Below are 142,038 nucleotides of genomic sequence, written 5' to 3'. Positions count from 1 at the left end.
CATGCTGTGAATGTCAGAAAATAAACTTACTGTTTTTCATGGGGCTGTCAGGAAACATCAGCTCTTGCAGAAAAAGTGATCTGTGACCATATGTTAGGTACACTTGAAGTTCAGAGAAGTCTCACGTCGTAGGTTTCAGATTTGTGTTTTGTTTTATGTCTGAGGGTCTTCTTCTAAACCTAGTATCGAGAGAGAGATTTTCTTGAAACTTTTATAATATTAATGAAAACAGATCATTTTAAAATTTGGATTGCCATGTTTGCAACAAAAACATTGTAACTTTGTGCTAGTACATCAGAAGAAAGTGAACCCGAAATTTTCATTGTCCAAGCAGAGGGAAATTTAGAACTTGAACAAAACAGAATCTGTCATGAGAAGGAAACTAGACTGGAAAAATTCTTCAACTTTTAGTAATTTCTTTAGTAATATAACACTGTGACACATTAGTAAAACGAGCAAAGAAACTTATTTTTCTGTACAGGTGTTTTAATCTGACAGTGTTCCTTTAAATCTAATATTTAAGATATACAGCAAAGAGAAATAATTAAAAATGTTAATATGTAGTCAGTGACCTAGATCCCAATTGGAAAGCAGTGATTCTTAATATTTATGAAATAACTAACATTATAAAGCAAACACTTCTGAACATTGTATATATCCTATAAATATGATTTATAACTTAGGTGACAACATCGTCTGATGCTTTCTATCCTGCACTCTGAATTATTGTCCATCTGTGCTCTTTGTCATTGAGATTTTTGGATGCTTTAATTTAAAATGTCATGATCTCTTTTTTTTTTTTTTTTCTTGTGAAGTTACTCATAGTTTTCAGAGGCAAATTGCTGTATCTCTGGAAAATCTCTAATTTCTCTTAGATCCATACACTTGGTCTCTTTCACTGGCTGATGCTCCAGCCCTGCGTTTCCTGGTTCATCGTTCCCCCACTTCTCTGCTCCACTCTGTGTCTTTAGAATATATTTCCTAAATATTTTGTGGGTATCTTCTCCTCAGTTGTTTCTTGCAGGTGCACAGATGAGCACATAAACCTCACCAGTCTCCCATGCTATTATTTCCTCCTCAGTCTCTCAGACCATCTGTTGCTCTGAACTGCCATGGAACCTTCAGGCCCCAGAGTGCCATCTGCTTCTTAAAGCCCTCTTTCTCCTCACATATTCATTTGCTCTTTCAACCAGACTGGCTCCAGAGAAGTCTTCTCCCCCCGCCCTTTTTGTTTGTTTAAGGACATCTGCATGAAAACAAGTTCATTTTTTCTTAACAGTTCATCTGTTCCTGCTGTTTGTTCCCCATGTCAAGTAGTAATGCACTGTGATATCAGTCATTTCCACAGCAACCAGTTGTGATATCACAGAGGATGATGATTTCAAATGGGGGAATAAACAGTAGGAACAGATGGACACTTAAGAAACAAATACTTTGTTTTCATGGAAATGTCTTGATAACAAAGAACAAGGGAAGAAAAGTGGAAAATCTTTGAAAACGTGCCATGAGGTCAGAACTAACTGTTGCACCTTCTCCTTCCTTCAGTTTCTTTAATGGTCCTGGCATTTGTGAGTTGGGCCTTGAAGAGCTGGTCAAAGGACAAAGGTTTAGTAAACCTAGATCGGGGTCGGCAACCTTTCAGAAGTGGTGTGCCGAGTCTTAATTTCTTCACTCTAATTTAAGGTTTCGTGCCCCAGTAATACATTTTAACGTTTTAGAAGGTCTCTTTCTGTAAGCCTATAATATATAACTAAACTGTTGTTGTGCGTAAAGTAAATAAGGTTTCTAAAATGTTTAAGAAGCTTCATTTAAAATTAAATTAAAATGGAGAGCGCCCTGGTCTGCTGGTCAGGACCCAAGCAGTGTGAGTGCCCACTGGATATTCCCACTGGTCCGCCTCCAGGCAGCTGTCCATTTAGTTGCCTACCCTGAACCTAGATGTTATTACATTATACCCATTCTTTCTCCCACTTTTTAATAAGACACTTTTTGTTGTTTAAATACACTGAAAGGGCACAGTGGTCCTGAGGTGCATATGGTGTCCTTTTATTGAGCACTGAATCGAATACAAAGAAGGGCTGGCTTATGTTTATTTATTTTCTTAAGTGTACTCTCGCTAGTACTCTGTTTTTTTAACAGGGCTGCAGGGGTTGGTAAATGAGGTGGTTCATCTTGATTATCTCTGATTATGAATTATTCTAGTTGAACATAAGGTACAGTTATTAATGGATTGAAGCAATGTAATGCTTCTTGCTCTCTGGTCTTCAATCCTTCTCATTTTATTTCAAATGTATATATAATAGACTGTTTGTACGAATACCATAGAGTTTTTTTTTTTCTTGCCATAGCTTACAGATAAATATAAGATTGTCCCTTCCTGCTCCAAAGAGTTTATTACAAACTAGGTTCAATAAGACACATTGTGCATCAGTGAGAGATTACAACAAAGTGGGTGAATGAGACAGTCTTCGACAGTACATGCTCATAAGGTTACTTGTTATTGTCTTATCTTATTAATTATGTTTGTAATCTTTTTATCTTTTTAATTGATGAATTCCTAAGGGGGCATTAGGTCTGAAAGAGGTACTGAAGAGAGACTTGGAGGAGGTGCAGTTACAGGGTCAGGAAGGTCTTTCTTTTCAGGAGTATAGGTCAGCACTGGAGAAAGTACAACGGCTTTTGTGGGAGAAAAGCTGAACTGGGTCACCTGACAGCTCAAGTGGGGTGAAGGAAGATATTGGCAGAAACAGAAGTAATTAAGCCTTTTTGTGTTTCTGGTTTCTCTCTTGCATTATGACCAAATCTGCTTTAAAAAGAACATTAAATTCAGGTCTGAAAATTCATGCTATGGATCCCAAAATCTATAGGGGTAAATCCTTCCCCTATCTCTCCTACTACTAAAATATTAAACCAATATTTAAAGCAGAATAGCACATGAGCGAATCCTGGTACTTTAAACATTAGCTTCTTGCTTCAGTTTTGGATTTTTTTTGTTATTGGGGTTCATTTAAACATTCATTATCTGAGCAAGATAAGCTAATGCTGCTAAAGATTCTGGCAGAAAGGATGCATGAGAACAGTGAAAATTGTTTTTTAATGTGTAGTTTGGGAATTGGTAGCATTTCCACCTGTCCTGTACTAAAGCATTTTTTTTTAAATAACAAGGGGAAACTGCCTTGCTGATGAGGGTAAATGAAGCCATGCTGTGAAATGCTAGGAGTCAGCAGTGCTGAGAGGCAGTGTGCGTTAAGGCACAGTAGTTGTGAATGCTGAGCTGTCCTTCTGGGACCCCAGGCAAAATGATGTAACTGAGTGAAAAAGCTCTGTAGAAATAAATCTCTTCTCCTTCCCCATTTGTTCTGTTGTGGTGTCATTGATGCAATACTTTAATTGGGCTCAGGCTTGACACTTCTTTAGTCCTGCAGCAGAATTGCATTGTATGACAAAAACACTGGGATAAAAGCTGGAGATACTGAAGTTTTGTTTTACAGCTCTGTATGTGTGCTTCAGCATTACTCAGGAAGCTGAGGTGACCTTTTTAGTACTTGTGGGGTAAGTTATGCAGTCAGTAGTTTATGAAAGGTTCTAGTTGCCCTTTCCAAATAATTAATTTCTGTGTACTTGTGAAAGTTTTAGACAGTCATCTGTTTCTTTGATTTATAGTATCTATGATTTATAGACTTTCAGCATCTTGGTATCTGAGCTCCTTATTTTTTTTTAATCGTTTTTTCTTGGTTAATTGTGACTGACTCAGCAGGTATAGATTTGTTCTTGATTTCTGGATTAAAAATCAGAGTAGACATTTGGTATTTGTATCAAATAATAAAAAGTATATCTATTCCCTGGGATCTACATGTCTTGTACCCATGCTGCCTCCATTCTGTAAAGTGCTTCGGGATTTGCATGTCATGGAAATCCCATACTAAGGTTTATGGTAGTTATGTTTTAGCAGAAAGAAATAAAAAGAGAGAGAATCTTGCTGAGTAGACATACCATATGTGCTGCACAGGTAATATGTGAACATGAGTCAAGAGCCTGTGAGCTGTACAAACAACTGGGATGTTCAGTCCTTAGTATACTGGGTGCTTCTGCAACATAATTGCTAGAAATGTTCACTGTTCACTTCCACCCATGGCCATGACAGCAGTGAGAGGGATAAGAAACAAGGTTTAAAAATAAATATATTGGAATTTTTCAATTTAAACTAAATATATATTTAAAAAAAAATACATGTAATTAGGTAACTTTGAAATTGACAATCTGTTAAGGCCTAAACTTATTGTTATATAATTAAATAATTTGAAATTAAATACAAAAAATATTAAGCAGTATATGTTTGCTGCTGAGTTTCAAAGAAAGTCAGACTCACTGAACTGTTGTAAGGATCTGGAACCCAAATTTGTTGAAGTTCTAAACCAGATTTTCAGAGCAGATACTCTCTTGCACCTGCAGAAGAGGCTAACTTTTTAAATTTTAGTTTATTCAGCTAGTTCAGTTCAATAGCTAGTTCAGTCGAAGTTAAGAGGAAAAAGCAGGAAAACTTGTCTTCCTCTCCCAATCTAGGAATAAAACTCAGGTATAAGAAGATGAGGTCTACTGATTCTAAAATCTTGAATGACATGGTGACCAGAAACACTAATTTCTGTTCACTAACTACAGATAATGCTTCCTTTGTTTAATACATCATCTAGTTTAAAATGCAAAACATTATTGATACTCTTTTTTTTCTTATGTATCCGGTACATTTAAGGTAGTTCTATTTAAAACCAAAATTTAAAATGCTGTTTTTGTTTGTGCAGTTTAAGTGAATTCCAAACAGCCTCCAAAAGGAGCTTGACACAAATCACAAGTTTAAAAAACAAAAAACTTATCTAGTAAATAAGAAAAAACGCATTTACCATTTTTCTAACATAATAAAAATGTAAAAATTAAGCATCTCCATAAATGTAAATTAAACTGTATAATTGCTTAAATAAATGTATATAGATATATTGTATCCCGTGGCTAGCATAAAAAAGTACCAAATTTAGTACAAAGGCTGGATTCAGTTGCAAGTCAACATTTTTTAATTTTTACCAACCAGCCAATGAGAATCAACCTGTCTTGAGAAAAATAACTAAAAAATACCAATGTGAAACACACATCTAAAATTGATGATTTAAATCAATCCACCCTGGTGTGAGGATCACTTCCATCCACCTTCTTTTCCTGGGCTCCTGGTAACCTGAACTAATGGATGTAAAAAAAAAATCCTAGGTGCATTGAATGACCTGTATGTTCAACCTGAGTGTTTGTGGGGGGGGGGGGGATAAAAAAGACCTCTTTAGTTTTCTTGTAAACCTCACTGAATTCTAGAAGAAAGGTGTGACGTGATCTCCTGACATGGTCCTTTGTTAAACTCCTTTTCAGCCTGTGCTCAGAAATTTGTGCCCTGTACTGAATTTTGGGAAGAGCACATATGACTAAATACACGTATCAACAATACACTTTGCAAAGAGTAACTGCTCTTTGGTAACATTTACAAGAAGATGGAGATGGGAAACCTGTCTTAATTTTCAGCCTTGGGGTTTAATGTGCTAGTCAGTCAGTGCACCCAGAATTTTAAAATGTAGGTGATATCAACAGCTAGGTCATATGACAGATATTCAAGATAGCTTGACTTCTAAAAAAAGACTCCTCTTGGCTGCCATAAAATTGAGATGTTGTAATGTGGGATCCAAATGGTCCTTGGGCAAGTAATCTGAATATTTTTTTCTTCTTTCAGTTTCAAATAGGACAATAATGTAACAGTAATGCAACTGGAATTTCTTTTTCTCTGTCTCATAGGATTCCAGTCGGAAGATTTTACTGATCTTGGATCTGATTAATTCCTGAGGATGGCAAGTAAAGGGCCCACAGCGTCTACATCCGCTGAAAACTCCAGCACTGGAGGGACCAGTGGCAGCAGCAGTAGTAATGGTGCTGGGGACAATACTAATCAGGACAGCACTTTTGAATGCAACATCTGTTTAGACACTGCCAAGGATGCGGTTATCAGCCTGTGTGGGCACCTCTTTTGGTCAGTATTCTGCTTTCCTTAGGTAGGCCAGAATATGGGTCTGGGACAAACACACTTTTATCATCCAGGAGCTGAGGATGTGACAAGGTTAAATGTCAGATGAAAAGTCCAGCCTTGCAATCTTAAAATGTGAATGGGATTATGGACTTGGAATTGAATGCTATAAGCAGAAATTTGGTAACTTACTGTTCTGCCCCCAGATCCATTTTTCTGTTAAATATGCAGTTACTCCAGGCTAGTGTTGGTCTCCTTAAGTTTAGCTTTCGGTAGCCCTCTGGATTGTTGGGCTGAAAACTAAATTGCACAGCCTTGATTAATATAATTTGGCAGAGCAATATTATTCTCATTCATGCCTTCTGGCTTGGCACACACCCACTGTTTGGGTCTAAATTCCTCTGTAACCCACCCATACCTGGATCTGCTTTGCACCTTGTCCTTGAAGCAGGCTCTGGAGTCCAAATTATGAATTTTTAGGCAAATCACACCCTCATCGCAGGCCTCCTTTCACTGCTAGTGCTGGCAGAAATGTTGTAGAGAGACCGTTTTTGTTGTGAGGTTATTTTTCTTTCCCTATACCATCTTGGGAGTGGCACTAGCTCTTCAGGTCCACCGTCTGTCCAATGTGAGCAGATGTCCCATAAACACAGTGAAAATGTTATGCCTCCCATGTGTCTTGTCTGGGTTTGAGCGTTGAAGTAGATTGCCCTGCTTTCCCACAATACTTCAGTGTGCTGCAACGGTATCTTTTGCCTCAAATGTTACTGTTTTGGTGTAGTTGAAAGACGGAATGATACAGGAAATAACCCTCTTTCCCTAATTTTTTTTTTTTAATGCAACAGTTAGCAAGGGTTGACATTGCTAATTGTGTAGGGTTTTAAGCACTATGGATTAAATTCAGGTCTCAGTTAAACCTGTGTGGTTGCGTGGGTGAAAGCAAGTAGAATTTGGTTTCTGGTGTCAACATTTCAGCTGTAGGTGCTTGTTATCTGGCTTTTTTTTTTTACAATGAAACCTTCTTGTGATCACAACTTTTTGATTAAACCACCTAACTGGGGTGACTTTACACCAGGATTGAAGGACCAGTCTTTAGGTGGACAATCTGCGTATTGTTTATACCACTTGGAGAGCAGTTGATTGCAGTGTCTTTTGATAAGTAGTCTTATTTTGTGGCCTGTTTCTGTTTGGTTTTGACTTTTTTAAAGTTGCCACAAGGACTTTAATTGAAGTAAAGTGTCTTAAAGGAGAAATTAGAATAACCCTACTCTGTTCCTCATACTGCATGCCCATTTTAGAATTAACAGTGTGATGCATAATGTACATTTCTCCATATCTTTCCCAATATTTTAGCCATGTGATTCTCAGGATCTTAACGTCATTCAGTTGGCATCTTTTTAATTTGCATCTTCGATTAGGACGTAAGCTCATGGGATCAGTGAGCAGAATCTGTGCGAAAAGGCCTAGAAGGATGAATTTAAGCCTTTGTGTATGCCTCTTGTGCTGATATCTAAGGCGGTGAAACTTCTAGATGGGGAGAGTACAGGGACCAATTGTTGTGGTGTGGTTTCTGTCCATTTGGCAACCTAGTGTCAGATTGAAAAACTGGAAGGGCCAGAAGAGGTTTGACTTTTGCTGTACTTTCAGAAGTTCAGTTTGTTCTTATGCAAAGTTATGGTACTGACATTGCCGATTCTTTAACCTTCTGCTGCCCCTTAGGTGTGCTGTCCCCAATATACTCTCTATATTTTCCAAATCTCAGTGTAAGTTACTAACTACATTTTTTTTACCTTTTTCTCTTTCTGTCCTGTTATCAAATCACCCTGGGAATACCAACAGTTGGCCTTGTTTACACCAGGTAAGATCGTTTTCTTTTTACTTTGTCTTTCATCAGCTCTTATTACACAATAACCCCCTCAGACCTCTCGGGTATTCTGTCAGAAGCTGCAATATCCCCTTCTCTTTCTAAGCACACTTGCTTCTCTCCAGGGCAACCAGAATGCACTAATGAAACTTAACATGCAATCATTTGCAATCCACTTTTCCAGAGGAAGAGAGGTATAAGCCCAAAGACCCTTTTTTTTCAGGGTCTTAACCACTCAAATATTTAGTGATTCAGGGAGGAGAGTTTACATATGGCAGACAAGAGGGCTTAGTATGTAGAAAAAAACTTGAAGCACTTTTCTTGCCACTCTTACTGTTACACCCCTACTCTGTGTATGTTAGAATCATAGAAACAAGAGATGAGACAAGACTAGTCCTTCCTTCCCCAGGCCAGTGTGGGGTTGTTTCTACAGTGTAGTTTTCCCAGTTTTCTCAGCCCAATTTACAAATGTACACTTCAGCAGATGTGATATAGCAGTTTATTATACTAAACTACAGCAAGTACTGCCCAAATCTGAGGCACTTTGGTATTTCCAAAGGGTAGGCAGTTTGCCTCCTTGGTTTTCAGAATAGCTGTAGAATTCCATTTGGCTGACTTTTGTGTGGCTGTGTGAGATATATTTGCATGTTGTTATTGTTCCATTGTTCTCATAGTGCCTTATTTATTTTGTTTTATTTTTCTCTTGTAGTGGTTGGAGACCAGGCCAAACAGGCAGGTGTGTCCAGTATGTAAAGCAGGAATCAGTCGAGATAAAGTTATTCCTCTGTATGGAAGGGGTAGTACTGGGCAGCAGGACCCCAGGTAAGGAATCTAAATGCAGCCTCTTCTTTGTGGAAACCACATACCTAATTATTATACAGTTGATGTGTCAGATAAGAGATGGCCAAAACTTAGGGGAGGTGATAATGTCTGCCAAATACATCCTGGCTCTCCCAGGACCTGGATTCCCACACCCTGTTTCTTGCTTGTCTGTGGAAATCTATTTTAACTGAATTGAACACTAATTACTAACTGAAGATGGCACATTGTGCAAAATATTACCTGACTAGGACAACTTGGACAGGATGTTCATTGGGTTGATCACAGTTTTCAAGCTCCCTTAATTGTGAAATGTAACAAGGATGTTGCTGCACAGAAATGTAGAATCTCAATTTGTGGATTTGGAACTGGAGGTTCAATTAACTGATGGGTCTGTTGGCCCCTGCTAGTAAGCTAACTACACACAAGTCTGCTGCAACAATTCAGTGGTCTCTGGACATCTGTGAAAGAGCAATTAATGTTGGTTCTATTTTACTGGCCAGGGCAGGAAACTAATAGCACACCATATATCGCTATGTTTATACTAAGTCTGCTGTCTTTTCCAGAGAAAAAACTCCACCGCGACCGCAGGGACAGAGACCTGAACCAGAGAACAGAGGGGTAAGTAAAACACAAGTTAAAGTGGAAAGATTGGATTAGGATTTGGGGAGGAGGGAGACCAACTGTGGAGATCCTTTTATATTGCCTATTGTACATCTCTTGGTACTTGATGTTGTGTTGTGGATGCCTCCATTCCTCAGCATTTTATAGCATGAGTTAACTTTACTCAAACTTTACAATTAAAGCATACAATATGGTGTTGCTGGGGATATTATCTTTCAGAATCAGAACGTGCTCCGTATGCATAAGTGGTGCAGTGCTTCTGAAAATGGTTCTGGACATATCTCTCCTTTTTGTTAAATGAGAGGTGTCTTGGAAATGTACACTGTGTGTGCTTCTGTCACTGTATGCCAAAGGTCGCCAAAGTGTGGGGCACACCCCCTGAAGGGGCCGTGGAGGAATGTCCTGGGGGTGCAACGAGGTCCAGGCCAGCCTCCATGGAGGGTGGAGAGGGAGTGCCATCCAGCCCCTCCACACCCCCAGCTCTGCTCCTGTGTCTGGCCCCAGCCCCAGCCTCAGTACAGCTCTGCTGATGGCCCCACGCCAGCTCCCAGCCTCGCCACTAGCCGTGGCTCCATTCTCAGCCTGGAGCCGAGGCTGGGGGTAAGGCTGGAAGTGGAGCCATATCTTGCAGCAGGCCCAGCTACCAGCCTACCCCACACCCTGACTGGGGCCCCAGCCTTGGCCCTTTACCCTATCTGTGTTCCTTCCTCACCCTCCCCGCCCCCAGGAGCTGCAGCCGTGCTTCCAGTTCCAGGGGTGTGTGGACAGGAGAAAGCGGGGGGCATGAGCCTCAAAGGTTGTGGGACCATTGCTATGTGCTGATATCCACTTCACTATAGAACATTACTTTACCATGTTTATATATACACATCCCAAATGGAGTGGGGTACGTTTATGCAAACAGCAGCCCAGGTATGTAAAGACAGTGAATATAAATATCAGGCTGTACATGGGGAACAGTTATCAGGATAGATAGTAGTTTCCTAGGACAGTAAGAAGTGAGCATGACCTGATGAAACACTTGCATATTTCCATGTAATTCAGCTTCATGTCCCCAGAGAGCACTCGTATATCTCATTGCTTTAAACAAACAGCCCTGCTGGGTATGACTGAGGAACATTTCTACATTGAATAAACGGGAGCTCAGTAGTTCTCTGTCCGTGGAGGATTGCCTTCTTATTAAATCAGCTGCTGCATCTTGGTAGAACCTTTTAGCAAGTGCTGCCATTAATTGGAGGAATCTGGCATAAAGACATTGCAGCAGTGGTGCTGCTTCTCTAGTTTCTGAAACTGCAGGAGCTGCCATGCAAAGAAGCATTGCTGCATCCAGGGCCGGCACTTCCATGTAGGCGACCTAGGCGGTCGCCTAGGGCACCAGGATTTGGGAGGGCGGCAATTCGACGGCTGGGGGTCCTTCCGCGCTCTGGGTTGGCGGCGGCAATTCTGCGGCGGGTCCTTCACTTGCTCCAGGACCCGCCGCCGAAGTGCCCCGAAGACTGGGAGTGCGGAAGGACCCCTCCCCCCCACCGCAAAATTGCCACCAACAACCGGGAGCCCGGAAGGACCTTCGCCTAGGGCACCAGAAACCCTAGTGCTGCTCCTGGCTGCATCTGGCCCCTTTTGTAGGGAGTTGATGACAAGACAATTGTCAATGTAAACAGAAGAGTCGGGGGGGTTAGTCCATAAACTCTAGGTCTAAGAATTATGTCACTGGGATCAGTTCTGTGTACACTCAAAGCTGGACAGCTAGAAACTAGGGTATTATCCAGAACTGATACCATTGGTGTAATGGTGTAATTCTGAGACAAGAAGGCAATCTTCTTTGGATTGGTGGAGTCAAGCACTAGGGTAACTGTTTGCTCTCCCACAGCCATTCCTTACAGTATCGTTGTTTTGTTTCATACTATACCTCCTTGGGAGCCAAAAAATCTTACCACGTTATAGGTGAAGCCATGTTACACTGAACTTGCTTTGATTCATAGGAGTGCACAGCCCTGCCCCCCCCCCCCCAAGCACTGCTTTACTGTGTTATATCCAAATTCGTGTTATATTGGGTGGCGTTATCAGGGGTGGCTCCAGGCCCCAGCACGCCTAGCTGGCAGAGCGCCCCCTGCGGCATGTCACCCTGCTTGGGGCGGTGAAATGTCTAGAGCCTCCCCTGGGCATTGTATCAAGGTAGCGGTATAGTTGTTTCCTAAACATTGCACCCATTTTAAGGATTTGGATGTTCCTTGATTCAGGAGTTTCGTCTTTCTGCTTGGCTAGAGTAACTCTGTAATTTTGCCTTGGACCCTCTACAGTCAGTCAGTGATGTTGGATCATAAAGCAACCTTCCTTCCCTCCTACATCACATTATGTTGTATATAACCTATTGTAGGCTCCTTGGGGCAAGAACTCTTCCCCCTCCTCCCCATAGAGCTTCCTATGGTGTTATAGGAACACAATTTTAAAGTGACTATGCACAGCACTTTACATATATCCTGAGGAGCAATGTTGGGTAATTTTTCATGTTACTTTTGTTTTAGATTGATGGATAACAAATATTGACTCATAATTAAAGCTTTTTAAAAAATCAGTGAGTGATATCAAATTATATAAATTATGATACATTTTCAGATATCTGGTGAGAGAATTACAAAAACATTTAGCATTTGGTAACTTGTAGCCCTCAAATATGAGCTGCAGTGAAATGTGGGACCATACAGGCACACACTGAAAACTGCCAGACATTTAGCCTAAAGGAGTCCATTGACATGGAATATTTGGCTTTACTCTATCTTGCAGTATAAATGACAGTATGTTTCACTTCGTTTTTTTCCTTCTTTGCAGGGATTCCAGGGCTTTGGGTTTGGAGATGGTGGCTTCCAAATGTCATTTGGAATTGGGGCATTTCCCTTCGGTATATTTGCCACAGCATTCAACATAAATGATGGGCGGCCTCCACCAGGTATTATGCATCTCACCTTCTGGGAAAATCCCACAGGAGAATAAATTTAATATAGATTAATTTGTATCTTTCAAGCAAAGAACCTACTAAATCACTAACTTGTCTGTATGCCAAAGTAAACCAGTGAAACAACATGTAGGGAAACACCCTTTTTAGCACACAGTGTTGGTGCACTGTAGAGCTAATCATTGAAGGGTGAACAACAAAGGGAAAACCTTTGCTGTGTATTATATTAAATAGATTTTAAAGATGTTTTTTCTGGTGGTTTTACATTAGAAAATACACTTATGACTTCTCTCTGCTTTGCTGAAGGGCTTTTTGGAGGATTGAAGAACTGGAGAACAATAGTGACATTGTAGGTTAAACAGGTTTTAACAAAAAATGTTTTAAAACAATCCGACTGAACGTTCCTTCCGCTCAGGTGAGAACTGGGAAATCCTCTTCAGTGATCTGAGTGCTTCCATTCCAGTCCTCCAAAAGATTCTCCAGGAAAGCCAGAGAAGTTGAGACCTGAATTTCTAGCATTTTTAAGAAGAAGGAAAACTCCCACATACAAAAAATATGATGATCTTTTTTCATCCCAAAAAAGTTATCAGTCTTTATGTACCATAAAGAAGAAGAAAAAGCAAGAACACTACTTTCTTTGCTTTGCAGTTCATCTTCAACATAATCACTTACGTGCTACAACAGATAACTTCCTGGTGAATTAATTTCAGTGCTTTCAATTGAGTAAAACCAGTTGGGTTACTTTAGTACAGTGGCCTCATTCTGAGGATTGCCAAACAGCCTGTAAAGCAGAAGAGTTTGGCAGTCCCTCTGCACAGTATTCAACTGCAAGAGTCTGCCTGTTTTGGGCAGAAAACCTACAGCCCAAGATTTCCAGGGCTGCTGTTGATAAATCTTTTAGCTAATAGTCTGCCATACTGTGTATAGGGTAAAGGAGCCCCAGTCCATGTATTTCATTTGGAATAATGAGAGAAAACTGAACTGGATTCTTAAGCTTTTGAAAGGGCTGCTAAGTTGTATACCCCTTGGCATCTTCATTTAGGCCGTTAGTTATACCTTGCTTTGTACTATCTGCATAAGCATGTGTTCGTTTGGAGCTAGAGACTGTGGATTTGTGCTGGTTCGGATTAAATAAGTACATAAGAATGGCTTTACTGGGTCAGACCAATGGTCCTTTTAGCCCAGTAGCCTATCTTCTAACGGTGGCCAATATCAGGTGCTTCAGAGAGAATGAACAGAACAGGAAATCGAGTGATCCATCCCTTGTTATCCACGCCTAGCTTCTGGAAATTAATGATTGTCAGTAATCCTTTTTTTAAACTTGTTGTTCATCTGCAGGCTCAGTGTTTTGTTTCAGACGGAGACACTTAGTTTTCAATTCCTTTAAGCTTCCCACTAGTTTTATTGGTATAAGACTCCCCTTAAGATTTTCTGTCTGTTTATAACTTGCTTATTCTGAGGTAGCTTCCTCTTGTGGAGGACAAAGGCTGATGCAAAACTTTGTAGTGTAGAACAGTGGTCCCCAATACGGTGCCTGCGGGCGCCATGGTGCCCGCTAGGGCCTCTATGTGCACCTGCATACTGCCTGGCAGACAAGCATCTGCCGAAATGCCGCTGAAAAGAGGCATCATCAAGAGGCGTTGCCGCCAAAATGCCGTCGAAAAGCAGCGTCACCAAGAGGCATCACCACCGAAATACTGTTGATTTTCAGCGGCATTTCAGCAGCCACGCCTCTTGACGTTGCCGCTTTTTGGCTGTATTACAGCAGATGCTTATCTGCCGGCCACGGTCCTTGGTGGCTCATTGTCCGGTGCCTGCCACCTGGAAAAGGTTGGGGACCACTGGTGTATAAACACCTGGCTGAGATAGACTTACTTCAGCATTGTCTTTTGTAAATATCTGGTGAGGACTACAAGCTTGAGTAGGGTCACGTCCCCAGGCCTAATCTTGCTTTGTGGATCTGATGTTTTGCATTCCTTCCTAATTCCCAGTGTGAGTGAGGCAGTCTGAATCATTCCTGTAACAAAGAAATTTTGCCAGTAGCAGTCTGTCAGCTGGTGGGTTCCTTGCTAATCTCTCTAGACTTGTGAATATGCTATGTGCAGTATATACTACATCTTGAAGAAGAGGAAAGAACTGAACTGTTTTACTTCCTGTTTTTCAGCTGTTCCAGGGACTCCCCAGTATGTGGATGAGCAGTTTCTATCCCGTCTCTTCCTGTTTGTGGCTCTGGTGATCATGTTCTGGCTGTTGATTGCATAACTGCTCTATACCCTGTATATTCCTGGTCATCAGGGTCTCTGAACTAGTTAAAAACTGCTCCCCCATCCCACTTTAAACCTTTTGGTGTCTGGTTCCATTGCTAATCACAGGTTCCAGGAATCAGTGGTGCCACAACATATTGAGGAATCTCGCATGTTGCACCAGAACCTTGGAATTAAATAACAGTTAAAAAGCATGTCTTACCTCAGCCATGTCTCATACCGCTGGTATCCAGATACAACCATGGACCTAGCTTTGAGCTTCACTCTCAAAGGGGGCGTTGCTTTGAAATCCTGTGCCAATCAGCTAGGCCAGGTTTATGTGGAAGACACTGGTACTGAAGGAGTGTGGGCGGGTGAGGAAAGGAACCTACTGCATTGTTCATCAGTATCACGTGTGTAACATCCCTGATGGGAAAGAAATGCATCAACTGAAGTTCCAGAACATTCTTTAATCTTTTTATATCAAAGTCCAGTTCTTGCCAGGAAATATCTTCCGGCACTAATAAGACTTCTTTGGGAGGGCATCTGCCTGAAAATGGAATCAGCTTTGGAGACCAGTGTTCTATACCTGCTGTTACTGACCAGAGTTGTGAAAAGTCCATGGCACTTGAATGGCTGTAACTGGAGGGGTTAAGAAACTTCAGCCTAAAATTGTAAAATAATCTGAATTTCCGGAGCTAGACTCTTGAAAATTCTCTCATCATGGGGTTGAGTAGGGTTGTTGGATGGTAGAGTACCTCTCTGGCCACGTGCAGTGCCGTTCCTCAGTGACAAAGCAGTGTTTGTTTTTCTTGGGTTTGTGCAGCTGTCTTTGGCTTTACTCATGGATAGTACCTTCATAACTATATTGCTGTAGCTGCACTCACTCCTTCTTCCAAAGTTGTGAGACTTCCAGGACTATTGTGTACTCTGAATAAAATCATTTTACAGATCTGAGATCATCTTGTTTGGGGGGACAGGCCACAATGGGGATATATTAAGTGAGTTGTGAGGTTAACTTTTCAAACACATTTATTTTGGCAAAAAATGAAATCTAAACTTGCCTAGCAGGTGCCACTGTAAGGAATAGTGTAAGACCATTGCCTGTATGGTAGTGCCCAGCTGCTTCCAGCATGTAAGGAGTAGCTGTAGTGCATGAGCTGCTGCAGGTTTACCAAAGATGATAATTTGAAGGACAGGAGATTACAAATATTTTTGTGCCTGGAGGAGGATGTTGCAGAAGTTATGGCCACAAGTCTGAAAGCTTTTATGGAATTCTGTTAGGTATAAAGCTTTAAAAAGTATTTCTGATTGATTCTCTGGATCCACAGTACCTGAAATATGAGGGATTTTTTATCTCTGTTTGACTTTCTTCTAATTCTAACTGGACACTTTCAAAAGGATTCTCTTCTGTTTTTATTTTGAGATGCTGTTTCTTTGACTCAGATCACTAATAGTCAGAGACTCACCTTCTGTAGAGAGGAATTTTGTGACTTCCTGGGCAATAAATCATGATATTTGACAAAACAAATCAATATACAGAAACTCATGGACTTGCTTCAGGAGCTAGACTTTTTCTCATGTACAAGGATGAAGTGCCTGGGCAGGACAACCATGAGCAGTAGCAATGAAACTTACTCGCCTAAACACAAAGTGTTCATCCACCTGTAGCATGATGGTTTGGGAAGAGCAGGTAGGAGTTTTGTTTGCCTGCCCCAAAAGTCTCCTCAGCAAGCACGATTTTGCAAAGCTGGCTTCTGCAATAGTTTACCTCATCCATCGTATACCAAGATGCAAGATCTGGTTGAGTATAGGTAATTCAAGTGCTGCTTGAACAGTACAGGCACTTTGGGAGCTTCATCCCTTCTAATTAGCTTCTGTAGTGCATATTTTGGAAATTAAGTGCCTTTTTATCATCAACTGGCCATATAAGAAGCTTTTTCACTGCCTTGATGTTTTATTGAGAGGCAGCTCCACCTGCTGGTGAAAAGGGAACATTCATCTGCTAATGTAAAAGGGATTTTATTTTCCTTCCCTCCTAGCATGATTCTGAGAAACTGCTATACTAGGAAAGAGAGTGTGTTCTTCCAGAAGTAATCTAGTATGAAGATTTTCTTCAAAGCTTTTGTCCTTTGAAGATGACAGTGAGAAATTCAGCTGTAACATGAACAAAAGAGGTATTAAACCAGACTTAACATTTTTTGTTTTAAAATATAAAATTTTAAGCTTATTTTGCCAGTTGCTCTTGAGACGCTGAAGGGGTGAAGACTTAAGTGGCTGCAATGACAGAATTTAGAGTCATTAGTTTCCTGGCTATCCAAGAATTAGATAGTTCAAGTGTTAATGCTTTTGATTTTCTTAGTGTGGATTTTGTATTGTATCATTTTCCTCTCCCTAGTATTCAGACTGCACATGGTCTGCAGTTAGAGAAAGATGGCACATACAGTGCAACCCTTTACTGTTCACTAATTTTCACTGTTGTGAAAGTGATTTAGAATAAAAAATGGTTTTACATTGACCTCAGCCTATATGGATTCCTTTTGTGTAAGGAAGTGCAGTGCTCTTCCTTGTGCTGCTTGGAATTTCACTGTTGGAGGCATTACTGTGAACACAGTAACAGAAAAAATATTTTATATCTATATTATTTTGGAAAATGTTAGCAGTATCAGCGCTGCTGTTGGTACACCTGCTCTGTAGGATGCATGTCCATGATGTATTCTTCACTCAAAGAAGGAACCAGTAGTTGCTGTCTTCTGACAAATGGCAGTGAAACTGTTTTTGAGGGTGCTGGAGACTAGACTTAAAAGGATATCCTCTATACCTACTGATCCTTTCACACAGAGTACATTCCTTGGAGCTGAAGGTGCTACCTGTATTAGCATATAGGCCAGCTATTTTTAGTCTAAACAGACCATCTGCGAGATTGAACTACACCTCTTTCAACAGAGAAAGTAAAAAAGCAGGCATCCCTTTGTCTCACTACTTATGTCTTAAAAAGAAAAAAGTGACAAACTTTTTTTTAAAGCAGGAAACTATCTTGTATATGAGGATGAATCTGCTCAAGAGTGGGGACTCATGAATGGCCTTGTCCTACTTCTGCCTGGACTCAATCTCTCCCATCCTTTAATGTCATTTACATAGTTGAAAAAGTTTCACCGCCACTAGCAATCTTGAGATTTCAGAGGAAGACCAAAAAAAAAAAACACGGCACAATAAAAGCCTGAATGGGGGAGGGATTGAGCGGAGTAGAAACTGCTATTGTACACTGTGAAGCAGTGGTTCTCCAACTTTTTTTTTTTTTTTTTTTTCCCCCCATGGTCCACTTGAAAATTGCTGAAGGTCTCAGTGGACCAAAATGTTGTTTGTACAATTAGCTTTCTCTTGTAAATCACTTTTGGATAAAAGCAGTATATACAAAATAACAGTAACTAACTTTTTTTGTTCTACAAATAAAAGCACACAACTCATATGTTAATATCAGTAGTCTTATCTTTCTAATGCAAGGGTTATTCCCTCTCCCCCTCCCCCCCGCAGTAGCTCCGAAGTTGGGGCTGGGAAGAAGAATCTGTCCCATGCCACAGAGCTGAGGCTGGGAAGGAGGGCTGTCTCTGCTCAACACCCGCAGCCCTGGACCTGGGGAAAGTCACCTCTTTCTCTGGCTGCCACAGCCTACCATGTACCAAACTTCCCCCCACACCCCACCATTCCTTCCCACCTGCCCCCTTGTCTCCTCTAGGCCACCACATCACCACACATGTGTATCTTATCAAGGGTCCAGGTACCTAATTAGGGGAATCTTGCCTGTGCAGCTCCTCTAATTAGGTGACTGGCTCTTCATTGTTTTATGTGCAACTTCCCAGGGATGCAGCTTAGATGGAACTATCCACAGATCCCTGAATGGAGCTCCTGAACCACAGTCTGAGAACCTCTGGTGTAAAGGAACATGCACCCCAGATTAAAACAAGGGGGGGAAAGGCAGGTAGCAGTGGGTGTGGGCACCAAGCCTTTCCCCTGCTGTTAGAGAACCGCAAGAGAGTTGTGGTGCCAGGAGGTAGAGTAAGTAGGAGGGCTGGCAGAGCTTGGGAGCCAGGTTTGGGGATGGGAGTAGGGCTGGCCTCTATGGGCTGCTTTAGTTTCGCCCCTTTACAGCTGCCCTGGCTCACGCAGCAAGAGCAGGGCTCTCAAATGCAGCCCCGTCCCGCCCCGAATCTCCCTGCTGGTTTTGCACGTGTGGCGTCAGGGAGGAGGTGGGAGGGGGCCGAGCCGAGCGGTGATTGGCCCATACTCGAAAAGGGGGCGGTCTGTGGTCCGAAGTGGTGGGGTTCTTATTAATGGAGTCGCTGATTGGCCTGTGACCATAAAGAGGCGGGGCTTCCAGCGATGGGCGGAGCTGTGATTGGCCAGCGGCAGGGAAGGGGCAGTGCAGTATTTGCCCCGGGGCGGGCGTTGTAGGCCTCCTGGGCCAGGTGCAATATGACCCACCCCGCACTTCGTAGAGGCTGACGTCACATGTGCGGGCGAGGTCCGGAGACCCGGTGGAGGCGCTTTGGCCACGCGCCGCACTGAGGCGAGCGAGTGAGCCGGCCGGGCGATGGAGGGGCCGCCAGGTGAGGGGCGGTGAGGGGGGCGAGCTCTGGTCTCTGCACTGCCTAGGCCCCGCGCTCCGCCCTCGGACTGGGGGTGTTCGGCTCTGCTGTCCACGGCCGCTGCAGGGCGCGGTTCCATCACCGGCTGGGCTGCCGCGGGGGGTGGCTAAGCGCTTTGCGTGCCAGGCCCGCCCAATGGGGACAGGTGCTGCCTGCGGCTGCTCGCAACAGGAGCTAGCGGGGAACTGGGGCTACTGCTCTGTCCCCGAGACTCTTTTTCACTCCCCCAGTGCCCCTTGTACAGCCCCCTCCCCATGGGCCTTGGCATAGCTCCTTTCTCCTGGGACTCTGGCACTATCCTCTCCCCTCACATCCTCCTATGGTCAGGGTATAGCCCTTCCCATTTTCCTTCCCTGGAGTCTTGGTGCAGCCTCTCCCCTCACATCCCCCTATGGTCAGGGTATAGCCCCTCCCATATCCCTTCCCTGGAGTCCTGGTATAGCCTCTCTGCTCATATTCTCCTTGTAGTCTCCGCACATCTCTAGGCCTTGGTGGACAGGGCCAGCCAAGCCATCTGTATGAGTGTAGGGCCATAAGTTTTTGCTTTTTCTCCATCACTGGCACACTGATCTGGGTGAGTGGGAGGGATTGTGGATTGCTAGCTGAGTGCAGAACAGCAGGGCACAGAAGTGGCTGCATGGTATCAAGAAGTCACTTATAAGCTTGTGCCTAATAATGACCCGGCTAAAGGCTGGGTGTGCAATCCTTTAACTGCTGTGCATATCATAGCTGACATGAGTTCAGAGTGACCCTGCCCTCTCCATTGGTGGAGACTGCAGATATTTTTATGTTCTCCAGTCTTTTGCATCGTTTTCTGGACAGTGGAACCTGGACATCAGCTTGAGGCTTAATTTGCACAATGTTGAAAGACTATGTAAATGTCTCAGTTGATAATGTAAAATTGCTGTTGAATCTTGATTATTTCTTTCATTGGCTATTACAGCTCCCTCTTGGTCTTAAATATTGATCTATAACAGTTTTTTGAAGCTTTAGTGAAAATTTCAGCAGACTTTTCCAACTTGTCCTGCAGGCATAGTGACCTTCTGGGCACACAGACAGATCTGTTGTAGATATGTTGGTCTGGCAGTCATACAGAAAGCCTGAAGGAAAGAGAGTTGTGACTCCCATTGTGAATTGCCTTCCTGTCCCAGTGCTCCACAAAAATGTCTGTTTTTTCTTTCTCTTTCTCTGTGTAGGCATCCAGACTAATCTGTTTTTGGCACTCAGTTGTGTTCTTTTATTATATCTGATTTCTCTTTATGCAGAGACTTTCATTCCCAGACATGCAAAATCCCAGTGGGGTTCTTTGTTGTTGAGGTTCCACCCATGCTTTATGCTGTCTTCGCTTTGAGAGATTCCATTGCAGCTACCATCTTTGTAGTTGAGGGTTAGCCTTATAGATTATCTGTAGAGGGTATACTGCTAAGCAATGAGGCACTTCCTTTGCTCCTTCACCCAGTGGCATTCTTGTTGGCCTGGAGGAATTTGAGTTGAATGACCTACTTTGTTGATTACTTACTTCTGTTATGTTTTTCATCCTCACTGTTTCTCCTGGATACCTAAGCCAACAAGGGATTGCTTCAGCTGAATACATAATTTTTCACTTGCTTTCCTAAACTGTTGTGTAGTCTTGACACTGCAATGCAACAGCTGTTTAACATTACTTTGCAAGTGGGGTGATTACTGAGAACTTAGGTGAATTTGTAAAGTCCTGGTTGAGCCTTTTAGGTGACTGTCAGTCACATTAACTAACAACAGTGTGGTAACTTGTGCTTTTAAATTCCTTGGAACAAAGGCTCTGTTTTGTACAGTACATGGTATGCTTATGGCACTAAATAGAGGGAGCTGGATGTAAAGAACATGTATCTTGTTCACAGAGACTATTTTATTCAACAGAAGGCAGGATGTCCAAATCTAGTTCACCTATTGCATTTTTTATTTACACTTTTGGGGACGCTGAACGGTTTTGCTCCTTTTCCTCATGTGTAACTTCTCAGGCACATAGGTTCAGAGACTTACCCTTTACTCTGGAACATGCATCAGGCTTATTGGAAACTGAAGAGCACATTCCTATACTAAGTGAATGAAGCAGAGGCTGTGGCCTTCTGCATCTTTCCCTTGGGTTTTAAATCAACATTGTGTCTGTGAATAAGGTCAACTGGAGTCCTATATTCTAAGTAGCAGAAAGGGGTAAAGCAGCTTATGGTATTGAGCCAAAGCTAACTGAAGGAAGAATTGATTATTTGATACATTTGTAGCTTAAATGAGTTTAACTCAATTTGTATGGACAGTGTCACTTAAACTAGCAAACCCTTTTTTGTTAGGGTGGGTCTTGTTTGTTGCTTGAGTTACTTAGATACGTGTACATATATTGATCTCTGCACTGGGGGTGAGAGACTCGTGACTTCCTATCCCTTGCAGCTTCCTGTCTCATTATGAATGCTGAGGAAGAGACCAGGAAACTGAGTTAAATATCTGTTAATATTTAGAAAAACCATAAGTGATTTAAAAAGAGAGATGTTCTCCAATGAAAGATTATCCTAAGGGTGTTTGAGGAGAGTACCTAGAGCAAATGTATATCTTTATTGAAGTCTAATTAATGGTTTCTCGAATCAGGTTTTTCTCCTAGTCTTGGGTCCTCTCCCATTGTGGTGCCCTGCCTTTTCTACTCTTCTAGGTTCTCTCTTTGCCATAGGTTGTCAGGATGAGTCTACTCATCTGCTACCACATGGTGCAGTAGAAATGGTTAGCTCTTGAGCTGTCTTGAATGCACAGATCATTTGTTCATGGTCATTGATAAGCAAGTTGTTGATCTTTTCATCTGAGGTGTGCAGAATGCACTATGCTGAGAGGTCCATGGCAGGTTAGATTGGCTTCTCATATCTGGTGAACCTTTTCTGGTGATTGAAAATTTGATCTAGCAACTTCATCTCCATCCCAAACCTTGATGTTGGAGAACCAGGCAAAGAATTGACAAGATGAGGCAATAAACCTGGCTCTCTGTGATATCTGGGGTTGCTTTGAAAAGAAACTTCAGTTGTGAATCCTGAAACGCACCAGTGTGCTTTCCTCTCAGCATTGGACAATGGAGTGTATCTACTGGAGTTGATCATACCTGAGGAGAAAAGTAATGTAGGAGCTCTGTTCTGCTTGGTCTGGTTACCTAAGCATGTGAAGGTTAGATTTCAGGCATTAAATTTCTTTCTTTTCAAGCTTTCTAGTGAAGAATAGAAACCCTGTGGTGTTTGTGTTCTTAAGGATCTGTGTCTCAAATGCAGTATCCTGAAGATTTGAAAAACAAAACCTGTAAATAGATGGATGTGCATCCTAGTTTCTAGCTTTCTGAGTCCGGCAGAGGTGATTAGTGCAGAATCTGGGCCTGAGGGTCTCTGAGTTGAATGTTTGTTTCTGCATCTTGAGCAAACAAGGAACCTGCAGTTTGTGAGAGCCTCAGAAAAATTAACACACTGAGCAGAAACTCTGGCTCCCTTGGCCACTCTTTACGAATACACAGAGAGTGGCAACTGGAAAGACATTTGGAAATGGCTTTTGCTGCTAGGGAGCCATTGCATATGTCAGTACTGTACCCTGCCCAGTTCTAATTTGCTGCAGACACTCAGTGCTAGCAGGTGACCCTGAACAGGAGCCAACTCTTGTTACATGTGGCTCAGGAAGGTGGTGGTGGTGGAGTTGACTGAGCTTCTGTCAGGCTTTCCCGTTCTCTGAAAACTGGCTGTTCATAAATTGGAAGTCTGGCCTCTTAGATGAATGCTTGATTGATGAGTGTTGAGTTCCTTCTTTTAGCATATCATTTGCATGAAACCTCAATTGAACAAAACTTTGAGTAGAAAAAAGGTGCATTTTGACAATTGCTCCACTATGTGACATGTCTTTCCACACTCTTGACACCACCTAAACTTTGCTCTCACTTCCCAATCATCTCTTTGTGTTTCATAGATCGGTAGACTTTCAGGCCAGAAGGGACTATCATGATCATGTAGTCTGATCTCCTGCACATTGCAGGCCCCAGAACCTCCCCCACGAACTCCTCCTTAGTTTCCTTTAGTCCTAGCTTCATGACTCTGCCATGCTGCCCTCTACACTTGAAGTAGTCTGCCCTTGTACACCAAGCACTCTTCCTCTCCCCCCCGCCTTACAATCCTTTTGTTGTCCAGGTTTGTAAACTACTCGGGAACATGTAATATCATCGTGTCTATTTTAGTAGAGGCCTTAAAATCCTTCTGCCAGTCTCTAGCTGCTCCTGAAGGGTCGGTAAGCCCAGGAAACAGTAGGCCTATAAGATTTGTTTCTTTTCCAAAACCCAGTTGCCGCTTTCAACTCGAATTGTCTTTAGGCCGCATAAATGCTTGTAATAATGATGTATCTCTGGTCCCAGGATATTAGAGACACTGGGCTGGTGAGGTAATATCTTTTATTGGACCAACTTCTGTTGGTGAAAGAGACCAACATCTCTTCCTGAAGAAGAGCTCTGTGTAGCTCAAAAATTTGCCTTTCACCAACAGAGGTTGGTCCAATAAAAGATATTACCTCAACCATTTTGTCTTTATGGTAAAGAGTGAGCTGACTGCAGTCAAGGCTATTCTTCTTTAAACAAACCTCTCTTTGTTCTCCCTTATCGCCTTTTCTCTTTCCTAGGAAATCCCGTTAATTAGATGAATTGCTGTAAATCTTCTGAGTCATTAGCATGGACAAATGCTAGCTTGGCTTCTGTACTAGCCTAGCATATAATGCTTCTGAGTAATAGCTGAAATACTGAACTAGTTTGTCCTTCTCATTTCTGGGCATGAGAGAAAGGCAGCCAAGTGTGACTGCTTGATTTATTTAACTGAGTCCTGCTTATACTGCAGAGCACAGTGACACTGATGGCCATTGTAGTGAAGCATACAGGTCTTTGGACACAAATGTGCACAAGTGTGTTAAGGTTCTGGCTGGAAATGCCCCTCGTTTTCTAGAGTTGAGTGTCAGATAGTGGCACTGGCTTTTACTTTTCTAGCCCTGGAGGAGTTGACGTTGAACACTTAACTCGAGGATTGTCCTAACAGAGGTTGTGGGAATTCTTGCCTGATAGCATGAAGAGAGCTTATGCTGTTTGGTGGCCATTCTAATAATGCTCTGCTTTTTGTGTGTAGGTGAAGAGGTCTGGAGATGTCTGGGCTGTGGGGACAGCATTCCAGCTGGTCAACGACTGTACAGGACTGTTAATGAAGCTTGGCACAGCTCTTGCTTCCGGTAGGTTAAATCCAGCCTGTTTTTAGATATTACTTTTTCCCTGTGTTCATCCACCATTGTGTTAGCCTGTATGCTGAGTATTAACACTTACAGGGTTTAAACTGACTGCAGTATTTTACTGCCACCTTTATGCCTACTCAGGAAAATCTTACAGAATGATCACATGCTTCTGCTCATTACTATATTCTAATGCTGGCATAGCACTTTGAAACTGGATTGCAATTCTAATAGCTGTTTGAAACAATCGGGAGAAGTGGTGCTTACACAACACACAAATAAAGATTAAAATAAAAATGAAAGCTCTGATTTTGTGGTGATAGCAGATAGGTGAGATGCTGCATATTTCTCTTCAGCTACATCCTAAGATAGTGCCCACTGAACTAGGCTGAGGCAGTTTGAGTAGCGGTGGTGTTCTCTCTTTGCCATATATGTATGGTTTGAGGGAGCTATTGAGGATTGGCAGGGAAAGGTGCTGATGTGCAGGAAGGCTTTGCGTTCCCCAAACATACTTTCTCCCTGTCAAGCTATTTAGATCTACAACTTGCCATAATCTCTTCTGACCACATTGCTAGAAGCAGAGAGTGAAGATGCCTTTGAAATCCTCTGCTCTTAGCAGCAAGATTTCATGCTTGTAATCTGTTCCGTGAGCAGTTTACCCAATTCTTGCTACATTAGTTGCATTTTCTAAGGGATCCTGATTCTGAACACATGCAGCTTCTGCTGACTCCACTATGAGTAGCAGTTGTATAACAGCTGTTGATCAGTCTCCTAAGGTTCTAGCTTTCATCTGGCTTTATCCTTTCACCCTTGCTTATTTTGTCTGTGCCCAGGGAAAGGGGGGTTTGGGAGGTGGGTGATATGTGCCAGGAGAAGTGTCTACTGTCCTGTGTTTTTTAAAGTAAAGATCCAACATTTTGGTTACTGGTATCTAAAAAACATATTGGCTGGCAAAATGTTTCTAGCTGTGGCAGACCATAAGAGATGTTAATTTAAATAATCTCCCAGTTGGCAAATACTGGCAACTAATACTTTATACCACTGAACCCTGGCTCTCCAGTGTTAGGCTATTTGACAATGACCAGTCTAAGAGTACCAGACAATAAAGGTCACAGAACTCTAGTCTTCTCTTGTCCACACCCAAAAACAACCTGGGGGCTAAGCACTCAGGCTTCCTCTCCCCCAGCCCCTGCCAACTTGGTACCAGTAGTCAAACTCAGATGTGCATGACAGACCAGAGCACCAACTCAAAGTGAAGACTTCCCTAACTGATGCCTGTAGGGCTCTGTTGGAATAAACTAACTTTGAATACAAGTTTTAGTTTACACTAAGTGCTTTTTGCTATGTGACCTTTCAGGCTACTACACAAGGTGTGGGGCAGCTCTCAAGTGGTGTCATAGCAGATGGACTTGAGGATAGGATGTGAACCACATGGACTCTTCATAATGGGCTGATGGAGACAGTCAAATCCTGCCCTTAGTGACACCTGCGCAGCCTGCATGGCCTTCAGTGGGGCTGCACAAGCCTGAGTAAGGGCAGGATGTAGTGCTGTGCACTAGCTTGATTTCCTAGTCAAGAGTCTAATCAGACCATGCCAGCAAAAGATGCCAAACTCTCCTGTCCTGTGAAGTGCATCAAATTGCTGAGTCTAACTGATGTTGTGCTTCCCTTACTGCCTTGTGCCCTTTACTGGCTACAACACTTGATTACGCTACTGTGCTGAACTAGGCTATGCTGTGAGAAACTACAGTCAAGGAAACTGCCATTCCCTTTCTTCTTGTTCCAGGGTGGGGCTGTACACTGAAACAACAAATTCCAGGTTTAATTGAGTGACTCGCCCTTTCTCCTCTCGCTCTGTAGCTCAGCATGTCTCTAATCTTGTGCTTAATATCCCAGTGTCAAACTTTAAAAGGCCTTTACTGGTAGGAAGACTGGTAGCTGAGAGTTCCAGCAGCTCTTGTGGAGAGTTGTTTACAGGCTTCCTGTGGATTAGCTGACTTTGTCGCCTGGCACATAATTTCCATCATGCAGATTGGCACCTCTCCAGGCCTGTTAGCTTTGTTTATCCTCAGTCAGACTAGCCTTCTGATCACACTTCAAGCTGGTAGCTGCTGACCTTGTGCATCTCTCTGAGGATTTAAACTGTCACTTTCCTCCTTTCTTGAATAGCATGCACAGGCTGTGTCCATAGATTCTGTATCTTCTCTAGGTATGGCTGGAGAGGAAATTGATCAATTCCTATTTGATATGTATCTTGGACATCTTAAATTGTCTGGCTAGCTAGTGCTTTGGCTTGAACCTACTGAGTTATTTGCTGATATTCTTTAGGAGAGGCATCTGTCCTCTCTAAATATCCCTTTGCATAAGGCTGTTGCCGCCTGTTTTTGCTTCCAGATGTCCCCAGCCACCACTGAGATTCAGTCCCAGGGGCAATGGCCACATAGGGTCTTGCCCAGGTTTCCATTTGTCAGGCTTTCCTTTAGATTTCAGGAGTATCTGAATAGGCATGGTTGTGTTCCCTTCTTGCTGATGCTTATGTCTGAATTTTTATCAGTAGGATTACTGGAAGGAAAATCTGTTTAATTGTGTTTGGGCATAATTAAACTTCCTACCCTAGCAACATAGGGACACAAGTTCTGTTGCCTTCAGAGTGTGACTTTATTCCATGGTATAGCCTTAAGGTAGATGGCTTACCCTCTGATCAACAGTAGATAAAACATCAGGCTTCTGATGGCCTGTGCCGGTTACTTGATGCTAGTTTCCCTTCCTTGTTCCTGGCTCAATATATCATACTAAAGCTAAAAATGTCGCTGATATTGCTTTTCTATATAAACAACTGCGTTTGCCAGAGGGATATTGCATGTGTTTGGATGAGAGTGGTGGGTGAGCAGAAATGGGAGGCAGAGGTGAGGGAATGTGGTGAGCTGGCCATCTGAAATGAGTTCTGTGGTTTAAAAGATAAAAACACTTTTGTGATAAAGGATGCAGAGTGCTGTAGTCTCTCTGACTGTCCTCCTTCTGGAAAGTTCAGGGTGGAGGAGGTAGCTCCTAGTACAGTTTTGTCACAACCCTGTCCATGTTTTAATGCTGTCTACTAGTGGGGACAGCAACACATCTCTGTGACCATGCTGAGGGGATAGCGTTGTATGGTAACCTCACTTTTTGAGTAGTTGTCTGGTGCATGCGTCCCTTGTACTTCATAGTTATGCCATGGAGCAGTGTAAAGTTGCAACATTCTTGATAGGATTCTGAATGGCAAAAGTGAACTGATGGTCTTCTCACTCTGCACTGGGGAAAGTTCTGAGCAGCAGAATAGGTTCTGAAGTTGTCTTTATGGAGAAACAGGAAGACACCACTGCATCTTGGAAGTAGAAACTTTAAGTGGGTGCTTAAATTTAGCAGAAATTGACTTAGAACTCCACACTTTCCAAGAAAATCTGTTTACCTTCCACTGACAAGTGGTCAAATAGATTGTATTTATTTATTTTTTAAATTCTGTGTGGACAGGATTAGGATTTCAGATGGTTCCAAGGCTAATGTGCTACATTTTGTGCGATAGATTCAAACTAAAGACTATAGCAGTGCAGTTTAAAGCGTGAGACATATCTAATGCTTTCTCTGGCCTTCTTTTCGCTGTTTGCTTGTGAATACTGCCGGGTTTGTGTGTGCTGCAGATGCATTTGGGGCTGAGATTTATCATGTTCCTTGTAATGAAAGGCAGTTACAAAATCCATCATTTTTCATCTCTACCCACTTCTTATCCTTCTGCTTCTTTTCTCCTCTCCTTCCCCCACTCCATCCATATATTCTGGCAGTTAGAGTAAGCACCTGGTAGAGTTCCAGGGTTGAAAGGTCAATGCTTTATCCACTCATCCTCATGAGAGTCTCTCTCTTTAAAGATGTCTCTGCAGTGGATGGGGTGTTTAGCTGTTGAATCTCACTCTGGCTATCGGATTTAGAGAGAAACCATTCCTAAGTGCTCGTTTGCCCACAGGTCACCCTGAATTTTCATTGGGGTTAGAAAAACAATGAAGCACTTTGCAGGTAGTCTGTCTTCTGAATAGTTAGAATTCCTCAGGGAGGGTGTAGCTGCTGCAGGATCTTGATGGCCACTCTATATAAGGTAGAGTTGGATATTCCATTCTGAGCTTTTATTTTCAGGTTGTCTTCTAGGGCATTATCATCAAAGTCATTACTCGCTGTTCCCAAAGTGTGCATGGTGGTTTACAAACAAATGAGACAAAGGATTGCTTGAAAAATTTAATCTAAATAGACAAAAGCTATGGGTTGGGAAGCCCCTGAAGCATGAGGGCAGTGGTGTTAGTGCATGTTTTGTTATTAGAGATGTGCACTCTTTACAAGGAGATGTTGCTGTTCCCAGAAACATATCTAATAGACAGTTACAGAATTTATCTTGCTTGCTCCTTACCTTACAGATAAATACGTTCAGGAAGCTTTTTAGCCTTTTTGAATTGGGCAAGTGAGTGGTGGTGGTGACAAAGAAGCTCCATCTGTTGCTGCTTATTTCAGATGCTCATTCTTAGTGCATCGTGCTTATCTGTGTACCCCTATGAGGAGCTGTCACTGTCCCGGCTTGGGAATGTTATGTTCTAAAGTTAGAAACAATAGGCAATAACATAGTGAACGTGCAGTACTTCATTCTCCTTTTTTGTACAGTTTGAGAGGTATGGCTGCTTGCAGGAGTTTCACTCAGATGCTATTGAAATATTTCAATAGCTGATCACTGCGATCAGCTTCCATTATACCATGTGACCCTGCCAGCCACATCTTGTGTTGTAAATGCCTTGGAAGTACAAGGAGGCATTGGGTCTGCATCAGGATACTTGGAGTGCCTCCAGGACAAGGAAAAAAGGCACACTACTGCCTCCCCATTTGCTCAGTAGATGCCAAGCCTGCTCAGATCTCCTCCTCCCCCAGTTTCTACCAGTCCCATAAATGAACTGAAGTGCCCCTCTGTGCATAGACAGTGATCTGTGTATCTTATAGGCTAAGTGCTGAGGAGTCTCAGTCCGTGCCTTGTTCACTACCACCCCTGGCATCTAAATTGCCACTTTAAAAACCAGAGCATTTGAGAATGTGCAGCATGTAACGCTTGCCGTTCGGAGCCCCTGGGATTATCCGTATACACCTTGTTTTAAATACAGCAAGACAGTTATTTTGCAGTGTTAAAATGGCAAAAAAAAACCCCACCCTTGAAACTTAAAAATCTGCTTGAGTTCCTAAATCTAAAACGAACCAGTGGGGAGCCTGGAAAGTGAATTTTTTTAAGATGGAATTAATTTGTAAATGGAAGTTTTCCTTTTACCTGTCAAGGCCAGAGTTCAGGCTTCTTTGTTTCTCTTACACAGTTAATGTCAGATGTCTAAAAGCATTGTAAAGAAAGCAGCCCCTGTTGTGGCAAGTTTGCTAGTGCATTCTGTCTCCAAATCTTGCAGGAGAAACACAGAATTCATGACAACCTGTCAAAACCAGATAAAAAGATGCAATTTTCAATTTGCGAACAGATCCTCCAAGGCAAGGGTCCCCAACGTGGTGCCCACCGGGACATCCAAGTGGACCCACGTACTGGCTGTGGATGAGCATCCACTGAAATGCCACTGGCAAGCTACGTCATCCAGAGGTGTCACTGCCGAAATGCCGCCAATTTTCTGCGATATTCCAGCAGCAACGCCTCTGGATGACTCTGCTTGTCGGCGACATTTAGGCACCGACGCCTATTGACGTTGCCGCTTGTCAGCGGAATTTTGGCGGATGCTTGTCCGCTGCCACTATCCTCCGTGGCTCATCATCTGGTACCCACCAGACGAAAAAGGTTGTGGATCACTGCTCTAAGGCCACCAATGAGTATTATTTAGATCTTAAATAGTCTTGTCTTGTCTTGTCTTTTTTTTTAGACTGCAAAAATGCACATGCTGAAGTTGTTGGCCCCTTCCACAAAACCCCACAATGCATGGTGGCCAACGTAATTTAGCTGTGGGAAAGTTAACGCTGGAATTTCTTCACTCTTGTATGTGCTCACCTTTAGTGCAACTTGTTTGTCCAGCAGAGATTAGTGGTATCTGCAAAATTACCTGAGGAGGATTAGTGGTTCTCATCAGGAGTTCAGATCTAAAACCTGAGATGTGTAATAAACAGATTAGCACCTCTTTGAGAGAGAACCTTTTATCAGAGCTATAATGTTCATAATTGAGTGATAAAACAATTGAGAAGGGAAGTAACCCTGTTCACAGAATTCTGTGGGTGGAGAGTAACTGCTGCTGTCTGATGGCTAGGACTTGTTTTAAAAGTAGAATTATTTTCTTGATAAGATGTTTCCTATTTAAATAGAAAATGGAATATATGTCTGTTGGCTTTAAGGAAACCCCAGACAAAAATCTCTTCCCAGTTTCTTATCTGTCTGGGTGGCTTTTATTACTTTGAAGTTGGGTTTTATCTGCTGGCTTCTTTCACAGACTAGTAGGCTCCTTATCACATCTCTGGATCAATCTTCAAAGGTCTGAAGAGCTGAGATTTACAGGGTCACATGGACTCGACCATAGAGGGGGTTCAGCCTGTGACAGCAGCATTAAGGGGACAGCTTTTATCAGGAGGTGATATGCAGTGGGAGGAGGGACGCTCCAATTTTCCGTGGTGTGGTGTTTATAGTAAGAGGGCACTGGGATGTGAGCTCTGGCCCACTTTCAGCACACAATGTATGGAGAATGTGGGAGAAAGGAGTGCATTCCTAGACACAGACTCACAGCATTGCTGCTTGCAGTGAAACTGTCGGAAATGTCAGAAGGAATTAGATCTGCATCAGAATTGATGGCTGCATCACGCTTTACAGCCCTGGTTCTTTCTGCACTGTCTTAGTCTATGTTAAAAATCAAACTGAGTAGGAGAAGCTGACTGTTTCAGGTTCCTTTTCCCCATAAATGTAGCTGCATCTTCTCTTTACAAAAATTAGGTGCCTGGCTCTCTAGTGGAGTTGAAAAGCCAGCCACAGCTGTCAAACCTGCAGCAGTTCCTCTGTTGAGCAGAGTGCCAGCTGTGTGAGATGGAGGATCTTCAGTCGGAGCAAATTTGGGAACTTTCATCTCTGATGCATGGCTGGTTTTTGAGACTCTCTTGTGAGAATGGCAGGTTTTACTGACTGCACAAATGTGGGAGGGCTAATAGCAGCAGTGGCATGTGTAACAGGCTAGCCACTCAACAGAGCGTTGTACAAACACCAGTGCTTTGTGTTGGGTAGACGAGGACTCTGAGTAGAACTCTCTGTCCACTGTTCAGGCAGTGGCATGGACAAGGCAGAGCAGGCTGAAGCAGTTGGGCTGTGCAGCAGTTGCAGGTTTAAGTCAAGGATTGAGTGACTTGTTTGCTCTCAGAGTAACCAGTCTTTGACTCGTTTTTTAGTATTACATCCTGCACTGCCATTGAGGAGCCCTGGGCTGGGTTAAACTGCCGAGCCTGGTCTTCTTTCTGCTCTGAGCCAGCCAAGGCTGTATCTTTGGGGGCAGATTAGCCTTCCTCAGAATGAAGGGCACTGTGCAGCAGAGAATCAATAAGCAGGTTGGAGGGACTGTAAAGGGTGGGATGTGCACACACCACTGTGATCTAGGAAACTGCGATAAGCATTTATCTGACATAAGCAGAGGCTTAACTCTCTGTATTTGATTCTGCCCTTGCTTGACTTCAGTATCAGTACCATTGTGCTGAGAGGAGCTTTGTGTTCATATGCCTGGCTTTTATTGTAACAGAAGTTTCAAACCTTTCAGGGTGTGTGTCACGTGCCTTCTCTCTGGAGTCTGAATCACAGCTCCACCCTTGGTGAAAAGGGTCTATTTCCTTGGTGCTTCTAACCACCCATGTTCCTTTTGTAAAGGATGACTCCTCCTCCCCTCCCACCTTCGGGGGTGGAACCAAAGAAGGAAAAACTAACTTGACAGCAGTTTGTTCTTGCAAACTCTACCAGCTCCCACACAAGAATGTCCGAATTTTAGCAAGGTTAGTGGTGACGCTATCCCACCCAAGGGTGCAATTGCTGCTCAGTGGAGGAGGAGGAGGAGGAGGAGATAGTTACAGCCATGGGAGCCAGGAAAGATCTGAAAAGAAATGAGTGGCTGAGAGACCTGGCACTCCTTAGACAGTTTCAGAGAGGGGAGAGGAGCCTGAATCAGCACAAGGTGAAGTGAGACCTTCCAGCTGCCATGCTGGCCAAGTGGAGTTGTTCACAGGCAGTTGGACAAGTTTGCGACGGAGCCGGTTTATCCAGTGCTTGAAGATGGGAAGTTACTTGTCTGCCCCAGCTTATTTCACTCCCAAGGATCCCTTTCGGTAAGTTTTTTGCTCCCAGATTATTTCCCTCCAGGCCTTGACTTCACTTGGCATCCTGTAATGTCGTCCTGGGCGCTTTGTGTTTGAGGTTCTTGGAATGAACTTCAGCTGCTTGTCTGTGGGGAGCAGCAGGGCTGAAGCTAGGAGCTCTATGGCTTGTGAACTGTGGGGGGGGCTAGGCAGAGTTCTTGAAAGCTAATCTGTATCCATGTTCTTATTGATAAGAGGGTGTGGAATGTGTGCATGTCTGTTCAGTAATGCTGTGCCTATGTGCACAGCCCCAGTGTGTACTGGCAGGCTCCCTTTCAGATTGAAACCATAAACGTCAGCTTCTTCACTGCCTCCCAGGCAGCAGCCAGAAAGAATAGAGTTTTATGGAAAGCTCCTGAGATGTAGAAAGGGAGACTGTGTGTGTTTATGGGAATGACACAGAATGAGGTCATTGAGTGCCATATGCTCCTCACTGGGATGAGTTTGGGAAGGTAACCTAATCCATAGGCAGCAGGGTGTGACCGTATTTAATGAATGAAATCAAGTGATTTGCAGGCAATAAATAGTTACAGTAAACGCCTGTTATCTTGGAATGAGCTCTTATCTCAGATGTTTTGCTTATGTTAACCTCTTTTGTTTGTCTGAATGTTCAACTTCAACTCATTTAAATGACTTAGGGTTAAGGAAGGAGATGGCTGCAGAGCAAGGCCTTGATTGCACTAGTTTCTCCACGTTAGCCAGCCAAGTTTGAAATTGGTCCTGCAAACATAGTTGTATTGGCCAGTAAGGCTTGGTGGGGGAAAGCTGCTAAAACAGTCTTAAAATCCTCAAGACTGAAGTTCCTATCTCATGTGAAACAAGGGCAGGCCAGTTTAGACAGGACAGACCTAACTTCACAGGCAGGCTTCTAAAAACCCGTTTCCTACCATTGGGAGGAAGTGCAGGCAGAGCCATAGCCTTGTAATAGTATGTAGAGTCATATTAGTAAAAGACATGTATCGGAATTATTCACAAATACATGCTCCACTTGCTGCTGCCTAAAGGAAGTGCCGTGGGAGAGGTGCATGTGGAAGCAGAGCTTCCATGCCCTGCTTTCTGTCTGTAGCACCTTAGATATGCTTTCTGTTGTCTCTTTGCCCTGGAGGTTTCTGGGGCATTAGCCTGTGTGCGCACTTTAGCTAGGTCCTGGGTGAGGAGGAGGTTAGGTTGAGTTTTAGGGAAGTGTTATGTTCTGGAAGTGTCCTTTTCTCTGCATGCCAGTTCTTTCCCTTCCCCATCTCTGGAGATGTAGACCTGGTGTAAGGGTGACCGTATGTCCTGATTTTTTTTTTTTATAGGGACAGTCCTGATACTCAGGGGCTTTGTCTTATATAGGCACCTATTACACCTCACCCCACCCCACCTTGATTTTTCACATTTGCTATTTGGGCACCCTATCTGGTATAGGGTTAACCCACCTCACCTGGTGATCCACAAGGGGTATCCATTAGTGACCTTTACTGAGAGGGTGCAGCCATTTCAGTGCTAGTGTGAGATTTCTCTTTATTAAGATACTGGCTTCCTTTTAGATGTAAAGGAGACTTTGCCTTTGAGCTGAATTTTCCCCCTCACCGTTGGTCAAGTTGGTTTCTTGTTGTCTGATCCATTTAGCATCCTCCAAAGCCAAATTGACTGCAGTTGAGAGTTTCTGATATCTCTGGGCCTGCTCAGTTGCAGAACTCAGCAGCATGGACAGAGTAAAACCCAGATCCACACCAAGATGTGACCTATTTTCCAAGTACCATGGAAGCCTAAAGCATATCTCTGGAGTTGTGACTGTTCCACTTTGACCCATAAAACCCCCATCACAGTTGAAATTGCTGGGGCTGGGTGGGCTTGGCTCTTTGCTCTGGGCACTCTGACCTGGCCACTGCCTGTGGAGTCAGTGCTGCTCTGATCTGGCCTGGCCTGGCTCCCTGAGTGTGGGGATGAGCAGCTGGGCTTTGAATGGTGCTATAGGGTGAGGGTGGGGCAGGCTTGCTCTGCAGTTCATACTCCCTGGAGGCAGAACTCATCCTGCGTTGACTACTTTAAATGTTGGGAGGTATGTCTAAAGGGTAGGGACTGAATGGGATGTGGTGGGGTTTGGGCATGCAGGTCAGTTACATCTGTGAGTGTCGGCTTCATGTGTAAAACCTACCCTCCTTCTGGGGCCACTAATTCTCTTGCTGCCTCTTCCTCCTCACTCCCATGTGAGGTAAACAAAAAGGTGCATCCTCCCAGAGGCAACTGTTAAAGGACTATATATTTTGTAAAATAATTCAATAAATGGTCATTTTAATGTGGCTTTAACAAAGTTCTTTGGAGTCTTAGGAATGATGGATGGGGAAGGGAGGGAATTGAGCATGGAGTGGTACACACTTCTGTCTGGCTGTCACTGTAGATTAGTGTTCTTGATTATATGATTGCCATGGAAGCAGCTCAGATGCCTTTAAGTGCTGGACTGTGGCATCCTTAAATGAGTAGGTAGGAGCTACCAGTTTAAAGCCTCTCTTCACATGTCATGGTAAGTGATGGCAAAGGCAGCATCAAAGCCTCTTGAATTTTTTTAGAAAAATATAGGAGGTATGGGGATCCCTAAGAACCCAGGTCTTCCCCCTCCATAAGGCCCATGTTACGGCACCCTCCCTCTGAGTAGGGGTGGTTGCAGCTCCGTTGGATACCCACCAACATTGCTCCATCAGTCACTAGAACACTTGAAGTATCATCTGTTCCCCTGGGGTTGGAACGTGCTGCTCCCACAATGTTCCTAAGCTATGGGAGCTCAGTGTCCAAACTGACTTCACCTATTCCCTTGGCAGCCTGTTGTGTTGCCCCAAGCCAACCTTGTTCATCTAAACCCCAGTAGTGTTGGATTTTCACACTTAGTGGAGAAGTGGCTGTGCTCTTCAAGAACATATTTGGTCTTGTGGTGTGCGGATGGGGGAATTTCACATGTGCAGTGAAGACCTTCCCTTGTTAAGCCTAGAGGATTGTTGCAACCCTCATCTCCTACTTTGCCACTACAGGAGTAGATAAGTATCCTCACCATTAACCATATCCAAAAATCAAGAATCTTGTCAAGGATGCTGGAACAATTTTGTATAGAGGCGGTGCTGAAAGCCATTGAACCAAACTGTAAACCCTCTATATTGGGTGGCCAACCTGAGCCTGAGAAGGAGCCAGAATTTACCACTGTACATTGCCAAAGAGCCACAGTAATACATCAGCAGCCCCCATCAGCTCCCCCACTGCTCCCAGTGCCTCCTGCCCACCGACAGCCCTGCCTATCAGCGCCTCCCCCACCTCCCGATCAGCTGTTCCATGGCATGCAGGAGACTCAGAGGGGAAGTGGGAGGAGCGAGACCATAGCAGGCTCAGGGGAGGGGACAGGAAGGGGTGGAGTGTGGGCAGGGCCTGTGGCTGAGCAATGAGCAATCCGCCCCCCCCCCCCAGCACATTGGAAGGTTGGCACCTATAGCTCCAGCCCTGGAGTCAATGCCTTTCAAGGAGCTGCATGTTAACTTCTGAAAAGCCACAGATTGGCCACCTCTGCTCTATATGATGGAAATCACTTCAAGCAGCATCTCCAGCACCTCTAGTTCCAGCCCCTGTGCATCTTGGCAAACGTGATCCCATGTTTGGAAAGGTGCTCTGCAGCTCCAGAAAAATGAACTGATTAAGAACTGTTCATGGAGATTGACTTCCCTTACCTGAGGCTCAAATGTCGTACCTGATGGAGTGAGAAGAGAACTTGCCTGAACTTGGTGGGGTTATTAGCAGCAGCCAGCCAGCAAGGGGACATGATCAGGTGTAAGCTGTGGTGGTTTCCAGTCCCCGAGGAATCAGTCACGTTTTGGGTACTCTCTCAACACAGTGGAGAAAAGTAAATCTGGGATTAGACCTTCCCATTGTCCATATCCTGAGCAGAAGAGTGAAATCTGCCCTGCTTCTGGATGTGGTGGCCTAGAAAGATGAACCCATAAATGAACAGTGCTCAAGTTGATGCACATCAAGTGAGATGGAGGGGAGTTTGTCCCACTGTCTTGCATGAGTAAAGCTCCTCTCTTAATCTTTCCAGCTGGGGACTTGAGGGTCACATGGTACCTCGGTAGCCTGGCCAAGGGCATGGATTTTAGTCAAAGGGTTGGTTCTGGTGACCAGCTCTATGCTGTGTACAAATTTTCAGATTTAGAGAAATCTAAAGCATCTTCCTTGTTAGAACATATATAAAGTGTAATGGTGGCAGAAGGGGCTGTGTTGCGGTGTGGTGTTCAGTGAGGTGGTTCTTGCCAACAGTGACTCATGACGGAGGCAGCTGGTTAGCACCGTTGAACAAAGTCTTGTGTCTCTGGGACCTGACACGCTTACTGTTGCCTCATTGTTCTGGGTGGGGTGTTGAGCCTTTAGCTGCAAATTTATCTTGCCCAGATTTGTTTAATCACATAGCAAAGAGCTGACTGCTTACAGACTCCACCCCTTTTCACCTTCGGTTTACTATGGATGTGTTGCAAGCGTCCAGAGTTCCTATTTGCTGGTAGAAACTGCTAATCAAACTGGTGTTGTAGGGTTGAGATCAATTGCTAAAGTGGTATGGGGAAGGTAGGGGAGCAACTTGCAGGTCCCCTCCTTAAGATCATGCCCCTGTAGTGTTGACTACAGTGGCATAAAACTGTGGCACCATAGCCAGCATAACCCCGTCATGTAGATGAAACCTACAGTGATACAAGGGTTTTTTCCATCTGTGTGGAAATGCCACCTCCCCAAGCAATGGTAGCTAGGTTGAGGGATACATTCTTCCATCAAGTCTACATCGGGGCTTAGGTGAGGCTATGTAGGTCACTCATGGGTGTGGATTTTTCACACCCCTGAATAATATAGCTATATCCTCCTAAACTTTAACAGTGGGTCCAGTCTAAGGCCTTGGCTACACTGATGCTTTACAGCACTGTAACTTTCTCGCTCAGGGGTGTGAAAAAAACACACCCCTGAGCGCAGCAAGTTAAAGTGCTTCAAAGCGCCAGTGTAAACACTGCCCCGGCGCTGGGAGCCATGCTCCCAGCACTTTAAGCTAATCCTCACGGGGAGGTGGAGTACCTGCAGTGCTGGGAGAGCTCTCTCCCAGTGCTGCCGCTGCGACCACACTCGTTCTTCAAAGTGCTGCCACAGGAGCGCTCCTGCAGCAGCGCTGAATGGCTGTAAGTGTAGCCATACCCTAAGCAATACCAGGGGAGCAGCAAAACACTGCCTGGAGCTGCAGCCATGTTGCTCTTACTAAAACTGGGGAATTACATGAAGGAAAAGTGGTCTCAGAATTGTGACCTTGCTGGGTATTTTCAACACTTGGGTGTAACTTTTAAGTGGCTGTGTCAGTGTTTCCTGTCCCCTCCAATATTACTGTCTCCCTCTTAAGTGCAGGTCTGATCATGGAGCTTTGCTTGTTTTAAGCTGTAATTGAGCTCTCAGTTTACACGCTGGTACAGGCATACACATGGAGGTGGGATAACTCTGAAGGATCTTATTTGCTGGTGTTAAACTAGATATTCCTGCAGTGTGTTGCTGTTAGTCACTACTTGCTCTTCTCCTGCCCATCCCCTTGATCATTCAAGGAGGGATGCTTACAGCAAATGAAAGCCAAAGGCTAACGGTTGAAGGAAAGACGTTGTTCTCATGCCCTGCAGGTAGAGTGTATGCATAGTATTATGAGTGTGTAACTCTTGAAGTGCCCCAGGTCTGGAGGTTGTAATAACAAATGCACTGTGCATCTTAAAGCACAAAGACTCTCCTCCTACTAATGAAATTGGCAGGGCCTATTGCACATATCAGTGCTCTGTCCCCTCATGAGGGGGAAGGATTTGCAGCTTCCCAAGCTGGGAGAATCTCTACTTTGACAACGTTCATGAACTATTAACCTAGTTTGGGAGGAGGAGTTTATTCATGCATAGTGGGGGAAATGGCTCCAAATACCTCTTACAATGAAGTCACTTCCCTCAAACCACTGGCTATCTGTAAGCAATTTCACCTTGTTTGTTTTGCATCCATGTGAATTGGAATGAAAGTGGATTTCCATGTTGAGGCAAAATCTGGTTCTCCTCTCGGTGTATGCACATTCCAATCTTACCTCTACTACCTGGAATTCCCCAGTGGAAGCTTAGTACAAATTAACTTAAACTTCCAGGAAGTGTGTTACAGTAGTGCTTGTGTGAAGGATGACAGAATGACACTGATGGGTCTGAGTCTATCTGCAAGATGACTGTAGTAGCTTCCTTCCCAATGACCTGGGAAGATTATCTTTAGGAGGTGAGAGAGTATTTGTCTCCATAGTCTCAGGGCTGGCTTACACTGAAAAGTTAGGTCGACTGATCACACTGCCCAGGGGTATGTAAAAAGCCATACCTCTGAGTAATGTAGTTAACATGCCTTAACTCTTGGTGTAGGCAGCACTAGATTGACAGTTATTCTGTCAACCTAGCTGTTGCCTCTGCACGCGGTGGATTAATTATGGTGATGGGAGAACCCTTCCTGTTGCCATAATGAGTGTGTACACTGACATGCTACAGCAGTGCTGCTGCCGTTGTGCCCCTGTAGTGTTTTAAGTGTAGATTAGCCTTCTGTCTTTGGCCCCTCATGCCAAGGGAGTCAGTCAATGCCAATAGTGCTATAGACATACCTGCTGTGAATTGGACTAAAATTGCAAGTACATAAGAACAGCCATGCTGGGTCAGATCAAAGGTCCATTTAGCCCAGTATCCTGTCTACCAACAGTGGCCAATGCCAGGTGTTTCAGAGGGAAAGAACAATGTGGTAATGATCAAGTGTTCCATCCCCTGTTGCCCATTCCCAGCTTCTGGCAAACAGAGGCTAGGGACACCAAGTAGATGATAGTTTTGGTCACTACCAGCCTGGCTAAGATTTTATCCCATTACTAATTCTGAGGCCGCCCAATGCCTGCCTTATGGATCTTAAGGAAAATACCATGTTAGTAAAGCTGTTGCTACTCCTAAATGATTCAAGTTATTCTCTTAATCTGTCTAGTGCTGTGCATGATCGTGTGAGTGGCTAGTCTTGCTTCTCAGGTTGAAGGCTGAATGTGTACTGCCCTGGGCCCCAGGGAGTGTTCAGTATGCATTTTTCAGCAACATCACCACCTGTACAGGCTGCCTAGCTCAATGAAAAGTCACATGATGCAAACTGAGGAAAGGGGGAAGGAACATTTAAAAGAAAAATCTTTCTTTCTACTCCAGTGCCTCTGCTAAGAACATAACAGTAATGTGCTTAAGGGGCAGCACAAGGAGCCTGCAGATTTGGATTCAATTTAGTATTTTTGCTGCAGATTTTCCTTTTCAGCAAATTGTTCAGTCCTGTGCCTATTTCTTCATCTGTAAAATGAGGCTGATTTTATATTTGTCTGCTTGCTTGCTTGATGCGGATTTTTAAGGCTAAATTTATCTGAAGTGCATTGAAACCCTTGGCTGGAAGATGTTCTGGAAGTCAGTTGGGGGGAAGTTCTTGGGGTCAGTTATCAGCATGAGGAAGGAGAGAGAATACCTGCAGCATCCACCACTCTGTGAATAAACATTGAGCTTAAAAGGGTAAATGTCTTGCGAAGCTCATTCTTCGAAGGATAATGTATTACGCAAAAAAATCAGGAGCAGAATTCCTGCTCAGTACAGAGTTCCTTCTGCTTGGGGTGATTTTTAAAGACTGTGGCTGGAGGAAAACTAACCCTTACGGGGCAGTCCATGATGAACTGTTGCTCACCATGTCCCTTTGTCATCTTCTAGGTGCTCTGAATGTCAGGACCCCCTCACTAACTGGTACTATGAAAAGGATGGGAAGCTCTATTGTCACAAAGACTACTGGGGGAAGTTTGGGGAATCTTGCCATGGCTGCTCTTTGCTGATGACTGGACCTGTGATGGTAAGGACTCTGCTTTGTCTTTCTTCCCAGGCCTGTTAACTGCAGCAGACTGGGGGTTTTAGTCTTAGAATTCAACTGTTGATATGAAGTGTTGAAAGTATGCATGATCTATGCATCTGTTGGGATGTAGATGGCCTTAAATAGGCCAACTTGTGAAGGAAGGGTGACCAGGCACAGGGGCGGCTCCAGGCCCCAGCATGCCAAGCGCGTGCTTGGGGTGGCAAGCTGTGGGGGGGACTCTGCTGGTGCTGTGAGGGTGGCAGGCAGGCTGCCTCTGGCGGTTTGCCTGCGGAGGGTCCGCAGCGTGCCTGCGGAGGATTCGCTGGTCCTGCGGCTTCGGAGGACCTCCCACAGGCACACCTGCGGCAGATCCGCTGAAGCAGTGGACCCTCTGCAGGCAAACTGCCAGAGGCAGCCTGCCTGCCTTGCTTGGGGTGGCAAAATCTCTAGAGCTGCCCCTGACCAGGCACGTTTTGGGGAAGATGGCAAGCAGCTGAAATGCACAGAACTGAACAAGATGAGGCAAAACACTTCCCATCCTTCCCCAAGCCGTGCATCAGTGAAAGTTATGTTCAGGGAACTGAGACTCTGCTGTTGCCTGATACTCAAGTTCCTTTAGAGCAGTTAGCCTCGTATCCAGTGAGGGGCTGCACTTTTCTTTGCCTTACGAAAGGCTGCAATTGTCAGTTTGCAGTCCTATGCTGTGTCTACACTACAAATTACTTCAGTATAACTTACGTCGCTCAGGGATGTGAATAATCCACTCCCCGAGTGACGTAAGTTATAATGACCTAACACCAATGTGGACAACGCTATGGTCGGCAGGAGAGCTTCTCCTGTTGACATAGATACTGCTGCTCATGGAGGCAGGAGTTATTAAGCCAACGGAAGAAGTCTCTCCCATCAGCTGAGAGCAGCAGTCTCACCCAAGGGCCCGGGGCTCTCTGGGGCGCTGTGAGCAGACTTCAGGGGGTCCACCAAGCAGGTCAGTGTTAGACTCTCTGGGGCCCAGGGCAGAAAGCTGAAGCCCCATCATGCAGGGCTGAAGCCCGGGACCCTGAACCCTGCCACCCAAGGCTCAAGCCGAAGCCTGAGCGATTGAGCTTGGTGGGGCCGTGGGCAATTGCCCTGCTTGCTACTCACTAATGCTGGCCCTGTTTTTTATATGCAGAAAAACAGTTGTTGTGGCAGTGGTGGGCCGTGGAGTTTTTATGGCATGTTGCAGGGGGCTCGGCAAAATTTCCTCAGTAGGGAAGGGTCTCATATAAGAACTATTGCAAACATAGAATATGAACAAGCCAATTTTTTAAGTGTCCCATTAGACTCATCTCTGCTTTCTGGTAGCTGGTGGAAGTAGCTGAATCTTGTGCATTAATACTAGTCTTGCAAAATCATCTCTGATTTATCCGTTAAGGCTTAACATCTACTCTTACCTGTATCATAACTAGTGGGGAGTCTAGTATTGGCTCAAATACCTGCTTTGCTCCAGGCTAAAAAAATTTAGCAACACTACCAAATATATGGGGAGGAGGGTTACCTGGGCCACATTCAGTGTCTTATATTGAGCACTTGTTTCAGAGCAGTGTATTGTAACCAAGGCAGAGAAGGAAGGGGTTTAGGAAAGGCAGGGTGGATTTGCATTGCTCTATCCAGTATTTAACGCTGCTTAGTCGAGTCCATGTAAATTTACTGGTAATAGGTGCAGTTATTGCTTCCCCAAGCCCCTTTTTAACAGTGTTCCCTCCTTGATCAGAAATTCCTCTACCTGTCTGTGTAGGTGGCTGGAGAATACAAGTACCATCCTGAATGCTTTGCTTGTATGAGTTGCAAAGTAATCATTGAAGATGGAGACACGTATGCGCTAGTACAACACTCCACACTCTACTGGTAAGATCAGACACATGGCACTCCATTGCTGTCCTGCTAAAATGATCCTGTGGTACTGTGTGCTCCATTGTCTGCTGTACATGAAAATCACTTCCCCATTCTGTCTAGTGGGTCTGTGTGGCTTAAACATAAATGGATGTTGTAAAACTGGAGAAAGTTCAGAGAAGTCAGGAGAATGATTAAAGGATCATAATACATGCCTTATAGCAGGCCTGCACAACATGTGGCCCACATCGGCTCACTGTGTGGCCCTCAAGGGGGTGAGTAGGCAAGCTGCTGGCTGGCTGGCCGGCCGGCCGGGTGGTGAAGGGGCCAGTAGCAGGCTGGAGAGTGAGGGTGAGCCAGCAGCGGAAGGTAAGAGGCCATGGAAGTGAGCGGGCAGCGGGGGAGGAGGGATGAGGAGGTGAGCCGGGGGGCAGGTGAGCTGGTGGGGGAGAGGGGGGGCTGAGGAGGTGAGGATGGGCAGTGGTGGGGGGAGGAGGCGAAGAGGTGAGCAGGCAGGCAGTGGTGGTGGGGCATTTGGGAGAGGGAAATGGCAAAATGCCCCTGACGGTCCCAAATGTTCAAGTAACTGCCCCAGGGTGGTAAAGAAAACTGGGTCATTAAGGCTTGACAGTCTCTGGAGGGAATCACTGCTAATCCCAGGACCAGACAGGCTGCTGTGTTTGGATCAGAGGTTCTTCAACTTTTTCATAGTGTGGAAAACTGATTAATGCAGGGGCTGCCTCATGGGTTCATGTGCCTGTCATCACTGCAGCAACAGCTTCCATGCAAAAGCCACCTTAGGAGGATGTTTAAATGTATATTTAGCTTCTTTCTATCTCACAGTTAGAAGAAGCTGGCCCCATGTGCACACACCCAGCTCTGAGGACAGGATCAAATCAAATGTCCATCCCCGTGTTAGACAAGAGAACTGTGACATACTGCACATAAATCCGAACTACTTCATTAGCTGAAGAGTTAAGCTGTAAAGTTAAAAGCCCATCAACAAATTTCACTTAGAAATACTTGACAACTTCCCTAAAAACCCAATGGCAGGACTGTCTAGAAATGAACAGTTCAGGGATCTAACCCCACAGCCATATCATTCTTCCCTGTTTCTCACCACCCCGCCTGCCCTGCCCCCAAGAATCCTAGCCACATCCCACCCAATCCAGGCCCCTACCTCTTCTTCTGCAGAGCAGCCCTTGCCGCAGAGCCAGGACTCAGCGGAAGGCCAGTTTAAATAATTTACAGAGTCAGTGTTAGAAACATGACACAGGTCTTTGTGATTACCCCAGCTCTCCCCCAGTGACACCCAGAGGCCCTGTCTGACTCAGCCAGACACCTGGTGTTTGGGGCCAAGCCATTTTGGGGGTAGGAAGCTAGGAAAATGTTCAGAAAGGGAATGATGGATATTTGTGAAATACCTTAATTGCAAAACCCCTTTTTTGAAGGTTACCAAACCTCCCAGACAAATCCTACCTGGCCTAGGAGAGCTCAGGGGCTCTGCTAATTTTTTGGAGAAGTTACATATAAGTTAAAAATGGATCTTAGTTCAGACTGATCCTAACTTACAGCTGTGGAGTGGCTACCACTGGCCCATTACATCCATGGAGGCGTCTCTATAGCAGCATTGGACCTGATCTGGTCTGATTCCCATCCCGTCTTCAAGGGTTGCAGCTGTCTGGAGGTGCTGCCTTCCTCATTCATGCCTCAGTCATTCAACAGGGCAATTGATGACAAAGTGGGGGGAAGATCTTATTCTACTTCTAACAAAAAGGCATTTTTTTTGTGACCTTCTACTACCTTAGTGGCCCGCTATACCATTACCAAGGTTCAATATCGCTGTTTTGGCAGGGCAGCGCTGGGGAAGGAGGGTTTTTCTGTGGGGCAGGTGGTGCTGGGCGGGGGTGGTTGTATTTCAGGGGGCCCGATGGGTTTTGGACCTCAGCAGCTGTTTTCTTTGGAGTAATATGGCCCTTGCTGCTTTATGAGTTGTCCAGGCCTGCTTTATCGTGATGGACTGAAGGATCTAAATCTCTTTTTTTAATAGAGAAGAGGTTAAGGAGTAACTTTGATTATAAGTATCTGCATGAGGATCACATTGAATAATGGACTGTTCAGTCTGACAGCGAAAGGTACAATGTGATCCAATGGCTGAAAGCTGAAACTAGACAAATTCAGACTGGAAATAAGGTGTAAATAGTGAGAGTAATTAACCATTGGAACAATTTACCAACAAGAGTGGTGGATTCTTCATTCCTGACTATTTTTAAATGGAGATAAAGTTTAGAAAAACATCCTGTATGTTCTAGGAATTTATTTTGGGGAAGTTCTGTCATCTTGGTTTTACAGGGGATCAGACTAGATGAGCACAGTGGTCACTTCTGGCCATGGAATCTGAATCTGTAAACACCAGAATCGAATGATCAAGAACATTTCTAGGGGTCAGGGAGCACTGCTTGAAGCCTTGATAGTTGATGATAATAGCATTGTTCCAATCTTTTAGGGTAACAGGATCCGGCTACATAGGTTGGCAAGAAGGGATGGGAAATGGCCAGTGACTCTCCTTTGTTCTTTCTGTAGTGGAAAATGCCATAACCAGATTGTGCTGACGCCAATGATAGAAACTCTCTCCACTGAATCTCTGCGTGAACAGCTACCATACACGCTGACACTCATCTCTATGCCTGCAGCCACTGATGGCAAGAGAGGGATCTCTGTGGCTGTCGAAGGTGGCTGTTCCAGCTATGCCACGAGTGTCCAGGTGAAAGAGTGAGTATGAAGAGGCCATAACAGCTGCATTAGCTATTCACAATTCAGTAATTGTGCAGAGGTATCTGGGCAAAGGAAAGTGGGAGCTTCTGACTAACTTTCATTTCTGAGCATCTCTCCAGTTGCTGAAATGGAATTTCTCATTCAGTGACCACGTGTCGTAGGAATGAGATGCAAATGAAACCATGAGTGTTTCTTGTCTGGGCAGCTTTTTGTTCTCCTACATTGTTATGGCTAACTTAAACTGTGATTCAGGGCAGGGATTCTCCACTGCCCAGAAATCAATTATGGGGTTATAGCCGTAACAAATAAACTAGTTATCTTTCCCTATGGCTTGGCTACTTTTTGCTTCCTTTTCCTATGGGTATATGAGAAGATCCTTTATTTGCCAAGCTTGCGGAGGTCTGGGCACCTCAGAGAATGCTTGCCATCACAGCTTAGTGTTCTCACATTAGCAGACTGAGAACAATTCACTGATTTCTGGATCCTAAAAGGGAAGAACACTTGCTGGGAAGTAGAGATCCATTGAACTTCTGGCAATCTGTGTTTAGACGGATTCTCCAGCATGACTTTCCTTTCATTTAGAGTCAACAGAAGACACATTAGCCCAGATGTCCAAAATGCCATCCACTCTGGAGACCGGATCCTGGAAATCAATGGAGTCCCTATTCGCACATTACAAGTGGAGGAAGTAGGTATAGTTTTATCTTAAGTAATCCTGAAGTCTATACTCCAGAGTGATTTTCCCCTTCTCCCCGTCCCCCTTCTACCTTGGGACTTTATTACCATCTTCCCCCATAATGGTGCCTATTGCGTGGGGCTGTAATGCTGTCATTGATTTGTACTACAGTACAATCCACTGGCTGTGAATGCAAGAATAAGCTTTTGCTGCCTCTTACTTTGGAGTCAGCATCTAAGTTCCATTGGAGAGGGTAAATTAGGAAGCAGTTTAGAATAGGGGCGGTGTGCACCAACAATTGGTAGGTGGTTAGAGGCCAGGAGTTCAAGTTATCTCAAAGGGAAGGAGTTGGACCAAATGACTGAGTTGAAGGCAGAGTACATATATCATCTGGCAGACCTGTTTTGAGAGAGGACAGCTGCCAGGCATGGTATCTAGAAGCTGTGTATGGTGTAGCAAGTGACAGATTTGTCTACATTTGCTATATTAAATGCTTTATACAGCTAATCACATTCAAGGTAACTTGGTGCACAATGTTAGGCTACCCTTTCGGTCGCTAGACAAACACTTTTTGTCTGCTGTTGGTGTTAGCTAATACCTTGAGCCTTCTCTTCTAAAGCAGAATAATTAGATCTGGGTTTAGACACCTGGGTAGCTTTACATTTTGCTTATAAAAGTGTGTTGATCAGTGTTAGGCGTAATTTACATCAGGGTTCAGCAACCTTTCAGAAGTGGTGTGCCAAATCTTGATTTATTCACTCTAATTTAAAGTTTCGCGTGCCGGTAATACATGTTAATGTTTTTAGAAAGTCTCTTTCTATAAGTCTATAATATATAACTTAAACTACTGTTGTATGTAAAGTAAATAAGGCTTTTAAAATGTTTAAGAAGCTTCATTTAAAATTAAATTAAAATGCAGAGCCCCCTGGGGCCAGGACCCAGGCAGTCTTAAGTGCCACTGAAAATCAGCTTGTGTGCTGTCTTCGGCACCCATGCCATAGGTTGCCTACCCCGATCTACATACACTGAAGAAAGCAAGTCCAAGGAGAACATGGCCTCACTCCAGAATAATAGTCAGCTGGGTCTCTTGTTGCTGATCAGAGCAGAAGAGGCTCTAGCTAGAATGAAGATCTACATGTTGCTAGATTGTGAGTGGTGTGGTGGACAGTTATATCGTGTGTAACTAAACCACAGCCACAGTGACCTGATTGAGGGACTGTAGATTCTAGCCTGAAGGGACATTCAGGTGTCTTCATGTTTTTACCATGGTCCCCTTCAAAGGCTCTTAGTCTGCCCTTGGATTTGTGTTCAGGTGGAGGACCTGATTCGCAGGACAAGTCAGACGCTTCAGCTGCTCATAGAACATGACCCTGTCTCTCAGCGACTGGACAGACTGCGTCTGGACTCCAGGCTCCCCACCCATGTAAACACCACCACCACCTCGCGCTCCATTTCCCCTTTGGATATAAAGAGGAATCTGGAAGGAACGCTGAACAGGCGCTCCCTCAGGTACCAAACCATAGGAAAACTGCACTGCGGCTAGTGCTTCTAGAGCAGCAGCTGCAAATCGTCTGAGAAATGACTGTTTTTTTTCTAGACTATGAGAATACCACCACGGCCTGTCACCTCTCATCCAGCTGTGTGTGTTTTAGCATGCCCTAGAGCCTGGGCTGTACAATGCACAGTCTTGCAATTGCAGATGACTGAGTCATGGCCAAGCCAAGCTTGGAATGAAGCATTGCCCAGGAGACGACGTTGCAGATTCCTTCAGTCATTCTCTATGGCCTCCCCTTCGAGCTAGCTTGTTTAATAGTGTGTAGACTGATAAAAGCTGAATTGTGGTTGCTAAATCTGCTAACCACTTGAAATAAATTGAAAAGTCAGATTTCTGCCAGGCTTAGATGGCTGTGGTGAGAGCTTACCCCTTAGGGACTGGCCCCTGCTAAGTGAGGCTTGGGTCTTCCGTGTTAGAAAACCTGCCCTCCCCATACTGGGGTCCTCTGCCCCACCAACTTCCTTCATATTACAAAAATTGCAGATTATCCCGTATCACTTCCACGACACCTGAATCCCTTGCTCAGAATGATCAGGAGTTGTTCCTTGTTAGGTGGAAGTCAGAATTCAAGTGGATAGAGATGCGCAGCTGTGGAGGCTGGCCAGCATTGACATTGTTGTTGGTTCACCCAGGAATTGAACACTGAAAGTGACTCTGCAGCATTGGGTGCATGCTGCAGCATCTTCCACATCTGCAGAATTGTGGGAAGCTAGTGAGCTGGATGGTTACTAGCATGCACTCATTTAGGGTAATAGACCTTCCTTGCAGCTGACCTAATCTTCCAGTTGCTTTCACTCTCCAGGCGAAGTAACAGTATTTCCAAATCTCCTGGACCCAGCTCCCCAAAGGAACCTCTCATACTCAGCCGTGATATCAGTCGCTCTGAATCTTTGCGCTCTTCCTCCAGCTATTCCCAGCAGATCTTCCGGCCCTGTGATCTGACACATGGTGAAGTACTTGGGAAAGGATTCTTTGGACAGGCTATCAAGGTGAGCGGGCAAAACATTGACCCATGAACTTACTGCCAAATTCCCAAGTTACAGGACATACCTTCTACAGAAACTTTCAGACATCACAACAAAATATCAAGTGACTTATTTCCCTCCCAGTACCTTGCTGGGCCTGGGAGCTTGATTGGCTGTTTCACCATATTCACAGTTCTCTCTTAGCTTGAGTGTAGCTGGTATCCTGGAGAGATGGCTTACATTCTGTTGGAGAGTTTCTGTCCTGTTTAATTTGCAGCCTGTCTAACAAGCACCTAGTGTGCTGAGGTGTTTGTATATAGCGAGTGCTGCAGAGTGAATGGGTCACAACTCTGTCAAGACGACAGGAGGAGGACTCACTGTTACATGAACTGTCTTCGTGAAGGTGCCCACTCAATCTCACAATTCAGTATTGTGAAGTTCCCTCAGTGCAAGAGTCTGTGCTAGACAGACTGGGACTTGTAAGGGATCCAGTGACAGTTACTGTGGTAAACTGTTTAACAGTCAAACTCGACTCCCCTGAGTATTGACCACATCTGTGCAGCAGTATTGACCACATCAGTTCCCTTTGAGAACAAAAAGCTCCTGCAATAGTAACTCTGCTATTCCCTGTATTAACTGTCTGATCTTAGCCATGGAGCGTGGACCCTTCAGGTGCTCCCTCCGTGGGATTCTGCATCAACGGATTTCCTCCTGACCCCCATAGTTGGAGTTTCTGCAGTCTGCTCAGATGTCTGGTATTACTATAGCTGATCCTTGAGTCAGTTTCCTGAACACTACCTGATTTCCAAGGACCAGTATGAGCTCTTCAGTACCCTGAGCTCCATCCCACTATGCTGTGGGAATCAGTTTCTCCTTAACCACTGTTGTATCAATCATCCTCCTGTGCTTCCTTGGAAATATGACAGTGTGCTCTGGGATTCATAGTGCTAGGTGTTCAATCTTTGTGGTACTATACTAATTGGCGCATTTCTCTTCTCTGCTCATAGACAAATAGCATGTCCAGGTAAGCAGAACCTTTTCCTCTGCAGCATGTCTTGCTATCTGCATCCCGGTGGGGTTAACAGCAAAGAGGCATTTCCTCTTGTGTTGGTGCATGCACTGGGAGATAAAATCTCCTCAGTGAGTTCCATAACAGCACTGTTCTTAAGTTTGTTTGCTATACCAGCCTAAAGAGTCCATTTATTTGTCTTCATTACTTCCCTTCACTTCCTTTGCCTTTGTCACTGTGCTTTAGTCACTTACATCTCTTTGTGGAAGGTGATGGCATAGTGCTCCTCAGCACTCAACTAACGTTTGGACAGGAGCTAGAGAAGGGATGCTGTATTGCTGCCTGGCCCTATTATCCACACCAGAGTGTCCAGGTTTTCACACTCCACCTAGATCAGAGTAGCGCTGAATTCTACTGCTCACCTTGGGTGTGCGCTGGTGTCAAGGCTGAATCCAGTCTTTCCAGTAGAGCGGTTTCTCAGATTCTCCAAGCTTGTGGTCCCTTTCCAGACTAATGTTCTTTACAATTCTTGTCCCCCAAGATCTTGAACGCTTAACATGAGCAAGTGACATTTTGTAACCACAACATACCAGAAATTATTTAGTAAGCTTCACAAAACAGAGGTGCAAAAAGGACCCTGTAATTGTGAGTCTGAGTCTGTTTTACTGATGTGCTATGTGCTTTTCAGCTGGGGAGATTATTACTTTTGATCAGCAGTCAGTTGTTATGCTTTCTTTGTAATTGTAATTGAAGCAAAGCTGGACTCTGCATTTCATCCTCTATCTATGAGAACTTCCATGGCTTCTGCAACTACAGCAGAATTAGTCCTTCACAAACCCCCCAAATCTGAGCTCCTGGCCAATGTAAGTTTCAGGGTCTTCCAAAAGAGGCTTGTCTTTTAATAGCCAAGTCAGCACTACTGAGTCAGTTTCTTGCATGGTGAGAGTTGGTTGATCCACTGCTTTTCTCGTGGGTCACCAGCAGAATAGTCCTGCAGATGGAACTCATGTTCTCTAATGCTGAGTTGAGGGTCTGAGGGTTTCTGTTGGGTTCGTCAGTTCCCACAAAGTATGAAACAGGAAAGGTCTTCCAGTTTCCTCTCTGAGATTGAGCAGTTTCCAAACATTCTGTTGTAAGCTTCTACCCTGTTCTCTGTGAACTGAACATTTATCTTCTTCTCTTCTGAGAGAAGGAGATCAGCTTGTTTAGGTGCCCCGAAATTTAAGTGAGGTAGACTCTGCCACCCAAGCTGAATGACTGAAGGAGTGGGCAAGAGGAGGAGTTCTTCCAGAAAACCTGCAGTCATGCTCTAAATCCAGAGTCAGGCTGATTTCAATGTGATTTCACTGTGCTGGTTAAAAGGCACCCAGATCCTCACAGAGCAATGCAAAAAAAGCCAAGAATCATTGGATAAGACTTCAACAGCTTTCATGAAGGACCTTGCACAGTTTTCAGGCATTTAAGAGCATGGTGGTGTGTGTGACACAGTGAAACCATGAGGCTTTAGGTACTGTCTCACATGTTGTCGTCACCTTGGTGTCATCCTTGGAGATTGCAGTACACTTTTCACACCGAATGTGGAACCTTGACTGCTTGCTGTCGCAACTAAACAGTCTCCAGTTGTGCATCTCCACACAGCATTTCAAAAGAACGAGTTTTCAATAAGCCCATCAGAAACCTAGCACTTGCTGGAAGTTACATGAGAGCAGGGATATCTATTGACTTGGTGAGAATTGTTTAGTTGTTCTTCTTGACCCGTGAAAAGGGAACCATCCTCAGTAATTTCACTAATAGAGGCTAAAGTGGTTGGTTAAGGTCTGTGTGCATGGGGACCTGCTTTTCAAGTTTAATTGTGCTTGTATGGTTTAAGGTAATTCCAGGCACACACAGGTGCAAGGTTAATACTGTTAGCAGAGGCTCTAGCAGCCTGCAGCACACACTCAGTTTCTGCACTGGTTAAAATTGAACCACTAACGGGGGTTCTTGGGATACAATAATATTGTGGACTCAAAGGGCCACACCGCAATGGGCCTTTTGTGTGTCTATTTTATCACTTTCAACTTATAGAATCTTATGGGAAACTTTTTATTTTGTGGCAATTTCCTACAACTCCCTGGACCTGGTCTGTCTGAATTTCCTCTCCTCTCCCTGGTCGGGTGGAGGAAGGTGTGACGCACAGTTTGGGAAACCCTGCTCTAAAGCATCTATAGGTTTCATAGTGCTTTCCTTCCAGCTGTGACGGTGTCTGTGTCCAACAGGTAACGCACAAAGCAACAGGGAAGGTGATGGTGATGAAGGAGCTGATCCGCTGTGATGAGGAGACACAGAAGACTTTCTTGACAGAGGTAGGAGCGAGATCTCAAGTAAGGCCAGGGAGCCAGTTGTGTGAGGATTCGAGCTCCTCTCTGCCCCTGGTAGTAATGCATACCAGCGATCTTAGCAGGGAAGCAGCATGTTGGGGGAAGAAGGGACCTGGTTGGAAACATGTCACAATTAAACATGACTGACTTATTCAGAAAATGAAGATGACTTATTGAAAATTAATGAATAGAAAGTCTAAGAGGCACTCTGAGCCTAAGAGGCTATTTGGTTGAACTGTGCTTAGTGAATATAAGTGTAAAACGTAGGATGCATCCTGTACAGCAAGCTTTCCAGTATAAAACATTAATAGGAAACAGCTGACTCAGAGACTAAGAGCTGGAAGATGTTCCATTTAGTTACAGCAGAGAAGGGAATTTTTAAATCAACCTATTGAATGGCTGCCTTCCTCGTTCCCCAAAGCCAGGCTTCTCTGAAAAGTAGCTTCCTAAATACTTGAATGCTTCTCTTCTGGCCCTAAATGTATCATACAGCACACTAGCTGCAGTGTGGATGTCTTGTCAGCTAAACCATAACCAGCCTAGAGGCTCTCCAGCCTGATCACTGTCTTTCAAGAATCAAGTAATAATGGAAAGAAAAGAGGCAACCATGATCATTGAATTGTCTTAAATTTGGGTTTTGAATGGCTTTTCGTCTGATACCTCTGAGAGGTACAGTGGGGCTCTATGGACGGTTTATGCCCCTTCTCTCCCAGTGCGGGGACCAGTAAGTAAAGCTACTGAGAATCTCAGGAAGGCCTATACCAATCTTTCATGGAGGTGGTGGGAATGTTTCTGTCTCCACAGGTGAAAGTGATGCGCAGTTTGGATCACCCCAATGTGCTGAAGTTCATTGGTGTACTGTACAAGGACAAGAAGCTTAACCTTCTCACGGAGTACATTGAAGGGGGGACTCTAAAGGACTTCCTCCGTAATGCGGTGAGTAAATGCCCCCTGAAGCATGTATGGGCATCCTGATGGCTCTCTGGCCAGTGTGAAACAGGTGCCCTGGCTACACAACACTGTCTTTCTGCTGCTGAGTGTCCACAAGGAGCTCAATGAGCTGGAATGTCATCTCTCCTTTGAAGCTGATTCCTCCAGGTGAAGGGAAGCTTCCCCTACTTTTGCACATGCTGTAGCTGGCCTGTAGATAGACCATCTTGCTCTCCTGGACTATATCCTCTTTCTCCAGTTCTAGCAGGAGGTGGTCAGCTAGTGCGATGAGACCTGATCACTCAGGAGTTGTCATTGTTTTGCAGGACCCTTTTCCTTGGCAGCAGAAGGTCAGCTTTGCCAAAGGAGTTGCTTCAGGAATGGTGAGTTGAGTGTTCTGTTGAGACTGCTCCTGCAGGATTCTGGGTTGAAGCATGGAGGGTTGATGTAATAGTATGTTATATAATGGCCTGCAGAAGCTGCATGGTAGTTAGGGAAATACTGAATGTTTTTACCAATGTTTTGAGGGGGTTAACTCCAAAGGATGAATTCACGAGACTTGCTCTAATGCTGCTTTCTGTCCTTCTGTTTCAGGCCTATTTGCACTCCATGTGTATCATCCACAGAGACCTGAATTCACATAATTGTCTGATCAAACTGGTGAGCTGGTATATGGTCCTTCCTTTGTCTTTTCTCCTCCCTCTGCTTTTCTCATGTACTGTTAGCTTCCATGGACACACTAGACCTTCTGGTTACTGTCCTTGGCAGCGTGGAGGCGATCCCATGTTGTAAGCCTTCTAGCATGTATCTCAGTTTTCATTTCAATGTCCCCATAAATGAAAGTTCCACGCCTAATCTTTTACTTTCACTCCTTTAATCCTGGTCACACCCTTGAGTCCTCTCCTATTTCTAAACCCTTTATACTCTGTTGTAGCTTCTTCCCCACTAGCTGTTGCTGAGTTGAGCTGTATACTTGGCTCTCCTAACCTTTGTCCATAAATTGCACCTACCGTCCCTTTTGTTTCTTCTCTGATCATTCATTTTGTCTCACTAACTCCTCAAGAATCCTGGGGGCGCTCTCTCTCTTTTAATATGCTATGAGATCTCAGCTGTGGGCTTCATTCCCTCAGCCTTGACTCTCAATCTCCCCTTAGTCTGAATATCGGATCTACCACTGGGCCGCAACCCCAAGGTCAAATCTGAGCAGAGTGTTTGCTAGGAAAGACTTCTGGTAGAATCAGATAAGCTGGATAGAGAGCCAAATGCATTATAGCAACTGTAAGAAAGTTAATGGAGTTAACTCCTTCCCTGCATGAGCAGTAGAGTCCTGTGGCACCTTATAGACTAACAGATGTATTGGAGCATGAGCTTTCGTGGGTGAATATCCACTTCGTCAGATGCCTGCATGAGGACTCATGGGCTGTCTTCTCTCTTTACCCTATCTGACCTTGTTTCCCCCTACTCAAGACTGCTGGACTCCCATGTTCGCTGCATTCTACTAGCTAGCTGCAGGAGGTTCCTTATTACCTGCCTGCACAGCTGCTGCTATTGTTACATTTAATGTGCAGTTTATAAGTGACAAGAAATATAGCCGCTCTGTGCTAATGAGTCACCTCTGGGAGGAGCTGAGAGGGAATCAGTTGTTTGTGATTAAATCCCTTGGCTAGGATAACACTGTGGTGGTTGCTGATTTTGGACTGTCTCGGCTGATTGTGGAAGAAAGAAAGAAACCCACCCTGGAAAAGCCATCTGTCAAGAAGCGAACTCTACGCAAGAGCGACAGGAAGAAGCGCTATACTGTGGTCGGGAACCCATACTGGATGGCGCCGGAGATGTTAAATGGTAAGATGCTCATACTGTGGCAGGTGTGGAGCTACCTCAGGGCACTGGTGTAGGAATGACAGGATTATTGGAAACTCCAGCTGTTGGCAGCAATCAAATCTATTAGCTGCCTAGGACTCTAAACCTTCTAATACACAAGCTTCTTTCTTGTCAACAAATCTGGTGGATGTGCTTTCCCTTGCACGTCGGCCCTGCTAAATTTCCCTGCGGCCAGTAACATAAACAGCAAGAAATGGGGAGCCCATTCCTGAGATTTGTCAAGCTTCTTTGGGAGGGGTAATGGGCCTATACCTGCTATCATCCAGATGCTGGAGGCAACAAACAAGAGGCTTGAAACAATGCGATTGCTTTGAAATTAACTTCAGTCTTGTGTCTCTAACATCCTTAGGGATGCAGTGAATGGGCTGTGCTTCATAGAAATGTAAAATAGAACTGTGGGCAAACTTGTAATGTTTAGTCTGCCCAACATTAGAGGGGAATCCAGCTGTTGCTTGGTTCCCCCCCACACACACTCGGAGTCGGGAGGGCAGTGGCTATATATCTTGAGGGGCAGATCTTCTCTGGCACTGGGTTAAGGGCAAACGCATGTCCCCGATGGGATCTGCTGCCTGTGTGGGACCCGAGTGAGGGGAGAATGCAAACTCAGCTGTTTCTCGTGAATTGGGCTTCCATGTGACCAGGGCATGGCTGCAAGGCAAACATATGAACCAGTAGAACTGCCCCTAAATCCTCCAGAAAGAACAAACAGGGTCATGGTTGCACTATCAAGTATTGCCTGGCTGACTTCAACATCAGGCTGTTCTTAGGAATCTCTTGGGAAAAGGAAGACTCTGGTTTTATGGCCTCTACCCTCCCTATCCTGCTGCTCTCTGCTACCACTTTCGATGCTGCCCTCTTCTTCCTTTGAGCTCTGTGCTGTTGGGCCCTTCAGAGCCTGGCAAAGGGTTATCCTGCTTTCCAAGGCATTAGAGTAGTGATGCAGGAACACTAATGTATAGCATGCCTGGCACTTGCCAAGAAAACTGCCAGCTGTGCCCCCAAGATAGTCTGCTCTGGGATACTGGGGCTCTTCCCAGATCCAACACTCGCTTGGCCCTGCCACAATTCCATTCCTGGCTGTGGAGGGAGGCCTCTGTCTTTGCCTGGTGAGACCAACCCTGTGGATCCTGTCTCGCGCAGGGGCCTGCTTTCCCTGTCTCAGCCCTCTGCTTTCTGAGATCGTTAGCACTTAATTTATTACCTCTGCAGTCACTGCAGCAGAAATTGGGCATCCAGCTTCCTGGGCAGCCAGTGTTGGCTTAGCATACCATGGAAGTGCATTGGAAGGACTGTCAGTGTGAATGGCAAAGGCTGTCTGGATTTGACATCAGCAGTCACTTGACCCCCGGGGCCATTTAGGACTCTGCAATAGAACCCTTTCTCCTCCCTTGAAACTGAGCTGTATTATAGGCCTTATGGAAATGAATTGTTTGTGTGCGTAATGGCAGTGAAAGAGAGCTGATTTTGATAGACGTTTTTTGGCTACCCACAGACTGACTACAGCGGTTGCAGTTTCCACCCCTGCCTCTCCACAGTGCTTCTTGTTCTATCTGAACTAACCTTCTAAGCAGTCCTTCAGCTCCATGTCCCGTTCCCTTCTCTGCAATCTGTGGATCATGCCAGTTACAGTGGAGGCTCCTGTGATAACTGAAGCCACCAAACTGTTGTTGGATGGTGTTTACTCTAGGTCATTATCCAGCTAAGATACTGTCCCCATTTCCCAGGCTCTGGCAGGAATATGGTGCACAAACTTCCTTGTGGTGGTCTGTCAAGAAAAGTTGCCATGGAAACTTTACAGCTTTATTCTGCTGCCTGGAATCCTGTTTGTACCTCACTCTTGCAGTAACATACTTCCATTAGTGCAGTGGGGAATACACCTGACCTTTCCAGGCTGCATCCAGTAAGTTTGGAGCCACCAAGTGAATTTATTCACTGCTACTTTAAGCCAGCACCACAACAGTTGATCAGAAATGCTCAACAAAGGCTGATGGTGTGAAAACCAGAGTGTTCTCCCCTCACAGAGCAATCCCTTCAGAAATGTGGAATGCGGGAGGGCTGTTGGCTACTCCAGCCTGTACCTGCATGCTAAAGAACAGCTAAGGTGGGCATTGAACATAAGACATAATTGGTTTTTATTCGATTCATTTCCTTGCAAAATAGCGATGGGGGGGAGCAGCCACCAGGCTCTGAAACTAGATGCAGCTGCTCTAGATGTGCATGCTAATTGCTGCTTTGCCATGCTAGAAACCCTCTTGCTCCCCTACATGAGTGACTAACCCCAGCTCTGCCTGGGAAACAAATCTAGCATTGTAAAATGGTCATGAGTGCATCTCTGCAGGCAGGGACACCTCTTCCCCCACCCTTACCAGGATGCTGCTGAGAAAAGTCATGTTTTACTTGTCTGAGCACGGCTGTGCTTGACTCCACTTCAGAGCACTCGCTGGCCTGCTAGGCTGCCTGGCCCTGACTAGTGAATCCTTCTTGGTGCTAGCATATAGGCTGCTGCACAATGGGATGCTATTCGGCCTGACTGCACTAGGAACATCTCTAGCTCACAAAGTTGCCTGTCTTGTATTTCCTGCAGGGCAGAGTTATGATGAGACTGTGGACATCTTCTCGTTTGGGATTGTTCTCTGTGAGGTAAGTCCAGGCCACACTTGGGTGTCTAGTGGGTCTGAGCAAGAGTGCTTCCAAACATCACCGGGGTCCTGTCCTACCTCTTCCTCTCCATACACAACAAAAGGCAGCTCTGTGCAGCTGAGCCTGGGGTTCCTGACTCAAATGTACTGTGGCTAGGACAAGTCTGGGGAGTTGCACCTTGCATGCCCATCTCACTCCCCTTAGTGTGGGGGTGGGAGGGAAGAGGGCACTTATTGCTTTGTTGGTGCAGTTCCCTCCTTAAACTTAGAACTGGTGCTGGGAAGGAGAAAATCTGGCTCTAGTGCAAAAATCTTAGGATTTAGGTGGCATCTTCCAGGAACATGGAAGCTTAGAGCTGAGATTCCTTCTCTCTTCCTGAACCCTGGGTCTCCAGCCTGTAATTAACCATGGTAATTCAGGGCCTTTGTAAGGTGAGATTTGACACTAGAGAGGTGGTAAATTTGTCTGAAGATGAAAAGTGGGGTTCAGTTTGCAGATCCTCCTTCTGGAAGGAATACGCCTGGTCTGGCTGCACAGCGACTTCTCTGCCCCACTCCTGCTGTGTGTAGGAAATAGGCCATCTCTTTTCTCCATGGTATGAATGTCTGATACAGATCCAAGAACTAATATCCTGTGTGCCTAAAACTTCTCCCCACCGCCTTCCCTTGCAACACAGCCAGATGTGCATTATGTACAGATTGTTCCCAAAGGAAAGCACAACCTTTTAAAGTACTCACTGTGTATAGAAGTGAGAGCAGTCGGGTGGCAAGGAGCCCCAAATTGGAGTTTTCCTCTTAATGCTTGGGTGGAGAATATGGAAAAAATGTCATATGCATAAATGGTACCGCTCATCTAGAACACTGTACTGGTAACCAATGTTCCCTTTAATTTTTTCTATCCAAGTGCAGAATTAATTTTGTGCACCAATATCGAGGTGGTGTGCGCCACCAGTAGAAACAAAAAACCTAGATATGATATATATTTATTTGTTAAAAGTTGCCATTGGGATAATTACTCCAGCCAGGACAGGTTAGGTATTTTAGAACTCACTACTCAATTAAATTTAAGCCCGAGAGAGAAATAAAACTATGAAATGCATAGACCAGTCAAAATAACAGCACTTTGAAAGAATAAAATTACAGAGAACATATATGTGCATTGCAGGAAGTACCAAGAAATAACAAGTATGTGTTGAAGTGTGTGTCAGAGACAGAATGCATGTGTGCTGGCTGCTGGGGAAGTCTGAGACACTGTGCTCTGTCTCTTTAAGGCACTCACCAAAGGCTCAGACCAAAGCAGCTGAGCTCTCCTGTTCCTGAGACCTGTCCCCCCTCCCCTGCTCTGCAGAGATGGGATACATGGGGTGGAGGGAGGGGGACACCCTGACATCAGTGCTCCTCTGTGCCCCCCTCTCTCCCACCCGCTCTGCACAGCAAGCAGGAGGATCCCAGGAGCAGTTGGCCAGGGGCTCCAAGAGAGAGGGCAGGAGCAATGTGGCTGCAGAGCAGAGCGGGGAGGGGCACCTGAACACAAACTGCTGTGCCTGGCTCTCCTTATCAAGTGCTAATCAATCACTCCTGGGTGGCCCTGCCACTGTGCAGCTTAGAGGGAATGCAGCTGGTAACCATCTTGAAGGTTAGTGCAAAATGGCAGGTGGGGTGCAGAGAACAGTAGCAAGAATGAGTACGGGCCTAGATATTCTTAAAGTGGGACTGAAAAAATTTGGTTTGCTTACTTTAGAAAGGAGACACATAAGAGGAAACATGATAGAATATCTGTGATAGAGAGGTTCTCTTCCTCCCATCTCATAAGTAACACACACTTTCAATGAAGTTGAAAGTTAGAAAACTTAATGATAAAAATAATTTTCTACACAATGCACAGACTTTGGAACTACTTGCCACATGATGTGGTTGTGGTCAACAACTTTGCAATATTCAAAGCAGGACTGTATATGGGTAACAAGAACATCCAGTTAGCATAAAGTATTGTAACACAGTATTGGAAGAGAAATAAAACCTCATATTTCAGGTCTTAAATCAATGTAGGTGTTAGGGATTAGGCTGAGACTTTGGGGGGTGGGGGCAGATTATCACACATCTGCCTGTTCTGGGGTTTGTTGCACATTCCTCTGAACCGTTTGTTGTTGGCCACTGTCAGGGATGGGATTCTAGACCATATTGACCACAGGTCTGAGCCAGTCAGGCAATTACATTCCTAGGCTTTGACTGGCGTCCTTCTGTATCCAAGGTGACTGGTAGAGTTCAGTGGAAAATGTGTTCAGTGTTAGAAGCCCTTAGACAGAGGCAGAGAACCTAATAGTGTCCTGTGTATTCTACAGTCTTCTTCCTCATTTCTTTCCTCTGCTTGGGTTTTCCTTCTGAGATTTTTTGATTGGTCTCTGTAATAATGAGTTTGATGCACCATTTCTTTCCCTCCCTACTTTGTCACCCTCCTGTTGCTCCTGCAATGTACTTCAGAGCTCACTGCACATCCCCACTTGCCTTCCCCCAGCTCCCTGGCATGTGAGCTGTGTTGGGGGAGGAGGGGTTTGATAGCATAATGACATCACAGAGGGCTGTGTGCATGCTGTAAGATGTTAATACCCTGGGAGCAGAGGAATTGCTTCCTCCTTCAGTGCATGGATTGATAGTGGCTAAGACACTGCACAATCTGCACTAAAGCTAAGGTTGTATCGTACTCCTTCCAGCAATACCCTAGGGACGGGGAGATTGAATTTGGGCTTGGTATTCCTCTGCCATAGCAGGGAGAGACTTCTCGGGTCAGCCCCTGTACTGCCTGTGAGGTTTGCCTGTATTAAATGGTGTCGCCTTGATCCTCCTTCATGCAACAAGCCCTTCTGTAGCTGGGGACTGGTACAATTCTAGCTCTGCTCCCCTTGCCCTGTAATCAGACATGAATTGTAATGTTTCCAGGGAGCCAGCCTAGCTCTAGAGACAGCAGCCCCCACCGGCTAGCCCTTAGCTGCTGTCCCTGCTGCTACAGTCGCTGTACCTGAGCACTTCTTTCTCCTCTAGATCATTGGGCAGGTGTATGCTGACCCTGACTGCCTCCCTCGCACACTGGATTTTGGCCTCAATGTAAAGCTGTTCTGGGAGAAGTTTGTTCCTGCTGATTGCCCTCCAGCCTTCTTCCCTCTGGCTGCCATTTGCTGCAGGCTGGAACCAGAGAGCAGGTAAGGGGTGTGAAATGGGTGAGCCCTGGGTCTAATCTCTGGTTCTCTTCAGTTTGTATCTTTGCTTCTCTCCGGCTGGAAGATGCCCTCTCCTCCTGCCCCCACTGGGAAGGTGTTGCTCTGCAAAGTGGGTCAGAGTGGGATGGCAGGTGTGTGCTAATATCCAGGGCACTTTGGTTGCTGTGTCATCACTTCATGGAGGAGTTTTTTGCTGCTGTCTTCCTTTCCCCATCACTGTCCCAGGAGCTAGTCCGCTGCTGTCCTGTTGACCCGTCTCTCTTACCTGTCTTATCACTTCTTTCTAGGCCCCCGTTTTCAAAGCTGGAGGATTCCTTTGAAGCCCTTTCTCTCTACCTGGGAGAACTCGGCATCCCCCTCCCTTCCGAGCTGGAGGAGCTGGACCACAATGTGAGCATTCAGTATGGGCTGAGCCGTGACAAGCTACCTGAAAACACAACCTAGATGGCCCATCCCGTGATCCGTGCTACTTTTCATTGGATCCCATACGAGTGACATGGAGGGGAGATGTACTTCGGCCACCCTGCAGGGCATTCAGAGGGCACCAACTTCATACTTGGTGTATCACCTCTCCCTCCCCCATCAAACAGACATGGCGGTTTAGTTTCATCTCCTGGTTTCACTGTGGATTTATGGCACCTTCTGCAAGTGGAAAGGGTTATTTCCTGCCTGCTGCATCAAGGAGAGCTGCTCAACACAAAGGGGAAAACACAATTCTTTGGGGCCTGTCTGGCCTTGTATCACTGTGGTGCCTTAGAACTTGACATGTGACTGTAAGCTGTGAAATAGTCCTGGCCTATCTGCCAGGAAGGGAATCACTATAGGAAGTCTCCTTTGTTAGGAACTGCTTTTCTGGAATCACTTGTCCCAGACTTTAGTGACTGTGCTCTCTTTGGACAGCCTGGAATACACTGAACTGGGAAAACCAGGCCCCTGGCAAAGGGCTCAGTCAGGGACTCCATTGCTTTTCTGTATGCCAGGGTGGGAGTTCCTGAGCTGCCTAGTGGTTGGGAGAAGCTCTAGGAATTGAGGGGAGCTTGAACAGAATGGTTGTGGTATCATGTCTGTGGGTAGAATTTGTCTCGGTTAGTGTAGTTCACCCTCCAAGGCCCTGATCAGAAACACTACAACCAGTGAAAACTGGACTTTGCTCACCCTCCTGATGTGAATGAGGCTCTGATCCGAGTCCAGAGGGTAAGAAGGGGGAGACTGAGTGGTTCCCAGGTATGCTTTCAGCTCTTATCAACACCTTCAGCTACTGAAGCCACACAACCAGTCCCCCAGCCTGGGACCTCATATCAGGCAAAAGGACACAAGTCTGAATGCCCAGAACTGCAGCAGCACTCTGATCCTGATGTGCTGTATACATAGGAGACTTGTCCCCCCAAGACTTGTGCCTTTTTCTGGGCATTTGACCTGGTGCAGTGAGATACATGTCTCATAATGGTGGCAGAATATACCTGGTGGTGAGCTGAATAGCACTATGCTGAGGCATTTGGCTTGGACTAGGTGAGTGTTGTTTGAGATGGATAACCCTCATGAGCGGAAGGAATTTGAGGGCAAGGACAGATGTTAGTGAATTGGAGTCTCATGTCTTCTGTCCTCTGCGTGTACTAGCTGGAGGATTCATAATTCAGTAGCTATTACTGTCCTTCTCCAGAAAGACCTGCAGTGGAGGCGGGGGGGGGGGTGTCCCATAAGTGTCTCTGCCACTCAGTTATCTGTTCTGGAGCCCCTGACACAGAACTTAGTCTCATTCTCCAAACAGAATTCTTCTCCAGAGTCATGCCATGCATTGAGGGAACAGAGCCTGGAGAGGGAAGGAGGCAGCATATTCACTGGAGCTTTGAACTGGGGCATTAGAGGGAAATGGAAGAGGAAGGAAACAACTTCCCTAGTAATATGTGGCTGTTGCTACCCAGTCAAAGGCTGGCTGGCTGAGTCCACTTGAGTTCCATGCCCTCTTGGTAAAACTGGATTCAGTCTCTGCTCTTCTTTGCAACCCCATAATCTTCTAGTGAGGAATATGTTAATGTTTGTTCCTCGGATCTCTAAGGTGCTGGGAATATGTGAAAGCCTGGCCATAGAAATTACATGGGACCAGCCCTCATGTCTGTCTTAAGTTGGTTGTGTTTAATTTGTATGGTGGTGGTTTTAGAAACAGAAGTCCTGTACTGTGAGCGAATGGGGGAGTTGTCAGCTGAGTCCGGTGGATTCAGGCATTCTAATTGTTACAGGACTTTCTTCCTACTACTTAGTAGGATGGGGAAAGTCAAGGGAGGGTGATCTGGGTGATGTGTGGGTGGGCAGTCTTAACTCTGTGATTGCAGAGCACAGTGTTTGTTGACTAAATTAAAAGCAATAAATATACCCTAGGGACATAAAACTGTTTGTCTGCATTTGGAGCTTTGGGGGGAGGGATAGCTCAGTGGTTTGAGGATTGGCCTGCTAAACTCAGGGTTGAGAGTTCAATCCTTGAGGGGGCCGTTTAGGGAACTGGGGTTTAAAAAACAAAACTGGGAATTCATCTTGCTTTGAGCAGAGGGTTGGACTAGATGATCTCCTGAGGTCCCTTCCAACCCTGATATTCTATGAAAACATGAGGCTGCCACACAATGGGACCCCTCACTCAGAGTATCACCAGCAGCGATTTCCCTAGACACCCCTGAATTTCCCCAACACCCCCCTTAATTTTGTGAGCTAGTTACATACCAATTTAGTGACTGTTTAGAAATCTGAATTTAAACTGAAACATTAATACACACTGTAAAAGCTTATACAGTGTATGATAAAATATGTGTATCTGAAAAAGTATACTTGATTTGAAAAGTATGAACATAGACTAGCTTCCTTGCTTCCTTATACACCTGTTGTTTTTTTTGATGTCAGTGCATTCATGATGTTGGTCAACGTAATAATATCAAATGATGATTTGTAAGCAAAGTCTAAATGAGCTCTCCCTGACAGCTAGTGATGAGCTGAGGCTGCCGGGCCAGATTATATTTACATTCACACCTAATCCATCTAGGTATCCAGCAAACAGAGCTGTGTTGTCCAAGTGATAGATTTTGGCTGGGGTTGGGTTACAAACCACTTGAATGTGGGGGGGTGGGGCGGGGGATAAAAATGTTTGTTCTTATTGTTATGAGTAACGGGCAGTAGAACTGTACTTAGCCTGTGATGATTTTGAAGGCAGATCAAGAGAGTGAGTGGGGAATCTGTCCCTCTCCAACGTGTTTAAAGACAGAGCTGATTAGGCTCCATAGATAGTCTTTTTTGTTCTGTTAAGTAGACCACTGCAGCTGAAATCACTGACTTTATCAGGGCTAAGTGCTTAGTTCCTGTTGTGGGGGACAGCACTTTCTGTGGAAGAGACAGCCCAGACTGCACTAGCAGTGAGGATTCCCCCAATGAAAAGAGCTCAGCTGAAATGACTGAGAGCTGGTGGAACCTCAAGAGACCAACTCAGCAGAGGTCACAGGGCAGTGGCAAGCAGAAGGTGACTGCGCAGGTCAATTTGGCAACAGGAGCGGTGGAGTGAACGGCTGGCACAACGAACAGCCTGGTGGCCAGAGCAAACAGCGAAGAGCAGCTGGAGGAACAAGCAAGGTTGCCGCCCGCCTTGTCCCACCACCTGGAAGGTGTACTCACGTGAAAGCACCTCCTGAACTCTGAGAGTCTCACTCTCCACTGATCCAAGGACAACACTGGTGAGTCTGGGCTGCGGGGAGAGGGAAAAGTTACATAAACATTTGTTTATTGGACTATGTTTTAGTCACTTTGCGGTAGTCCTAGAATGCTAGATTTGTGACTAGGAATGGAAACTTATATAAATGTTTCCTAGTAGGCCAAGATTTTTAAAAATGCATTATTGCCAAGGTTGTTCATTCTCACATTGTTGCTTCTTGAGAGGTCATTATGTTGGGAGTTTCTGTACTTAACATTTTTATTATTATAATTAATTTTTACATAAGAATGGTCATACTGGGTTCAGACCAATGGTCCATATAGCCCAGTATTCTGTCTTACAACAGTGGTCAAGGCCAGGGCGCTTCAGAGGGAATGAACAGAACAAGTAATCATCAAGTGACCATCCCCTGTTGCCCATTCCCAGCTTCTGGCAAACAGGCTAGGGACACTCAGAAGCATGGTATTTGCATTCCTCCCCATCCTGGCTAATAGCCACAGATGGAACCTGTTCTCCAGGAATTTATCTAGTTCTTTTTTATAATCCTGTTATAGTTTTGGTCTTCACAGCATCCCTTGGCAAACGAGTTCAACTGGGGCTGACTTTATATTGTGTGAAGAAGTACTTCCTTTTTTTTTTTTTTTTTAAACCTGCTGCCTATTAATTTCATTGGTGACTGCTAGTTCTTAGTGTTATGTTGAAGGATTAAATAACATTCCTTACTTCACTTTCTTCACACCAGTCAAGATTTTGTAGACCTCTATCATATCCCCTTAGTCATCTCTTCTAAGCTGAAAATTCCCAGTCATTTTAATCTCTCCTCCTGTTTCAGATTTCCACCCTGATCATTTTACTTGCCCATCTCTGTACCTTTTCCAATTCCAATATATATTTTTTAGGATGGGTGACCAGATCTGCACACACATATTCAAGGTGTGGGTGTACCATGGATTTATATAGAGACAAACAATGTGATATTTTCTGTCTTATCTATCTAGCTTTCTTAATGATTCCCAACATTGTTTTGCTTTTGACTGCTGCTGCACATTGAGAGTGGATTTTTCAGAGAACTATCCACAATGACTCCAAGATCTCTTTCTTGAGTGTTAACAGCTAATTCAGATGCCATCATTTTGTATGTAATAGTTGAGATTGCTTTCCCATGGTGCATTACTTTGCATTTATCAACATTGAATTTCAATTGCCATTTTGTTGCCCAGTCCACCCAGTTTTGTGAGATCCCTTTGTAGCTCTTCGCAGTCTGCTGGGAACTTAACTATCTTGGAATAGTTTTGTATCATCTGCAAATTTTGCCACCTGCCTTTACCATTTTTCCAGATGAATATGTTGAACAGTCCTGGTCCCAGTACTGACCCCTCAGGGATTTACCACTATTTATCTCTCTCCATTCTGAAAACTGATAATTTATTCCTACCCTTTGTTTCCCATCTTTTAACCAGTTACTGATTCCATGAGAGGACTGCCCTCTTATCCCATATGGCTTACTTTTTTCAAAAGTCAATTTAAATTAAATACATTTTAAAAAAAATTTTTAAAATCTAGAATCTGTTGTGTGTTTTTGGTGTAACTTGCATTTCCTTATGCCTAAATTTGCATAATCCTAGACAAAACATTTACTTTATTCATATCTCCTTTATTGGACTTGACACCCCGCCCCCCACCCGTAAATTCGAACACGTCCGCCCTAATTTCCATTCCTGGGGAAACCACTGATCCCAGGGCCCTCAGACTGGTAAGCTGCAGATCTGACTTGACTTGAGGGCAAGGGCTTTGTAGAAGATTAGGATCTCACAATCTGAACCTATGTGTAAATCCCTACAGTAGTGCCCTTAACCTAAAGGTAGGTGGAACAGGTGGCAGTTTAAAATAAAAAGCATTTGTCACTGCCAGTTTTGAAATCACCTGAACTCTAGCTGCCGTCCTCTTAATCCATGCCAGCCACTGTAACCTTCTGACTGTGTTTTTGCCAGCCTTTCCAAAGGAAGAGGAAGGGAGCTGCCTCTGAGCAGGAAAGTAAAGCAGAATCCACTTCCATCAGAGCAGAAAACGGAATAATTAGATCATCTCTTCACAGGCCCAGGCCTGCTTAGTCACAGTAGCTTGTTCTGGGCTAGTGAACAGGACAGCTGCTTTGTTAGGAATGCTCTGCTCCACTCTAAATGCTAGACTTTGGGCTTGGCTACACTGGAGAGTTGCAGCGCTGGTGAAGGGGTTACAGCGCTGGCAACTCACTCTGTGTACACACTTGGAAAGCCCAGCAGCTGGCAACTCCCTGGCTGCAAGCGCTGGTCTGTACACCTGGTCTGCAATTGGGGTGTAGCGATTCCAGCGCTGGTGATGCAGCGCTGCTCATCAGGTGTGGACACCAAAAGGGCTGTTATTGGCCTCCAGGTATTAGGAGGTATTCCAGCATACCTTTTCGGCCACTCTGCTCATCGTTTCACACTCCACTGCCCTGGGCTCAGGTGACCCGCCCTTTAAATGCCCCTGGGAATTTTTAAAAATCTCCTTCCTGTTTGCTCAGCAGGTGTGGAGTGCAATCAATCAATCAATCACTGACCATGCCTCCACGCCCCAAACGAGCCCCAGCATGGAGCAATGGCGAGCTGCAGGACCTCATCAGTGTTTGGGTGAGGAAGCTGTGCAGTTACAGCTGCGCTCCAGCCGTAGAAATTATGATATCTATGGGCAGATATCAAAGTCCTTGCTGCAAAGGGGCCATGAACGGGATGGCGCTGCAGTGCAGGGTTAAAGTAAAGGAGCTGCGGAGTGCCTATTGCAAAGCCCGTGAGGGAAACCGGCAGCTCAGGTGCTGCCCCCACGACCTGCCGTTTTTACAACGAGCTGGATAGATACTTGGGGTGACCCACTGCAAATCCGAGGACCACGATGGACAGTTCAGAGCCGGGAGAGGAGGGGGAGGGTGTGGAGGAACCAGAGACTGAGGGTACTGGGGTGGTGGAAGATACCCCAGAGTCCCAGGAGGCATGCAGCCAGGAGCTCTTCTCAAGCCAGGAGGAAGCTAGCCAGTCGCAGCAGCTGGAACTTGTTGGTGAAGAAGAAGCAGAGGAGCGTGATTCCCGTAAGCAGCTTTTATTTTAAAGGAAAATGTTTGTAGAGAGGAGGGGGGAGTTTGGCTCCATGGGCGCATGCATGCATGCCTAGATGTGGAATAGCCCATTGATTTGGTCTATCACGTCGCGGTAATCGCTCTGTAATCTCTGCAAAAGTTTCTGCCAGAGCATGGGCAATGTGCTTGCGCAAGTTTATAGGGAGAGCTACCGTGGTCCTTGTCCCAGTCAGGCTAACGCGTCCGCGCCACTGTGCCGTGAGGGGTGGGGGACCATTGCTGCACACAGGCAAGCTGCATAGGGACCAGGGCGGAATCCACATTGGCTGGAGAAGACCCTCCCGCTCTTCCCAGGTGACGCGGAGCAGGGTATTATCTGGAGGATAAAATCCTGTGGAAATGTAGGGATACTGTTCAGTGGACTGTCCCCCCAGCTGCTCTCTGCTTTCCCCAATGCACAAAAATACCATTGAGCCTTATCTGGCAGTCCCCTTCCCAGGGGAGTCACAAAGAAACATTGATTCCAGGAGTAAGTGCTGTGGCAATTGGTGGGTGGTATGGGATCAGTGCACTTTCCCCCCAGCTGCTCTCTGCTTTCCCCAATGCACAGAAAAATCCCATTGAGCCTGACTCACTCAGGCAGCTCCCATTCCAGGGGACTCCCAGCAGAAACATTGATTCATTATGACCAAGCCCCAGTACTCACCATGTCTTCTCTGCTGTTGCCTCTCTGTGCTATGTTAGGTATGTGTAAATGATGCTACAGAAGAGTCTACAAACTCCTGCACCGTGATTATAAACAATGCAGCCTCTGTAATAAATGTTTCTGTTTGTTTTTTTTAAAAGTGTCCTTGAATCAATATGGCTAACAGTACAGAGAAGAGACTCCAGAACTTGAGAAGGCGCAAAGAGAACCAAAGAGATTTGGTGAAAGCAGTTATGAATCAGTATGCCAGAGACAGTAAGAGAGTGCAGGACTGGAGAGAGAAAATGCACCAGTGGAGGCAAACAGAAAGCAGGAAAAAAGAATTGGCTAACAGGAAAAAGAATTGGCAAAGAAGAAAACCACAAAGCAGCTTATAAGCCTCCTGGCGCGCCAAACAGACTGTATGCAGTCACTGGTAGCCATGCAGGCAGATCTATACCCGTGCTAACCCACCCCATCCCAAAGCTCTCTCCCCTTTTGCCCCAGTGTTTGCTCATAACCCCTTCTCCCAGTATCCTGCTTCTTACCACCACCAGCTGCCCCCCCCCACACCTGTACGTTCACCTACCAGCCCTGAGAACTACGACCCTTACCCTCTGCACTCAACCCCCATCACCATGCAGCATAGTAATCCTGAAGTGCAGCAGGCATTGCACAGAGCACTCCAGGCAGGACATATCAAACATCTGACTGTACAGTTCATCACCCTACCCCCCCAACCTTTTATGTACTGTATTTTTAATAAAGGATTTTTTGCTTTTAAAACAGTTTTTATTATTGCAGAAAGAGAAACATACTGTACCCAAGGGAAAAATCATTGTAACCACTGCACTTACCCAGTGCAAGGCACCAAAACATTACTGTTGGCTTTCAGCCTCAAATTGCTCCCTCAAGGCATCCCTAATCCTTGAAGCCCTGTGCTGGGCCTCTCTAGTAGCCCTGCTCTCTGGCTGTGCAAATTCAGCCTCCAGGCGTTGAACCTCGGAGGTCCATTCGTCACTGAATGTTTCACCCTTCCCTTCACAAAGATTATGGAGGGTACAGCACATGCGATATAACCGCAGGGCATGCTGCTTTCCCCCAAGTCTAGCTTTCCATAAAGACACCTCCAGCGTCCTTTAAACAGCCAAAAGCACACTCCACAGTCATTCTGCACCGGCTCAGCCTGTAGTTGAACCGGTCCTTGCTCCTGTCAAGCTTCCCTGTGTATACGGTTTCATGAGCCAAGGCATTAAGGGGTAAGCGGGGTCTCCAAGGATCACAATGGGCATTTCGACGTCCCCTACTGTGATCTTTCGGTCTGGGAAAAAAGTCCCAGCCTGCAGCTTCCTGAACAAGCCACTGTTCCGAAAGATGCGTGCATCATGCACCTTTCCAGGCCAGCCTGTGTAAATGTCAGTGAAACGCCCACGGTGATCCACAAGCGCCTGGAGAACCATAGAGAAATACCCCTTCCGATTAATGTACTCGGATGCCTGGTGGGGTGGGGCCAGAATAGGAATATGCGTCCCATCTATCACCCCCCCCCACAGTTAGGGAAACCCATTTGTGCAAAGCCATCCAGAATGTCCTGCACGTTCCCAGAGTCACGGTTCTTCTTAGCAGGATGCGATTAATGGCCCTGCAAACTTGCATCAACACTATTCCAACGGTCGACTTTCCCACTCCAAACTGGTTCGCTGACCGATCGGTAGCTGTCTGGAGTTGCCATCTTCCAGACTGCAATAGCCACCCGCTTCTCCACTGACAGGGCAGCTCTCAATCTCGTGTCCTTGCGCCGCAGGGTGGGGGCGAGCTCAGCACACAGTCCCATGAAAGTGGCTTTTCTCATCCGAAAATTCTGCAGCCACTGCTTCATCCAGACTTGCAGGACGATGTGATCCCACCACTCAGTGCTTGTTTCCCGAGCCCAAAGCGGGCGTTCCACGCTGCTGAGCATGTCCGTTACTGCCACAAGCAATTTAGTGTCACACGCGTCAGGTGAATCTATATCTGTATCATCGTCGTCGTCGGACTCCTCACTGTCACTTTGGAGCATAAGGAATAGCTCAACTGCCAAACGTGATGTGCTGGCGACATTCATCAGCAAAGTCCTCAGCAGCTCGGGCTCCATTTCTAACAGAAACCGCGCTGTAGACTCACAATGGCACGAAACTGCTGGAGTGATGCACCACAGGGCGTTGGGACAGGAAGCGGAATGACCCACACCCTTCTGTCCCCTACCCACAGCGCCAAAATGGGATGAGGTGCTCTGTGGGATAGCTGCCCACAATGCACCACTCCCAACAGCGCTGCAAATGTGGCCACACTGCACTGCTGTTCCTACACAGCTGTACGACCACAGCTGTAACTCCCAGCGCAGCACATTTCCAAGTGTAGCCAAGGCCTTTGCCAATATGTCTACAGAGTCAACATCCCATGGTGTTAGCTAGAGGTGAAGGCATGTTCTCTGAATTGCGGAGGTGATTGTAGCTGTGTGTATGTCTCTTATGCAGGATGGAGTTGTAGCTCTGAAGGGAGCAATAGATAGACTACAATGGCCTTAATTATTCTCTCAGGTAGGAGGCCCTGCCTGGGGTTGAATAATGCTGTTAGCTTGCTCATGCAGTTAAATATGCTGAAGGAGCTGAAACATGTTCAGAAAGGCATGCTGAGCTGGTCACATTTCCTAGGTGTGAGCTGCTACTTCAACTAAAGCCCACACAAGTTTCCACAGAACCTTTTTATTTTCCTTTTTAAGCTTTAATACAACGTCACACAATCTGCATCTTTATTTTATAATGAGGTATTTAAAATATTTACAAAGAAATGGTATTCAAAGACTTTAAAAAAAAAAGACACTTTCCTTTTTCTGAACCATATAAACATCAACACTTAATATCTGCTCAGTAACTTCCCTTAAAGTAGGTGGGTAGAAAATCTTATTTGGATGGCTTGAACCCTGCTGCAGGGATGGGGCTGTGCATTTCTCTGAATTAGTCCTACACAGATTATGAACAGACATAAGTCCTTCTTGCTGAGACACTTGCCCTAATATCTTTATTCAAAGGGGGCAGTTTGGATAAACAGCCCCTGCAGTGTGACCTCTCCTGCAGCCTGTGCAAGGGACACAGAACAGGATGCACGAGGCTTTGATGTGCCTGCACTAGCACAGCTGGCTTGTCCTTCTCTCAAGTGCTTTCCACTTGCATTCACCCTAGGACTGGCTTAAACTCTTGTTTGCTGGAAATACACATCCCTGGGGAAAGTCTGAAAGGAATTCAGAAATGGCTACTATCCCTTTAAGCAGCAAAGAGTACTTGGCCACTCTCCCTGAAGCTGATTGAGGGGTTGTCTACTTTCCCTCCACTTTTGAAATAATCTGCTCTTCTGCCCTAGCACACACCCCAGCTTGATGCTCTGGCACCAGGCTCCTCTGTACCAGCCAAGGAGAGTGGGAATGTGTCCTGGGCCCTGGAAGACTTTGCTTTATGAGCATCTTGAGAGAGACCTCTTAAGCAATGCATTGGGGCTAACTGTCTCCCTCCCCTTTAACCAAAATCTTCTCTCCCATCTCAACATGAGCTCTTCATGTGCCCATATTGATAGTTGTCAGTTGACTTCCCCATCTCTAGAAGACATTTGCGTAGGACAGCCTTTCTCCTATTAAAGTAAAATGTAAAACTACCTTCAAAGTCTCTGCACAACCCTGCTGTAAAGCTCCCACCAACTCCCTCTGATGCTGTGTCAGAGTACAAGCTGAAATGCATGTAACACTGGTCAAAAGGGAGGGGAATAGAAAAAGAGGATGCAGGGAGTACAAGAGGTGGGGCCAGCGTGGCACATTGCAACAGTCCTCAGGTGAAACAAGTCCTGCTAGCCACACAATGAACAGCCCCCATTTCAGTGCATCTCCAAGTCCTGTCACTTGCTGGAATTCATCAACAAAAAAATACAAATGACCCCCCACTCCTGAAACAAGAAACTGGGATCTTAGCCTCAATCGTTTCAACCTGTGCCTCTCCTGGCCCTAGCTCCTCAGGCACCGGGAGTACCTGCCTGGCCCATGAGAGGTGCATTGCCATCATGTGCCTCCTCTATGGGGGTCTGGTTGGTGTGTACCACAATCGTGTTCTCATCCACAAGCTCACAGGCCGGGTTCGTGAAGGCAGAAAGTGGAAGGGTGATGCGCTGCATTTCACGCTCATAAACCTTCTGCTCGTGCTGCTCCTTCAAGTCTTTGCCCCTAGAAAGAATCAGAAGAGGTGGTCTGAGTGCTGACTGCAGTAAGGTCAGTCCCTATAAGGGGGCTCTGTCCCAATGGAGCTGCAGCAGAAGGGACGATGCTACTGCTCCAACAAAAGACCAGGCCTTTAATATGAATGTGATGTGCTGGGTTTTTCCCCAAACTCCCAAATACAGAGCTGAAAGCAAACAGAGCTGTGTCGGCGGGAGGTTTCCAACACTCCTTGCTTTTGACTGGTTCATCCAGTTTTACAACATCATGGAGGTTTAAGCCAGTCTGTTCCCACCTGTCACTGGCCTCAAGGGTCAGACAGTAGATATGGAAACAACATGTGGCAGCTAACTGGATTTTGGTTTATGGGTCTGTCTTGAGTCCCTGTAACATGCAGGACTGCTGAGTCAAAGCAGGAGCTGCCAATGTTTAGAGAAGCCATTAACTCTGAGTGGTAAGAAAGGATGCAAGAGCTCCGGGTGGTGGTTGGCACTTGCACAGGTGAGGAGGGATAAACACATGCTTTAGGCAATGAGTATCTTCCAGAAAGCAAACTGAGTTAATGGCACTGCTCAGCGTAGGTATGTAATGACCTTATGTGCCTGCTGTGTTCCAAAGAGACTGACTTCTCCAAACTACCTGACCCCTCACACGACAGCAAGGAATGTGACATGTCTTCAGTGTCTGGTGCCAAGAAGAAGTGACTTTTTTTAAAAAAGAGTGACAGTTACTAAACTCTATAGCAAAGGTAATGCATGCTTTAGTTAATGAGACACCAACCAGGTTTTTTTAAGACAAGTGCTACATGCAAAATTTAACTTTAACTGGGAAGCCAATGCACCTGAACATGGTGAACTGAAAAGGGAAAAAACTGAAGCATCCAGCGCTGACCCTGCCTGAAGCTTGAACTTGGGCTATTTTGATTTAAGGGAGGGGCTACTAAGACTCAAGCCTCCCCAAAATCAAAATCTTTTCACAGCAAAAACAGTCCTGATGTGCCAGGCCCCAATTCAATGCAAGTCTGGTGGATCAGAAATTACATTTTAGACTGTCCTCTGCTTGAGCCCTGGAGAAGCCAGCTCCAAGAGGCTAGAACAGCTTCCAGGGCTTATTGCCAGACAGTTCTAGTGCAGTCTAACCTTCTTTCTTCCTTCCTCCCCCATCAGTCCTCTCTGTCTACCTTCACTGGCACCCTGAATCATGCTCTAACCTTATGTAACACTGTTGGAGTCTCTGCTGTCCAAGCTTGCTGATACATCTTATGTAAGGACTTGGCTCAGCCTGGGAGGGACTCATTCTGCTTCACTAGGAGAGGTTGGCAGCTAGCTACAAGAGTTAAGCCCTAAAGCAGGGATGTGATAATCCTTCTGTGGCTGTAGGATGCTATTGACAAACTGCAGGCCCGATCAGCCGGTCAGGTGCACATATAAGTCTGACTGAACTGAAGGGAAGTTGAGTATGTGCAGCTATCAGGCTAACTGGACCATGCAATTCAAAGGACAAATTTAGGAAAGGGAAACAATTATGATTCTACCCTGTTTTCACTCAAATAGATGAAGGTATAAACACGAAAGGGAGATATGGCTTAGACTGCCATGTGTAGGAAAGGGAAGAGTGGGCTCAGCCTGGGGAAGACACAGAACAAAGGGCAGGTTACTGTGGTTTGGGTGTTTGTTTTTAAACACAGCTGTTATTAATGTCTCACTGTGTTAGGGCCTAATCCTATGAGATACTTAACTCCCACTGCTTTAACAGAGTAGCCAGAACTTAGGACTCGCATATGTGCTGGCAGGTCCGTATTGGGGAATCACAGGCAGATTGGCCAGTGTGTCTACATAACTGCAGCCCTCCCAAGGGCCTCTGACTTCCAATAATGGAATGAAAGCTTAATAAATCGTTTCTGAAAAGTGTCACAGGGCAAAAGTGGTGAAAGCTCCAACAATCAAGACATATAGAACTACAGGGTGCAGCATCCTGGAGGCTATACTTCAAGGGGAGTGGGCTCCTCCACTGGCCCGGGGTGAGTGGGCGGTTATTACGGGACCTAATACCTCTGTGTTTAAATGAGTTCCATCGAGGCTATGACAAGACCAGATCTCACAGCAGCACCACCACCAATGTATAAGAGCCTACCCATCTCAGAGTCTTGCATGAACTGGGACTTAGGTGTTATCTACAGTAGCTCAGAATTTCCTGACTGTTATAGCCCTGTATCACAGCCACACTGCCAACTCTTGATCCAGAGACTACTTACCTTTTGTAGATGTAGCCCACAACAATGCCAGCTCCAATGGCAATGATTATCACCATCATGATGAAGCCCATCACATAACCTGTGGGGAAGGAGCAGAAGCGACAAAGTTAGGAACAAGGCAGCACCTCAGCCTCTATATACAACAGTGGCTTTAGGGGTCAGAAGAGAAACATCCTGTTGTAGTCCCACTGAGGAATCTAGAGAGTGTTCCTGGAGGTCATACCTAATGTCCCCAAGTCCTTCTTTTCCTTGGACTTCATCCGGACTCTCTGACTGATCCCAATGACGGGCTGCACAGCAGCTGCCTCGCTCCGGGCTGGTAAAGTATCAGCTGGCTCAAATACCTGGTCTATCCCCTGAGAAACCTCAGCCGCAACTGTAGGGACCAGAGTCTCTGTGGAGGAGGTAACAACTGTTGGGAGGAAAAAATACATTAAAATATTAAAATTTGTCACCAAAGTTTCATAGCAACAGCTATCTTGTGAATGGGGCACAAACCCATCTCAGACCCAGAACCCTGGTCCCTTCCTCATCTTAAACTGACAAACAGTCCCAGTCCCCCTTAGATGTTAGAATGCCTCCCCACAGATGGGAGAAAACACGCACACGCGCACCCACACACACTTTTCAGTTCAACTGCTGCTCAATATAAAGGTCAAGAGCAATCTAGGCAACTGGCAGAACAAAGCACCAAAACAGGAGTGAGAGAAGAGGTGACACCTGAACCCAGAGCATTAATCAAATCCATTTATAGCTCAATATACAGAGAAAAAAAAAAAATCACAGAGAACAGAAATGACCAAGCTGATCAATATCCCCATACTGAACTCTTGCAGGAGCCCCTGCTGCTGTTCTATTTCCCTCCTGCCTCAACATTCTTGAGCAAGAAAGGCCTCCGTGGGACTGGTCTAAGAAAGTATTTAAGTCCATCACCACTCTCTTATGTACAGCTTGCTACCAAACAGCCCATGTGAAAGTGTGAAGGGAAGAGGGGGAGCACTCACTCTGGGTCCACCATCGAGCTCACCTTTCATATTCCTAACAAAAGCTAAAGGGGGTGTCAGCTCAGGGCACTGGCAGTGTAAACCTTTCACATCCTCCATGTGGCTCACTGATCTTCATATTCCATTTCATATGACCACTGTGGAATAATGAAGACCATACCAGCAGGACACGCTTCCCTAGGGTAGCCCTAGACAAGAAAAACTACCTTTTTGGAGGAGAGCCCCAAACACTCAATATGCTGCCATGACTGAAAGCCACCCTCCACAGCATCTTTTCTATGGGTCTCAGAACCCCCATCCCACACATATGATGGCAACATTCCTTTAGGTATTTTTCCTTGGAGCATTTTGGTTCAATACCTTGAGTCTGTGATCAGCCAGACTGACTTCCCATATAACACAGACCATAGGACTTCCTTGAATTAATTTCTCTTTAAACTACAGCATATCTTTTAGAGAAAAAAATATTGTGTGATTCGGAGGGAGGGTGTATTGGGTTAGTAACAGGCAGGAGACCACCAGGAAATAAGGGTCCCTCTGCAGAGGGATGTTACTTCACATGGTGTCTTTCAGAAAAAAAAGAGCAAAGGATCTGGCAGGGTTATGCCTGGGGAAGAGAAAGCAATGGGACAGCCCCTTCCCCAGGCAGACATACCACAGCAGGGAAGGTAGTTTAATCTGACAAAATGGCTGAAACCCTGGCAACTGCACCAATTGCTCAGCATATTGGCTCCCAATCCCAGGCAGTTCCTCAATCCTAGGACTTTTAAATAAAGAGCCATAAACAGGGAACATCTGCTCTGTCCTTAATGAGCTGCAGTCCAAGGGTAGGAGGATTGAGAAGACTGAGGGAGGCAAGAATTCTGAATCCTGCCTGGGGTGGAAGACTACATGCAAGGAGGGACATGCTCTCCTGGAGAACAAAAGGACCCCACTCGTTATGCCCTTCCAGCTTGACTGTGAACCACAAATGACTACTCTCTGGGAACACTTTTTTAACCAAAACAAATTTTGAAAGATGAAGGTGTCTGGGGAAGGTTTTCGGGCCACAGACTCTCAGACATTAGAGAGGAGAGCAAACAAGCAAATAGTTCAGACAGGATCAGTGCAGATGTGTTCTGTATTGTGCATCTTCTAACATTTTCCCCGGAATAGTCCTAAACAGATTATTCCCCACTCTAACAGTAACACCTCTATCAGGGAGATTTTCCTGGTATGCCAGTTCTTCCCTTTTTTAATTTCTTCCTGTTGATTCTAATTATCCCCCCATCAGACAACTCCTCTCCATCCCTGTAGGGGGTTAGCCTGTCCCCCTATCAAGCCCACTGTGTCCAGTCTGGATTTGATAGCTTTCCTTGTTTAATCTTTGCTCCCAGCCCCCTTTGGTTTCACGGTGCCGCAGCTGTTTGTGACGCTCTCCACAAGCGGGTGCCTTGAGCCTCACAGTCCCTGACATTCTGCTGCTCTTTGCTCCCTCAAGTTTGTCAACACCTGAACTACCCACCCTGACATGGCCTTTCCCTGCAGTGACCCGCGTGGGACTAAGGGCTGGTGAGGAGGGGGCTGCGCAGCCGATCTCTCTGGGGCGCCAGACACACGTGGGAAGGGTTAGTATGACGTCACGGTGGGTGCCCTGGAAAGAGGGGGGCGGGCGGCTCACTCCACGTGCAGGGGGCGGGGACAGCCCCGCCCTGGGGGCGGGGTTAAATTGTTTACACGCCGAGCTATAGCCGCTGGGATGACATCACCCCAAAACGGGAGACCAATCAGTACCCCCTAGAAGCTTGGCAACAGGGCAGCCAATCCCGCTGCAGCAGGGGTGGGGACTAGCAACTGCACCCCGTCGTGGTTCACCCGACGTGCTCCCCCTGCGCACGTGCCCTGGCCTCGCTGACCCCACGCGGGGAGGGCAGCGGGCACGTGGCCCCGCAGCGGGTGGGGTCCCCCGACTAGGGTAGAAAGGCTCGCGCCAGCCCGGGGAACCCAGCGCCGGGCGGAATCCCGCTCACCTAGGCAGGGGGCGATGTCGCAGGGGCTCCGCTCCGGGATGTCGGCCTCGCCGCTCACGTAGCACCAGGGGGCCGCACCGCCGTCGGGGTTCCGGCAGCTGCTGTGATCCTCGGAGACTGGGGGGCCAGGAAGGACAGTTAATGCGCGGCAGGGGCTGGGCTTGCACCCCCACCCAGCCCAGGAAACACACCCAGGAGCGAGTGGGGGGGACGGACAATAACACAGCTGAAGAGCTGTTTGGAGCCCCCCGCCAATAAAAACCCAACCACCCCCGCGGTGGGGCAGCGAGCGCACCTACCTGCAAGGAGTGTGGAGCTGTAGTTTCTCTGCACCGCCAGCCAGTTCAAGCACGGGGCACCGCTCGAGGTGATCTGCTGGCTGCCCCGGTAGGAAACTCCATTGCCACGGACACATTCTGGAGAGAACGAGAGAATCCCGCCGGCCCTGAAACTGCGCACGCTTTGTAACCCACAGCGGCACCTCTTGTACCAGCCCCTCCGCTGCCTCCGTCTTCTCGCCTCTTCCTTCAAGGCACCTTGAAAACATCAAAGCACCGAACACCCTCCCCGAACGCCATGACATTTCCGATCCGAACGGGGGTGAACAAACTCAGTTCTAAAATGGGGGCAGAAAGTCTCTCAGCAGAGCCAAGCAACGCTGGCGGGCTTTAGACTCTTCAAACTGCCCAGAAGGGGAGGGCTGGGGGACCAGCTCCGCTGATCTTCAAATGTAGGGAAGCATCTTCCCCCCCACCCCCGCTTTCCCTGAGCCACCCCTTCGCAGGGGTGCCGGGCGCGGCAGCTCTGCCGGGCTGGAAGTAGTAACAACAACCCAATACATGGTTTCCGCTGTCCCTGCGTCTGGACATCAGTCACGTCCTCTTTACCCTTTATAGACTCACAGAACTGGCAGGGACCTCGAGAGGTCATGATGTCCCCCCACTCAAGGGGACCGGACTTATTTTATGTGCCACAATCTCATCCCCTGGCAGAGACAGAAGGGTTTTCTGAGATTTGCCTTTGTTCCTGGTAACAAAGATGGAGCTCGGGGTCCCTCTCCCCGAAACCATACGGAATAAGACACCCCTACCCCACCGCAGGGCAATGCAGGCTCCATCGCCTGCCCCCCAGCTCCGGGAGCTCGGTGCGTGTGGGGGTGGGGGTCGGCTCTCACCTTCGCTGGCAGACGCTGCTGTTAGCAGCGCGGCGCTGAGAAGCAAAGCTTGCACCCAGTCCAGCATGCTTGATCCAATCCGTGCACGAGCAAAGGCTGAAAAAGTAGCCGTGGAAGTCTCAGCAATCTGGGAAAGCTGCTCGCCCCTTTTTGGCCTCGGCCCCTGCTTTGGTCTTGTTATTTTCTCTTGTGGTAAACAGGCTGGGCTGAAGCTCACTGCAGCGAAGGCTCCTCCTCTCTATAGACTCACCCTGGGTCTTGAACATGCGAGAGAAAAAACAGCTGCAGCAGAGAGTGGCGGAGCAGACAGCCCAGGGTCTGTGTGCCCGACTCCTGGTCGGAGAGTTTCGAGGATTCAGTAATATAAACGGTGAAAACAGACGCTCTAGGGCAAACTCCGGCAACCTGGGCTTTCACGTCCCCTGACTTCCGAAGGTTCTGCACGATTCTGGGATCGGCGAGGGGCGCCCAGGAACCAGTTACAGCAGGAGTTAAATCGCATTTAACCCCTCCGTGGTTGTTGCCTACACACAGGCGTAGTGGAGCCGGTTCAGCTCCTTTGGCCTACTGCCTATGGGGAGGTGGTGAGCTTCTGTCTGCCGCTTCCCTAACAGCATTCTCACCCTCTGCTGCAATCTCTTCGGGGATAATAGTCTCCAGGCCTACACCCACAGACACACCAAGGAATACACACACCATTCAGAGACTGAGAGAGAGGCAGGGCCTGAAGAAAACTTGCCCCCCTTTAAGGTCGTCTCGTTTCAACCCCTCCATCCAAACTTTGTATATTATGCTAGATTCATGTTTCAAGAGGGTTCTTCCGAGTCCAGCAATGCTGCTCCTTGATCTGTCTGCAAGAGACACTAGCATAATGGCACAACTTTCCCAGTTCCCACCTTCAGCAATAAATCCCTCTGTGCTGCTAGTCACCCACTGAGGGAGTTAGGAAATCAAGTTGACCTGTGTGACAATGCATGTTATGAAACAATGCCATTAGATGTTTTTTGCTGGTCTAGTGGATTGATTGGTAACAGTGTGATGACATCTACAGAAGGGCCATGCTTGCTGTCCCACAGGAGTAGTGCCATGTAAGTGGGGGTTTAAAGAAAAATATGATTCTAGAGTGAAGAAGGGTGGATATTGTTCTATTCAGGTTCTTATGCTGCAGTGTTGTGGTATCTGAGAGAAGGGTATTTGCAAAGTAGAAATAAAAATATTTTTGCATAAGAGTTGGCAGGAACCCTGGTAGGGTTCATCTGTACTGTTGAAACTGGGGTACATGTGTTTGCCTGTCTCAGCTTCTTCCTACAGCCTTGAAATCCGGGACAGAACATGTCTGCATAACATGATAGAGAGAGACCCAAGTTGGCACCTTTTAGACAAGATCCTGAGCTTAATCATGTGCAAATAATTTGTATATTGGAAACAAACCTGAGCTGCTGGAGTTAATGAAGGTGTTTATAGCTATAATTGCTTGTTATTACCAAAAATATTTACCTTACTCCAACAGCTTAATAGAAGGAGAAAACAGTAATTTGTCTCACAAGTGCAGCTTCCCTGTTTTCAGCTACAGGATGGGTCACAGGCCCCATTTTACATATTCATGTGTGATTCCTTCCAACTTCTACCAATCTGGATCCTTGGCCTCCATATTCATGACATCTTTGGTTTCCCCAAGGATCCTAATCCTGCCATCTTTAGTCTGGATATGAGGAGGAATTTCTCTCTCTCAGAAATTTACACAGGGGGAGATGGCCAGTGAAGGGCTCCCTATTCACCTGTAACTACCCAGGTACTGCCTTATTTCCTAATTTGGGTTTCTCTGAGTTTGCCATAGTAAGCAGGAGATCCCAAACAGTGTAAGTAAGGCTGGTGGCACTCACTAACACACAGGCTATGCTTTCACCTCAAGGACATCAATTCCTGTAGCTTCTCTGCTTTTCATCTGTTTTTCTTTATTTAATCCCACATGGTTTAGAATCTGTGGCTCTGGTCCTAGTTTTCTGGAGAAATGTTCACAGCTGAGACTAAGAGATGAAAACTCCCTGAAAAATACCGTTAGTGTTGGTTCTACCATAGGCATTCTATCAAAATAATGCAACCTTTTAGTAGCAATTTCAGACAATAGGTTTAAAATAGTTATTTATATTTTTAAATATGTAGGAGGCACTCAGATATTGTGACAAGAGTAACCATATAAGTACCTAGATTGACAGACTGTTTTTCATTTGTCTAAAACAGGAAACAACAATCAGCTAAAACAGGGGTTGGCAACCTTTCAGAAGTGGCGTGCTGAGTCTTCATTTATTCACTCTAATTTAAGGTTTCGCGTGCCAGTCATACATTTTAACGTTTTTAGAAGGTCTCTTTGTAGAAGTCTATAATATATAACTAAACTATCATTGTACGTAAAGTAAATAAGGTTTTTAAAATGTTTAAGAAGCTTCATTTAAAATTAAATTAAAATGCAGAGCCCCCCCGGACCAGTTGCCAGGACCCAGGTAGCGTGAGTGCCACTGAAAATCAGCTCGCATGCCACCTTCGGCACACATGCCATAGGTTGCCTACCCGAGTTAAAATATTCAGCCCTTCTGGATGGGAGAATCTCTAAAAAGGTCTAGGGAGGAAGGATGGGCTTGTGCAGTGGTCCCCAATGCACCATGGTGTCCGCAGGGGCATCTTAATGCGCCCGCGTCCTGGCCCCTGGGAGAGCACCCGCCGAAATGCCGCCGAATTTCAGCAGCATTTCGGCAGGAATGCCTCTCGATGACGACGCTTGTCAACAAGTGACGTCATCGAGAGGCGTCGCTCCCAAATTTCGGCAGGGACGCCTCTCGATGACATCACTTGTCAGTGACAAGTGGCGTCATCGAGAGGCGTCACCGCTGAAATGCCGCCAAAATTTGGCAGCATTTTGGCGGGTGCTCCACTGCTGCAGTGGTCCTTTGGCTGGCACCTGCCAGCCAAAAAGGTTGGGGACCACTGGGATTGTGGTTAAGGCATAAGACTGTGAATACAAGGTTCTATTTCTGACTGTGCCACAGAGTGGAGTGCCCAAGGTGTCACACAAGCTCTCTCCTCTGTGCTTCATTTTCACTTTCTATAAAATAGGGGTAGTTAATCATGATTTCCTACCTTAGAGGGATGTTGAGAAGATCAGTGCTTATAAAATGCTTTGGAAGCATAACATGGAAGCCGCTACAAGAGTGAAAAGTATTTTTACACCCAAAGGCTACAAAGTCTAATGGCTAATGGATGACGGGGCATCCAGCAAGCGTATATTCTACTGGTTCTCCACATGATCCTGGTAAAGTTAAGCTTCCTGAGACTTGTTCCACCACCTGTAAAATGGGTATATTAGTACTCAGCCAGCTTTAAAGGACTTTGACATCATTGGTGAGGGAAGCTCCCTAAGTATTGGTTCGCACTAGCTGAAATGTCTGCTCTCTTTAAATGCTTTATGTTTTACTGTGGGGACAGACTATTGCTGGGCCAGGTTCCAAGGTCTTATTTCTGGTAACACTTTCACTGAAGCCTGTGGAAGTTTTGACTAAGGCTGTAGGATCTGACAAAGTGGGTATTCACCTACGAAAGCTCATGCTCCAATACATCTGTTAGTCTATAAGGTGCCACAGGACTCTTTGTTGCAGTCAAATCAGGGAGTCTAGGAGGGACTCAAAAGCTTTCACATTGCCAGGAAAGCACAATAGCCTTTTCCACCTGTCTGACTTGTACACATTTCTTTTTTCCTTTTATCTCCAGTTTTTCTGGGGTGCCAGCGCAGATTTAGGCCCTGCAGTTTGACAGAGCAAAGTCTAAGGAGATGCCATGGAACTCCAGAGACGGAGGGAACCAGGGAATTAAAGGCTGTCCCTGCTCATTAGAAATAGATTCAACCCATTTGCTCTGTTCTTACAGCTGAGAGCTTCTGTTATTTTCTAGAGACTTTATTTGAAAAGGAGATGTTCCACTGATTATTGGATGGATACCTCTGTGCTATATCCATGGCACTTCTCAGTCATGGATCTTAAAGCACTTCACAGAAGTACATCAATATGCTATTTTACAAATAGGGAAATGGAGACAGAGAGGTTATGTGATTTTCTCAAGTTTGCATTGTGAATCCCTTATCTAGGTTCTGGTCACATCTCTGTCTTGCACGCAGTTTGATGCTTTAACCACTACACAATACTGCCTTCCATTGATAAATCTGTATCCCCAAATGCAGACATTGTCTGTACAGGCTGATATTATGGCATTTACCTTATAGTAGCAGACCAAACTGTCATAGATATTTTCTTCTTCCAGACTGTCCCTTTGGTTTCCTTTGTTCTACTTCTTCACCTGTGGGAAAACTTAATAAAAAGTTTAAAGAAAGAAATATTCCAGGGTAGTTAAGCACTGGAATAAATGGCCTACGAAGGTTATGGAATCTGTCATTAGAGACTTTTAAGAGCAGATTAGACCAAGATACATCACAGATGGTCAGATAATACTTAGTCCTACCTTGAGTGCAGGTGACTGGACTAGAAGACCTCTTGAAGTCCCTTCCAGTCCTATAATTCTATGAAAATAACAATGGAGCTTACCTGCCACACAGGGTGCTGTGAGAATGAGGCAATGTTTGTAAAGGGCCCCGAAGACAGAAGGCAACAAGTATACTAAGTGTTCTTAAGTACTTACAGATAAAATGCAGATAATTCTGTAAACTATTCTTACTCCCAGCTCGATCATAAAACAGTGTCTGTCAGGGTTTCTCACCTAACAAAGCCATCCTTACAAGATGCTCCAGGGACAGAAACAGATTCCAACACGTTATTTCTGGCTTACAAAAATGATGTCAATCACAAGGACTGGGACAAGGGGGCTCCGACTACACATGGAGTTTATGAAGTTGTAGGCCAATGTGCAGCAACAGAATTACAAGCCGGAGAGCGAAACCATGCATTTCGGGTCAGAGGGGAGAGAGGGAATGAAAGTGCTGACTCCATTGCTTGATCTCCCTGCTGCATGGTAAAGAAAAGGCTCTCCCCTCCCCCCTCCAATCCAAGAGCAGGAGCTACTGCCAAGTAAGTGCCAGCCAGAGCCTCCAGGACTAACAAGGAAGTCAGCAGGAGCAAAACAACCTGCTCTGGTATTTGAACTGGTCTGGACAGGTTCAGAGAGTTTGCTCTACTTACTCAGAGTGCCTTCGCTGATGAGTTTTCTGCATGGTATATAATGAAAGGCTAGAGGCTCTAGCAGGGTAATCTGGGTCCTGTGGTTCAGAGGAGGGCAAAATAGCCCCTGTGGTTCACTGCAGGGCTCAAAGGGGGAGTTATATTTCTCCATCACAAAGGGGTTGGTGCTGAATGCCTTCAGCTCTTGCAGGCTACATTTTGAGTCAGGACACAACCCCCTAGCATGATCGAACCCTTCAGACAGCTATATCTTTCTATTGTGGCCTCTTTTGTGATAATCTGTACAGCACTTTCCCACGATGGTAATCAGTACCACTCATGACCAAAGCAAGCAAGCAACCCAGAGTTATTTGTATTCATGCTGGTCTATTTTGTAACGGACTCGATTTAGATTACTGTTGTCCTTGTCGGAACTCCCCCTTCCTAGTTTCTGGGCCAGGCACACAAATAACAGAACTGCTTGGATTACATAACCTGTTGTTTTTACTTGTTATGTGTCATGGCAGGATATCACCAAACCCTGGCTGTGTTATTAGGCATGAGGCACAGCTGACAGAGGAGGAGGTGATTTCCCAATGCCTCACACTTACCCTGTCTTGCTGCCGTTAAAGTGTGCTACTGCTGGAAAAACAGAGCCTGTCTCTTTAAGGGTGGAGGAGAAATGCCTTTGTGAGGAGGGCAGCATGGTTTTAGCTGGGAGGCACCATGATCTAAGGGGTGAAAGCACAGGCCTTGAAGTCAAGAGCTCAAGATTTATGAATGTTAATTTTTTAGATCCAGTTTTCCCTACCTCCCACATACACCCCGGTTAGGCTTGCCACTTAGACATCTCCCCAACAATGAAACTGAAGGTCAGAAATACTTTTCACTTTTTTTTAAAGGAATTGTTCTCATATTTCCTCCTCTTTGTATGCTGTTTAGTGTCTTCTTATATTGGAGATACTTGCCTCACATTTTAAAGGCTGGTGCTGTGTGTCTGGGCCCGGGGGAGTGCTTAGGCCTCCCCTGGTGCCATCTTTCTGATTAACCAACCCAAATGTAACACTAACAGTTTCACTTCTCTAATGACACCTGGTTCATTGTAAGCCTAGTAGCTAATTTTTTTTCCTTCAACTTCAGAGTTGGAACTCTTCTGCAGCCTGCCTTACATCCCAAGTGATTCTGCTAATTTTCAAGCAGGTACAGATGCAAAATTGTAATTGGAACAATAGTTTTGCAAGAAATCTTGTAGAATTGCTAAATGGTTTGATTACTTGATGCAGGTAAAATTCTGCCGCTTATAAAGTCGTCTTTGCTATGTTAACTTCAGACAATATACAATGCCACACCACTAAACTGCACAGAAATTTGAAAGGAAGCATTTGTTCAGCAATGGATCATGCTTCTGCATGAGATTTGGCTCCAGAGGTACCAACCAATGTTGCATTATCAGCTACGGATAGCTATGCATCATACACTTCTCCAGCTTAACACTTCATGGCTCTTACTGCTTCAATTCTGCTTTTCCATCTTTTCTCAGGCACTTGTTTCACTGTAATACCAGAGTGTCCAGCATGTTTCAAAACAATATCCCATTGACAAACGGATTGAAAATAAATTAAAATAGGCTGAATGACCCCCAAAAGGTTCATGCCTTTGATACAACAGCCAGCAGCACTGCTCAATACCAGGCTGATAGAATGGGTGCTACAGGACACACAAACTGTTCAAGAGAAACTCACGCATCTGTTTCTACACTCTGCTATTCTTCGCTTTCATGTTAGCTCTGTTGTCACAGCGTTGCCCTCTCACATTTGCAAGAGGCAGTCCCATTTTATTTAATTTCTGGAGAAGAACTTCTGTCATGCCTGCATCACTTGAATCATCCAGTTTCACAAATACTAAGAAGCACTCCTGTATTTTCACATTTACACTGCTTTCACATTTCCAGATCTTGTGGAAATAAATCTTACAATCATAGACATGTCTACCGCTTGGCTATTAGCCAGCGTGCAACCATGGACAACTAAGTAATATTTTGATTCCTTCACCATGGATAAGATTTTGCCTCTGATTTCTGATGCCAAAAGGTCAATTAGTTCATTCTAAATATTTTTTTCCCAATGTAATGAAGACAGGACTATTTGATGTTATTCTTTCCAGAAATTATTTCAGAATGTCATCAAACAGGACCATCAACTCCACAAATTTTAGGAAATGTCCATTACCTGGTTCCTACAGCCTGTCTGAATGGCCTGGAAGAGCCAAATTCTGAACAGCAAGTGTCCAAGTAAGAGCGACAAGTCTATGCAGAACATTATGCCAGTGTTCTGTTTACACACTAAGTATATACTGATTATTTTTGATCAACTATTACAGTTTAAAGACTCTCCTGCAGTCCATTACACATCTGAATGATTAAATGTGATCAAGAAATTTTTCATGACTGCTGAAAGTGGCAGATGTATGTTTCCAGTCTCAGATGCTATTGCTTGCCAATTTGGACTTGACATTCAAAGTAAAGATCTTGCAACAAAGGCAAAATACCTTATCACTGCCACCCTACCTCAGCCCTGCACCTGGATCCTTGGCCTAACCTGGCACCATCTTGCTATCCTTGCCCAGTCCCCCTGCACTCACCCCTCAAAACACACCACCCCCACCTGACCCCCCAGCAATCACTGCACCCGCCAGTCTGCCCTTCGGACCTTTCCAGAGGAGCTCCTCGCTTTTGGGCTCCTTGCCCACACACTGGTTGCACTTCCAGAGACATGGCGGAGTTAAAGCGGTGGCTGCAGTATGAGTCTGGGGCAGTGGCCAGGGACTGCCCAGGCAGCAGGGCCGACCTGAGGAGCAGTAGGCATGGACTGGGATCAACATGGAGCTGAACGGATTGCTGCACTTGTGGTGCAACCACCTGAGCTGCAGTCGCAATCTTCCCTGGTAACCCCTCCCCCAGGCATCCCTCCCAGCTTCATCCTCCACGGCTGTTGCCTATCTGCTGTCCTAGTCTTGTCCCTGCAGAAAGGCAAATGTCTCTGGTTTTCCTCAATTGTGCACGTCACAGACATGCGGAGACAACACATTTTATAACTCCTACAATACATACACCCTCTCTGCAGCCACTACAAACATGCAGAAGCCAGCCCTGCAAGCATGAGAGCACCTCCCCCTGCAATTCTGGTTTTGAGTTTCATTGAATCATAGAAATGTAGGACTGGAAGGGGCCTCACAAAGTCATGAAGTCCAGCCCCCTGTGCTGAGGTAGGACTGAGTAAACCTAGACCATCCCTGATAGGTATTTGTCTAATCTGTTCTTAAACACCTTCAGTGATGAGGATTCCACAACCTCCCATGGATGCCTGTTCCAACACTTAACAGCCCTTCTGGTTAGGAAGGTTTTTTTTATTTCTAACCTAAATTTCCCTTGCTGCAGATTAAGCTCATTTGTTTTTGTCCCAGCTCCAGTGGACATGGAGAACAGTTGCTCACCATCCCTTTTTTAAACAGCCCTTCCTATATTTATCATGGCCCTCCTCAAGACTAAACATGACCAGGTTTGTTTTTTTTTTAAACCTTTACTCATAGGTCAGGTTTTCTAGACCTTTTATCGTTGTTGTTCTCCTCCTCTGGACTGTTTCCAGTTTATCTACATCCTTCCTAAAGTGTGGCACACACAATTGAACACAGTACTCCAGCTGAGGCCTCACCAGCGCCGAGTAGAGCAGGACTATTACTTCCCATGTCTCACATACAACAGTCCTGTTAATACACCCCAGAATATTAGACTCTTTTGCAAATGCGCCACATTGTTGACTTGTACTGAGTTTGAGTTTCACTATAACCCCCGAATGCTTTTCAGCAGCACTATTACCCAGCCAGTTATTCCCCATTTTGCAGTTGTACATTTGATTTTTTCCTCCCAAGTGAAGTACTTTGCACATGTGTTTATTGAATTTCATCTTGTTGATTTGAAACGAGTTCTCCAATTTGTCACAGTAGTGTTGAATTCTTAATCTGGTCTTCCAAAGTGCTTGCAACCCCTCCCAGGTTTGTCTCATCTGCAAATTTTGTAAGTGCACTCTCCACTCCAGTATCCAAGATATTAATGAAAATACTGAATATTGGATCCAGGACTGATCCAAGGGATCCCATTAGATACGTCCTCCCAGTTTGATAGCTAACCATTGATAACTGCTCTCTGGGTAAGGTCTTTCAACCACTTGTGCACCCCCCTTATTGTAATGTAATTTTAGACCACATTTCCCTACATTGCTTATGAGAATATTGCATGGGACTGTATCAAAAGTCTTATTAAAAACCAAGACATATCACATCTACTGCTTCCCACCCATCCACTAGGCCAGTACCCCTGTCAAAGAGTTTGCCATCTTCAACAGCAACTCTGGTTGTGAAGTGAACATCCCTAGCTGCTGTAGGAGGAAGACCACAAGGATCCAGAAGGTCCTTTTCTCAGTGGGACAGGTAGTGTTACCTTGCCTCACCATACTATTTCTTGCAAAATAAAGACACTGGGGTAGGATGCAGTGCACTCGATTAGTTAGCTAACACTTGACATGGGAAGGCTGCAGGGCTATTTCTTAAATAAAAGCATATTTATTTTAAAAGTACCCTTTCATCTTCACTCTCCTCCTGGTATTCAGTGGGGATGGCCAATGGATTGCAGCTGCTCTTTCACACAGACACTCGTTGCTGGGTCACCTTCTCCTGAAGGAGTTAGAGAAATCTAATCAAGCAGGCACAGAGAAAGGATTGTGTGTGTTCAAAATAAGCCCATCCAAACATGTACACAATGCTGCTCAGGACAGCACAATCCTCATACAATCCTGTGGCAACAGCAAGAGAAGCCTTTGTCAGGCTGGCAGGAGCTGTCTCTGCAAAGAGGGAAATTCAGAACTATGAAACATACAGGCCGTCTCTCCCTGCACCCTGGGCTTCTATAGTCCGGCTCCAGAAAATAAACGCATGCACCCTGCAGGGTTAATTCTCTTTTGGTTTATTACCATTTAAAATCAGTGTGTACTCCCTTGTACAGAGGCCTCAACTTCCAACAGAACATACAAAAAATACACACACACAAAAAAATAGGTGAGTAAAACTAATTGCTTGATACAAATGGGTCCCTAAGACAGCTGAGGTGGCTAGTCAGGCTCGGTTTCAATAGAGGTAGACCTATAAATAGGCAAGAAATTTAATTCAAGCAGAGAGAGTCACCCATCCTTATCAAAGCCTCACCTCTTGCTTCCATTGAAGATAGTGGCGAAATTCAATGGCAGCAGGATTGGGGCTATCCAGAGCCAGTGGCAAACTTCTCTGCTCCCTCCCTTCCAAGGCACCATCTCTTCCATATGTCACTGCATCAGAAGAAACATACTGTACCAGCTTTCCTGATTTACCCTCCTCACCCCATACATCAGCCATTCACTGTTTAGGACTTTTGAGAAAAGTCTTTTCATCTTAATACACCCTGTATCAGCATTAATTGCAGCAACTTTCCCTCTCTGCCTTACCATTGTGGTCTGACTTAAGTATCTCCCAATCCATGTCCTTGGGTTCTAACAGTTAGAGTCAGCCTGACAATTCTGGAGAGAGCACATAAAAGCTGCCTGGAGAAGGTACCTGTCTGTTGATAAAGCAGCCAGAAAGCAATTAGCAAGAATGAGACACCAATTTATCATACAAAGCACATACCAGAGGTGTGTGTTTACTACATGACTGCAGGTAGCTTAGACCTTTATACATCAGCCAGTGTCTTCAGGAAAGGTACTCTCCAGCCCAAGGGAGTCACTGGAATGTCAATTAGGCACCAATTATTTCCTGCAGTGAACATCTCTCAGAGCACTTCTAGGTCTGCAAAACTGCAAAGGCCACCCAGGAAAAACTACATTCAGCTGGACCCAAAGACCACATCAGTAATGCCAGACAGCTTTTAAATACTGCACGTTTAGAAAAGAATGCATCCCAATGTTTGTCCAACTTTTTATCCATTACACCTGAAGTCCAGGGTGCTGAACAGATGAAAGAGAGCAGAATTTGGCCCATTAACTGATCAGTCTCCACAACACACCAATGAAGTATGGTTCCCATGCCCTGTTTTATAGAAGGGGAATGAAATCTAGGAAAAGGGTGAAGAGTTGATCCTCCCAAGTGCTAAGAGTGGTGTTAATGGGAGCTGAAGGGGCTCGGCATTCCACAGCTTCAGAGCCTGAATTACCACAGTGCAAATCAATGACAGAGCCAGGTTTACAATTCAGGATCTCAAGTCTCCCAGCCCCATGCTTTGAATACTGATCACTGTTCTTCTCAGAGGAACATGGACTAGCACAGCAGTTCTCAAACTGTGGGTCAGGACCCCATAGTGGGTCGCAACCCCCTTTGAAAGGGGTGGCCAGGGCTGGCTTAGACTTGCTGGGGCCTGGGGCTGAAGCCCGAGCATCACTGCCCAGGACCAAAGCCAAAGTCCAAGGGCTTCAGCCCTGGGTGGCAAGACTCAGGTTGCAGGCCCCAGGCCTGAGGCTGAAGCCCTTAAGCTTCAGCTTTGGCCCTCCTGCCCAAAGCAGTGGTGCTTGGGCTTTGGCCCCCCACCAGGGGCAGTCGGGCTTAGGTGGGCTCAGGCTTCAGTCCCCCTCCTGGAGTTGTGAAGCAATTTTTGTTGTCAAAAGGGGATTGCAATGCAATGAAGTTTGAGAACTCCATAACTAGCAGATTACTATGAAAACCAAGTCCTATGGATCACTCAGAGGGGCCTAGTGGGGCCTTGCTTTTGAAAGGAAGGTTTGCGCAAATGGAAAAAGGTAGGGCCCAGGAGAGGATGTCCAGACAACTCTAGTTTTCATCTAAGCTTTAGTATTACTCTCCCTCCCACGCCATCCCTTGCTGATTTGTTCCTCCTCCTCTCTGGGACAGGACTGGGTATACAGGGTCAGAAATTCAATATTACTTCACTCACAATCAAAATACAGCACAGTGCCTAGGCAAAAGGTAAATGGTACAGAGCCTGCTTAACTGATGTGAAGGGATTCATTATACTGGTAAGGCCAATACACTCCACAGTATAGTCTGGCACTTCAGAGTGACAAAATCTGAGAGAACAATTGAAAAGATGCAGTTTTATTTTTATGGGTTAATAAAAGGAAGCCTTTTCTGTTTCATGGGGGGGTGGGTAATCTGTAACTTCCCCTGTTTTGGCTTTACTTGTTTTATATGTAGTGAAACCCAGAACATTTTACTCATCCTTTCAAGGTCAGAAATTAGTTCTTTTGAAATGTACTTTGGCATCACAAGTACTTTCTCTTTTTATATTAAAGCTGCAGATTGCATCATCCTCCAGACTTAAGACAGGCACCGGCTTAAGTTCAGATATTAACATTTTAAAAACTGAGGTTTAAGAAAAACAAGACGTTAAAAAGTTATGACAGACACTACAAAATCTAGGTTAGCTCTCCTGCTTTTAATCCAAACAGCTGAAGAGTTAGGTCATTCAGTCCCATGATTTCTCTGTTTCAAGTAATTCATTATTGAGGACATTCAGTTCAGGGAGTGACAACTGTAGGAAACAATGGGGAACGAAAACATACTTCCTAAGCCATTGGCACTCAGAAAAGAGGTCCAATACTGTCACCAGGCATTTACAATTATACCAAAGACAGGTATGAACACCAAATCCTCACCACCTTAAAGTCCTGTTGCTATGCTTTAAGAAAATAAAGTCTGTTTAGCTCTACCTGTTTTATTCCATGTATTTTTTTCTTATTGTTAAGGCACTGGACTGGGACTTGGGAGACCCGGGTTTAATTTCTAGTTCTGCCACAGACTTCCTGTGTGACCTTGGGCAAATCATTTAGTCATAGATTCAGCAAGACGAATGTGCCTTGCTGAATTAGATCCTTAATCCATGCCTGTTACCTACCTAAAAAATGATGATAATGTGCCCTCTCTTCACCTTGTGTCTATCTTTGTACTATAGATCTTTGGGGCGTGGACCATTGCTACATTTGTATGCACTTCCAATCGATTAGGAGGCTGGAGGCACTACTGCAATACAAATATCTCACTTTGATTACCAAGATATGTATAACTGAACTTTTTCCTTTCGTTAGCCTCCTCCTAATGCCTGAATGCCATTATGATCCAATGTTTATGGCATGTCAGTCCCTGTCTCTCGGGAAGGAGTTGTGAAATCTCAAAAACAGGATTGCAGACTCACCAAATGCGGGGGGAAGGAAAGGGAAGCTCTTTTTAAAGGAGAGTTTCGGTTTACAAAAACATGGGTACTCAGTGACTGGAAGGAAAATAGAAAAAGTTGGGTAAGGCTGCCCAGAGTGCAGCTGTGTTCACTGCACGATCATGCAGAAACACTCATAGGTGATTTTTTTGTCCAGATCTTTTCAGTTCTATTAGAAGTACATACTTCCCAAGTACAAAATCACACAGAATTGTTTTAAACCAGCAATGTCACAGCAAAAAAACACACAGAAATTTGCCCCAGAAGACGCAAGGAACCATAAAATATTCTTGGCGAACTGCTTGGTTTCTACGTTAACAAGCCTACCCCAGCCACCACGTCAGTGCAAATCTCTCCCATGCACATCGCGACCAGTTAGAACAATCATTACAGGTTTGTTAACCTCCCACCTAATAGGTTTCATGTCCACTGGCCTGGGAAGCAAGTCGCTTTCATTTAATTTCAATCTAAGAGTCCCTTTGATAAGAAGAATACATGGTGATGTTTTTAGAATCCTCCCTTTTTAACAAAAGCTCTACACCTTTTATGAATCAAGTCCAGTTCTGCAGCACTCAAAATAAAGTTTTGATGCAACTGGCCAAAATTCATCCCAGCCGTAACTCCATGGAAATTTGAATGAATTTGGCCCACTGTCTGAACTTCTCCCTAGGCTTACGCCTATTGTGAACAGAGTGCCCTCTCGGAGTATTCCTGGAAACAAGAAATGGAGACGCACATGCTATGTTCACTTTTGTTAACTGCCCTTTCTCCTCCAGCTCAAGTCCATGAGCAAGCTGATTCCCAAATTGGCAACAAAGCTCTTGTCAAACACGCTACTCAGTTTACATCCTTTATCAACATTTTCCTGCCTACTTCCTCCCAAGTCCTCCAGTGTGGATAATCAATAAGAGTGAGGATGACTGGAGTTGCCAATCTCTGATCCTGGCTTACCCTTCTGCTGACTGGAAAGCCGGCTATATCTTGACATGCTCCTGGTGAAACCCTTGGCAGATCACAAGAGTTGTTTGGTCAAAGCCTGGATTAGTAAGATTTTAAGATATTTTATTACCTTGCCAAAATCTTGCTTCTCTACTGGTCAGCAAATGTAAAAATAAGGTAAACTCTAGAGATCGATACATCAATAACAGAAACAACTCTGTCTGAGCCACTTGGTTTTAAAACTTTTTTTTTTCCCGTTAAATGAAGACACTCTTTTGCTTTTGTTTGTTTGTGGGGGGGGTTTTGGGAGGGCAGATGGGAGGAGAGGAGAACACTCTGCCCCCCAAATTAGCAGCAATTTGTCAATTTCATATCAACAGTGTGTGACACCAGCCCACCTGATTGGGTGGGGCTTGCATTGTACAAAATGTGCCACAGACTATCTGTCTTTTGGTTTAGAATACTCAATACTGTTCACTTTACAAAAAATAAGAACATCTTCCTGCATGAGTGAAGTCATGATTTTGGGGTCTTTTTTGGTGGCTTGAGGAGGGTGCGCAAAATCATGAAGAAACCCCACCCCCACCCATGAGGCTTTATGGCAATGGCACAGGTGAAAAATAGCAAGAAAATATGTCTTATTTCAGCTACATTATAGCTACAGAGTTTAAATTAGGAGCAATCAAGCACAGCACAGACAATTTTATGCAGCAGCTCACCGTTGTGTTCATCTTTAACACAAAAGTGCGACCCACAGAGAGTGCACATCCCAGCATGCAAGGCTACGTCTTGATCCAGCACCGTGCTGCATTAAAGATGGAGGCACCTATCTTCTCCACCATATGCAAATTTGACATGGGTCTCCGGCTCCTTAGTTTGGCAGATCTAGTAATACTTAGCATGTACCTAAGCACCTGGCATTTCCAAAGCACTGTTTAAACCTTCATTAGGTTAATCCTTGCAACACTATTGTGATGTAAGGAACCTTTATTTTGCAGATGGGGAGTTAAGGCAGAGGTTCAGTGACTTGTACTATAAGATCTTGAGCATCAGTGGCAGAACCATGATTAGAACTCAGGAGAGTCCGGACTCCTAATGCAGCGTTGAGTTCACTAAATCGTCCGGACACCTGGTTTTTGGTACAAAAAAATTTCACCAAGGTTAAATGTGGGAAGGCTAGAAAGGGAAATTCAGCCTCTCTATATCAGCATGTGTTCATCTATAACACAACGTCCAATGCTCTAGAGCTCAACTCTGTAACATTTTATATCAGCTTTTTCTTCTGAGGCATGCTCTGATCTGGGTCCCTCCCTTTGATGGTGGAAACATTTCTTCTCTAGAAGAAGAAAAGAAAATAGGATGCCGGTGTGAAAACCTGATTAAAGGGGAATCAGGAGTGCTATATTGGAACCAAGAGGTCCAAGTCATTGAGAGTACCTCACAGAGAAGGACGAGTGTCCCATTTCCTGGATCTCAGCTGCACACCTTGCAGATAGGTGGCTAAATTGCTCAAAAACCAGACAAAACGAGGGGATGTAAAGTAACATACTAACTTCTTTAATACAGTCCAATCTGATTAATTCAAAATCACTCTGTGAACCCTGGGTTTATTCACACTAAACACAAGTCAGTGGTACAGATAGTTTACCCGGATGCTGACCATGTTCATCTTCTAGGTACCCACACATCAAATGAGCACCAACCAACCAGACCACACAGGTATTTTCTTCCTCTTTTTTTTTTTTTTGATAAAACTATTTCTTCGATATACTTAAAACAATTAACTAGCCAAGTTATTAATTATGATACATCTAAAAAAAAATTAATACTAACCCTAACGTGACTGCTGCTTTAAGAGCGCTTTGTATATCGCCTTAGTCTGGCTTTTCAGTAGCAATTCACTAAAACAGGTCCTAAAATAATAATAATAGAGAATTAAAAACCTGACAACAAGTTTAATGGTTAAAAGTAACAAAAACAACCTGTTTTGAATGGTGATTTTCCTAAGCAGGTTAGTTCCTGCTGCAGCACTCACAGCCTCACAAATGGCAAAAGGGGTCTAAATTCTTTTGCCTTCTTAAAGATCAATTTTTAAAAAGGACATCTGCACCGTTACCTGCTAGGTACCACAGGGTTTTGTTTACGTTATGAGCAGTCAGTAATGGGTGTGTGTAAAAAACTTACTGTGGTTTTTTGGGGGAGTGGGGAGGAAAAGAGGACAAAGGCATAAAACCTAATTCCCCACGTTTGGGTCACTAGGGCTGTTTACAATTCTGACCACCACTGGTGGTTTTTATTTATTCTAAATGACCATACTGGAGCTCTGGCACTCCATGTGGTGTTTTAGGTCACATCTCTCATTCAGGGTCATGCAGATTTTCTGCAGGTCGTCAGGCAAGAAGCCTTCTTTTCCCTAAAGAAGGTTTAAGGAGGGTAGACAGGGAGGGGAGCTAAAATGAATACAAATTTCTCAACTATAGAACCAAATTTCATTATTTCTTCTCTCATTCACAGCGTCTTATAGGTATAACCAGACGGCTGCTTTGTTTTGTTAAGGTTAAACTGGTCTCATTTCCCCTCTGGCCCCATTGGTTGCTGGTCGACCTCTGGATCCACCAGGGATGATGCAAATGCTGACTGGACGATCTGAAACCCAAATGACTCCAGAAGAGACATGTTCTGTTGGGGTGAAAAGGGGGACCCTAGAGCAGGACCCAGGTCCCCCAATGGGCCCCCAAGGGCTCTGACGTGAACTTTCTGTATATGTTTGTTCAGATAAGATTTGGATCTGAAAAAGCTGCCACATTCAGGGCAGGGATACTTCTTCTCTCCCTCCGGCTCCATTTTGTTTTTGGTGACTGCCATATCGCATGAGAAGGACCCATTGGCACTCTGTTTCTCAGGAGTCTTGAGGTCACTGGCATCAGAGAGGTCACCATAGGAATCAGAACTCTCAATCGGGTCCGAATGTGAGCATTTCTGGCCTTCTATGGAAAAATAACAAGACAAGTTTTCAGAACCTTATCTCCCAAAAGTGCTATTCTAAAATGCTTTTAAGTAAAATGTGCAGTCACCAGCTGATTCACTATTACCCAAAATGACAGAATGCTACAGACCTACTAGATATACTCCTCCATGTAATGAAGCATTGTGCCCCTGTGGGTCCCTCTTCTGCATAGCCTGGACATGCTCCATCCCCCAGCACCCCAAGTTTATATTATAGATTTGTAGTGATAGTGGCGGTATCCATAATATCCTCTTACATTTATATAGTGCCCTTATGGTGCCCCCTTTGAGATGTAAGACACTAGATAAATGTATAGTAGAACCTCAGAGTTATGAACACCAGAGTTATGAGCTGACCGGTCAACCACACACCTAATTTGGAGCTGGAAGCATGGAATCAGGCAGCAGCAGCAGACAAAAAAAAAAAAAAAAAAAGCAGCAAGTACAGTATTGTGTTAAATGTAAACTTCTAAAAAAAAATAAAGGGAAAGTTTACAAAAAGATTTGACAAGATAAGGAAACTGTCTCTGTGCTTGCTTCATTTAAATTAAGATGGCTAAAAGCAGCATTTCTCTTCTGCATAGTAAAGTTTCAAAGCTGTATTAAGTCAACGTTCAGTTGTAAACTTTTGAAAGAACTATAATGTTTTGTTCCCTTATGAACATTTCAGAGTTACGAACAACTTCCATTCCCAAGGTGTTTGTAACTCTGAGGTTCTACTGGAGATATTATCATGCATGTTTAGATGCTTGAGTCACTTCACTCAGCGTTGAAATGAAGCAGGTACTTCTGGGTAGAATCACAGTGCACAACGGTTTATGGAAACAGGTGAAGAAACGTGGAACTATTCCATCACTAATATCCCAGCCTGGGAGCAGGGGTTGCTCTGCTCCTGGAGATGCAGTTCTATATAGTCTCAAGAGGCTCCTTCTCAGAATAAGGGGCATTACTCTCAGTTACTTCAACACATACCCAAGCCATGTCACTGGTATGTTTGAGGTGTTCCCCATCCTATTTTGGCAGTGTACCAAGAATACTTTTCTATGATCCTCTCTCATGGCATATGTATGAGCATGGCAAACCCAGACATACTCCCCAAACAAATCTCAGAAAACAAACTTCATTCTACTCCTAATCCTGAAAGGCCATGTTGTTTCATAAAATAGATTTTCTGTGGAATCAGCATTGGCAATCAAAACAAGACATGCATGAAATCAATATCCCACTGGGGAGAAACACTTTTTAAATTGGCACATAACCCAGGACCAAGGACCTTCTGTAGCAACTCTGAGAAGACTTTCATAGAAAGAAAGCTACACAACTATGACATCCCATCAGCACAAGACAGAGCACAGGGTATGCTTAACTCAGCTCTGTTCTGATCTCCAGGGCAAAAGTAACCCCAATTTTTTGGGACAGCCATGGTTTCCGATATCAGAGAGAGGTTTTCTGCTGTTCCAGCTTCGACCAAGGATACAGATGGTCCAAAACTGAGAGGCAAAAAGGAAGTTACTGTACACATATTAATAACTAATTTTACAGGATACTTACAAATTAATTTAAACCACTCTGAAAAAGATAACTTACTTTAAGCAAAAGCAAAACTAAATATTAGTGACATCTAAAAAGAAGCAGTCAATATCTTTATCCTTCTTCTCAACCACAGCGTAAGAGAGGCAAAAAAAAAAAAAAAAAAAAAAAAAAAAATTAAATAAATATATCTATTTGACGACTAACCTAATTGAGATTGGGTAAATGGGCTGTCATGACTCCTATCAGACAAGCATCTTCCTGACTTTCCCTCCATGGGAATCAGAAATTGGGCTATACAGAGGTTGCAATCAGTCTTGGAGCATCTCAAGAGCAACTGGGAATCTTAGCAGGACCAGATTCTAGACTGAGCTATAAGCTTCTCCTTCCCAACTCACAACCCCTCAGTTAAGATTCAAGCACAATCTACTCACAGGAAGAGGGGCTGGATGACCTAACAGGTCTTTTCCTCTATAAAGTGAAGGAAGCTACCAAAATTTGAAGTACTTCTGCTACTTTCCCCAATAAGGTACCTAGAGAGATCCTTGCACAAACTATAGAAATGAGCTCTATGTAACCTCTCCACTTCTTGCTAAGCTTCTCCGTAGGACTATCCCGTCTTTCCCTCCTCCCCTTTCCCATGCCCAGCCCAGCCCCCCACAATACAAAGTCCTGTGCAAAGAAGCAAAGTGCAGAGCAGGGAGTCGCTTGCCTTTGATGCCATAGGTCCTGACGCAGTGGAACGCTGCTCCCCCATTCGGGATGGGCTCCTGGTGCCTGGAGACCTGGGGAAGGGGAACACCGTGGTGGGTTTTAACATGGACCTTTAAGTAGGAGGCAGAGGAGAAACCTAAACAAGATAAAAGGAGATGAGATCCTGCCACCAGCAAAGACACACATCTGCCTTCCCTGTTCCTTTTATCCTTCTCTCTCTCCCCTAGTCTCCCTTAAGAGACTCACACTAAGTTAGTTTCTGGCTACCCAAAACATACTGAAGTAGGACCCTTGTGTTAGATCTGACTAAAGATCAAATGTGAAATGGGTTTCCACTGGTTCTGTGGGGAAAACAAAACTTGTGCATGCATGTGTGTAGAAAAAGCTACTGCAAAGAAGACAACACCCTAGAATCCTTCAGCAAAGCAAAGCAAAGTCCTGAAACTTTCTGCTTATGCCAAGCATATTGTAAGAGAACATATTAAGAGAAATTACAAACACGACTGTTATTTAGAACCTGCCAGTAATTCCATGCTACGTTCCTACTGTTTTAAGAAGGGCTCATGTTTTGGGGTTCACCTGCTTCATCCTTCCCTGTAATGTGATAATTTGTCTCAAATATTTTTGTAAGCAAGCTTTCATTAGCTTTTAGAAGTTGTGGCAATTAGTCTGAGGATCATTAGGCCCATAACTGAATGATAAAGAGGACAGATATTTGAGGAATCTTTCAACCTTATCAGTAAAGATTTATTGTGGTACTTATCAATAAAGAGTCATTGTGGTACTTATCAATAACTGATATCATTGTGATACTTTCATATTATAAACCTTCCCCTGTAAGAATCACAATGAGGCACAAGATTCACTGGTACAGTCACATGAGCAGACTTTTTTTTTTAAGAGTAACAACAAAAAAACAAATGTACAGGAAAGAGAGAGAGAGAGAGACTTACATTTTGGCCACTAACATAGGCCTGGTCTACACTTGAAAACTGTACTGGTATAACTATGTTGGTTTGGTGAGGTGTTTTTTTGGTTTGTTTTTAAACCGACATAGTTATACCAGTACAAACCCTTGTGTGGGTGCAGTTATATCAGTATAAAGGTACCTTATACAGGTACAGCTTATTCTCCTTCCCATACAGGGATAGCTATCCTGGTATAAACCACCTTTATAGACTGATATGAATGCATCCAGAGTAGGAGGGTTGTCCCCCTTTAACTATAGTGGCGCAACTTTCTAGCATCAACAAGGCCTTAATAGGAAAAACAAAGTCAGTTACTCCAGGTAATGATTTTAAACTGAACTCTGTTTCACAGCAAAAATCCCCATACCTTTCTTACAGAATGGCCCTTACTATGCAGAGACTTTCAATAGAACCTGAAGTTCTGAATGAATAATGCATCATAAATCCTTTACGATCTCAGAGGATTTAGTTACAAGCCCAATTACAGAACTCTCACAGCAACCCGCTGGAGAAGAAAAAAGAAGCGGACAGGCTGCTTTTATCTCTGGGGTGGAACAAGGACTGCCTCTTGAGAGCAGCTGAGTTGCAGATAATCAGAATATGGAGACAGCATTGTGGATCCATCAAGAAAACCAGAACAGTGACTGAGCAAAAATATTCACTTTTAAAAAAAACAGAGCAGTTGTGTTTTGGCCAAATCAGTTGTCAAAAGCACTGAAGAGAAGGATATATTCGTCTGAAATAAGATTTCTCCAAGGCCTCAAAGTGTGATTCTGAGTACATCACATTGACAAGGAAAATATACATCCTTCCTCTACTAAAATTCACAGCAAATGAAGAAAGAATCAAAGTTGGGTTGTGAGTGAAATTGGCGTATCATACAGATGTGATGGTTACACTCCCAACTAGGCTGCAAACTACTTAGGGATAGAAACCTTCTTCCCTTATTTCACAATGTTTGTACCAGAAGTATGTGGATACTGCAATATAGCAAACTCAGAACCAAACTGTGAAATAGGATTACAAAGTAGGAACTTATTTTCAGCTTGCCAGAGATTTCTGTGTTAAGTACTGTTTTAAAGTCTGTGTTTTGCGTAATGGCAGACAGCTAAAAGGAGACAAGTGTTTATATACCAATGCTAGAAGTCTAAATAATAAAATAGGTGAACTAGAGTGCCCTGTATTAAATGAGGATATTGATCTAATAGGCATCACAGAAACTTGGTGGAATGAGGATAATCAATGGGATACAGTAATACCAGGGTACAAAATATATCGGAAGGACAGAACAGGTTGTGCCGGTGGGGGAGTGGCACTATATGTGAAAGAAAGCATAGAATCAAATGAAGTAAAAATCGTTAATCAAATCAAACTGTACCATAGAATCTCTATGGATGCAATTCCATGGTCTAAAAATAATAATATAGCAGTAGGGATATATTACCGACCACCTGACCAGGATGGTGATAGTGACTGCGAAATGCTCAGGAAGATTAGAGAGGCTATTAAAATAAAAAACTCAATAATAATAATAATGGAGGATTTCAATTATCCACATACTGACTGGGTACACATCACCTCAGGACAGCATGCAGAGATAAAGTTTCTTGACACCTTAGATGACTGCTTCTTGGAACAGCTGGTCCTGGAACCCACAAGGGGAGAAGCAATTCTTGATTTAGTCCTAAGTAGAGCTCAGGGTCTGGTCCAAGAGGTGAATATAGCTGGACTGCTTGGTAATAGTGGCCATAACATAATTAAATTTAATATCCCTGTGGCAGGAAAAACACCACAGCAGCCCAACACTGTAGCATTTAATTTCAGAAAGGGGAACTACACAAAAATGAGGTTAAACAGAAATTAAAGGGTACAGTGTCAAAAGTGAAATCTCCGCAAGCTGCATGGAAACTTTTTAAAGAGGCTCAATTTAAATGTATACCCCAAGTTAAAAAACATAGTAAGAGAACCAAAAAAGAGCCACTGTTGCTAAACAACAAAGTAAAAGAAGCAGAGAGGCAAAAAGGCATCCTTTAAAGAGTGGAAGTTAAATCCTAGTGAGGAAAATAGAAAGGAGCAAATGAAGTGTAAAAATACAATTAGGAAGCCCAAAAAAGAATTTGAAGAACAGTTAGACAAAGACTCAAAAAGTAATAGCAATTTTTTTTTGTTTTGTTTAAGTACATCAGAAGCAGGAAGCCTGCTAAACAACTAGTGGGGACATTGGACGATAGAGGTGCTAAAGGAGCACTCAAGGACAGTAAGGCCATTGCAGAGAAACTAAATTAATTCTTTGCATTGGTTTTCAAGGCTGAGGATGTGAGGGAGATTCCCAAACCTGAGCCATTCTTTTTACGTGACAAATCTGAGGAACTGTCCCAGACTGAGGTATTATTCGAGGAGGTTTTGTAACCAACTGATAAATTAACAGCAATAAGTCACCAGGACCAGATGGTATTCACCCAAGAGTTCTAAAGGAACTCAAATGTGAAATTGCAGAACTACTAACTGTAGTCTGTAACCTATCATTTAAATCAACATCCGTACCAGATAACTGGAGGATAGCTAATGTGACGTCAATTTTTAAAAAAGGCTCCAGAGGTGATCCCGGCGATTACAGGCTTGTAAACCCGACTTCAGTACCGGGCAAACTGGTTGAAACTATAATAAAGAACAATATTGTCAGACGTATAGATGAACATAATTTGTTGAGGAAGAGTCAGCATGGTTTTAGTAAAGGGAAATCATGCCTCACCAACCTACTAGAATTCTTTGAGGAGGTCAACAGGCATGTGGACCAAGGGGATCCAGTGGATATAGTGTACTTAGATTTATAGAAAGCCTTTGACAAGGTCTCTAACCAAAGGCTCTTATGTAAAGTAAGCTCCCACAGGAAAAGAGGGAAGGTGCTCTCATGAATAGGTAACTGGTTAAAAGATAGGAAACAAAGAGTAGGTATAAATGATCAGTTTTCAGAATGGAGAGAGGTAAATAGTGGTGTCCCCCAAGGATCTCTACTGGGCCCAGTCCTATTCAACATATTCATAAATCATCTGGAAAAAGGGGTAAACAGCGAGGTGGCAAAATTTGCAGATGATACAAAATTACTAAAGATAGTTAAGACCCAGGCATACTGCAAAGAGCTATAAAAGGATCTCTCAAAACTAGGCGACAGGGCAACAAAATGGCAGATGAAATTTCATATTGATAAATGCAAAGTAATGAACATTGGAAAGGATAATCCCAACTATATATATAAAATGATGGGGTCTAAATTAGCTGTTACCACTCAAGAAAAAGATCTTGGAGTCATTGTGGATCGTTCTCTGAAAACATCCACTCAATGTGCAGCGTCAGTCAAAAAAATGAACAGAATGCTGGGAATAATTAAGAAAGGGATAGATAACAGGACAGAAAATACCATGTTGCCTCTGTATAAATCCATGGTGCGACCACATCTTGAATACTGTGTGCAGATGTGGTTGCCCCATCTCAAAAAAGCTATATTGGAATTGGAAAAGGTTCAGAAAAGGATAACAAAAACAATTAGGGGTATGGGAAGGCATTTGTATGAGGAGAGATTAATAAGACTGGGACTTTTCAGCTTGGAAAAAGAGACAGCTAAAAGGAGGTATGATTGAGGTCTATAAAATCATGACTGGTGTAGAGAAAGTAGATAAGGAAGTGTTGTCTACTGCTTCTCATAACAATAAAACTAGGGGTCACCAAATGAAATTAATAGGCAGCAGGTTTAAAACAAATAAAAGGAAGTATTTCTTCACACAACGCACAGTTAACCTGTCCTTGCCAGAGGATGTTGTGAAGACCAAGACCATAACAGGGTTCAAAAAAGAACTAGATAAATTCATGGAGAATAGAACCATCAATGGCTATTAGCCAGGATGGGTAGGAATGGTGTCCTTAGCCTCGTTTGCCAGAAGTTGGGAATGAGTGACAGGGGATGGATCACTTGATGATTACCTGTTCTGTTCATTCCCTCTGTGGCACCTGGCACTGGCCACTGTCAGAAGACAGGATACTGGGTTAGATGGACCTTTGGTCTGACCCAGTAGGGCCATTCTTATGTTCTTATGTTTCACTGCAGTTCACAAAAAAGAAAGGATCTATACTGGGAACAATCATAACAGGGTAGTCTTTAGTGAGTTCTGTGATTTCACCTGCAGGAAACACTATTTTATACAATGAAAGTTTATATAGTGAAAATTTCCTGTAAAGTGCCTGGATTTCTTCTATGCACTTGGTAGATGAAGAGGTGAACCACCAACTTCTATCAAAGCAGTATGAATAAAAGTTACTTCATAGGCAGCTAAGATAAAGTGAGATTTTTAGCATAATCAGATCTTGAGAAAGATCCTAGTCCAAGATTTACATAAGGCCAGAATTATAAATAGGTACGTGTCTATCCTAGCAAGAGAGGTGGAGGATTCCCAAGGAATAATCCATCATTCTTAAACACTTCTTGAAAACAAACCAAGGTGAGATTTAAAGAGTCTTTAAAAAAAAAATAATAATAATAATCTCATCTACTGCCCTATCCACAGACATGTTTCACAGCCCCAAGGAGCAGATCCTGCTTCTTCTTACCATTTTAAGCCTTTCAAACATGCACAGGAACAGGAAGGAACTAGACTACCTCCTACCAAACAGAAGTCTTCTGTCTGTAATGAACTCCCCCAAGAACTACTGCAGGATGTGCCCTGTTCAGTCTAAACTGAATATAGCTAGATCAGCTGGCAAATACCTCCAGCCCCTTTACCAATCACTTCAAGCCCAGCAGGAAGAATGGCAAGAATTCATCCTTCTATCAAAATAATTACAGCGTATCCTCAGTCTGAACACACCTTACATAGAAGGTGAGTCCACCAGGAGCAGAACCTGTGGCATTAGTTGATTCATGGGATGCCTGTGGCATGGAAACTGGACATGTACTTAACAGGAAGTGTCTGTCTTATGTTGCACTTTCTAATCACTATATCTTATTAAAAAAAAAAAAACAATGCTAAGATTGTCAAAGGAGTCTAAGGGTGTTGGATGCTTATCTCCTCTAGCTTCCTTTGAGCCTAACCCAACCTAAACCAATACATAAAATTTCTAAGGATCTTAGAATAGAATAAGAGAAAATATGTAACAATTAGATAGGAAGCAGCAGCTGACAGTCTGATGAACTAAATACAATTAATTTGCCTTTAGAAAGAATATTTAAAAAAAAAAAAGTTTATGAAAATTAAGTTAAAGTTGATGTATTAACTGTTCAGTTAAACTAACCAATATTAAAAATGAACTTACAGAACTTTCCTTACAGCACCTTTTAAATCTGTGTCCAATACTTCCTTTTGGCAAAACCACCTGAACCCTACTCTGCATCATCAAATGGAGCCCCTGTTGACAAGTATCAGCAAAATGGCTGCCCCCTTATAGAGAGAGAGAGGAATCCCAGTCACTAAACAGAGATACTGACAAAGATGGATTTTTTAAAATTGTTTTCTAAGTACTTAGATTTCTAAAGTATTACAGTTCCTCTGCTGCAGAACTCCTTTACAGAAACCCATTCCCAGAAAGTGCAGCTTCCCAGAATAAACAAGATTAAATTATGGATGCTAATAATCATTCTAAGCATTAACATCCTAATTATACAAATCTGCTTGAACTGACTTGGCGGTGGTGATTTCTGAAGACTACATTTTTCCACTGTAAAAGAAAATAAAAATTTTAAACCAGGAAAGATAAAGATACCCTAGTGTCTGTGTGTAATAGATCTGTGACTGTTCCTTCCAAATTCCAGGAAGAGTCCTCTATATCTTTTGGGACAGCAAGATGCACATCACTAACTTTCCACAGAAAACCTCTCAGTCTGTCAGAATAAAGCAATAAATTAAGCCCATATTTGCCCTCCTCACTTTAACACTAAAATATATTTGTACACACAAGAACCTCTTCCTCATCCGCCCAAGAGTCCTTGCTTTCCTTCCTCCTTGGCTGCCCAAGCTTGGCCAGAATCTGGCCCCAGATTCATCTAATTTTTTTTTTTTTTAAATCTTTGTTTCTTGCTCTACAGTTATCATAGCCAGCATTACTTAAGTTACCATTCTAAGGAAGCAGTGCACCAAAATGCATTTAAAGGGGAAGATCAAAATAAACTACTCTTAGCACAATCATCACCTCCAGGGAAGAAGAAAAACTTCAACAGATTCTGTTGACATGAACCTCTATCATGGTTTCTTAGTATGAAATTTTCCAGTGCATTTCATTTCTCAGCAGTCTGCAGTTTACAGGACTTCTAAACAGAACAGTTCACATTGTCTACTGATTGTCATCAAACATCTTGAACTAGGGCTTTCAAATTTCTTATCCATGTCACTTTTAAGCAGTAAGTATCCCACTGAGTTTTTAGCATATGATGCCATACTTGCTCAACAAGATCAGTCTGTACTTAAGAGATTAATAAGCTTATTTCCTTGAATTTTAGCTCCAGATGGCCAGCCTTTAACAGATTAACTATTATTTGTAGGTGCTGGTAGAAATTTAAGTTCACAACAGCCTAATCTCTCTCTCTGACAAAGCATATGAAGACAGTGAAGTGTAGAAAAAAAAGCAGCACTTTTAAAAGCTGTCTGCTATCTTGGATGCTCATCAGACCCCTCCCACCTTTACACTTACACACACAAACACAAGCTTACATTTGATTTAGATTTCTGCTTAAAACCGTATCGTGTAAATAGCCCTTATTAATTTCATTGTTTGATGGTCAAACCAATGCCTTTGTTTTCCTGGTTGGATTTTTGAGGAGAAGCAGTGACATCCAGTGGCTGCTAGGGTGAATCCTAGGTTCTCAAATACAAGAAATATTCCATTTCCAGTTAACATTAATGAATTTTCAATGTGCTGTCCACCATGTTTGACTGAGGGCATAGCTGAAGAGAGCTTGGATCAGGGGCTTCTGAATCTCAGCGCAAGAGTTGTCAGGATAAGTTAAAGAAAAGTTTTTCAGAAGTCAAGCCCTCCTTCCTTGAAGAAGGCCTATATGCATTTTAATACCCAAATCCATGGAATTTAAGAACCCTGAGGATCTCGTAGCAAACTGGTGTTTCTATGCAAAAGCGTAACTCACTTTAAGGACCCAAAAGGTGTTTCCACAGTGGACAATGGCTCTTTCATAATTTAACAAGTTGCTTATTACTCACCTTTACCTACTCTAACCACCCAACTGTTCCTATCCTGCACACGGTCCCCAAACTTTCAGCTATGTCACAACTATATTCTCTCAATAGATATCAGCTCCCTTCAACTGGGAAACGGAACTAAAAATAAACCCCTTCAGCAAAACCAAAAGGCAGTCCCATAACTGGCAGTGGCCGCCTCCAACACACGAAAAGGTGTTCCCACACATAAAACCAATCCGTTCAACAACCTAACAGGGTTTTACTTTATCCAACACCAAGTTCACTCCATGCAGAAACATCCCTTACCTGTAATAATTGTTACCAGGTACTAGCAGGTACACTTCAAAAATTAGTGAAGTGTTGGTCAGGGTTCTGTGCAAGCAATAAACCAGTGTATATCTAGATATGTGAAGAGGGAGACAAATGTTTCTGGAGACCAGAAAATACAGTGCTTTTGATACAACACCTGGATCAGTCCTTTCCTTGCATGTTAGGAGTCCCTCTATAATCCTACCTCTTCATTCTGGGAATCCTTTTGCTCTCTTTCACTATCTCTGAACCCTTTCCTAATCACTAACTTTAATGCTTCCTACACAGATGGACCATCCAAGGAAATCCTTTAGTAGGTATCTTTTCACCCTCCCTGAAACCAGTTGTTATTTCACTGCTGCTAACAGAAGTGTGCAGATATGCACGAGTGTCTTTTTGTTCACCTGGCACCAGCTGCATGTCTCTCTTGCAATCTACAGCATTGTTCTGAAGTAGCGTCTTTAATTCAGTGTTTTAAGAGTCTCATGATATCAGTCAGTCTGGTCTTAGGACTCCATTACCCTTTAGCTTCTTTCTTCCAGAAACTTTGTCCTGTTTATCCATAGCCTACCGGCAGGTCTCACACTATCTAAATCTGCAGGCCTTGCTCCCCAATTTGTGGAAAGTACATACGTAATGGAGAAGCTTAGCTTTGTTTGCTTTATAAATGAAAGTCTGTTTCTGGCTCTTCTGCTTACGAAGCCAACCTTGTAAATGTAAACCAGCACAAAGCAATTGCTAGGGTTCAAACGAGAGAGCAGCTCAGCTCCACTTCTGGTGCAGGAGGCTAAGACGGTATCAGGATATCACATATACTTATGTAAAATGAAACTAAAAAGAACCTTCTACCAGACCCTCCCCAGGGTAATTACTCCAGCCCTGTGACAGTGAGCAGGGGCACAGTGAATAGTGTCACGGCAAGCAGGAACTGGTTACTTTGGACAGATGTGGCAGGGGAATTCGGCAAAAAATTGTAGATCCATCCAAAAATGCTAGGCTCTGCATTTAATTTAAACTTCATCAGAGAAGGAATATTAAACACCTAGTCATGTCCAAAGGCCAGCCCAATACTTCCATCTCTTCTAAGATTTTATTGTTCAATGAGGAAAACAACAAGGGAAGCTATGGTATGATCACTTCCTACTGCAGACAGCATTACAGAGCCTAGTGCTGTCTCTGCCTTGCACTATCCCCCTGAAATAAAGAGACAGCTCATCATTACCTCGGTTACAGATAGTGCAGAAATTGCTTGGTCCTTCGCTGTGTTTCTTCAAATGATCTGCCATGTATGCTGCCCGCAAGTACTTTCCACACACCTGGCATGGAACTTTGTCTTCATGGCATGCTAAGTGTGAGCGCAGTCGGTCACGGGTGGCAAAGGAAGCATTACAGGTCTGCAGGTAGAAGGAGAACAGTGTGAGTCACCAAATCCCCTGCAAGTGTTTATATATCCATATCTACACTAAGTGACCCCCACCGTAAGACTCTCAGACCCTGCACATGGACACAAGTGACAATCATGAGTTAATTTTCCCCAAAAAGGCAATCCAAGTTACCATCACACTGCAAAGTATGCAATGTTACTGCTCAAAAAGGAGCAGGTACCAGGATTAGGACTTGACATAAAGAAAGAAGGTTTAAAACAATACAGTCTGTAAAATGTGAGTTAAAAAAACAGAGATCTGAAATGCCTCAGCTCCTCACTGAAATCTATGTTTCTAAAATTTCACAAGTCATATTTGGTAACGTAAATAGATTTGCCATTGTCCTTCTTGAACAGTCCACTCCAAGCACATCAGAGTCTATCCTAGTTTATTTTATGGTGACACCATAGTCACATAAGCCAGGTTTACATCAATCCCTCTGTTTCCTTCCTGCATTCACTTTGTGATCTCATCAATTTGACTCTAGTCTCTATGATTTCCCCTTGGACTCCCAATGATGTATAAACAAAGCATCAGAGACCAGAAAGTAAGGTTGGATTGACAGGATCACAGAGGGCACTACAGAAGGAGAACCATGTTGGCATCCATAGTGCAGAGAGACCTCAGAATGGCATTGTGTAATCTGTTTACAGTGGATAACTTGATCCCTATTATGGTGTCATACTCCAGTTACTATTACGTAACAAGATGAACTTAGGGTAAAACAACAACATATCATTATAACTATACATGTCAACCTTGCAAAATTCAACTTGCCCATTCACACCAAGAGAATAATTTAATAGATGAGTGAGACATCCATCCCCACCATAATCACAGAGTGTAGGCAAGCAGATTTTATGCTTGGGCTAGTATGTTTTTGACAGTTTTGCAAGGCTCAGCATCTCATTAGCATATACATGAAACAAGTCAAATCTTTACCAACATGTTACATTAAAAAAATACAATCTGAACACATTGCTCACAAATGGAGGACAGAGAAAACCAGAAATATCAGAATGACCAGTCCAGTTGGATGAAAGTAACAAAATTCAAGGTTGCGCCATGACTGGCTGGTACCACAGCACCCTTTTAGGTGAAATATTGAGACATCTGGTTTATACCACAGCTCCCTAGGAAATTATATAAACTCAGTAAGTGATCTAGGGAATGATTTTTTTGTCTTTTCAGAAGTAGTGGTTTACTTTTTAGGCAGCTGTTTCACTGTAAAGTAGACTTTGTTAGGATAACAACTTAACTACTGCACTGCAATTACAACACAGTAGCTTAAAATAAATTAAACTGGCAATACAACAGAGGTACATCTGTAGAATTTTACACAGCTGTCACTCAGTGCCTGATCCTAAGCCCACTGAAGTTATTTGAAAGGCACCTACTGATTTCAGCAGGCTTTGGATCAGGCCCTAAAGGGTCCATCTTGTGAGGTGTTAAGTACTGTATATACTCATTCATTAGCCCGTTCGCTTATAAGCCGACCACCCAAGATGGATAAGTAAAAATAGCAAAAACTGTATGACGCTTTCATAAGCCGAACCTATATTTCAGGGGTTGGAAAACTTTGGTCCCAGCCCATCAGGGGTAGCTGCTGGCGAGTTGGGACATTTTGTTTACCTGGAGCGTTCACAGGCATGGAGCCCCTCAGCTCACAGTGCCATTCCCAGCTACTGGGAGCTTCAGGAAGTGGTATGCCACTTTCCGCAGCTCCCACTGGCTGGGAACAGTGAACCATGGCCACAGGGAGCTGAACGGCTCCATGCCTGTGAACATGCCAGGTAAACAACATGACAATGTATTAGATATTCAATTCAATGATTCCATATAAAGTTTAAAATCATCAAATTTTGGTGTAGACCAATTTATAAGCTGACCCCGCTCTTTGATGCGTCACTTTTTTACCAAAAATATTCAGCTTATGAATGTGTATATACGATACTTTATTTCAATGGAAGTTGAGGGTACTCTGCAACAAACAGGACACTCAGTATCTTCCAGGACCAATCCCTAATATAGTTTAAACAACAGTGATACAAACATGGATTGCTGTGATATATGGAATTTCACTGACCTCACTAGTGAAAAACTTATAAATCACAAATGATGAAGGGAAAAACGGTAATTTCTTTAACATGGAAGAGAAAGCGATTTCTCCTCATATGAACTCTCAGGACACAGCGCTGAGCAAAATAGGTGTAGCTTTCATTTAGCAAAATGCTACTGGAAACAAATAAGTCTTTAAGTAAGGATTCCAACAACAAATCAACCTGTTGGAGGTAAAGATAAAGTGTGTTCCTGAGCAGCGGAGCATGAAAGTCAAAAGCTCCATCACCAATAATTCAATATCAAGTGACAGCAAGCTTGTGTATAAATGCATTCGGAATATGTAGGCATCAGTTCTATGACATAGTTTTAATTCTAACATATGAGGATTTGTGTCTATCATCTATCCTACATTGAACATATCAAGTGGAAAGCTTTGGGTGGGGGTAATACAATCATATTTCTGTTTGGTAATCAGTCTTGCTGCCAATTTTTAGAGAGTCCATTCCTGGATAAGCTATGTATTGATCAGACATGCAAAAAAAAAAAGTCTAAAGAACAAAAATAAGGGTCCAGTTGAGTAACCACTAACCAGTTTAGCTGAATCATACAAGGGAGACAGGACCAGGTTTGGAGAAAACCTCTTACAGTTAATATTAGTTAATGTTTGTAAAAGGCTTTAAAGATGTAAAGTGCTAAATGAGTGCTAAGTATTTATTATTAATTGTTATTAATAATAAAGGAAAACTCCAGTGCTTTCCTATCAAACATTGCATAAGTAGATAAATAGACCGAAAAAGAATATATAAAAAAGTTTAAAATAACATTGTTTAAGAAATACCTCTTGAAGTTTCAACTTTTCTATGGCTGTGGATGTCTCTGAGCTTATTCCAGGATGGCTGCCATTTTCCTGCTAATAGGCAGGAAGTAAGAGAAATTAGGACAGGAAGAAACTCATTCTGCATTGAAATCAAGGGGAAAAGCACTGGATTTGGAATGCCAATTTTAGGTAAATTTCAATAAATAGATTTATTTGTATTTTTTCAAATAAATGTAGCTTGATTTTTAACAACTTGTATTTTCTCTTGTTTATTTAAATTGACAGATGTTACCTAAGGCTGTCAGCTTTTCCTTCTTCCCTGAGAAATAATGAACCTCTGATCTCTCTCCCCCATCTTTCCCTGCTATTTCAGTCCACATTACTTTCAAACCATCATTCCTCCCACCCTGCAGCCTGAGGTTCGTACCAATCCCTACAAAGTAATTAACCAAGCAGCTTAAATTCAATCCCATGTCAGGCCCCCAGGGCAGCAACCTGAACTATCCCATTATGGCCAGCAGACTGACTTACCCCTTCTCCCATGTTAAGCACTTAATTGACAGATTTAAAAAATTCCAATGTTACCAGGGAGAAAAGTATCCAGAGTTCCATTTGATGTCTGCCTTGGACACCAAAGCAACTTATTGGATCTGATTTCTCAGATTACCTGGGTCTGTAGAGGGCTTCCTTCCCCATTCAAAGTCTGTTTTAAGAGGAAGGGAAAAGGTGGAATCAGGTGCTTGTCTGCAGAGACAAGCTCTCTTTTTAAATGAGGTAGGTGCAATGTTGTGTGCTGACTAGTCCTAACAGTGACCTGTATAAGTAGCATTTAGCAGATGGCCATCTCCTCACCACAGATTCATTTCAGCTGCCCTGAGGTTATGTTTTTGTTGATGGCCCAGAATCCACAGTGCTGTGATATGACCTTGGAGCCTCGCTGGTTTGCAGAGATGCATGTAGGGACTCAGGTAAGTGACAGAATGTACAGCACAGTTCTAAAGAATATCTTTAAAATAGAGGAGCCTGAAAAACATTTTTCTCTTTGCCAAAACAATACTTCTCTTTTGTAATTAAGGTTCTTCAAGGATCCTTGTTATTTGTAACCAACAGAATGCGCAAAGGCGCTCTAATTGCCACTAGGGGGAGCTAAAACAGCTTTACTGATTTTCAAGTGAAATCAAGGAAAAATGGTGGTGAGGTATGGAGAAACAATATACCAATATTGAGCTATTTTGCGCTTCAGTGCCCCAACCTGGTGACTAGGAAAGATAATTCTATGGGAGGGAAAGTTATTTTTCAGGAGATAACTAGAATGAAAGGCACATTAGTATATAGTATATATTTTAGATTTGAAACAAATTTACAGCACTGTTTTCCAGAATTATATCCTTTCTGTGGTGTGTATCATACACACACACACACACACATCTATGTGTGTGTATGCAGAGAAACATTATACTTCTGACAAGGGTGCTGTCAAGTAGTTTTTGCAAAGATAGTAGGCATTCAACAAATCTTCTACACTACAGCCCACAGGTCGGATCCAGCCCGTCAGGGCTTTCAATCCGGCCCGTGGGATTGCCAACCCCGTGGCGCAGCAGGGCTAAGGCAGGCTCCCTGCCTGCCCTGGCCCCACGCCGCTCCCAGAAGCGGTCAGCACCACGTCCTTGTGGCCCTGGAGGGAAGGGGGGGAGAAGAGGGCTCCATGTGCTGCCCTCGCCTGCAGGCACTGCCCCCCATAGCTCCCATTGGCTGGGAATGGGGAACCCCAGCCAATGGGAGCTTTGAGGATGGTACCCACAGGCGAGGGCAGCTCGAGGCAGAGCCACCTGCCCCACCCCACCCCCAGGAGCCACTGTGGACATCCTGGCCTCTTCCAGACGCAGCGCAGGGCCGGGGCCGGGAGCCTGCCTTAGCTCCACTGCGCGCCGCTGCCACCCCGGAGCCGCTTGAGGTAAGTAGCTTTGGGCTGGAGCCCAAACCCCTCCTGCACTCCAACCCCCTGCCCTGAGCCTCCTAATGCCCTGCCTTGAGCTCCCTGCCGCACCCCAACCCCCTGAACTCCTCCCACACCCCATGCCCCTCCTGCATCCCAACCCCCTGCACACTGCACCCCCTTCCTGCACCCCAACCCCTTGCCCTGAGTTCCTTCCTGCACACCACACCCCCTCCCACATCCCAACCCCCTGCCCTACATTCATGGCCCTGCATATCAGTTTCCCCACCCAGATGTGTCCCTCAGGCCAAAAGGTTTGCCCACCCCTGCTTTAGGTGCTCTACATCTCTGAAAATCTGCTCACTGGATTACTTTAAACTGCAGAAACATCCCACAATCCCCCACAATTTGGAAGAAAAACAGGGGCATGTGTCAGGAGACAGAAAAATGCAGGTTAAGAGGCAACAGTCAGACAGGATGGGGTTAGAATTTTTTAGAATGGAAAAATTTCTCCCCCACCCTCACTGACCTCAAAGAAAACTGAAGGGATTTTGCTCCAACTTTCTGTAAAATCCACCTTCCTTCAGACACCAAGCATGGAAAATATTGGCCCAAGAAGCAAATATTTCAGAAATTTACCATAAAAGCGTTTGAAGACAGGGGGTCATAATGGGAAACTGTTTTTCCCAGATGCCTGTTAACTACTCTCCCACCCAGCCTGCAAATGGATTATAAAAGGTCAATCTTGATTTGGTTTTAAACCTTAATGGAAGACTTATTGTTTAACTGTCAAGAACTATGAAAGTTGATATTGCATTTCAAAGGATACTGTGCTGATGTCACTCATGTCCTTGCTGAAAAAAAGCTTGGAGTTTTGCTCAGTGCAATGTTCTGAAGGCTACGTGATACAAAGAGCTTCACAGCAAGTGAAGTTAAATTATCAGCTGTGTTGGAAATTATATTAAAAAATTAAAGCCAGAATTTGAGCCTCTTGTTAGTGGCCACTGAACTACAGAAGAAAAAATGGGCATCATTTGAGACAGCAAGGGACAAAGCAGCAGGGTAAGGTTTCCAGGGTGGGACTGGGTTAGAGCAGCAAGAAAGAACATCTGGTAGAGGGGGAGGGGAGACAGGAGGACCAGAGCAGCAGGAGATGACAACAGGGAGTGATGGGGGGAGGGTAGAGAGAGGAATGTAAAGCGGCTGTCAGTTTGTTGAACATGATTAGTTACAAACACGATTTATCTCAGTTCACACATTTCTATCAATGTTTCATCATTCTTTGCACGCATGTACATTCATTGTCTTTTTTTAAATAAAAAGATATAAACCCTCTTTTATCCCCCTGCTCCTACCTGACACTTATGAGGTCTCTCCGACGTGTGCACCTGTTTGATGTGCCCATTCAAGTGGTCTGGCCTTAAAAAAAAAAAAAAAAAAAGTATTTATATATGTATACACACACACATACATATACTTGAAAACAAACATTAAAAATAGAAGCCACTCTTGCATCCACTCCAAGAAAAGTTTTCTCTGGTGTGTCTGGGGTCCAGTTCATTCAAGCAATCCATTATATTTTACTTCTCAGAAACAGTCAGAGCTCTACTCTGATAAATATCCTGCCATCTCTCTGCAAGGAAGTACTGTTTTCTGATCAGAATAATCAGGAGATCTAGGTCAAAGTTTTCATACTAGGATGCCCACAGTTGGACTTCTAAATTCATATTTGGACACCTGAACCAAAGTGACCTCAGTGTCAAAAGTGCTGAGCGTTTTAAAGTCAGGCCACTTTGATTTAGGTGTCCAAATATGGATTTAGGGATCCAACTTTAGGCACCCCAGTATGAAAATTTTGGCATTGAGTTCTACTTTTGTGTCTCAATTTCCTCATATATAACATGGGAAAAGTATTGTCCTCCCTCACAACTATGCTGTGAGGCATAATTAATGTTTGTAAAGTACTATGAGGGCCTCAGCTAGAAGTGCTGTAGAAGAGAAAATTAATATTGAAAGAAGTTAGTCCATTCCCAGCGACTGGTCAAGCTTGTTTTGAAGGAGGAAAGCCTGAATAACTAATAATTTTCCTAGTGGGTGTTTCTCTGGGTGGGAAGAAAGCTTTTCATTGTAGGAGGCCAAAGCTGCTTGGAAACTAATTCTTCAACTCTCCTCCCCCAGCTTTCAAGTCTCAGCCAGTCAGAGAGAGCTGGGTGGAATTTATTTTCTGGAGACAGAAGACAAGTTAACTCCACAGTTAAGCTGTTAAACTGATGCCTGGGCAAGTGGGCTGAGGCTGTTTAACTGGAAAGACTAGTCAGAGGTTTGAACTCTTAGTACATACCTATGGACTTCAGGGATGGCCCTTGAATCAATCCTTGAACTAAAGGCACACTGTAAAGTTAAACATCACACTTCTGTTTGATTTATTTTGCCTACACACTTTTGTTTAACACTTAAGATTACCATAACTAGAAGATTAGAGAAAAACACATTTTCTAGGATTTTTCAATTTTTTTTATTTTATGAAGGCATGTCGACATTTTCACTGTTCCCCCTTAAACATTTAGGCCCTGGTTTTCTGAATTCAGTGAGAGCACTGAGTTTTCAGTACGTCCGAAAATCAGTCGGTTACTTTTTTTTTTTTTTTTTTAATGCATGATAGTCTTTCACCACAGCAACAACAGGGTCAAGATTTTTCTTTTATTAAAGTGTGATTGGAAAACAAAAACTGGCAGGGGATCTCCGGGGCAGGTACAGGACGTGAAAGTACTTTTATCTCCTTATGGTGATTAGATTTTAAGTTTCTGTAACAAGTTTATTGTCTTCAAACATTCCTGCATTTGCCAGTTATTGGAGAGCTCCTCTTTATCTTTGTTTGTATGTATAGCAAAAAGCCCCTGTACTTATTACCAGCATAGATTCAGCAGAGACATAGGTTTTTAAGTTTATATTCCTGAAGTACCTTTATCCAAAGCAGAATTCCACTGCTTACTGGTTAACATATCAGTTTCTTCTCACAAGCCAGGGCAAGTGAAAGAGCTCAGATCCATTAACTGGGGATGTTGTGTAAGTAGGAAGGCTGGTGTCCACTCTTTTCACTTATCTACCTCTCCTCAAACTGAACGCTAAACTTGTGAAGCACCCATATCTCAAATTCATTCCTGAACTCAAATCACAAGATACACACAAGTCATATTAAGGCAGCATCAAAGATCCACTTGTCTGTGGGAGTTCACTTAAGTGACAACAAATAGCCACATTAAATGCACAGATCTTATGCATGCTGCAGGGTAGAAACTGGATTCCCTTCAGGATGCTGTAAACACAAAGGACACAAGAGAACTGTTGCTGCAGACTTTGAAATATCAACTCTTCATTCATATGTGGATGATTACACACTAGGACTAATGGAGTGAAGTTAAGACAATGAAAATGTAGACTGTTCATCAGAAAAAAAGTCATTTTAAAATCTATTAATACTTTGCACTTCAATAGCAACTTGCAGTGGAGGACTGCAAATCACTTTACAACCCATAATTAAGCCTCTGAACACCCAATTATTTCAATACCCATTTGACATAAGAGGAACTTGCCTACCGTCACACACCAAGTCTACGACAAAACTGGGAATGTTACGCAGGACTTATCCTACTCCCCATTTTGTGATTTAATTATTAGTTAACTCTTCTACAGGACTGTAAAATAGTCTCCCCAAAAAAACCGATGAAAGCCCCATCCCTTGCGGGTATTTAAAACTAGCAATATAGGGATGATTCTACATGGGTCCTCAAAAGGTGAGCTAGATAACCCTCTGGGTCTTTTCCATTCCACATCAATGTCCTCTTACCTGGAGAAGCCTTTTCCACAGCTCTGGCAGATGTAGGGCTTTCCCACAGACCCATCGTGAGACCGAACGTGATAGGACATCCTGTCTTTCCGCTTGAACCGCAGCCCGCACACTGGACAAGAATATGGCTTCTCGCCAGAGTGCGACAGCTTGTGCCGGTTCAGGTGGTACACGTCCCGAAAAATCTTGCCACAGATCTCACAGGCCACCTGCTTCCTTGTCCTGCTTCTCTTTCGGGGGGCATCAGGATCATCCTGACCAGGCACCCCGTTTTCACCAAGCCTTGGTGGTGGGATGTCTATGTAACCCAACTGTAAGCTCGTCACCCCATGCTGAGCCTCATGCTGCCGCAGACGATTGGCGTCTGTAAACACTTTCCCACAGAGGCCACAAGGAAGGATGCCAGCCTCTCGCAGGCCCCCTGGGGTACCAAACATCATAGAGTCCAAGAGGTTTGCTTTGCGGGGACGCCCCCTGCCCCTCTTGGTGCCCAAAGTGGGGGCACTGGTCCCCACGTTCTGGAAGGGCGAGGCCAGTAGGGGTGGCGACAAGGGCCCCGCCACCATGGGCAGGCGATCGACGCCTTGCAGAACGGGCAAGGAGGACTGGGCAGCGGTGAGGGCGGCCCGCGTGGCCTCGTCTTCGGGCATGCCGGCGATGCCGTTGCCATTGGGCGCCAGGCCAGCCCCGTTGGTCATGTCAAGGGGGAAGCCCAGGTCGGCGGCGCTGGGGCGGAAGAGCATGATGTCCGGGCGCGCGGGGGGCACCAGGATCTGCACGTTGGACTGCTTGATGACTTCCTGGCAGATGTCAATGACCGAGCGCATGAGCAGGAACTTGGCGGCCGTCATGAGCTCGGGGAAGCTCTCCAGCCGCACCACGATGCGCGAGGTGTAGGCGAAGTCCAGGATGTCCCCGAAGACCTTGGAGCTGATGGTGTGCATCTCCAGCTCCCGCCCGCCCGCGGCGCCGCCGGCCCCGGCCTCCGCGGCGCCCCCTTCCGCGCCCCCGCCGGCCCCCTCGCCCAGCTGCGCGCTGAAGACCGACTCGAAGTACTCGCTGCAGGCGGCCAGCACGGCCCGGTGCGCGGGGAAGCTCTCGTCGCCCACCCGCAGCAGCACGTCGCAGAAGCGGCCGCCGTTCTTGCGCTGCTGGTTGAGGCTGTGCAGCATGTCGGCGCTGTGCCGGCTCACCTGGTAGGTGTAGCAGCCCGACGACGGGCCGCAGGCGGCGGTGCCTCGCTTCACCCGCTCCATGGGAACTTCGGTGCCCCGGCGGCCTTGCAGGCGGCGCCCGCTCTCAAGGCTTGCTGCCGGGACGCGCCCACTTCCTCCCCCCGCGCGGCTGTCCAGGACTCCGACGGCGCGGCGCGAGCTGCCTGCAAGGCGGAGGATGAAGCTGGGGGGAGCGAAACAAAAGGAGCTGAGGCGGCGGAGGGGGCGCGCGCGCAAGCATCAGAGCTGGAGCTGCAGAGCAGTGAACCCCGGCGACCGAGCTCCGCCGAGGCCCGGCCGCCAAGGAGCGCGGAGGCGCAGCGCGCAGGGCGCGCCAACTGCCAGCGGGCAGGATCGGGAAGGGCTCCGGGTGACCGGCTCCGTCGTTCCTGTGTGTTGAGCGAGAAAGATTTGCAGCGGCATGCACTTCCGTCTATGCACTTTCACCCGCGTGACGGGGAAGAGAAGGTAGGGGGGCGATACCGCCCCCCCGAAAAATCCACGCGGGCCCCCAGCTGCTGCTCGCACACTCATAGACATAGCCGGCCACGTAGTGCCGGGCCTTGCCCCCGGCCCGAGCTTGACTCGCGACCAAGACGCAACCAAGGAGCAGATCGGAACTTTCCTTCTCTTGGTTTCTAATCGCCCCCACCCTGTATTACCATAGAGAAACCGCGTCCTCAGCCACTCGCCACTCCCCCCTGGACAGCTCCCCCGCTTCTTGCCCCCTCCCTCCCTGCATCCGCCAATGCAAGAGCAGCCAGAGCCGGCAGGCCAGCCCCCACCCCCGCCCGCGGGGGCTGGGGGCTGCAGTCTCCCCCCTCCCCAGCACAGATCCTCCAATGCCGAGCCAGGACCAAGGCCCCCGCCCGAAGCATATGGGGGGAAAGGGGCTGCACTCACCCCCTCCCCCAAACAACCAGGCTGCAGCTCGACCCCCCCCAACCACCCCGCCCGCAAAAGAGAGGAGGAGGGGCGGGGGGGCAGCATGCGCAAACCGTCCCTCCTGGACTCGCTGCAGAGCGGCCCCCACCTATTCTCCCCACTCCTGAGGAAAGCTGATCCTAAAGGGACCAGGGGCTGCAGAGAAAACACCCCCCCCATACACCCCACGCACTTAGACCTTCACTGCACCCCCTTCTTCGTGTGGGCAAGAAAGCTGGGCACAAGGGGGGGAGAGAAAAGGAGCACGGGAGTTCGCTCCCAATCCAGGACAAAATCCCTCCTGAAAGGAATTGGGGAAGCGCTGCCCTGGGGGGTGGGGGAGCTGCACGAGTCAGCCGATTACACAACCCCGCGTCCCTCCATGTTGGGGAAACCTGGACTGCCCGGCTTAGCTTTGTGCTGAGCCTTGGGATCGTGGAGCTGAACAACCCCCAAGACCGGTCCATTCAAGGCTCCCTCCACAGTGAGGCTGGGTTCCTCAGGCCCTGAGCAAAGCATGCCAAGCTTCTCACTACTTTGATTTAATAAGGGGCTTTCTCTGGACTGGCTTCCTTGTGCCCTCAGGGTTTTTCCATCATAAACTCCTATTTTAATGGCCTCACAATAATTCAATTCTAGATGAAATTTGACGTGTTCGGTCGGTCTTGGTGTGGGAAGCCACAGCAGTTTGTTTTTGCACATGGTCCCCCTACTTCCACTGCGAAGTTCACATTTTGTTCTAAGAAAGTATTTAAAAAGTCACAGGCTTCAAGTGTACTCTTCTACACTTGTGAAATTAAATTAGATATGGTATTAAAAAAACTCCCAGATCAATTAATAAATATGGTTTCTTCACTTAAAATGTTATACTAGAGAAAATATGGAATTTTGTGTGCAGAAGAACATCCCAGACTTTCAGGTTTTTCCCCCAGAGCTCAGACCAGAGCACATGTATAAAATAGTGGTGGAGCTGAAAGAGCATTCTGGGTATTGATGTGCAAATTAGCACACCAAGCTTCCAGCTTCCAAAACAGAGTTATTATAATAACACTTAAGGCCATATAGTGCCCTCAATCCCTGTGCTGTATTTCTGTTGCTGTCAGTGGGAGTTGCTTGTCTACACTGAAGGCAGAGTATTGCCAGTGTAGCTTTTTACCACTGGATCAAGGTTTGTGTATATTACATATACACCCATCAGTTAGGTGATCTGTTTGGATTGCAACTATGATAAATCCACTTTAAATACTCAAGTTGCATAGATACTACATGCTAGTAGTATTGTTCTCCAGATCTGTTTGCCTGTCACAGAAACAAGAGTACTCAATATAGTGAGGAAAAAAAAAATCATATTTAAGCATACATGTCAGGCAACAATTCACAGGCTTCACATACATAGTGCAAAGAGATCATCAGGAATCTTTTCTCTTTTCTGGTGAGTTTTAGTCAGTTCTTGTCTTTTCCTCTGTTGGTTTATTTTGCTTTTTGCTTTATTCAGCTCCATATTCACTGACACTGTTCTTCTCACCCAGCTTCCTATTTACGGTTCCCCCCTGCCTTTTCTTTGTCTCTAATCTTTAAGGGGGAGGGGAACTGAATTCCTGCTGCAGACGCTCCACTTTCTTCAGAAGACCTTTCTCCAACTCCCATGGAACCTTCTAGTTCCAACATTCTATCTCTTCCGGCAAAGAGGCATTATCCAAAACATGCTTCCTGCTATTTGTACGGAAAGTTAAATATTCAACACCAAAGTGGTGGTGTTTGTGGAAAGTGAAGCCAGCCATTCTTTACATGAAATAGTGCACTGGATTAGCATTCTTCATACTCATATTCTAATTAATGTATTGTGCCTGTTAAAGATCATCACCTACAGACTACTGCAGTCCCAAGAGCAGCACAGCAATTTAACTGACATCTTCACCTCTTTTACATGACAGAGGTTACTCTTGCAGTGTTAAGGCTGGGATCTAATCTATTTTATTTTCATCCTATCACTCCTAATACCTTGGCCTTCATATATTTATGGTCTCTCCAGCTGTTAAAGCACCACTCATAAATACCCTAATGTAAAATGTAAAGCCGTTTATTCTTAATGCTAATATGGATTTAAAATACATACATGTTCTATCTCTATTTAACTGTGATCACTTAATTGCTACTCAAGTCAACTTTATCCCAAGCTTGTTCTGTCCTGAACATACACAGTCACAAGCCATCAACCCTCCCCTCCCTAGCTTATAGTCCCCTCCCTCCCATCCTCCATCTGATCAACTGCCATTTCCCAACTGTCTTGGAGCTTTCTGAATTCAATATTTTATTCCCTTTATTAAAGGCATATCACCCAGAAAGCTGCTTTCTTGCTGTTTAAACAAGAATAAGCCCAGAGACTGAAGATTCAGAGGGAGAAGGGGGGGAAGAGGAATATTGCTATGTATAGATGATTGCTACTTAAATCAGTTAACAAATGCTACATATATTCTTTTTGTTAGCTTTGCACTTAATATTTATTAGATAAATATGCTTTTACTCAAAAGGATTAGCCACTCACAGTAGAATAGATACTTGACCCATTTACATTTCTTTCTATATATTTGTAATATTTGTAAGAGTTCACGTGAGACTACAGTGTCCGGACATGACAGATTTATAGTATCAACAATGGAAGGTTAAATATATTTCAGGATACTTCATTGGAGATGTGATATGTACTATTAGATGCTAGGTATCAAATTAGCTGTTGAATAAGGCATGTTTGACATAATTTAACTCAATTTATTAACATTTATATTTAAGACAAGTTGTTCATGATTGGCCTGAGACTTGGAAGACTGAGTTCTTTATTCTTGAAGTGGTTGCTGCAATCTACCTCCCCACACCACATTGTGTAAGTACCTTATTAGAAGTGTTATCGCCCTGTAACTTGTTTACTCTCACATCAGAACCAGCAAATTACCGGCTTGGTGATAATGTACTAACTGGAGTACAAATAACTAGTTTTAGATTTAAAGGATTCACACCCACCTTCAGTGGAGGGAGTTCACTTGCTTTTCCAGGTTGCTCTCTCAGTCCATTTTCTTTCTCTGTCATGTTCTCTCTAAATCTCTCTCTCTCAATTATGTTATTTATTTTTGTTCAATATCTTTTTCTCAGCAGAAAAAATTCTTCTCATCCACTTTATCCAACTTTCCTCTGTTGCTCTCTTCCTGCTCCTGTGTTGTTCCCACTCCCCACATCTTTTTTTATTATTTTTTCTCTTCGGGTGCCCAGTCCCCACTCAAGCACTATATCCTCTATTTGAATAGTAGCACAGAGGAGTTTTATTAGCTTTTTAATAATAAACATAGTCTTAGTACATGGATGTACTGTACGCAGCACATGTCACAGTGACCCAGTTCCTGGTCACTTTACTCACACAAGTATACCCATTAAAATCAATGGGACCCACTAATTTAAATAAGGTGAGTAGAATTGGGTCCTGCTGGGTAACTGAGGACTTAATCCTCTCAAAGAGTTGAGCATCCTCAACTCTCATGGCTTTTGAGGATGCTCTGCACCTTGTGGTGTTGGTTCAGTTATGATAATCTTTAAACTAGTTAGTTGGACATTGTTCCACATGGATTACAACATGTTAGCGGAGTAATCCCTCACAGACAATTGAGTAATGTATAATAATGAGTAGTCATATGACTTGTTTACTTTTAAATTCTGTTTCACAGAACTATATAGTAAGTATTTGTGCCTTTACCCTCTACTATACAGACTTAATGGGGGAAACCAGCGTTTCTCAAATTGGGGATCCTGACCCAAAAAGGAGATGCAGTGGGGCAGGGCCGGTGCAAGGAAGTTTCACGCCCTAGGCGAAACTTCACCTTGCACCACCTGCCTCCAGCTAACCCCGCCTACCGTCTCCCCGTGGCAGCTAACCATGCTCACCTGCCCTGCCCACCCGAGGAAGTTAACACTGCCCACTACAGCAGCTAACCCCACCCGGGGAGCCTGCCCCAGCTCTCCTCCACTGAGCATGCTGGTGCTGCTCTAATTGTCCTCCCCTCCCTGGCTTATGGTGCTGATTGAAGGAGACTTAGGGTGGGGGCTGTGTGCTCAGCAGAGGAGATAGAGTGGAATTGAGCTGGGATGGGGAGCGGTTCCCCTGTGTGCCCCCCCCCGTACTGCAGGCGGCCCTCCCCTTGCCTCCCCCCCGTCCCAGCTCACCTCCACTCCACCTCCTTACCTGAGCGGGCTTTTAGGCGCCAACCACTAGGTGCCCTAGGCGGCCACCTAGTTTGCCTAAATGGTTGCACCAGCCCTGCAGGGGGTCGCAAGGTTATTTTAGGGGGGTTGCAGTATTGCCACCTTTACTTTTGCGCTCCCTTCAGAACTGGGCAGCCAGAGAGTGGCGGCTGTTGGGTGGATGCCCAGCTCTGAAGGCAGCACCCCACCCGCAACAGCACAGAAGTAACTGTGGCTATACCATGGAGTGAACAGGTGGGTGGCCCTCGGGGAAGGGGGTGAGACACAGTGGGGCCTTGGAAAAGAGGGTGGGGCAAGGGCTGAGGGGGGTTGGGTCCCCAGAAATTTTAAAATCAAAATGGAGGCCCTTCCTTGGGTTGCTAAAGTTTGAGAACTGCTGCACTAGAGCATTGATTTCAAAACCTTTTTATTCTCAAATGCCCAAAAAGCTGATCCGACATGGCCATGAGCGTCCATCTTAGATACAAACCCTTTCTTTCTCCCTGTGTTCCGTCCTCCCTTCTTTCCTCACTTTATCCCTCCTTGCTGTGTTTCCAAACAGTCTAGAGCTGAAAGGTTCTATCTCCAGTTACCTGTGTGGATGAAACTAGTTTTTAAATCTGATCACTCCATCCAGTCCAAGAGTGACCAGATTTAAAATCAGGAGGCCTGTAGCAGAGATGGGAATATAACAGGATTGTCAATTTTCTACTTGCACAAAACCGAACACCCTTGCCCTGCTCTGCCCCTCCACTGAGGCCTTGCCCCTGCTCACTCCATCCCCACCCCATCGCTCACTCTCCCAACCCTCACTCATTTGCTCATTTTAACTGGGATGGCTCGGGGGCTGGGGTGAGGGCTCCGGCTGGAGGTGCGGGCTCTGGGGTGGGGCCAGGAATTAGGCATTCAGAGTGTGGGAGGGGTCTTCAGGCTGAGGCAGTGATTTGGGATGCGAACGGGGGCGAGGACTGGGGGTGTGGGCTTTGGGGTGGGGCCAGGGATGAGGGGTTTGGGGTACAGGAGGGGGCTGCGGGCTGTTGGGTGAAGCCAAGGGGTTTGAAGTATGGGAAGGGACTCCAGGAAAAGGAAGGGGGTTGAGGTGTGGGAGGAGGTACAGGCTCTGGGCTGGGGATGTGGGTTCTGGGGTTGGGCCAGAAATGAGGGGTTCAGGTAGGGTGACCAGATAGCAAGTGTGAAAAATTCGGATGGGGGTGGGGGGTAATAGATGCCTATATAAGAAAGACCCCTGAATATCAGGATTGTCCCTAAAAAATTGGGCCATCTGGTCACCCTAGGTTCAGGGTGCGGGAGGGGGTTGAGGTGTGGAGGGGAGTGAGGGCTCCAGCTGGGGGTACAAGCTGTGATGTGGGGATGACGGATTTGGGATGCAGGACAGGGCTCTGGGCTGAGGCCTGGGGCACGGGGGTGTGTGAGGGCTCTGGCTGTGGGTGCAGACTGGGGTGGGGCTGGAGATGAGGGGTTTGGAGTGTAGGAGGGTGCTCCAGCCTGGGACTGAGGGGTTTGGAGGGTGGGAGAGGGATCAGGCTGGGACAGGGGGTTGAGGCGTGCTGGGAGAGTGAAGGCTCCAGCTGGGGGTTCAAGCTCTAGAGTAGGTCTGGGGATGAGGGGTTTGGAATGCAGGAGGGTGCTGCGGGCTGGGATCGAGGGGTTTGGAGGGCGGGAGGGGGCTCTGGGCTGGGGCTGAGAGGTTGGGATGCAGGCAGGGTGTGAGGGCTCTGACTGGGGGTGCAGAATTGGGGGTGGGGCTGGGGGGTTCAGAGAGTGGGAGAGGGATCAGGGTTGGGGTGGGCGCTGGGAAGGGGGCAGGCTGCATGTGGCACTTACCGGAAGCAGCAGCATGTCCCCACTTCAGCTCCTGTGCGGCCAGGCAGCTCTGCGTGCTGACCCATCTGCAGGCACTGCCTGCGCAGTTCCCACTGGCTGCAGTTCCTGGCCAAGAGGAGCTGTGAGTGTGGCCCTTGGGGCGGGAGTAGCGTGCCGAGCCCACTGGCTGCCCCTACGCATAGGATCCAGAGTGGGGACATGCTGGCTGCATCCTGGGAACAGCACGGCATGCAGGCTATCAGAGAGCCTGCCAGCTTCTTTACACGGTGGTGCCAACCAGACAGTCAAGGACACCTGGTCACCCTAGAATATAATCTAGGTGTTCTGACTCCAAATCCAGTGTCTAAGTGCTGAACACACCAAAAATTGGGCATCCCTAGGCAAACAAGCTGCCTTTAGATAGATCTCCATTTCATAAAATGTGTTAGATAGTAATTTAAGTAGGCAACAGTGCTTAATGTCTGACATTTACAGATTAACTAGTCAAGACATGAAGATTATCTGCTCTTCTGAGTAGGAAAATGTATCAGTCATTAACTGAGTGTAATTGGCATGAAGGATTAGACTCAATAAGAGAAATGACAAATAAGAGACATGACGTATGTAACTACAGTGGCACACCTTCATTTCTTATGGTGCTGAGCAGGCTGACAACTTTTGGCCTTGTGCCGCAGGACTTACCTAAGTTGTTAGGTTCACTACAGAACCCTGTAACACTGCATTGTGAGCTTCCAGAGTGGTCCTTGTGTTAAAGGGAGTATTTTTCAGCACTGTGAATAAACTACTTTTTCATTAAGGGTTTGCCTTTACAGTTATAGAAAACAGTCATATACCTGAAGAAATTAGTTAACAAAAAATGCTCCTTTAAAAATAAGTTTTGCATTGACTATAAATAAGGCAGAGACTACAGACATTGACATGATTATTACTCTTATAATCGTACAATCATAATTGCATTTTACACCAGTCACCCCAAATCCTAAGATCCTTACTTAATTTACTAAAAAATTTCAATTGGCTTCTGTAAAAGTTTTACCTGAGTAATGACCTTGGGATCTGGCCTATTAAGAATAAGATTGTTTAGAATAGGAGATTTGGTAAAACTTGTGTGCATATAATACATATCACCTTTCTGTGCTATCCTACTCATTGCTGTGGTATCTGAATAACTTACATCTGAGGAGCTAAAGACCCATACAGGCATTCATAAATTAAGTCTCAATACTGTTGTAGGGCAAGTAAGCATTATTCTTGTTGTACAGCAAGTGAAACTGAGGCACAGATGGGGAAGTGACTTGCCCAAAAATCACACAGAGAGTGAATGGTAGAGTTGAGAAGAGAAAACAGATCTTCTAAATTCCAGCTCTGATTTTTTCTTTTATGACCCTTATGGTCTGTAGTTGTGTAACTGATCATGTGGTTATATGTCTTGCAGTTTCTTATTCTAGCAGTCTTGACTGAAACCACACCGTGTAATACCTGTCAGCTGTTTGATAGAGGGACATCTGTTATTTCAGATACAATTTTGCTCCCCACCTGCACCATCTTGTGATATCTTGTTTTCATTAGTCTATATTATTGATAAAGTTTGATTAGAGAAGTTGAGATTGTACACAATGAGAGAGACACGGTGGACAAGGTAATATATTTTATTGGACCAACTTCTGTGTGTGGAAGAGACATTGTTAAGCATAAGGGGATCAATCTGTCCCACCTTGTATTTAGTTCTGAACTCTGGTTAACTCTCTATAGCTGAAGAACAACTCTATGGAGCTTGAAAGATTTCCCTTACACCAGCTGAAGTTGGTCGAGTAAAAGTTATCCCTCATCTTGTCTCTTTCGTATCCTGGGACCAACAGTGCTACAAAAACATTGCAAACAACATTTTTGGACAGTTTATTTACACTGTCCGATTTCTACTCATCTTAAAGATAGTTGTTTATTTTTTGTTTCCCATTTTGGTTCTTCATCCCTAATTGTCTCCCATGTTTAGGCACTGGGCGAGTTGAGAGGTTGATCATGTTACATAATTACCTCAGTAGTGGGGATATCACCCTGAACCCATTTACATTAATCAAAAGTAACTGGCTTAGGGAACAGAATTTTATCATCAAAAAAAAGTTTTGTTTTTCTACTAAAAACAACAAAAGAAGAGAGGCAGGCAAAGCAGCAACTCACATCCTCAGTGCAGGGAGATAATATGGGTCTCAGTCAGACTTTCAGGTGGATTTTTCAGTGTCTTTCTGACTCTTTCTCTCCTCATTTTCTCCCAGGTTCTATTGGTTTCTTCTCTCTCTTTTTCTTTCCTCACACCCCTAATTTTGTGCTCCTGATACTATATCCAGCTTTCTGTTAACATTCCACCCTGCCTGTTCCCAGTCTCTCACTTTTTCAAAAGCCCCCTTCTGTTGTCTCTGTGCTCTAATAGTATCCTCTGAATTGTTGACTGCTCTGTTCCAGTTGGCCAGTTCTAGCAATCATGCTCAAGGGCCTAATACCAACTGTGCCTCCAGTTGTCCATTCCCAACTATTTACTTCTCTAACAGTCACTTTCTGAGATGTCCCCATCATCTAACTGCCATTCTTACCCGTGTCCATTTCCATGTCACACAGTTGTCCAGTCACTTCTTTGGATTTAATTATTCAAATATATTTCCTGTTGGGGGGGCTTCACACTAAAGAGAAAAAAATATTACTCCATGTATAACCGTTATCAGTCAGGCTTTGAATAAGCCTTGCTGCACTGTAAAAGATTAAGTTGTAGGTTGGTGGTGCTTGCCTGAAACACCATGCTCTGTTACTGTTAGGAGATGTTGATCCTGTTGGGAAAGGCTTAGGAGGGTTCTGCCAGCTCAGAGGCTGGTAGCTCCTTATTTCTCGTGGACATAAGAGAGATGAGAGACTTTCTGAGGGTCTGGGCTAAGCAGTTTTGAGGTAGGAACCCTAGGAGCAACTAAGCCTGAGGACCAAGCTTAAACAGAGATCTATTGTTAGTGTTAGTATCTTTGTTAATTAAACCAAAACCTAGGAAGGGGTGAGTTTTTAGCTAGATATATTATGTGCACTTCAGTTTTGAACCAACTGGACAGGGACCTATACATGTATGTTTTACACCAGTAACGGAACTAGGAATTCTTTGGTCCTGAGGGTTGGTTGTTATATTATGCTAGGGTGACCAGATATCCTGATAAAATTGGGACTGTCCCAATTTTGAGGAGTTTGTCCTGCATCCTGACCAGAGTATGGTCAGGACGTCATTTGTCCTGATATTTTGTTTCTTGGTCTTTGGTGGCAATTTGGTGGAGAGTCCTTCAGTCGTGGACAATCTTTGGCGGTATTTCAGCGGCGGGTGCTTCTGTCTTTGGTGGCAAGATTTATTACCCGTCACTGAAATACCGTTGAAGACCGTCTGCGACTGAAGGGCTCTCTGCCAAATTGCCGCTGAACTCCCAGACAGGTGAGTGTAAAAAACCAAAAAGCTCCCCCCCCCGCGGCGGTCCCGATATTTTCCTCTTAATGTCTGGTCACCCTATGTTTGTCTCAGTAATTATGTTTTCAGGATGGTTATTGACTTTTTTTTGGTAAACAGGACAGGAAGTATTATGTGATCAGAGTTGTGGGGAGACACCCCAAGGTTTGGATTGTTTTTGTGTAGCACTAAGTCCTTGTGGTATATCAGAGGCCCACGGACCTCTCCACAAGAACCACAGAACATACTTATTAGGCAAGTGGTGGGTGGGAATCCTCTTTTAGGTAGTACTTTATATTTATTTTAAGACCTAGTATAACCCCTCTTTGTAAAGCCCTCAGTTCCTTGGACTGCTTAAGAAACAAATTTTTCAATATATAATAAATTAAACAAGTATCTATAGTTAGGAGTTTCCCCTTCAAGGGCTAGTAACTTTTCCTTCCACCAAGCAGCCACCATTTACCCAACCTGATCTGTTTTATATACATATTAGCAACAGTTGCCCTGCTCTCTTACCTTGAACTGTGAAGGGGATTTCTCAGATCCAAGCTCCCGTTTTCCGTGGAGAATTTGCTTTGCTTCATTTGGTAAACTGAGGAGGGTTATACAGCCAAGAACGCTTTTTTTTAGGGCCCATAGAGCCTGCACTGCTCCACCTTTTTGCTTACTGTTAAGATTTACAGATCTACCATGTCGCTCATATGGAGGGAGATGTCTTCCTTTTGTTGTTTTATAGCTATTAACTTTTTATGAAGAAATATTTTGCTGTGTGCTTCAGTGAGACATTTAAAATCTCTCTTATCCATCCTTGAAATCTCCCTCATACAAATTGTCACAGTTTTACTGCCTTGGAATTGCAGCTGGAGGAAGAACTAAGAGTGGGGTCCCAGTCTTGACTAAGCTCCCTAGGTACTCTGGTAATACAAACAACAGCCATGATAGAAATAGGAGTATGTTTTCCTCCAGACTCATAATTTTCTGGCACATGACTCCTGATTGAATGTTGTGTAACCCACCAGGCCTGTAATCTGCAGAGGGCATGAGTTGTTACAGTCTCCTCAGCTAGAGTTTTAGCTCAAGCTGTAGCGGTCTATGCTTTTAGTTATACTGGGAAGTCCCTGGTGCATCAGCTGCCTTGCAATGGGCAACCATGATTCCCCAGCCTCTTTCCAGCCAGGCCTAGTTGGTAGGGAAGAGGAAAGCCTTGAACATGTTTTATTTTCTCTTAATATCTCTGAAGCAACTAGAGCTGCTTGTAGCCTGGCTTGTTTCCATTCCCCCCTCCTTGTGCAGGTTGCCAAGCAAAGGCACCTAGGAGGAGGTTGGGGACTGAGCCAAGGTGGGAACAAGTGGGGTAGCCGCCCTCCAGTGTTCTGACTGGACATCTCCAGTGTGGCCCACTCTAACCACACTGAGAGTTAGGTGAGGCCTCGGGACTAGGGAGGGTGCGCGGCGCAGAGGGCGGTACTGGCTCCTAGGGGGCGCTATGGCGCTCAGGCCGCAGATCCACTAGCTCTGTGACATTGAGGCTCGTCCTCCTTGGGTTGGAGAGGCGGAGTTTTCTAAGGGGGCGGGGTTAGGGCGCAGTTTCGTGTGCGGGCGGGGCTCTCTTCTGGAAGTGGTGGCTTTGGGGAGAGGCGGAGTGATGTGCCAGAGTGGGTGGATCTGTGGGCGTGGCCTTGGCTCGTGAGTGGGCGGGGCTATCTTGAGTAGGTGGCCGGTTCCTTAGCACGTAGTGGGAAGCCGGTAGAATCTCGCGAGTGCTGGCAGGCTCCTGCGAAGCGTTGCGCCTGCGCACTGCTGGCTCAGGGGAGCCGGGTCGGGGTAGCTGGTCGTCGAGCGGGCGGGGATCGTCGCCACCATGAGCGGGACGTTGGCCAAGATCGCGGAGATCGAGGCTGAGGTAAACACGCCCCCGGGAGGGCCCCCGCTGACGGGCTGGGCGGGAGAGCCGAGTTGCCGCCTGCCGGCCAGGCCAGCTGTGGGTCCCCCGGCCTGCAGGGCGCTGCGCCCGGCTGCTGCCCCTTCCCGGTCCCAGGCGGTCGTGTGGCGGCCATGGCGCTCCCTGCGCGGCGGGCGAGCTCTGCGGGAGGCCGGGCTCCGCGCCAGGGTGACGCCCCGCAGCCTGCTGATGGGGGATCAGGACTCCTGGGTTCTCCGGCCTACTCGGGCGGCTGGGGGCTCCTCGGGCAGAAGGTGCCGCGCGGCTGGGCCACCCGAGCCCTTGCGTCTCCCTGGCTGCCCGCCCGGTGGTCAGTAGCGTTGCGGTGTCGCCTTGTGCAGATGGCCCGGACGCAGAAGAACAAGGCAACGGCGCACCACTTGGGGCTGCTGAAGGCTCGCCTGGCCAAGCTGCGGCGGGAGCTCATCACCCCGAAAGGAGGCGGCGGCGGCGGCCCCGGGGAAGGTGGGTAACCCCTGGGGAGCACCGCACTAGCACACCTCTCCAGAGATGTCACTTCCCGCTTCCGGGGCAGTGTGTGGCGGTAGTTGAACGAAAGGGGTGTCTGTTGACGTTTGGATGCCCTAACTTTTTCCTAGGGCAGGGGTAGGCAACCTGTGGCACGCGAGCTGATTTTCAGTGACACTCACATCGCCTGGGTCCTGGCCACTGGTCCAGGGGACTCTGCATTTTAATTTTAAATGAAGCTTCTCAAATATTTAAAAAACCTTATTTACTTTACATACAACAATAGTTTAGTTAAATGTTATAGACTTGTAGAAAGAGACCTTCTAAAAATGTTAAAACGTGAAACCTTAAATCGGAGTGAATAAATGAGGACTTGGCACACCACTTCTGAAAGGTTGCGACGCCTGTTCTAGGGTATGTTTACACAGCAACTGGGAGGGTTGTCCCCATTTCCGGTGGAGAGACTCACTGGATCCAGTCTAGCTAACTACTAAAATTGTAGTGTGGTGCTGTTGCAAAGTGTGGGGGGGGGGCGGGGGGGGAGGAGAGGTTCCCCACTGTAGCTGTCACCAGTATTCTGAGACTGTATTTTTTTTCTTTGTTAGATACAGAACCTCAGAAGGAAATTGCTTTAATCTCTAGGTATTTGTTATGTAGATTTATTTAGGATTTAGTGAAATGGCTGCATTAGCAGAAACCTGAGAGTGGCAATTAAAGGAGCACCTTGCAGTAGCCCTAATTTTTAAATGTGAAAGTGTAGTCCATGTTAGGTACATCTGATAATCAATACTCCGTATTCATCTGAGTAGCCTGTAGGGTGTGCCTCTATAGTAAAGGTACATGGACTACACTTCCTCCTGTTGGAAAGTATATGTCATACTAATGGGCTTTCTCCAAAATCAGAGGCCCTTTGAACTTTCTTGTTAATTTTTGTTTATATTGTAGGTTTTGATGTTGCAAAGACTGGTGATGCCCGAATTGGGTTTGTGGGTTTCCCCTCAGTGGGGAAATCTACTCTGCTAAGTAACCTTGCTGGTGTGTATTCTGAAGTGGCAGCATATGAGTTCACCACACTGACTACTGTGCCTGGAGTCATTAGATACAAAGGAGCAAAGATACAGGTGAGAACATTTTGCTCACAAGGAGGGATATGTAGCTTGGCCCTGCTTGTAGCTGAGCCATCTAGTCTGCTGTTAATAAGTTAGAGGTAAAGTAGTATGTGGGAATGTTTTGAGAAGACAAGTTTAAAAACAAACTTTTTTATTGAGTTTTAACTTTAAACAGTTGTCAGTACTTCTTACTGTGCTTCAGAGGGAAAGTCCTACAGCAGGGGAATTCTTCCTCATTTCATATAACACAAATCACCATGTTTCATTCCACCAATACAGAAAGGGAATAAAAGTTTTGGGTGTTGTGGTGGATAATCAGCTGAATACGAGCTCCCAGTGTGATGCCGTGGCCAAAAGAGCTAATGTGATCCTTGGATGGACAAATCTCAAGTAGGAGTATAGAGGTTCTTTTACCTCTTTGTTTGTCCCTGGTGCTGCTGCTGCTGCAACACTGCAGCCATTTCTGGTGTCCACAATTCAACAAAAATGTTGATAAACTGTAGGTGCTCAGAGAAGAGCTACAAGAATGAATAAAGGATTAAAAAACATTCTGTATAGTGATAGACTCAAGGAGCTCAATCTATGTAGTTTAGCAAAGAGAAGGTTAAGTGGTGAAAGCGTATAAATATCTACTCGGAGAACAAATTTTTGAAAATGGGCTCTTCATTCTATCAGAGAAAGGTGTAACATGATCCAATGGCTGGAAGTTGAAGCTAGACAAATTCAGACTGGAAATAAGGTGTAAATTTTTAACAGTGAAAGTAATTAACCTTTGGAACAATTTACCAAGGGTTGTGGTGGATTCTCCATCACTGACAATATTTAAATCAAGACTGAATGTTTGTTTTTTCTAAAAGCTATGCTCTAGGGATTGTCATGGGGCCTGTGTTACACTGGAGGTCAGACTAGGTGACCTCAATAGTCCCTTTTGGCCTTGGAATCTATGAAAGCTATGTGTAGTTGTCAAAGGGGAAATAATTGTCTATCATCATCTATTGAGCTCACCAATAGATTCAGTAAATATTAGAAGTGGGAGGAGGTCTTGTTCCTTTGTGGGAAGAGACATTCTATATATAATGGATTTCCTTCCTCTCTTCTAAACACACAGCTGCTTGATCTCCCAGGAATTATTGAGGGAGCTAAAGATGGGAAAGGCAGAGGCCGGCAGGTCATTGCAGGTGAGTGTTGCAGGGCTGGAGGAAGCAGTCAATCGCCAATTTAGCCATTATCTTTCATGCTGGTGGAAAGGCCAGGTTTCAGAGTGGTTGCTTTTTGGGCCCTGGAAATCCTGATATGTGCTGTCAGTATTTCTAATGCCGTGGAAGCATTGGTTTCTTTTATGATGGATTTATGTAATTTGTAGAGAGTGGAGGTGTAGCTATTTTCCACTTGCATGACTAGATTGCCTGATTGTTCTTTGTGTCACTATGGTTTCTGCCCTGAAGTACACCAATGCTTCAGAAGCAGACACAACTTAATGTTAAACAAAGCTGTTTTTAATTTCTTTCTCACTTGATTCCTATGTCTATTATTGTGGTACCAAAACATAGACATCAGGATTATTTCAGCCACTTAGTCTCTGATCTGAAGAATCTAACAACTGCATTAGGTGACATTATTTGACCAACACTTAAACTGGTAGCAAAAAACCAAATAGATTATAGGTCAAGAAAATATAGTGATGCTTTAAAAATGTGACATGACATATTCCTTATTGGTTCCCATGGGTTTCACTGACTTCATCAGATGACACCTGCCTCATCTTAAATTCAGCCATGAAATAACTTATTGGTCACCTAACATGTCAGTTTAGTGACACTGAAGACTGAAGTCCTCTGTTAAACTAGAAGTACAGCTGGGATAGTGGGAGTAAATGGTCCCCACATTGCTTCCCCAACTGACTTCAGTTATTACTTTCAGAGGTAAAAAGATAATTTGATTCTTCAGGGCCATTCAATCATTGGCCTCTTGGTGTGCTATCCAGGGTATTAACTAGGTAGGTTTAAGTTCAGAGTAGATGATCTAGTGATCCCTTTTGAGCTTAACCTTATAGTTCAGAGATTTTGACATTTTTTATGTGATGTAAACATGAGGAAATAGACTGAGACTAAAACTTTAGCTCTTGTAGACTTCTGAACAAAATTCAGATGGTAACTAAATTGCAGTTGCTACCAACGTAGGTAGGGTTCAGCCCACTGATGGTATCTCATCTTGTCACCAACTTTGATGGCCTTTTTTTGGTTTTTCTAGCGGTATTGTGCTTTTGAAAGCGTGTGTGAATTTACCCTTTTGAGGAACTTTATTTTCTGATCCTCAGTTGCTCGAACCTGTAACCTAATTCTGATTGTTCTGGATGTACTGAAACCACTGGGACACAAAAAGATAATTGAGAATGAACTGGAAGGCTTTGGAATACGGCTGAACAGTAAGCCCCCCAACATTGGTTATAAGAAGAAAGATAAAGGTGGCATCAACCTCACAGCTACTGTAAGTATGGAAATTGCAACAGGCTGTTGTGATGAGGGATTCAGAAAGCTGCTTGATTCTAGGAAGATGCTTCTGCCATGAATGGAGAATCTGGAACCACTGGTTCTGTGATTAGGAAATGGTCTTCCTTCTGCATTGAGGGTGCTCATTGTTGCTGCAGTGACCTTCTGGAGGCAGTACTTGTCATAACTAAGTGAATGGAAGTGCTGCTTCTGAAAACATCTTACTACAGCCATTAGTGGGACAAGCGGGATCAATAAGATAATGCCATGAATTGAGGTTCCTCTCCACTGTCCCCAAGCCATCTATGCCAAAAGCATCCACTCCAGTGATGTGCAATATATTAATTATTTCTGGTCAGAATGTAGTTTGTGCTAGGTGCTAGCAGTAGTATTGTAATAGCTGACTGAATGTAAACACCTCCATTCCCTATCTAACATTGTGTCTATGTATACAGTGCCCTCAGAGTGAGCTAGATGCTGAAACAGTGAAGAGCATCTTGGCAGAGTATAAAATTCACAATGCTGATGTCACACTGCGCAGTGATGCCACTGCTGATGACCTAATCGACGTTGTTGAAGGAAACAGGTACTGTGGCAGGGCATGGAAATCCTGCTGCATGATTAGCATGCCTACACTTAAATTACAAAAATGCTATCCTACAAAGTCTATTTCCAGTACAAGCCAAGATATTGATGCAGTTTCACTAGTCCTTGTTTCATACCCACCCTCAGATGGTTTTTCTTATGAGAGTAGAAGGAAGTAATTTTGGGTGTTGCTGACATCCTCATGTCACCCTGTTTCCTTCTCTCTGCAGAGTTTATATCCCATGTATTTATGTATTGAATAAAATTGACCAGATATCCATTGAAGAACTGGATATAATTTACAGGGTGCCACACTGTGTACCAATCTCTGCTCACCACCGCTGGAATTTTGATGATCTGTTGGAGAGAATTTGGGACTACCTGAGGCTGGTGCGAATGTGAGTTCTAATGGCTGCTGATTTTCTGCATAGTTAGGTAGAGGATTAGCTGGGAGTCCTCATTCATCCATTTTAGGTAGAATGGCTTCCTACAAGCATGTTGTCATAAACAGATAGCTAAGGGTTAATGTTCCCTTTACCTGTAAAGGGTTAAGAAAGGGAACCAAACACCTGACAAGAGGACCAATCAGGAAACCGGATTTTTCAAAGCTTAAGGGAGGGAATTTGTGGGTTTTTCTTGGTCTTGGGTCTTTGTCTGTTCTGTGCTCTCTCAGCTATGAGAGGGTCTATTTCCAGTCCTTCTAATCTTCTGTTTCCCAGTTGTAAGTACAAAGTTAGCAAAAGTATAGTCTTTTAAATTGTTTTGCTGTATTTGCATCTGTGTATCTGGCTGGTGGAGTCTTTATGTGTATTTGGCTATAAGTACTTTAAATTGTATTGTTTTTGGGTAAGGCTGTTTATCCCTTTTCTATTGTTTATTCATTTTCTATAAGTTGAAAACCCTGTATCTTACCATCTAGGTGACAGAGAACTGTTATTCTATTCTTTCTTTCTTTTTTTATTAAAAGTTTTGCTTTTTAAGACCTTTTGATTTTTTTTTTCTAGTTGACCCATCAGGAAATTGGTGGGAGAAAGGAAAGACAGGGGGGAGGGGAAAAACTGCTCTCTGTGTTTAACTCTCCTAGTGTCCCAGGGCGGGAAGAAGCTACGGAGGAAGAGAGATAGAATCTTTTCTGTTTCCTTGTCTTTGGGTTTGTCTCTTTGTGGAAGAGAGGAGACATGCTTCTTGGTATTGTGATGTAAAGAGGTTGCATCAGTAACTCTCAGGTTAGCCCAGAGAGGAAATTCTGGGTGGGAGAGAGGTGGGGGGAATGGTTTATTTCCCTTTGTGGTAAGACTCAGAGCCTCTGAGTCTTGGGGTCCCCCAGGGAAGGTTTTGGGGAGACAAAAGTGAGCCAAGACACTGGAAATTCTTGGCTGGTGGCAGCGATATCAAATCTAAGCTGGTAATTAAGCTTAGAGGGGTTCATGCTAGCTTTTCAGGTTATGAACGCTAAGGTTCAAATCTGAGTAGGAAAGCTATGACACAGGTACAGAATGTTGTCATCAAAAATCTGTTTGATATGTAAATCAGAGGCCATGCAGTTTGTCTGCTGTATGATTGGGATAACAGACAAGAGAGCTGTTTACTCAGTGTTGGGATCTGTGTTGCCTTACTTCAGAGGTGGGCAAACTACGGCAGCCCTCGGGACTATCCTGCCCAGCCCTTGAGCTACTGGCTGGGGAGCCTAGTCCCTGGCCCCTCTCCCGGAGCCACGCCGCCGGGCAAGCCACATGCTGGCCTGCCACTCCCGCTGGGCAGTGTGGGGAGCGCAGTTGGCTCTGGCCAGGTATCACGGTTGCGAGCTCCTGCTGCTTGTAAGGGAGTGGGGGGCCATGAGGGGCAGTCAGGGTGGAGGGGGTGGTTGGATGGGGCAGGAGTTCTGGGGGGCAGTTAGGGGATGGGAAACAGGGAGGTTGGGTGTGGTAGTCCTGGGGGGGCCTGTCGGGCTGGGGATGTGGATAGGGATCAGAAGAGCAGTCAGGGGACAGGGAGCAGGGGAGGTTGGATAAGGGGGTGGGATCCCAGCGGGCAGTTAAGGGCAGAGGGTCCCAGGAGGGGGTGGTCAGGGGATGAGCAGAGGGTGGTTGGATGGGGGGTGGGAGTCCCTGGGGCAGGGGTGTGGATAGGGGTAGGGGCAGTCAGGGGACAGGGAGCGGGGGGGTGGATAAGGAGCAAGGGGGGTTGGATGGGTTTGGGTTTTTGAGAGGGGAAGTCAGGAGGTGGGGAGGGGGCAGATAGAGGCAGGGGCCAGGCTGTTAAGGGAGGCACAGCCTTCCCTACCCGGCCCTCCATCCAGTTGCACAACCCTGATGTGGCCCTCAGGCCAGGAGGTTTGTCTACCCCTGCCTTACTTCCTTGTAGGAAGATGAGAGAGATGCTGTGAAAGATAACTTATTTTTTTTTTTTTTTTAAAGTTAAAACAGGACTCCCACTACAGTCTCAAGAATAATTGTTCAGGATGTGTTTTAGGGTGGTGTGGAAACGAGACCCTGCTGTGTTAAAAGGATGGGGGGGGGGAGGGAGGGAAGGGAGGTAGCGCTTGTTACTGACTGACTGCTCATTCTGTATTGCAGCTACACCAAACCTAAAGGACAGTTACCAGACTACACTTCTCCTGTGGTGCTTCCTGACTCCAGGACCACAGTGGAGGATTTTTGTATGAAGATTCACAAAAATCTCATTAAAGAATTTAAGTAGTAAGTACTGTCTGCAAAAGACGGTTACCATATGCCAGAAATGCAGTAACCCTCATTTGTTTCCCCCTGCCATGCAGGCACTCAGGGAACCCACTCAGCTGGAACCTGGTGCCAACTTCCCCTCTAGCTGGGGAGTGCTTGATTATTCTTCCCCCGTTCCCCACCCTGCATCTTCCCTGGTTCCCCTGCAGCTTCTGACATGCCACAAAACAGCTGTTCACAGTGGGTGGGAGGGAGGGGGAAGAGTTGGTAAGTGGGGCTGCTGGCAGATGAGAGGCACTGGGGAGGCAGAAGGAGCTTGGCTGCCAGTGAGTGCTGGTGAGCAGCACCTCCTAATTTTTCTCTGTGGGTGCCTATGGGGGTGACCCTTTGCCTGTACTCACTCAGTCCTGGCCTGGACCTGCTGTGTGGAGGGGTAAGGTGCCTATCCCACAGCCCCCCCTCCAGAGTTGCTGTGGCAGGGAGAGGTGCCTCTCCCCCACAGCCAAGAAGCTGCTGTGGGGAGAGAGCGGTGGGGGAGTCCTCTCTCCCTCTGCTGTAGCACCCCAGAGCCTGCACTCCCAGCTGGTTCCCTCACCTCCCCCACCCCTCTGCCCCATTCCTGAGACCCCACCCCCTTAATTTTATGTGCACCACTATGAAGGTGATGTGTGTCACATCACTTCCATATTGGTGCACTTAACAATTCATTCTGCACACAGGGGGGGAAATATTAGAGGGAACACAGTCTAACCATAGAATAGGAGTGGTAGAAGCACTGTTTCTTTGCTATTTGGTCTCTGGCTTGCTTGTGAAATCCTCTTCTGGGACTATATATGTTTAAAAGCATGAAAATAACCATAATCTGCATAAGTAAAGTACATATCTGTACAAAGAATGGTTTTGCTTTGCTTGCTTAATCGTAGCTGTGGCTGCTTCTGTTCCTCAGTTGGAGTTGAGACAAAGATCATATGAGCAGGTACCTGTATGTGGGCAAAAGGTAACTTTTATAAAGCTTCCTTTTCTATATACAGACTAGCACCTGCCTGTCACAGTAAGCAGGGTCTTATATGGCACTTCCTTGCCTTGTAAGTTATTAACTTTTTTTCTCTCCCCTTCAGTGCACTGGTCTGGGGTTCATCTGTTAAACACAATCCACAGAAAGTTGGCAAAGATCACACGCTTGAGGATGAGGATGTCATTCAGATTGTGAAGAAATAAAATTGTTCCTGCTAACTTGCCATGGTGGCTGATGTGATGTCACTTTCTTCCCTGCTGCTCAGCTTTGAGTGCTGAAGACCAGACCTTGTTAAGTGGAGGGGGAAGATTACTTTTAATAGTTGCTTACTTTATGTCCTTGGCACTATCACTATAGGCATGTTTAATTCTTAAGCCCTCCTTTCAGAGTAGGAAGCCCTGATTCTACCAGCCTTGACAGAAGGTGTGTGTTTGCTTAAATATTTAAGGCTTTATGCCTTGCAGCTCTGGTTAATAGCTGATTCCTCTTATCTGGCTGTAGTTCAGTGATACAGAAGGCTGAGGGCTGTTACCCTATGCTATCATCTCATTAAATATTATGCTATGTGGTAGGGTTATTGACCTACATTTCACTTTCTGTTGACTAAAGAGCACAAACTCACTCTTAAGTAGACATCACTTAAGTTCTGCTTGCATAGTAACAGAATAGGCTTTAGGGTTGCTGGTGGTGCATTGAATGGATAATGTTGGATTACAGGGTGGAGAGATACTCCTGTAATGTTTCTCAATTTAGCTAAATTCTGCTACTTGACATTACACCAGAGTCTCTTCTGAAAGTCAATTTTCCTTTCAGATGTAAAACATGACTAGTTTATCTAGGGAGATCTACAACTTGCTACTAAGATTAAGCATGAGCCCAGCACTAGGTTATGGTGTGTGTAAAAAAATCAATAAAGCAGCTTTTGTTAATGGAATACTTCTGTCCTCTAATGCAGTAAGTTCATGGGAGTTTTCCTTTTACAAAACTATAACTCAATTTTACCATCCACTGTCATCATCCATTTGCAGTGTAGATATATAGCACTCAGCTGGTCTGTCATACCTGCTACTGTGCTACCTTTCTAGAAGCAAAAGCACCCTAGAACTTACCTTATGCCAGCCAAACATATTCTAGTTAAAGAATGACCAGTGGTGATGCATCTCTTGGCTATAGTTTTATAACCAAGGAGCACTCCGCATTGCGTTTGTTAAATTTGTACATGAGCTTGATCATCAAGACATAAGATGAAAGCTTCCACCTGCCTTCATTATCTTTGTGTACCTAAAAGCAAGCTACTGGCTGTAGTAGAATCCTTTCACTGACAGTCATCTAGGTGAGTCACTTGGGATAACTACTCTCCCTCATAATTTGGCAGTTATACAAGTTCCCCTCACCATAAAGGCCAATGGCATGGAAGGACATTACAGTATGCTCTTGTCCTGGTTAAGATAAGGACTAGAAACATTCCAGATGCAATGTGAGATTTTACTAGTTTGTCTGTTAGGCTCTTCAATATTCATAGAATAGTAGTAGATACAGGGAGATGGGTAAGACTACCATTGCATTAGGTTGTTTACAGTGAATGCTGCTAGCCTCCTGAAATAAAGCCTCCTTGAAAAATGCACAGAAAGGAAGTAGGGGAGAGTTCCTGATTGCTCATTTGTAAAATGTAAAAGCTTTAATTCAAGGAAATATTTTACTGTACTGCTCTAGAGAAGGGGTGTAGTACCTACAATCCTTTCACCACTGTCCTGCTTTGCAAGCCTTAAGCTAGAGTTAAAGTTCCCCTCTCTCTGATTCTTCTCTCCCCCTCACTAGGAAAGTCTAGCTGTCCTGGGGAAACTACCCTGTACTATGGGAGCAGTTCAACCATTTTAGTCAAAGACTAAAGGTGCTTTGTAGGATTCAGTAGCTTGCTGTGTTCTATACTGGGGTTTAACCTCTTTTGAGCTGTGCCTCCCATGCTATAAGAACTCCACACCCCTACTTGTCCCACAACTGTTTTTCTGCATATAAATGCCAGGACTAACATTTGGCAGTATCAATCAGGGCAACTGCCAGGGGCCCCATTCCCAAGGAGGCCCAATAGCTCCAGCTAGCCTTTCCCCTCATAGGATAGATAATTTGCAACAGATCAGTTTTGGAAAAATATTAAGTGAGCATCTGCTAGCGCAGCGTTGGCAGCTGGAAAGGCTGAACTATGTGTCTGGTTGCTGGAGCTAGTTGATTAAGACTTTGTTGAGGCACTTGACTTGCTGAAGCTATAGTCATAGCTTGACGTAAGCCCACCTTTTATATCTGTCCCTATACCATTGCACTATTCAGATCAGAACAAAGACTAATCCTATTGCCAGAGGACATCTTCACAGAACTTACTTTTACAGCATAACCCCAGGCAGTCAAATACAGGATAAAAATAAACTAGTTACTACATTTGGAAATCTTATAAGTCAGGGCACTGGTTTACAGCCATTACCTACAGAGTTACTCACTTTAGAAAATTTTTGCTTAAAGACCAATGGAATAGCATTGCACTAAACAAGTCACAGCAACAGCACAGCTGTCACCTGAAGGACAGTTCTGTTACAGCAGTTGAGACAAAGCTGGTAGAATTGACTTTATTTACAGAATGCTATTGGGAAGTGTCAGTTAAAAAGTTCTACAAAGATGAGCTGTGATTGTATGTTTTACATCGATGTTGAATGAGTACTAACCAGGGAGAGAGACTTCATACTAAATACTGGTGATCCCAATGGATTCAATGTTAAGGACATGCACCTGTTCTTTCTGCACAAAAGTCTCTACTGATCTGAAACTTCCTAGAACTTGTTGCTGTTTATAGTTCAGTCAAGTCATTTTCTGCTGCTGGTTTTGCATTCAGGGAGGAGTAAATCCTGGTGAGAATTTGGAATTTGCTTTCATCTTTAAAATAAAGGGTACAACATCTGAAAAGCAGGTAGGACAATAGTACTAGACTCCAAGTGAGAGAATACAGGAACTATGCAGTAGAAAGAGGGAAGGAATACACATGCTAGCTGTTCAGAAAAAAATAATCAGCCCAGGCTTTAAAAAAAGCCATATTAAAAACAAATACACAGTAGGCTCACAGAACAGTCTCACCCCTCAAAACAGCCAGATTTCACAGTAACTGCATCAATGGATGCATGCTAGATTGGGACAGGGTGCTGGGACTCCCCTCCACAAGTA

The 142,038-nt window shown here is 44.9% G+C and overlaps 4 protein-coding genes across 13 annotated transcripts in view; 2 read left to right on the top strand and 2 right to left on the bottom strand.

Annotated features, from left to right (window-relative positions):
* The window catches only part of LOC116820930 (E3 ubiquitin-protein ligase RNF185), a 65,060-nt gene extending 2,086 nt beyond the window's left edge, over positions 1-62,974 (top strand). Inside the window, exons 2-21 of one of the 4 annotated variants that reach the window (XM_032773705.2) lie at positions 5,827-6,058; positions 7,892-7,910; positions 8,626-8,738; positions 9,302-9,356; positions 12,189-12,306; positions 24,352-24,451; positions 40,576-40,711; positions 42,489-42,598; positions 45,167-45,355; positions 45,941-46,046; positions 47,347-47,543; positions 48,392-48,578; positions 51,822-51,908; positions 52,728-52,859; positions 53,180-53,236; positions 53,448-53,513; positions 54,521-54,695; positions 57,319-57,374; positions 60,413-60,570; positions 60,876-62,974. In XM_032773705.2, the coding sequence (XP_032629596.1) occupies positions 5,877-6,058; positions 7,892-7,910; positions 8,626-8,738; positions 9,302-9,356; positions 12,189-12,306; positions 24,352-24,451; positions 40,576-40,711; positions 42,489-42,598; positions 45,167-45,355; positions 45,941-46,046; positions 47,347-47,543; positions 48,392-48,578; positions 51,822-51,908; positions 52,728-52,859; positions 53,180-53,236; positions 53,448-53,513; positions 54,521-54,695; positions 57,319-57,374; positions 60,413-60,570; positions 60,876-61,032 (2,400 nt within the window). In that variant the 5' untranslated portion in view covers positions 5,827-5,876 and the 3' untranslated portion in view covers positions 61,033-62,974. Of the gene's footprint in view, positions 1-5,826; positions 6,059-7,891; positions 7,911-8,625; positions 8,739-9,301; positions 9,357-12,188; positions 12,307-14,476; positions 17,074-18,936; positions 19,163-24,351; positions 24,452-32,278; positions 32,783-40,575; positions 40,712-42,488; positions 42,599-45,166; positions 45,356-45,940; positions 46,047-47,346; positions 47,544-48,391; positions 48,579-51,821; positions 51,909-52,727; positions 52,860-53,179; positions 53,237-53,447; positions 53,514-54,520; positions 54,696-57,318; positions 57,375-60,412; positions 60,571-60,875 lie in introns of those variants that run through there. The other 3 variants (XM_032773706.2, XM_032773707.2, XM_032773708.2) reach the window with 3 other exon arrangements.
* A 7,806-nt stretch (positions 62,975-70,780) lies between these two features.
* PIK3IP1 (phosphoinositide-3-kinase interacting protein 1) lies at positions 70,781-79,360 on the bottom strand. Its single transcript, XM_032773716.2, has 6 exons — positions 78,731-79,360; positions 77,856-77,972; positions 77,557-77,673; positions 74,767-74,955; positions 74,544-74,622; positions 70,781-72,298 (listed from the first exon to the last, which is right to left on the bottom strand). The coding sequence occupies exons 1-6, from the start codon at positions 78,795-78,797 to the stop codon at positions 72,091-72,093; spliced, it is 777 nt and encodes a 258-aa protein (XP_032629607.1). The 5' UTR covers positions 78,798-79,360; the 3' UTR covers positions 70,781-72,090.
* Positions 79,361-94,609: 15,249 nt separating this feature from the next.
* On the bottom strand, positions 94,610-118,119 carry PATZ1 (POZ/BTB and AT hook containing zinc finger 1). 6 transcript variants are annotated; one of them, XM_032773713.2, is made up of 8 exons: positions 116,864-118,119; positions 114,372-114,435; positions 111,748-111,783; positions 111,102-111,173; positions 108,001-108,172; positions 98,322-98,394; positions 97,447-97,569; positions 95,929-96,060 (listed from the first exon to the last, which is right to left on the bottom strand). In XM_032773713.2, exons 1-8 carry the CDS (start codon positions 118,117-118,119, stop codon positions 96,027-96,029), a joined length of 1,830 nt encoding a protein of 609 aa, XP_032629604.1. In that variant the 3' UTR covers positions 95,929-96,026. The 6 variants fall into 6 exon arrangements, 5 of the variants coding, with proteins under 5 accessions (XP_032629600.1, XP_032629601.1, XP_032629602.1 ...); XR_004372779.2 differs by having other exon boundaries at positions 95,972-96,060; positions 98,322-98,459; XM_032773709.2 differs by lacking the exon at positions 97,447-97,569 and having other exon boundaries at positions 94,610-96,060; positions 98,322-98,459.
* Positions 118,120-130,315: 12,196 nt separating this feature from the next.
* DRG1 (developmentally regulated GTP binding protein 1) lies at positions 130,316-139,054 on the top strand. 2 transcript variants are annotated; one of them, XM_032773722.2, is made up of 9 exons: positions 130,316-130,445; positions 130,826-130,949; positions 131,898-132,073; positions 133,170-133,239; positions 134,379-134,548; positions 135,006-135,136; positions 135,441-135,533; positions 137,712-137,834; positions 138,935-139,054. In XM_032773722.2, exons 1-9 carry the CDS (start codon positions 130,404-130,406, stop codon positions 139,032-139,034), a joined length of 1,029 nt encoding a protein of 342 aa, XP_032629613.1. In that variant the 5' UTR covers positions 130,316-130,403; the 3' UTR covers positions 139,035-139,054. The 2 variants fall into 2 exon arrangements, with proteins under 2 accessions (XP_032629613.1, XP_032629612.1); XM_032773721.2 differs by having other exon boundaries at positions 135,366-135,533.
* The last annotated feature ends 2,984 nt before the right edge of the window (positions 139,055-142,038 follow it).

The sequence above is a fragment of the Chelonoidis abingdonii genome, chromosome 22 (assembly GCF_003597395.2).
Source record: "Chelonoidis abingdonii isolate Lonesome George chromosome 22, CheloAbing_2.0, whole genome shotgun sequence".
Classification (NCBI taxonomy): Eukaryota; Metazoa; Chordata; order Testudines; family Testudinidae; genus Chelonoidis; species Chelonoidis abingdonii.
This window is presented reverse-complemented; position numbering and strand designations above follow the sequence as displayed.

Excerpts from the sequence above, each read along its gene's own strand:
- DRG1 (XM_032773721.2), top strand. The coding sequence starts at position 130,404 with ATGAGCGGGACGTTGGCCAAGATCGCGGAGATCGAGGCTGAG. Across the intron at positions 132,074-133,169 it reads ACAAAGGAGCAAAGATACAG|CTGCTTGATCTCCCAGGAAT; the intron begins GTGAGAACATTT and ends CTAAACACACAG. Across the intron at positions 134,549-135,005 it reads GCATCAACCTCACAGCTACT|TGCCCTCAGAGTGAGCTAGA; the intron begins GTAAGTATGGAA and ends CTATGTATACAG.
- PATZ1 (XM_032773709.2), bottom strand. The coding sequence starts at position 118,119 with ATGGAGCGGGTGAAGCGAGGCACCGCCGCCTGCGGCCCGTCGTCGGGC. Across the intron at positions 98,460-108,000 it reads CTGCACTATCTGTAACCGAG|GTTTCTCCTCTGCCTCCTAC; the intron begins GTAATGATGAGC and ends TATCTTGTTTAG. Across the intron at positions 96,061-98,321 it reads CAGGACCTATGGCATCAAAG|AAGGCCAGAAATGCTCACAT; the intron begins GCAAGCGACTCC and ends ATTTTTCCATAG.
- PIK3IP1 (XM_032773716.2), bottom strand. The coding sequence starts at position 78,797 with ATGCTGGACTGGGTGCAAGCTTTGCTTCTCAGCGCCGCGCTGCTAACA. Across the intron at positions 74,623-74,766 it reads GAAGGACTTGGGGACATTAG|GTTATGTGATGGGCTTCATC; the intron begins GTATGACCTCCA and ends CCTTCCCCACAG. Across the intron at positions 72,299-74,543 it reads GTGGGCTACATCTACAAAAG|GGGCAAAGACTTGAAGGAGC; the intron begins GTAAGTAGTCTC and ends GATTCTTTCTAG.